We start from the raw sequence: 141288 nt of genomic DNA, 5'->3' as shown, positions 1-141288 counted from the left end.
ACAGATTAGCATACTCATGCAGCTATGTTGAGTAAACACAGCTGGACTAGGGTGCCCCTGCTAAGGGGATCAGTCCTAGAACTGCTAGCTGTTGTCAGCTCCATGAAACCAGGCAACTTCTCAGCAGCTGTCAGCAACACTGGGTATTCTTGGAGAAGAAACTGATAAGGACACAAATCTTCCTAATACTGTGTCTTTAAATCTGAAAAGAGAAAGGAAAAGTTAGAGCAATGAACTATTCTCATTTCAAAAGCAGACAAGAGCAGACCTTAGAACTGCCTTGTGTCCTGGAGTCCTGACATTTTCCATCTTACTCCATAGTTCATGATGAAGTATATTTGAGAATAGCCTTAATATAGGATGTTGTATAGGGAAAAATCTTGTGAGAGAAATAGACTTACTTCATCTAGATGAAGATGATGTGTGTATCTTTTTTCTTTTTCTTTTTTTAAGATTTATTTATTATGTATACAATGTTCTGCCTACATACATGCATGCCTACATACCAGAAGAGGGCACCATCTGCTTAGTATAGGTAGTTAAACCCATCCTAAAGGAATAATATTAGGCTTTTTTGTTGTTTTTTAACAATATTTTTAGGGGCTGGAGAGATGGCTCAGAGGTTAAGAGCATTGCTTGTTCATCCAAAGTTCCTGAGTTCGATTCCCAGCAACCACATGGTGGCTCACAACCATCTGTAATGAGATCTGGTGCCCTCTTCCAGCCTGCAGGGATACATGCAGGCAGAATATTGTATACATAATAAATAAATAAATCTTTAAAAAAATAAATAAATAAACAATATTTTTATATGAAAAAGTTTGCCTTGAACTCTTTTTTTCTCTGTGTAGCTTTGCGCCTTTCCTGGAGCTCACTTGGTAGCCCAGGCTGGCCTCGAACTCACAGAGATCCGCCTGGCTTTGCCTCCCGAGTGCTGGGATTAAAGGCGTGCGCCACCATGCCCGGCATTGCCTTGAACTCTTTATAACTCAAATAATTCACCCAAATAACATTTATCCAGAAATAGTCTCTAATTTTCTTCGTGGCTTTTCTTTTTGTAGTTCTGTTGTTTCCTACTATTCATGCTAGGCAGGCAGTTCACCACTGAGCTCACATGTCCTATTTTTCTTTCTCTGAGTTTTAAGCAGAGTAGGAATTGACTATCTATAGTAGGTAATGGATTATTAACTGCCAACCCAGGAGTTTCCTAGTTATCAAATCTTTGAACAATAAAAAAAGCTATAATAGATGTCTCTCCAGCCAAGCTCTGACTTCTGGTGTGCTCCTACGAAGGTCCTAGAGGCACGATGACAGTGCTCTCCTGTGACTGCTTGAGCAAAGGTTTGTGTCATGCAGAAGGAGAAGCTTTAAGCAGCATAAACTAAGTTTCCATTGGCCTGCTGACACTAAACAGTTATTTTATATCTTGATGCTAATGCTCTTTAGATATCCCCTCCAGGAAGTCCACACACCCTCCTATGCACTTCCTGTGAAGAGACAGATAACTAACTACACTATGATCCTCAGTGCCCAGGAAACCTCTGGGTGTTTACAACTCTGATCTGAAGGCTCTGTGAAACTTAGAGTGGCGTGGTGACTTTTAGACAGGTGTATAGGTGGCAGGCTGCTGCATTTCCCATGCCAATCTGTTCACAGTAAGATAGCTAGGGATTAAACTGAGGAGACAAAACAGCAAAGCCACCCAGTTTACAGAACAAAAATGCCAGCCTGATCAGCATCTATAATCCAAGCATTTTGAGACACTGAGGCAGGTGAGTCGAGAGTTTGAGACTAGCCTGGGCTACATAATAAAATCCTATCTTTAAAAGATTTAAAAACAAATATATACAAAACAACAACCACAGAAATGTGTGGGAAGGAGAGTTAAAAATTAGCTTCTGAAGTAATTAGACAAAGCCCCTACCTATAAGTCCATCTTAGACATCAAAGACTTGAAGGCGGAGGGAGAGACCATGTGCGGTGACTGAGGGTGGAGTGGTTTCTCGCCAGTCTCCTGGAAGTCAGATGGCAGATCACTGGTTACACATGCCCTTCTCCTCGCTCACAAAGAGCCTTGCTCTCTAGACTGTTGCACGACTGCCCATTGCCACTCACAGGCTTTGCATGCTGCCCTTATTTATCTCATGGGAATGAATGTTGCATGGCAGGGCTTTAGTAATGTGCTATGCAAAGAGCTGATGGCAGCAGGCACAGGCACTCTTGACAGCCAGTGAGCAGAGAGCACCCAGCAGGCTTGTAGTTGGTGCCTGGGTGTTCTGCTCATATGTTATATGGGAGTTTTCTGCTGCCTTATTAATATTGTTTTTCTTTTTTCCCTTTCTCTGATAAATTCCTTTAACTTTTCCTCACCTCTGTTCGACAATAGCCGTGGAGGGTAAGCACATCATATCTGTGTGTCTGTCTGGATCGCTTTATCACACCTAGCTCTCTGCATGTGACTCTGGACTAGCATGTGGATAGCCCTGTGGGAGGGCACACTTGCTTTGTTTGTCACCTCTCATGACAGACAGATGCCAAAAAGTGTGTTCATATTTTCCAGAGACTGGTACATGACCAGCTTTGCAGTGAACTCAGATGCAACAATCTGCTCCAGTGTGCCTTGCCAAGGCATCCAGAAATCTAGCATAGCCTGAGGACCATAGCAGACCCATAATTGGATAGATACTATACAAGTTAGTCTTTCTAAAATGTACCCACACAACTTGAATTTTAAAGTACTACTCAGCCTTTCCTAGGGGCCCCGAGTCATTCTGCCCTCAGCACATAGGATATCATGGGTAATAATCTGTGGCATCTCTATACCCAGGTCCTGTGTCTTGTTTGCAGTCTATGGTTTAATATGCTTATTACTACTCAAGGAGCCGAGTACATGCTGGCTTTGATTTACCCAACAGTCAGCATAGGACTGGCAGGAAGTCCCTTCTCTGCTACTTGAATGTGAGTAGCTTTATGCAAGCAGATGGTGTCTGCCTAAAGCAAATGCATGTGAGTCCACATTTACCATGAAAAGAGCCCTTTGCTGTTAGTATGTGAAGGCAGCAAAGCTGAGCAGAACTTAAAACCAGCAGAGATCTTTAGTGTAGGTGCTGAGTGTTTGATCATATAGTGACTGATGTATCAGTTACTTTCCCTAAAATCAAAAAATTCCTTGGTTATAAATGCTGTGGGTTATTTCCCTTGTGAATGACTTGGGAGTCTGGGACACTTAATTGCCTCTTTGAATCTGGAGACTTTAATGTATGTGATTCTATCTCATTTCCTTTAACTGAGCTCAAAGTTGGAATACATCACTGTCCCAGGTGTTGTCCCTTGGATGACGTGCTTTACTGTCATCCTCAAACTGAACTATGTCCTGAACAAACAAGAAAATTCATTACCTTCTGCATCTACTTTGATCTCTTTTAAAGACCCTCTAACTTAATTGTGGTGATACCTCACTATCTTCTGGGGAGCAGGAAATGACCAGCTTCTGTGTTATCAGCTTCAGCCCCAGGAAATCAGCCCCCCTCCCACTGCCAACCTGGACCGGTCCAATGACAAGGTGTATGAGAATGTGACGGGTCTAGTGAAAGCTGTCATCGAGATGTCCAGCAAAATCCAGCCAGCTCCCCCGGAGGAGTACGTCCCTATGGTGAAGGTAAAATGCAGTCACTGTATGGTGAGGATGGCCTCCTTTCCCAGGGAAGCCAGAGCTGATGCTTCGGGTATAAAGGCACCACCAGATGGTGACAGTGCCACTGAGAAGCATCCTTAGAAATTGCTGTAGCTCTCACTTGCTCCTATCAGCAAGCACTAGTCTGGGAATACACACTGAAGCAGTAGAATCTTCTGGTGACTGTTGCTTTTAAATTTAGAACATAGGTTGTGTATAATGTTATATAAAGTTACTGTTCAGTGTCTGACTAAGGAAGCAGCATTGATAGTGCTTCAGTTCAGAGACTTCCTTCTGAGGAAGAGGCAGAAAAGAACATGAGGGGGATACTTAAGTGCTTCAGGTACTCAGGAAAGCCAGGGGACATCTTCAGCTGTCCTTATACAGGTGCCACCACCTTGTTTTGTAAATATGTTCTGGGAATTGAATTCAACGTCTTTTACTTGCAAACCAAGTACTTAACCGCCTGATCTATCTGCCTGCTCCTTTGGTGGTTTTCTTAAGCTGAGCAGTGGACTTTTATGTGAGTAAAGGTAATAATAAGCCTGTCCTGGTGGTCCCATCTACTCATCTGAGGCAGATCCTGAAAATCCTGAAAATTCTAGACCAGCCTGGGAAATATGGTAAAGCCCCTTCTCAAGAAAAACAAATAAAAAAAAAATAAGGGGCTGGGTGGTGGTGGTGCACACCTTTAATCCCAGCACTCGGGAGGGAGAGCCAGGTGGATTTCTGTGAGTTCGAGGCCAGCCTGGGCTACAGAATGAGTTCCAGGACAGCCAGGACTGTTCACAGAGAAACCCTGTCTTGAAAAACCGGGGGGAAAAATAAAATAAGGAAGAGGGAAGATGGGCATGGTAGCATACACCTTTAATTCTCAGCTCTCCAGAGGTGGGTGGATGGATCTCAGTGAGTTCCAGGACAGCCAGGGCTACACTTGGAAACCCTGTCTTGAGAGGAGAAAGAAAAAAAAAAAAAGAATAAGGAAACAAAGGTATGACAGTAACAATTTCCCAGGTGGTATACCGTGATACTGGATCCTGGGAAAGGAGAGAGGGTGTTTTTCAAGTGTTATTCCTTAGGAGCCATTTTTCATGAATAGGCCAGGCTAGCTGGCCAGTGAGCCCTTTGCTCTGCCTCGCAGCACTCAGATTACAAGCACATGCCACTGTGCACAGCTTCCTTCTACCTTGGCTGCTGGAGATGGGGTGCTTTCACAGCGAGCTCTTCACTGACTGAGCCATCCCCTCCACCTGCACTTCAGTTTTGGGGAGCAGCCGCCTCTCCACAGCAGCTGCACCGTTGTACTTTCTACCGCAGTGCTCAAGGGTGTCACTTCTGTGTTAGGTGCTGTCGATGTTGTTGACTTGGCTATCCTACTGTATGAGATCCTATCTCACTGGTTTTGATTTGCCCAGCAAATGTAAAGGAACATTTTTCCATGTGCTTTTTTGGTGATTTGGATAGATTTATCTGGAGAAATGCTCACTTTTTGCCTGTGTTTATCTTAATTTTTTTTTATTGGCTTTTTTTTTTTATTGGCTTTTTTTTTTATTGGCTTTTTTTTTTTTTTTGGTGGATCTGTGGGATGGAACACAATCTCAGTCTAGGTGTAGATGTTCTTTACAGTGCTAGCAAAGCTGATGACGAGATACACTGCCACTTAATCCGCTGTGCTTCCTTAAAAGGCCTGGCCGAAGTTGCTATGTGAACCCACAGCCAAGCTTGAAAAGTAAAGAATTATGTATATGGCTCAGCAGTTAAGAACACTGGGTGCTCTTTTAGAGGGTCCAGATTCGATTCCTAGCACTCATGTGGTGGATCACAACCATCTATAACTCCAAAAAAAAAAAAAAAGCTGGAAATATAGCTCTGGTAGTTGGCCTTCCATGCACATCCCTGTAAACAGCATAGTGACATGTGCCTACTGTCCTAGTACTCCGGAGGCAGAGGCAGGAGACTCATTTCTTGATAGTGTCTCACTATATAACCCATTCTGGTTGGGCGTGAACATCATAGATCCTTCTTATCTTCCAAGTACTGGGGTTATGGGAATACAAGTATGAGCTGTCATGCCTGGCTCGCTGTTCTGACATACCAGATCTTCAGATCTCTTCCCCACTCCCCTCTCTTCCTCTCCCTCCCTCCTTCCTCTTTTCCTCTCTCTTTTTTTTTTTTTTTTAATTTCCGGAGCTGAGGACTGAACCCAGGGCCTTGCACTTGTTAGGCAAGTGCTCTTCCACTGAGCTAAATCCCCAACCCCTTTTCCTCTCTCTAAAAGTGTCTCTCGGGGCTGGAGAAATGGCTTAGAGGTTAAGAGCACCGACTGCTCTTCCAGAGGTCCCGAGTTCAATTCCCAGAACCCACATGGTGGCTCACAACCATCTGTAATAAGGTCTGGTGCCCTCTTCTGGTCATACACGCTGTATAAATAATAAATAAATAAATCTTAAAAAAAAAAAAAGTGTCTCTCATAACCCAGGCTAGTCTCACACGCTGAGCAATCCTCCTTCCTCAGCCTCAGAAGTATTGGAATTACAAGAGAATGTCCCCATACCTAGGCCCTTTTCTTTACAACTTCTGCTTAGTTTTGGGTGGTGTGCAAAATTCAAAATGGGATCCCAAATAAGGCCCACCTTGCCTTCAGGCAATGGGAACTTCTCTTTAGCCAGATTCAATGCACCCTTTGTCAGCTTGTCTGAACTGTGAGGGTACCACAATCTTCTTGGAAGCCAGGTGGAGGAAGAAAGGAAAAGAGTTACTTTTCACATTGCCTGTGGGAGCTGCTGATGTGAGCGTCTGCCCTGGGCATGAGCACAAAGGGTAGTCAGATGTGAATCTTCAGGGACGGGAACCTAGCAAACATGCAACACCATCAGTACTCAAGCAAACACAGATTTATGTGTTCCTTATACATGACCTGTGTGTGGTGGCTCATGGTGGTAATCTCAGAATTTGGGGGGCTGAAGAGAGGAAATTACAGCTAGTTTAGGCCAGCCTTGGCTACAGAGTGATAACCCTGTGTAAAACACAAAGAAATTTTCCGTATAGCTGGCAGAAAGGAAAACAGTAAAGTATGTGCCCGAGAGAAAATATCAGTGTTGGCCTGACATCTTCGTGTGTCCTAATCTTTCTGCGGTTCTTGTCTTAGGAAGTCGGCCTGGCTCTGCGGACCTTACTGGCCACCGTGGATGAGACGATTCCCGCCCTCCCAGCCAGCACACATCGAGAGGTAGGCCACCGTGCTGGGTGGGGTCATGCTGGGGGACAGTTGTGATGCTGGCTTAGTCAGCAAAGTGCCCAAGATAAACAACTTCAGTTTCAGAGGTTTCAGCCTGTGAGTACCTGGCTCCAGTGTTTCTGTACTGTAGAGAGGCGGATGGCATGAAGGAACAACTTGATAGTCTGGAAGGAGAGGGAGAAAGCAAGTCTTGGGACAAGACACACCTTTGAGTTGGAACTCTGGGTGATCACCTTCATCCCACCAGGCCCCACCTCCTTACCCATAAGTCTCAGTTTCCCAAGTAGTGTTGATATTCCCTGTAAAGGAGATATAAAAGTCCTCTTAACTTAAGGTGTCTCCAGTTGCTTTAGGAACCCAAAAATTCACCCAAGATACTGCCCCTGGCAACAGGCACATGTAGCCTGGACTGGCTACACATGGAAACTTCTTTCCTGCTCCACTGGCCAAAGTACTGGATTACAGGCAGCTGCCACCATGCCCACCTCTGGCTGCCTTTTAGTAGTTTGGTCTCATTTGTATGACTTGTAAATGAAAGGATCCACAGCCCTCCTCCACTGGTCCCTTTTCTCTCCCTTCCTTCCTTCCTCCCTCCCTCCCTCCCTCCCTCCCTCCCTCCCTCCCTCCCTCCCTCCTTTCCTTTCCTTTCCTTTCCTTTCCTTTCTTTTCCCTACTTTGGTTTTTCAAGACAGGGTTTCACTGTGTAGCCCTGGTTATCCTGGAGCCCACTCTGTAGAACAGACTGCCTCTGCCTCACCAGTGCTAGGATTAAAGGCGTGTGCCACCATCCCCTGGCTCCCTTTCCTCTTTCTAGGGGGCTATGTACTGTCCTTCAACCTATCCTGCCTGGGGTTTTTGTTTGGTTGGGTTTTTCTTCTTTTTTCTTTCATTTAAAAACAAAATGTTTCTATGTTGTGTGCTGCTTTGCCTGAATGTGTGCTGTCCCTCAGAGGCCAGCAGAGAGAGTGTCAGATCTCCTAAGTTAGCGATGGCTGTGAGCCGTCGGTGCGGTAACTGCTGACGCTGTCTCCACTCTCAGAACTTGCCAGGTTAATACTGAAAACGTGGGAGCACCCTCCAGTGCAGGGCCCGTGTCAGCACTTCCCCCAGCTGTCCACTGTTGGTGTGCCCTGACCATGCACACTGGGGGTCTTCCTGATACCAGCAGCCCTGGCCTACTGTGTACCCACCCTGCAGTCTTAAGCTCTGATCCTTGGGTTGTGTGTCGAATGGTACTGTCCACCGCCCTCTCTGTGTAACCTCTGCTCACCTGGAAGTTGTTGGGCTGCTTTCTCCTTCTCTTGTATGTATGGAATCACATTTTGGAGTGTGGAAAACTTTTTTTTTTTTTTTTTTGGCCTCATTTTTTCAACTGTTGTTGTTTGTGTGTGTGTGTGTGTGTGTATGTGTATGTGTGCATGCGTGCGCACCTAAATACATAACTATGACCTGCTCAGTCTGTATGTTACTTGTATATATGTTTTCAAGGCTGACCAGTTGGTATTGAATAGCCAGTTGGTCTGCCCTTTTTGGGGAAGACTATTTGTTCCACTCTCAGCATTCCTCGGTTGCCTAGAGTTCTTCGTGTAAGGATGAGGCCTCATGGGCTTCCACCCACCCACATTAGCACATCTCTTGATGTTATCCTTGTTTAGGCAGCAGTAAAAGCTAGAGAACAAGGAATTTGCTGTGAGACTGTCTCCTAGGAATGTTAGAAACTACATCCATAGTCTCACTAGTATAGGAGAGCTTTTTGAGGCAGGTCCAGGCTATATGGTCTAGGTTGACTTGAACTTGAAACCCTCCTCCCCAGCCTCCCCAGGGCCAGGATTACAGGTGTGCAATGCCATACCCAGTTGACATTGGCATTTTTTAGTAGCCCAGGCTAGAGGATTCTATAAATGTGTGTCCTGCTAAGTGATAGCCCCATAGCTCTAGCCAGCAGCACTGAATGTGCCATGCTGAGTCCTGCTTGAGGTGCTCTGCTGAGCTGGAGCAATTCGAATTGTAAATGCTGCTGCTTCATCCCTACTGTGTGACATTAAAAGAGTCTCTCTTTGATCCTGCTTCCCTTCTCCACTGCCTCCTCTCCCACCTGCCAGACAGCTGTGCTCAGCCCAGTTCTCTGCAATGACTTGCTCTAGAAGTACCAGGGCCACTCAGGTTATAGTCTTCCTCACTCACTCCTGCCAGGCCCCTCACTGGCTCTCCTGCTACTCTTGAGCACCGCCAACCCTTGTCATCTTTCCTCCTCCTCTTCCTCCCCCTCCTCCTCTGTTTTTGTTTTTGCTTTTGTTTCTATTTTGTTTTTCTTTTCTTAATTTCTTCTTGGGAGCACTGCCCAGGTTCTGATTGCCACTGCCAATGGGTGCTGCATGCTCTTCCCCATTTCCTTCCCCAAGCAGTGGCATCACCTGACACACCCAGCCCTCATGCCCCATCTTGTCATAGAAAACCACTCCCAGTCCAGTGAAGTAGGCAGCCCCCTATTTGGTTGTGAGTTACTTTGCACACATGTGTCCACTCTAGGTCATCTCATTCTCACAGCCCTGTCATTTCCCCTGAACCGTGACAGCCTATCATGTCCCCAACCTTACATTCAACCTTCACCCTGCTATCAAAGCCGTCTTTCTAGAACAGTCCTCTAGATAATGTCATTTTCCTTCCCCAGTGGTACATACCACCTTGAGTAAGATGGAGTTCAGCTTGGCATGGTCCTTGTAGTCAAAGCTGCTCTACTTGTGCAGTCTAGTCCAAATCCAGCTGTGCTCTGCTTTTCTGAGGCAGAGGACTAGCTCTCTGTGTGCTACTTATTGTGGTCTTTATCCATTCCCTGCAGGCCCCTCCCACCAAGCCTAATTCCCTCCTTCATCCACAGCACAAAGTAGCCATTGCCCTGGGATCATTAAAGAGCAGATGTCTCAATATTAGTCATTATTCATTGAATAAACAGGAAGGGCTGAGTGTGGTGGCACAGACCTTTGATCCAGTACCCCGGAGGCCAAGGCAGGTGAATGTGTGACTTTGAGGCCAGCCAGGATGACATAAAGAGACCCTGTCTCAAACAAGCAGGAAGAGTTGTGAACCCTGCAGGGCAGCATATGCTCCACGGCTCCAGCTAGCCCAGCAGGGTGTGGCTTGAGGATGTCCCCTGACTCTGGCAATAGGGAGCAATAGATATAGGAAGCCTATAGTTAGACTACTAAGACAAGATATAGAAAGCCTGCAGAGATGGCTCAGTGGTTTAGAGCACTTGCTGCTCTTGCAGAGGACCCTCATTTAGTTTCTAACACCCACATGCTAGCTCACAACCAAATGTAACTCCAGCTCTGTGGGATCTGAAGCCCTTTTCTGGCCTTATTAGTCACCTGCACACACATGACATGTACACACACATACATTTTTTTAAAAATATTAAAACACAAGAAAAGGCCTGGAAAGAGAGTCAGCATAGTAAGAAAGCATGACCTTGATCTTTATCCTGCGTGGCTCTCATCAGGTCACTTGGTATTAAGATATTTACATTAGAGTGTGCATGCTTGGACTAGATCACCTCAGGTTCTGTCACATTCTATGACTGTAAAATGAAGCAAAGTCTACCACACACTGAAGTTAGAGACAAAACAGCAAGCTCAGAGAAGAGGGGAGTCAGTCATGGAGGCATGAGAGCTGGAAAGGCTGCTGGCGCATGTATGCACATATGCAGGCACACAGGCACACCAGACCACACTGCAGTTCCTGAATTTCCGAAGTGGACAGACAGATTTCACACCCTGTTGAAATCCTACTCTTCTCCCCCTCTCCCCCCCCCCCACCTCCCACACACACACTATGTAACCTGACTGGCCTGGAATTTGCTATATAGACCAAGCTGGCCTGGAACTCAGAGATCCTCCTACCTCTGCCTTCTGAGTGCTGGGATTAAAGGTTTGCACCACTGTGACCAACTTATCCTGTTACTTCAAAGGAAAGAAAAGTTTATTCGAGGGAAATAAAGTTTTATTTTGTCTTGGAGGCCCAAAGAAAGACTCAGGATAGATGCCTGGGAGTTGATCTCCTGACCCTCTCTTGTCTTCCCAGATCGAGATGGCGCAGAAGCTGCTGAACTCCGACTTGGGTGAGCTCATCAGCAAGATGAAGCTGGCCCAGCAGTATGTCATGACCAGCTTACAGCAGGAGTATAAGAAGCAGATGCTGACAGCTGCTCATGCCCTGGCTGTGGACGCCAAGAACCTCCTTGATGTAATTGATCAAGCAAGACTGAAAATGCTAGGGCAGGCGCGGCCACATTGAGCCGCTGGCCATCGAACACGGCTTCCTGCCCTCTGGGAGGTCTTCTCTAGCATTCCACCAGCAACGAGGAAGTAACTGTGTCCTCGGACGCCCGCACTCACAACTCCAACTGAATGACAGCTAGCTGAAAGTCTCTCGGATAAGTTTAACCACTTATGTGTGGTTTTGATTTTGTTATTTTTCTAAATAATGTTCAGAAAAGTCTGGATCCAAAAATGTGGCATTTTTCTGAGAATGAAGATTGTACATTAAGAAGCTTTTAAAATAGACTTGGTGTTGGAATTGGGATGTGTGCTCCTAGAAGTGGTAATTCCTACTGACCATGGCTTCAAGATGGAAGAGGAGTGTCTGAGGAGTGAGGGCTCCCCAAGACTGCGGAGGCTGGCCATCCTTCCTGCCAGAGTTCCTGGGTTCCAGTATGCTAATCTCATTTACAGAGAAAGTGCATAAAAGCTATATTTTGAAGACTGAGTGGTTTCAGAAGAAAACTTCTGCTCTCCCTGTCTTTTCTTTCCCATGGATACTGAAGCATTGAGTTGCAAACTCTCTGTAGAACTGATGATAATTCTTGTCTTTCCTCACCAGATTCTGTGCCAGTTTTTTGTAGCAATGTAATTTTTCTTGGGAGCAGAAATGCTTTGTACCAGAGCACTCCCAACTGCATCAAGGTTCCGGAACCATCCCTGTTCTCCATTTTTATATAATTTATAAGAATGATTAAAGCCATGTTGACTCTTACAGCCACTGGAGCTAACTGATCTTCATTGCGTCTGTCTTCCCAGGAAGGACCCCGCAGGACAGACAAGGGGTGTGGTTCTCTTTAGATGTCCGCTTGTCACACCATGCGTTCTGTTAGATGGTTTTGAAAGCATACCTTCCCTTTAGTTTGTCGGGGGATATAAATTATTCTCAGGAAGAATATAATGAATTGTACAGTTACTCTGACCTATTAAAAAGGTGGCGCCAGTAAAGTTTGTGTTGCTGTTGCATGTTTTTTTTGGGGGGTGGTCTTTTCATTTAAAACTGTTGAGGGAATCTGTGAGAAACTGTCACTTACAGGAGCTTTTATTCATCACTGGTCTCTTCCGTTTTCTTGTACGAAAGTGGAGGACTCCGCCAACAGACCAGCCTAACATGCCGTTCCACTCTGTTGGGGCTTAGGTAGTTTGGTTTGCTTTGATTCTGATTTTTTTTAAGATTCATTTATTATGTATACAGTGTTCTGCCTGCATGTGTCCCTTCAGGCCAGAAGAGGGCACCAGATCTCATTACAGAAGGTCGTGAGCCACCATGTGGTTGTTGGGAACTGTACTCAGGACCTCTGGAAGAACAGCCAGTGCTCTTAACCACTGAGCTATCTCTCCAGCCCCTTTTTTTAATTTTTTTTTTTTTTCTTTGAGACAAGTCTTAGCTGTCCTGGAACTTGCTTTGTATACCAAACTGGCCTCGAACTCACAGAGATCCACCTGCCTCTGCCTCCCAAGTGCTGAGATTAAAGGTGTGCGCCTCCACCGCCTTGCTGGTTTGATTTTTTTTTATTTTATTTTTTTTTTTTTAGGGGGTTAGTTTTTTGTTTGTTTTTGGTTTGGGAGCAGGGATGGATTTGGGAGTGGGGATGGATTAGGGTTTTTTTGGTTGTTATTATTATTATTTTTTTCCAAAACAGTCTCATTATGTAGTTCTGACTGTCTTGGAATTCACTATGTAGACCAGGCTGGCCTTGAACTCACAGCGCTGGGATTAAAAGTACATACCACTATGCCTGACTTGGTTTGGTTTTTAGAACGTATTTGTTACTTTATTAATTTTTCATTCATTTGTGGGGTGTGTGTGTGTGTGTGTGTGTGTATGTGTATGATGGTGCTCATACAGAAGTTACCTTCAGGACTCAGTTCTCTCCCTCTATCATAGCTTCCAAAGACTGATCTCAGGTCAGACTGTGTTGCAAATGCTTTTACCTGCTGAGCCTGCTCACCAGCCTCAATTTGGTCTTTCTTTGTAGCCCAGGATAGTGTGGAACTCATGGCAGTCCTCATGCCTCATCCTCTCCAGTGTGTAGGTAATAGGCATGAGTCACTATGTCTTGCTTTCATTCTGTCTTGATTCAAAAATACAGAACTCCCAGCATTTGGAAGGCAGAAGCAGGTGGATCACTGTAAATTCAAGACCAGTCTGGTCTTCATAGCAAGTTCTAGACTAGCCAAGAATATATATATTAAGACCTTGTCTAGGAAAGGAAGGGGTGGGGAAAAACAACTTGGCTAGTGAAGTCATGGATCTTGGAGGAGAACCTAAAATTGCCACTTTGTTAAGCCAATATAATCCCTAACTATACTCTTAAGCATTTGTCCTTTATATACAAAGAGAAGGTAGTCCTCATCCCTCATGAAGGAAACTTCTGTATGCAACAGACAGAGACCATCACAGAAAACCACGGCTAATGAAAATGCAGAGTTGAGGGTGCAGTCCATGGGTAAATGTAACAACTCTTGCATGGAAGGCTCAGGGGTCGTTACAGAATGGGGGTGGAAAGACTGTGAGAGCCAGAAGAGCAGGGATCTTTTGTGAGATTGTGTCTCCTAGGAATGTCAGAGAAGCTGTACACATGAAGTCTCACCAAGACCTGAACATGGATGGCATCAGTGGATATGCCAACATAGATGGGGAAAGACCACAGGCCCCAACTCTACACAAAGAACTACAGGCAACAAAGAAAGCTGGGATCAGGAGAAAGTCTTCCTCCAGGGAAGCACACTAATTGGTTGTCCAACACCAAATGGGCAGCTCTGAAAACATTCATCATACAAGTAACTTAAAGACTGAGCAGATTGTATTATATATTTAGGAATACAAAGAAAAAAGGCCATGAACTTGAGGAAGATTTCACTTTGGATGTCTTCAGTATATAATAGTCCATCCAGACTCTAGGATGCTGTCTGTACATGGGTCACTCTGTAAGAGAATTGCTAACTTTGGTCTCCCAGGCTCTTCCTGATAGGAGCCACAAACAGAAGAAGGACTCTGGGAAAAGACTAGTGACAGAGGCCCCCAGGGAGTGTGGAGCAAATGCCCAGGTAAACATGAAACTCCCAAGAGCAAACTCGGTTCCTTCTTTGGACATGTGGCATATAGGTCATCTGAAAAAAAGGATCAAGGATTGTCAGCCTCTTGTGCTGTGGCTTATCCAGAGTCCATCTTTATCTTTAAGACAGCAAGTGTGAGATAGGGGTGTAGCTCTGTGGGAGGAGTGTTTGCATAACATGTATAAAAGAGGGTGTCTCTGCCCCTCACCCATAAGAGGCCAGTCCTTTCTGCCATGACCATCAAATCTCCAGATTCTGCCAGATGTGCCAGGAGACAGAGTTGACCTGAGCTCTCATGATGCAACAGGAGAGGGCTCACCATGCTTGTCACCTTTGCTTCTGACTGATTTTTCTAATGTTCACCTTGCTTTTCCTCTAAGGCAGGGTCACAGGTGAGTCTCACACCTTGTACCCTAAAGATAAGGACACCTTGGCAATGAGAACAGGTAGAGGCAGGTGCTGAAGCAGTGTGTGGCCAGAGGACAGTTGTAGAGCATGGACCTGACAGGGCCATGTGGAAGCCATTCACAGCCCTCATTAAACAGCCTTGGGGTCTGAACAGGATGGGGAGGTCAAGTTTAAAGACTCATCTGACACTCAAGTCTTCAAGAGACTCCACTTGATCCTGCCTGCCTATCCATACAACTACCTATGGAGGCAAGCCACATGCCTAGTGACGTAGTCAGGAGAGATGGAGGCTTCTTCACAGCCTCACATTGGCGACCTCAGAGCTCTCCAATTTATATTGCTTAAATTAAAAATAAATATAAAAGAGCATGTAAATGCAATGCTCACTGAAGCCTTCACAAAGGAATGCCCTACACAACAGATCAAACAGTGGAACCCCAGTAGACCTGTGCCCCCAGTACCACTTCTCATGAGACTGCCACCATTCTGAGTGTCCTTACCAATGCCTGGGATGTAACTGAGGAGTTGGAACGTTTAAGTAGCCATGTATGGTAGTACAAGCTAATCCCAGCTGTCAAGGAGACTGAGTTTGGAGGATCCCAAGTTTAAGAGTAGCCTAGACTACACAAAAAGACCCTGAGGAACACCTGGGTGAATGTTTGCAAGAATGTTTTTTCAGATGGGCATACCCAGCTAGTGTCAATGTGAGAAGGAAGAGAAGACAGGCCCTAGGATGCCCCTTTTCCACCAAGGTACACACATTCTTACTGGACACTTTGTAGACAGATTTTTCTTTGGGCTCTCAGCTCACAAAAAATGACAGAGGACTTATTATTCACAGGGCTGTGAATAGCTTCCACATGGCCCTGTCAGGTCCATGCTCCACATCTGTCCTCTAGCCACACACTGCTTCAGCACCTGCCTCCACCTGTTCTCATTGCCAAGGTGTCTTTATCTTCAGGGTACAAGGTGTGAGACTCACCTGTGACCCTGCCTTAGAGGAAAATTATGAAAGCTCAGTCTATAGCTTAGGCTTGTCCCATTAACTCTTATAAGTTAATTAATCCATTTCTTTTCATCTATGTGTTGCCATGTGGCTTTTACTTCTGCATGTCTTGCTCCTTGTAGTCCTGCTGGCAACTCCGCCTTTATTCTTCCCAGAGCTCTCTGTGTCCGGAAGTCCCTCCTAGCCTCTTCCTGCCTAGCTAATGGCCATTCTGCTCTTTATTAAACCAATCACAGTGACACATCTTCACACAGTGTAAAGAAGTATTCCACAATAGCACTTTGACTGTGTGTTGCTCTCCTGTACTATTCCATTTCTGGCTTCTCGCTTCTTTCCCTCAGAATACTAGCTTTGAATGCCTATTTACTTCGTGTACTGGAAATCATTCCTCCTCGTGGAAATATTACGTGGCTCAAATGTCACCACAAGCTTACCTAATAGACCTGTTGGTGAGTCAATTAAAACTGGGACCAGCTGGTCTCAAGCATACAACAGTCCTCCTGTCTTAGCCTCCCAAATCTTGGGATAACAGGCATGAGCTACTGTGCCTATTGTTTTACCATTTCCAGGTGGGTGGTGGTTTATTTTGTTTTGTTTTGGCAAGTGGGGAGAGGTAGGGAGGGCAATGGGAACAGAGACAATTCTCATGTAGTCCAGCTGGCCTCAAACTCAGTATATAGCTGAGGCTATCCAGTGACCTTGATCTGATCCTCCTGCCTCTAGCACAAGTGTTAGGATTTCAGGCATGCAGTTGCATCATGCCTCAGTTTGTTCTCTTTGAAGCTGGACTCTAAGATGAGGATGTAGCCCTGTAGTAAAGCACTGTCTAGCCTGTGGGAGGCCCCTGGTTCACTTCCCTAGCACCAAGAAGAGGGAGGGTGCTGGGTGTCAGCATCAGCATGCCAGTCTTTGGTGAGGCATTAATTTTCTTACTTTCTCCCAGCCTGCGGCCTTTGCTGCCTTCCTGAATGGTGGCTGTATTGTTTTGTTTGCTGGCTTGTTCCACAGGGTTTCCTATGCAGTGAGGGGGTTCTTCTTCTTCTTCTTCTTCTTCTTCTTCTTCTTCTTCTTCTTCTTCTTCTTCTTCTTCTTCTCCTCCTCCTCCTCCTCCTCCTCCTCCTCCTCCTCCTCCTCCTCCTCCTCCTCCTCCTCCTTCTTCTTCTTTTTCCTTCTTCTTTCTTCTTCTTCCTCCTCCTCCTCCTTCTTCCAAGCTCTCGCTATGTAGCACAGGCTGCCCTCATACTTACGGTAATCCTCCTTCTTTAGCCTCCCAAGTGGTGAGCCTTACAGGTATGAGCCACCACCCCTGGCTTCAGTGGTTCTTGATCACTGTTGGGTATGGGTTCCGTCTTATAGAGTGGGCCTTCAGTCACATCAACTCCCTCAAGCTTTGTGCCACCATTGCCCTAGCATATCTTGCAGGGAGGACACCATTGTTGATCATAGGGTTTTTCATGGCAGGGTTGGTCTTTGCAATTCTCCTTGGGTAGAATGCAGAGTATCCTCCTGTACCAGAGATGCTAGAATACAGGGGTCAAGACTCTATGCAGGCACCAGCTCGACTTCTCCCATGTTCAATGAGTTGTGTAGGTGTTATCTTCAGCAATGGGGTCTTGCTGTCAGTTTGCAGAAAGCAACCTATTGGCAACATCCTGGATTGTTTGAGAATTCCTATGGGACCCCTTTGGCCAACAACTCAATTAGATGTAACTCCGTCCCAGTACTGGAAGCTTCATTTGCTAACAAGAGATGGCCAGTTGGGGCTCTGTCTCTCCCGTTATTTGGCAATTTCATTTAAACCGCCTTCATATATGTATATATTTCAGGAAGCATCTACTGTATTAGGTTTCCATACTACCCCTCAAATGGTCCTTAATTTTAGCTGTCTCTCCCTGTATTCCTTCCCTCATCCCCCTCTCCTCTCCACTACCTACTTGATCCTTCCCTCCAACCATAACTTTCTATTGTGTTTCCCTTTTCTAATGAGATCTACCTGTAACCCCTAGTCTCTTACTCTGTACCTAACCTCTCTGGTTCTACAGACTGTAGCTTGATTATCATTGATGTAACAGCTAATATCCACATAGAAGTGAATACATACCATACTTGTCTCTCTGATTCTGGGATACCTCACTTAGGATGATTGTTTTCTGGTTCCATCCATTTACTAGAAAATTTCATGATGACATTGTTTTAATGGCCGAGTATAAATGTACCACTTTTCCCCCCATTCTCCTGTTGAGGGACATCTAGGTTGTTTCCAGTTTCTGGATATTGTAAGTAGAGCAGTAATGAACATGGTTGAGCGAATGTCTCTCTAGTAGAATGAAGCATCCGTTGGATATATACCCAAGAAGTATAGTTGAATCTTTATATATATATAATTTAACTTTATTTTATGTGCATTGGTGTGAAGGTGTCAGATCCCCTGGAACTGGAGTTACAGACAGATATGAGCTGCCATGTGGGTGCTGGGAATTGAACCCCGGGTCCTCTGGAAGAGCAGGCATTGTTCTCAACCACTGAGCCATCTCTTCAGCCTTGGTATAGATGAATCTTAAGGTCATACGAGTTTGTACTCCCACCAGCAATGGATAAGTGTTTCCAGCATAAGATGTCACTTGTTCGTTCATTCGTTTGTTTGTTTATTTATTTATTTCGAGACAGAGTTTCTTTGTGTAGCTCTGGCTGTACTCCACATCCTTGCCAGCATGAGCTGTCACTTGGTTGGTTGGTTGGTTGGTTGGTTGGTTGGTTGGTTGGTTTGATTTTTTGAGACAGGGTTTCTCTGTGTGGCCCAGGCTGTCCTGGAACCCACTCTGCAAAGCAGACTGACCTCTAACTCAGAGATCCACCTGCATCTGCCTCCTGGGTTCTGGGATTAAAGGTGTGAGCACCACCATCAGGCTTGTCTCTTGTTTCATCCATCTTAGCCATTCTGACAGGTGCAAATAAAGTAGCTTTGATTTGTATTATCTTGATGGCTAAGGATGTTGAACATTCCTTGAAGTGTTTCTCAGTCATTTGAGTTTCCTCTTTTGAGAAGTCTCTGTTTAGCCAAGTGGCTGTGCAGCTGGGGCTACACAGAGAACATATCTCAAAAAAGCAAGAGAGAGAATTCTGTGTTTAGATCTGTACCCCCTTTTTTTAAAATTTGTTTTTGTCTTTGGTTGGGTTTTTTTGGAGATAGGGTTTCTCTGTGTAATAGTCTGGCTGTCCCAGAACTCACTTTGTAGACCAGGTTGGCCTTGAACTCAGAAGAGATCCATCTGCATCTGCCTCTGGAGGGCTGGGATTAAAGGCGTGAGCCACCACTGCCCAGCCCACTGTTCATTTCTAATTTTGTTAATTTGGATATGCTCTTTTCAGCTTTTAGTTAATTTGGATAAGGGTTTGCTTTGCTTCTTAGGTCCATTTGCTTGGAATTTCTTTTTCCATCCTTTTACCCTGAAGTGATGTCTGTCCTTGATGTTAAGGTGTGTTTCTTGGATGAATAGAAAAATGGATTCTATTTTTACATCCATTCTGTTAGACTGTGTCTTTTTTATTGGGAAATTGAGACCATTGATGGCTGAGAGTTATCAATGAGCAGTGCTGTAGATTCCTGTTATTTTGTTTGATGGTGGTGGTGGAGTGTGTGTGTGTGTGTGTGTGTGTGTGTGTGTGTGTGTGTGTTTCCCCTCTTTTGATTTGCTGGTCTGGGATTATTTATTCCCTGTCTTTTCTTGAGTATTGTTAACTTCTTTAGGTTGGAGTTTTCCTTCTAGTATCTTCTGTAGGGCTGGATTTGTAAATAGGTATTGCTTAAATTTGGTCTTATTATGGAATGTCTTATTTTCTCCATCTATTGTGATTGAAATTTTGCTGGGTATAGTAGTCTAAGCTGGCATCTGTGATCTCTTAGAATCCATAGCACATCTTTCAAGGCCCTTCTGACCTTTAGGATCTCCATTGAGAAGTCAGGTGGAATTCTAATAGGTCTACCTTTACATATTACATATTAAAATAAGGTCTTTTTCCTTTGCAGCTTTTAACATTTTTTCTTTGTTCTGTATGTTTAGTGTTTTTATTATTGTGTGCTGTCTTAGTCAGTGTTCTACTGCTGTGAAGAGACACCATGACAGCAGGAACTCTTAAAAGAAAGCATTTAATTGGAGCTTGCTTACACTTCAGAGGTCTAGTCCGTTATCCTCCTGATGGGGAGCATGGCGGCACACAGCGAACATGGTAGCGAGAGTTCTACAGCTAGATCTGGATCTGCAGGTAGCAGGAAGAGAAGGACCTACGGGCCTCGCTTAGGCCCTTAAAACCTCATAGCCAGCCCGCATTGACACACTTTCTCCAACAAGGCCACTAATTCTTCCAAATAGTGCCTCTCTCCCTGGTGATCAAGCATTCAAATCTATGAGCCTAGGGGGGCCATTCTTATTCAAACCACCACATGTGGTAAGGGAACTTTCTTTTCTGGTCCTGTCTATCTGGTGTTCTGTATGCTTCTTGTACCTTGATAGACATTTCCTTCTTTAGGTTATGGAAGTTTTGTCTATGATTTTGTTGAAAATGTTTTCTGTGCCTTTGACCAGGGTTTCTTCTTCCTCCATTCCTACTATTCTTAGATTTGATCATTTCATAGTGTCCCAGATTTCCTTAATGTTTTGTGCCAGGAGACTTTTTTTTAGATTTAACATATTCTTTGACCAAGGCATCCACTTGGGTTGTGTCTTCAGTGCCTGAGCGTCTCTCTCCCATCTCGTGTATTCTGTTGTCGAAGTTTGCCTGAGGTCTTGTTTGAGTTCCTAAATTTTTCATTTCCAGATTTCCCTCAATGTGTGCTTGCTTTATTGAGTTTATTCCCACTTTCAGGTCTTGAACTGTTTTACTAATATTCTTCCACTGTTTGTGTTTTGGTAGATTTAAGGGATTTATTCACTTCCTCTTTAGGACCTCTACCATATCCACAAAGGCTATTTTAAGGTCGCCGTCCTGTGCTTCAGCTGTGCTGATAGACTCAGGGCCTGCTGTGATAGGGTTGCTGCGCTCTAGGAGAGACATTGTCCTGGTTGTTATTGTTTTTATGCTGTCATCTAGGCACCTGGTTTTAGGAAGATTGTAATTCTAGGTGCTGATACCTGGTCTTGTCTTTGTTGGGTGGCTGTTTTGTTCTTTGGTTTCTGTTGCTCTCTCTGGTTCTTAGGAGAGAGTGATAGCTGTGTGGTGCCTGGGAGAGAATTCTTCGGGGATCCTGTTAGGTGTGGTCACTAACACACTTCCAGGTAAAATGTGTTTCTGAGTACTGGGAGCTGATACTTAGGAATGGGGATGGGTTGGGGCAGGGGCCTGAGTGGGTCCACAGGAGAGAAGAAAGCAGGGTATTCCCCAGGATCTGCTTATTTCCCTGGGGATGGGGGCAGAGTGAGGAGAGGTCACAGCAGAAGGTCTGCTTTAGAGCTGGGGACGAGAGAAGGAGATTGGACTTGGAGGGATGGAGGGAGAGGCGAAGATCTGCAGTTAGCCTGCTTGCTTCTGTGGTCAGAGTAGCCTGCAGGTTCTCAGAGAGTGTCTGCTGCAGTTGGGGGCTGGGATAAATCAGTGAGTGCAGGGAGGAAGGTTAGCAGGGGAAGGTCCTTGTGACTGACAGGAGATGGGGGATGCGAATGGAGGCCTTCAAAGCAGTTCTGCTGCAGAGCTGGGGATGAGACTGGGGGATTAGATTTGGAAGACCTGAGGGAGAGGTGAAGATCTGTAGCCTACCTGTTTCCCTGGTCAGAGTGACCTGTGGCTTCAGTGTATTATTTTTTAAAGATTTATCTATTTATTATGTGTAAATACATTATGTACATACTATTATGTATATATGTATTCTATGATTTATTTATTATGTATATAGTATTCTGTCTGCATTGTTCCTGCACGCCACAAGAGGGCACCAGATCTCATGACAAATGGCTGTGAGTTACCATGTGGTTGCTGGGAAGTGAATTCAGGACCTCTGGAAGAGCAGCCAGTGCTTTTAACCTCTGAGCCATCTCTTACCTGAAAAGCTAGTAGAGGAATTGATGCACACATGGAGTTTCATTGCACTTATTCAGCTGGAAGAGAACAGGCATCTTTCAAATACATTTTTAAAATAAATAATGTAAACTTCTTGTGTCTTTTTTTTTTTTTTTTTTTTGAGATGTTTGTTTTTAAATCTTGTAAAAAAAATCTTAGCCGGGAGGTGGTGGCGCACGCCTTTAATCCCAACACTCAGGAGGCAGAGGCAGGCGGATCTCTGTGAGTTCGAGGCCAGCCTGGGCTACCAAGTGAGTTCCAGGAAAGGCGCAAAGCTACACAGAGAAACCCTGTCTCAACAAACCAAAAAAACAACTTTGAGTATGTAAGTATACGTACATGATCTGTGGGGGTCAGGGGACAACTTCATTGTCAGCCATGTTGGTTCTGGGGATCAAACTCAGGTGCCAGCCATGCCCTTACCAGCTGAGCCATCATCGTGCCTGCCTAGTGCCCCAGCTTTTAGGGGAAAGCTATGTTGAGGTCTTAGTTTGTGTCAGTTCTTTTTTACAAGTTACTGTACTTTATATGCATGACGGTCTGTCTGCCTGGATGCAATGTGTACCGCCTGTCCGCCTGGTTCCCATGGAGGTAAGAAAGGGGCATTGAGTCCCCTACAACTGGAGGTAGAGATGGTTGTGAGCCACTGTCTAGGTACTGAGAATCAAAGCTGGGTCTTCTGCAAGAGCACCAAGTACTCCTAACCACTGAGCCATTTTTCCAGGCCCCTACCCCTTTTAGGACAGTGACTCACTATGTAGACCAGACTGTCCTGGAACTCACTATGTAGACCAGGCCAGCCTAGAACTCACAGAGCTCTGTCAGCCTCTGCCTCCTACATGCTAGGATAAGGGTGTGTGCCTGCCTCTGCCTCTGGTATGTGCCTCTCTACTTGGAGTGGGTTTGGTTTTGGTTGGTCAAAGCCAGGGCTTTGGGTGTATTAGGGAAACATTCTACTGCTCAACTACCTCTCAATCCTTTTATTTACTTGAAAATTAAAGATACTTGACACTGTGTGTGTGTGTACATTCTATGTCATGTGTGGTCAGGGGACACCTTACAGGGATCATCAGTTCTATCATGTAAAATAGCATTTTGACAAAGGATCTCTATGTCATCCTAGCTGGTTTAGAACTCGATATGTAGACCAGGCTGGCCTAGAACTCACAGAGATCTGCCTGCCTCTGCAGTCCTGGGATAAAATGCATATGCCACCACAAGTGAATACCGTTAAACAAGAGTGACTTGTTTTATGATTATCTGGGTCTCTCTCCAGTTTGCTGCACTGTGTGATGGTGTGATGGTAACACATTGCCTGTCCCTTTCCAGGGCTCACCTGGGAGTGGTCAGTGTGGAGTGTTTACACAGGACTACAGTCAAAGCTGCTCTTTGGGGAAGCTGTTGAGCACTTTACCCCTGTGCCCTGCTCTGTAGATGCCTTAATCACAGATTGATTGCTTGCTTTGTTTTTTAGAGTCAAGGTCTTACTGTGGGGCTCAGGCTGATTTTTTTTTAAAGATTTATTTATTTATTTATTTATTTATTTATTTATTTATTTATTTATTTATTTATTTATTTATTATGTATACAGTGTTCTGTCTGCATGTATGCCTTCAGGCCAGAAGAGGGCGCAAGAGATCTCATTACAAATGGTTGTGAGCCATGTGGTTGCTGGGGATTGAACTCAGAACCCCTGGAAGAGCAGCCAGTGCTCTTAACTGCTGAGCCATCTCTCCAGCCCCCCAGGCTGATTTTGAAGTTTCCTTTTCTTTCTTTCTTTCTTTCTTTCTTTCTTTCTTTCTTTCTTTCTTTCTTTCTTTCTTTCTTTCTTTCTTTCTTTCTTTCGTTCTTTCTTTCCTTCCTTCCTTCCTTCCTTCCTTCCTTCCTTCCTTCCTTCCTTCTCTCTCTCTCTCTCTCTCTCTCTCTCTCTCTCTCTCTCTCTCTCTCTCTTTCTTTTGCTTGTTTTTTTTAGGCTTTTCTAGACAGGGTTTCTCTGCATAACCCTGGCTGTTCTGGAACTACCTCTGTGTACCAGGCTTGCCTTGACCTCAGAGATCTGCCTGCCTCTGCCTTCTGAGTGCTGGGATTAAAGGTGTGCGCCACCACCGCCTGGCGAGTTTCCTTTTCTGAGACAAGGTCTTGCTATGTATCCCAGACTTCCTAGTACTCACTGTGCAGCCTGCTTCAGCTTCCCAAGTGCTGGGACCACAGGCATGTGCTATCACCGCCCCTGGCTTACGACACTCTATTTCTGTTGGCTGTCGGCCTGTGGTATCTGTCTTGTGTGGGTTTACCTGGTGCATTCTCACATCCGCTCAGGGAAACCCTACATCATCATCACCCAGAGGGCTGGAGAACCAGAGATGGTACTTTGCTGGGCTCTCTATCCAGGGTCACTGACTTTGGGGGGACCGCTTGTCCTGTTTGGAATTATTGCAGGGGGGACTCCCAAGGGTATCCCGCACACGTGCAGGGAAACATGCTGGGTAGATGCAGTGGCAGGCTGGACAAATGCACACCATGTGGGCATGGCGGTGGTGGTGGCAGCGGCCAGTAATTCACAATGCAGACACTGCATCTACATGGAGAGTTTATTATAATACAGAGATGAAGGAAAGAGATGATAGGAAAGAGAGAGACAGAAGAAGAGGGGAGAGAGAGAGGTGGATGGTGCATACCTCGTGGGAGGAAAAAGCAGAAGGGGGGATTTTTTCTCAGAATGAGGCTTTTACATCAGGACGCAGGGCAGCACCAAGGGGTGGGATTTCAAGGGGTGGATCAGAATATTAACATTCCTCCATTTTGATTATTATAAAAAGAGGCGAGTTACGGGAGCAAGTGGGGGAACAAGGGCGCTGAATTCTCAGGGCAGATCAGAATATTAACCGTTCCCATCTCCTTTCTTGGACTTTGGTGATTATAGAGTACACCGTAAACATCAACATGGTCCCATCCAGCCCCCCTGGATGATTTATGTCACCTGCTAGAAGGACAACACCCAGAGTCACCAAGGCCTACATTTGTGGAAGCTCCTCACCAGCATTTTTCTGTCCGGAGGTTGATTGCCAGTTGCCTAGTGAGCACCCGTTCCTATGGCAACATGGAGATGTTTGGCTTGGACTAAGATGAGGTACATGGCTGGATGCAAGCGCGTCTCCATCTGCTGTGTGGTGGAGCATGGAGCCAGGTGCTTCTGGGTCACCGTGTCTCCAGGGGGCTGTTATTCAAAAAGAACAGCATGATGGGAGGCACCCACAAGCAGCCACGGAGAGAGAGCTGAGAGCAGCAGAGTGAAGACATGACTCCTGCCTCACGCCTCCGCTTCACCAAGCCCACGCCTGAAGAGATTCCAGTGTTCCCAGACCACTTCACAGAAGGCCCAGGGGTCTCGGTTCCTCACAAGCAAGGGGCCATTGCTTGGGGTACCGGTGAGGGTACCGGTGAGGCCTGGCACAAAGGACCGCTGGGATCTGAGCCATTGGAGTACACTGGGAGTGTACCTTCCCGAACAGAGTCTATGTCCACATGGTATGGAGAGCCGGAAGCCTCCTACTCACACTCAGATGTGCTTGCCTTCTGAGACTGCAGAACACACCAGCGGCTGCCCTGACCTGGGCTACATCCCAGCATGCGTAATCACACCAATGTCCTCGGGGCCAGCTCAGCATTCCTCTGTAAATGAATCAGCTTTACCGAGTCAAGGATGGCAGTCATTTGAAACTTTTTTTTTTTAAGGGTCTCGAAATGAAACTTTGACTGGTCTGAATGTGTGGCCATCCTCTTGCCTTTACCTCTCAATGCCAGGATTGTAGGCATTAGGATCTTAAGAGCATTAGGAGAAAGCAGTGCTCAGAAAAGAATAAGACACACCCAAGGTGGGGAAGAGGATGTGCTTCCCAAGGGAGAGGAGGAGAAAGTAAAATGTACCTAAGCGTGGTATAAGCGTCCCTTGGAGTAAGAAATGACTTGTCTCGGCAGCAGGCACATAGACCATTTTGGTGGTTCACAAGTTGCATCTCCAAAGTTTGCTAAGGTGCCTCTTTTTTTTTTTTGGTTTTTGACACAGGGTTTCTCTGTGTAGCCCTGGCCATCTTGGAACTCGCTCTGTAGACCAGGCTGGCCTAGAATTCGGAGATCCATCTGCCTCTGTCTCCCTAGTGCTGGGATCACAGGCGTGCACCACTACCGCCTGGCCTCCACCTCCTTTCTCTCTCTTTCCGTCTTTTGATGAGTGAGGTGGTTCTGAGGACCCCTGGGATGGAATTATATGATATGATGAAACTATAGGATGAAATCATATGAATTGTAGTCTGATATGGTGAAACCAGGAGCCAATAGGGTTGTATAAGAAGTTTAGTACTGTGCTTTCCCTAGAAATGGGGTTTCTGGTGAAATCCTACAGAATTGCAGGTTTGTAGCTGGAAAGGGAGAAAGGCCTGAAGTAGTTAACTGTGCTCTGAAACTCCTGCCCCGGGAACAGGCTTCAGGCCTACCCCAGTCACACAGGTGGCTTAGATGAGAACCGGGTGGGGGGCGGGGCAGCCACTTCCCTGTCCACTTCTCTTAAACACCTACACTGGGTCAGACTCAGCATGCCAGGTGGTTTCCAGCTCTTTGCTCTCCCTGCCCTGGGAGCCCACCAGCGAGCCAGCTGCCGGTCCACGCCTGCCGCCGTGGGAAGAAGGGTGCCTGGGGTTCTGGCCTTACGTTGGAAGGGTTCCGAGAACCGAGTCACTCGGTTAGGTCAACTTCCTCTTGTCTGCCATTTGGGGCTCATAGTTCCCTTGGCGCGGACATCAGAAAAATGAGCAAAGAACAGTCAAAAAGCCCCTTCTCCCTCTGTCCAGCAGTCCAGCAGCTCACCAGCAGCCCTTCCTTGGCCTCCTTAATCCAAGGACAAAGAAAGACCTGCCCTTCTCTTTGAAATATGTACTTTCAGGACTGGGCTGTATGTAGCTGGGGCTAGAACACTGACCTAGCTTTAGCTTGTCCTGGGCCCTCTGGGGCTTTAATCCCCAGCACTCCGGGAGGGGGGGGGAAGTTACCATCCAAATAATAATTTGATGAGTGTAACAGCTTTATTCCCACTGTGACCAAATTCCTGACAGGATCGCCCTAGGAGAGGAGAGAATTTTTTTGTTTTGTTGTCTTTTTTTGTTTGTTTGGTTTTTGGTTTTTTTATGAGACAGGGTTTCTCTGTAGCTTTGGAGCTTGTCCCAGACTAGCTCTGTAGACCAGGCTGGCCTCGAACTCACAGAGATCCACCTGCCTCTGCCTTCCAAGTGCTGGGATTACAGGCGTGCGCCACCACCGCCCGGCTGTTTTGTTTGTCTTTGAGACAGGATTTCTCTGTCTGTGTAGCACTGGCTGTCCTGGAACTTGCTCTGAGGACCAGTTTGGCCTTGAATGCAGAGACCTGCCTGCCTCTGCCTCTCCAGTGCTGGGGTTAAAGGCATGCGCTCCATGCCTGGCTGAGGGAAGATTTCTTTGGCCTCATCATTTTGGAGTGTTAGGTCCATGGATGCTTGGCTCCAGGGTGGTGGCTGGTGTGTTAGTGTATTAGGGAAAGTTCTTTACCTTCATGACTGACAGGGATGCAGACATGCACCATACAGACCTCAGGATCGTAGCCATCACCAGGCTCCCACCATAGCTGCACCTCCTCCCTGCACTCATTCATGCCATGAGCCCCCCAGCAGGTGATCTGGACACTGTCATAGACCTGTAGACTATGCTTCATCAATGACCTGGGCATCTTTGCAGTCAAGCTGATGGTCAAGACAATGGTCGAAGTGACTGGGTCATCTGTATCCAAATTATACATCTATTTAACAAGCTGTGTGCTGATATACATAGGCTCGCAGAGCAACTATTTCCCTTGTCCTTGGAGCCTTTCAGGAAAGTAAAGTCAGAGATTCTAGTTTACACACACACACGTGTTTGTTTTCAACCCTTACACATTACTCTTTTTTGTGGCTTTTAAATATATATGTATGTTATGTTACATTTTTATTTTTTGTATTGGTACACGCATGTGCATATACGCATGTGCATATACTTTTGCCTGCCTTCCATGGCGCATGTGTGGAAGTCAGATGACCACTTGGAAAAAGTCAGTTCTCTCCTTCCACTGTGGTTCCAGGGTTGAACTCCGGTCATCAGGTCTGGTGGTGGGAGTCTCTACCACTAAGCTCTCTGACTGGTTCTGCTTCATCTATGAAGACAAGGTCTGCACTATGTAGTTCGGTAGTGGTGGCACACACCTTTAATCCCAGCACTCGGGAGACGGATCTCTGAGTTTGGGGCCAGCCTGGTCTACACAGCAAGTTCCAGGACAGCCAGGATTGTTATACAGAGAAGGCTTGCCTTTTTTTTTTTTTTTTTTTTTTTTTTTCCAGAGCTGAGGACTGAACTCAGGGCCTTGTGCTTGCTAGGCAAGTGCTCTACCACTGAGCTAAATCCCCAACCCAAGAAACCTTGTCTTAAAAAAAAAAAAAGAATTGATTATGTAGTCTGGCTGGCCTGTAACTTGCAGAGATCCTCCTGTCTCTGCCTCTGGGTGCTGAACTGCAGGTATGTGCCCGCATAGGATGGTGTGAAAGCTCCCAGAGCCAAAGCTCTGTTCAGTCAGTGACTATACATCAAAGAATGGAGCCTGGAGGACTGTGAGTAACAGGGATTCCCCACCCTGCTAGATCCCATCTGCCTTCATTCTTTACAGTGATAAGACAGTTTTATTTTTAAGTGTCAATATTTACCAATGCCAGAAGTTATCGTTTTGTAAAGATTGGAACTAATGTACTACTTTAGGTGTCGATTTAATGTGTAGCAGTTTATGAATGAACTGAGTACATTCAGACCTAGACGCAGGAAGAGCCTGGAGACCAGCCAGGGGGTCTCTTGGGTGGATTGCCCCACTCAGCCTCTGAGAACGGGCTGTGCTTTAGAGTGGGTAGCAGGGCTCAGAGCCAGCTGTATGGTCCCTCTGCCTCAGTTTCCCACCTGCAGGATGAGGAGCCTTGATGAGTGTCAAGAACAGGTAGCTGAGCCCCTCGCTCCCACGGCCCATGAGGTGATTCTGTCACGAGCTATCCAGTTTGCTGGTCAAGAAACAGAGCAAGGCTCGCTTCTCATCTTTCTTTTTAAATTGTGTTTTATTTAAGAGTTAATCTATTCTTAGTTATGGGGTCTTTTATTATCTCAGGCTGGCCTCGAACCTATTATATGGTTGAAGCTGACTCTGAACTCCTGATCCACATGCCTCTACCTTTTCTGTGCTCAGATTTCAATAATGGGCCATCATGCCTGATTCATGTGGTGTTAAGAATAGAGCCTTACCTGCGGCTTCTGTGTGTGCTAGGCAGGCCCTCTGGCCACTGAGATACACCGCCAGCCCTAACCTTCTCGCTATGACAACCCACTGAAGTGTGGAAGTCTGCGTTGACTACCGTGACTAAATGCCATAGGCCATGGCTTAAAAACAACAGAAATGGGAGCCGCTGGCCATGGTGATACATGCGTATAGATCCACCTACTCAGGAGGCTGAGGCACCGTAGTAACACAGAAAGGAGGATGGGATGGAGGAAGGAAGGAAAATGGTAAGCCAGCAAGAGAAAGGAAAGAGAGCGAGGTGTGGTTGTGAAGGCGGAAGCCAGAGGGTCTGACGTTCAGGGCCAGCTTCAGCTATTTATTTGGTGAACTGAGGCCAAGCTGAGCTACAGCAGACCTTGTCTCAAAACCAAAAAGCTAAGAAAGAGACCCTAGTGTCGGGTGATAACTATTTCACGGTCAGAGGTGGCACCTTATCACTGTGTCCTCGCGTGGTTTAAAAGGCAAGGCAGCACTCTGGGGTCTTTGTTGAGATGGGATCTATGTACCCCAGACTGCTTCACCCCCTATGAACTGGGATTGCAGGGGTGCACTTGTGGTCCTCTTTTATAAGGGTACCGTCCCCCTTGAGGAAGGCTCCTCCCTCACTACCTCTGACTCACCCCCACCCCCCTTGGGTGAGGATTTCAGCAGGAGTTGGAGGACACACAGTCAAGGGGTCCGAAGCTGTCACATGACCCACTAAATCCCAGGGTGGGAAGCACAGGGACTGGAGATGGAACGCAGGCAGGGCTGGGTCCCATCAAGGGTCTACTTACGTTCCAGGTGCCTCAGCAAGAATGTCACCCCTGGCCTGGTTTGCATTCCCAAGCCCAACAGTGTTCCCATCCCTCAGGCACACAGGACCAGAGCTCACAGTGATGTGATGGGGGTGGGTGGGTAAGTGGGGGGTGGGGGGGGAGGGGGCAAGTCTTGCATACTGTCACCCTGGTGATAAACACAGGTCCCAAGCTTCATACAGATGCTGTGACTCTTTCTGATCCCATCGGTTTCTTCTCTGAAGTGTCTCAAGTCTTTGCCAACATTCCTATTATATTGTTACTTTCGCTTCCTTTTTGAGACCCTCATGTATTCTAGATGGATCCTCTGTACATTATATGCGTATAAAGGGTATATTGTCGAGCATCGCATCTCTATAATACAGTGCAAACATCTTCCACTCTGTGGCTTTGCTACTCCGGTTTCTTTTTTGTTTTTGTTTTTTTTTTTTCTAAACAGGGTCATTCTATTATGCAGCCCTGGCTGTCCTGGAACTCATTATATAGACTAGGCCAGCAGAACTCACAGAGTGCTGGGTTTAAAGGCATGCACCACCACAGCCAGCTACACCCAGCAACAAGCAACATTTTTTTTTTCCTTTCGAGACAGGGTTTTTCTGTGTAACCCTGGCTGTTCTGGAACTCACTCTGTAGACCAGGCTGGCCTCAAACTCAGAGCTCTGCCTGCCTCTGCCTCCTAAGGGCTGGAATGTACAGGCATGGGCCACCACCACCCTGACTACAAACAACACTTTTATGCTGAGAATCTTAGCATATGAAAGCTGGAGGGGGCCAAAGAAAGTTCTAGTGTGGCCCTGAGGACAAGAGGACTCTGTGGGCAAGTGTGTTGGAGACAGGTTGCATATTATCTATTGCAGTCCAGGCCTGGGTTCTCTCCATGTTGAGTGGATTCTGGGTCTGTGTTCCACAATCCTGAGCTGAACCGACCTCTGGATCTTCCTGAATTACCCAGGCTATTGTCTTCGGTTAGAGCAACAGAAATTGGACTGAGGCACAATTCCTGTTTCTCTCCTAGAAGCAGGATTCTTCATACATTGCTGAAGGCTCTGAGAAGGACTGCCATCAGAAAACTTATGATTTGACTCAATACTTCCCAAATTGACTTTCTTCCCTTTTTTCTTCCTAATATATATTAAAAGGTGTTTTAATATATAATACATATTTTGAAACAAGGTCTTACTCTGTATCTCTGGCTGGCTTGGAACTCTCTATGTAGACCAGGTTGGTCTCAAACCCTCATATAGATCCCCCTGCCTCTGCCTGCCAAGTGATGGAATTAAAGGCATTTGCCACCCCGTGTGCTTTTGAGATGGTCTATCTGGCAACCCCCCTGCTGTAGTCTTGGTGCTAGGATTACAAATGTGCATCACCACACCATCTTGAGGGAACTCAGAGCCCCTAAGTTTGAGTCATCAGGCTCAAGGCATTGGAGCGTGCTTTGTGCAATTTTGCAGGCTCTCTTTTCTCTCCCCTGGGGGATATTAATCAACACTGGGAATGCACAGTGGGCTGAGCTATGGAGTGGCCTGCTTCACTCTCTCAGCCTGTGTCTGGTGTAGCCTACAGCTACATCAGGAGTCCCAGCACAAGAGTGGGAATTGCATGGGGGTGGGGGAGGGGGCGCGCGGGCAAGAGAGGCCGCCAGTGTTACGTGCCTGGCCAGACTGGGAACTTGAGAAAGTTCTAGGCATGAGTGGAGACGACAGACACTGTTGTAAATTGAGTCCTCCTAGCTTGCAGGCCAGAAAGGAGGCCCCGTGTGGAGAGGAAGAGAGCATCCCCAGCTTTGCTGGTGAGGTCGGGGAGCAGGAGGCTTGGGGATAAAAACGTCAGAGGGAGAGAACGTCAGAGGTGGCCTTGGCTTGGGCTGTGGGTCGGCAGAGCTTTGGATGGTGCAACAACAGAGGAGAGGGTGGCTGTACCCTGGAAAAGGGCACCCTGCACTGTAGTGCTGGGTGGCTGGATGTGAGCCCTGGATTTACCGGGGCACTGAGAGACGGGAAGCAATGGCGTCCTTCCACCAGCAGAGGGCAGTGTTGGGTCTCGGTAGAGACACAATCCCGCATTCCTGAGATTAAATCCTGCCTGGAAACAAAGTTCCCCAGCCTCCATCCTACTGCAGAGCCTGCAGCCTCCCCCCCCCCCCCTCCAGGCCCCAGGGTTGTGCAGTGAAGGTGGAGCTGTGGGCCTCCTAGTGAAACGTGGCAGCTGGAACCACAGGTACCCCAGGGTCCTGCTGCACACCAGCCCTGCCTGCTACCACCATCTTGCCGTCCTTAGGATAGTGGCCGCTTAAAAGGCGTCTCTCTGGTCTTTAATTTTGCCTCTTTTGGACCTTTCCCTTCCTCCCTTCGTCCCTCCCTCCCTTCCTTCCTCCCTCCCTCCCTCCCTTCCTCCCTTTCTTTCTTTCCCTTAGAGGCAGGGCCCCCTGCATTGCCTCAGCCCCCGGGAGGCACACCTGGATGCTTAGGAACTCTTCCAAATGAAGTCAGGCTGGCTTGCTGGCTGCCGGCCAGCCACGGCCGCTGCACTTAGCTGCATCGACTGGATCCCATCCACACACACACTGGGCTCCCTTCTCACTCCATTCTGGAGGGAGTGCCCATGGCGTCCATCCTCCCTGTAATGAGCAGCAATGCCCACTGACTGCTACCCAGACTTCCTGGGGCTCAGAAACACAGCTCACAATTTTATTTTTTGAGACAGGTCTCATGTATACCAGGCTGGCCTTGAACCATATCTCCACCTCCTGAGTTCTGGGATTCTAAGCACGTGTAGTCATGTCCGGTCTTTTTTCTTATTTTAAATTTTAATTAATATTTATTTTTATTTTTGTGTGCATTGTTCTTTTGCCCGCATGCATGTCTGTGTGAGGATGCCTGATCCCTTGGACCTGAAGTCAGAGACCGTTGTAAACAGCTGCCGTGTGGGTGCTGAGAATTGAACCCGGTTCCTCTGGAAGGGCAGCCAGTGATCTTAGCTGCTGAGCCATCTCTCCAGCTCCTCAAGTCCAGTTTTTGTGGTGTTGAGGATCAAACCTGGAGTTTCTTTTCTTTCTTCCTTTTTTTTTTTTAAAATGTATTTTATTTTTATTTTTTGAGATAGGGTTTCTTTGTGTAATAGCCTTGGCTGTCCTGAAACTCACCTTATAGACCAGGCTGACCTCAAACTCTCAGAGATCTACCTGCCTTTGCCTTCAGCGCTGGGAGTGTGTGCCACCGGGGTTGGTTTCTTGATGTCTGGAAAGCATTCTATCAACTGTGCTCCTGTATGCCCTCCCCAACACAAGGTCTTGAGTAGGTGTTTAGTGCTCCATTGAGTTCCCAGCTCCCTTCCACCCGCCCCTCCCCTCTCCTCTCCCCTCCCCCAGCCCCCATCAGTTCTGTGTTGCTGGGGCTGAACAACAGTCTCTCCTGAGTTCAGGAAATCCTGTCTCCATCCCCCCAAGTCGTGGTAACCACAGGGTCAGGTTTGTGTCAATCATTTGCAGGGAGACCCATGTCTTTCTTTTATGTATCCTAGATTGGCTTTAAGCACGCCATCCTCCTGCCTCAGCCTTCTGAGTCGCTGAGGTGGCAGCCCTGAGGTACCTCCCATCCCCCCTCCTCCTTTCGATGGGTATTGGAAGGAGAGCTGCTTTTCTCGCTCCTGGGACTGACTTTGAGCACTGCACAGGACAAGGAACCTCCCCCCCCCCCAATGCCTGGATCCTTGCAGTAGAACCCTATGGTCTTTGGCCTGGGCCCTCAGCGTGGGCTTTGAAGACGCTGCATGTGTGCAGGGTGAGGCAGGGCCCTGACACTGCCACTTCCACAGAAAAGGCTCCAGAGACAGTTGCACAGGACCGGGAGCACGTGCCAGCAACAAGTGGGGAAAGACGTGCTCAGAGCATCCTGGTCCGGGAGGCCTCGGAGCAAAGCCTGGGGGCTCTGACCCCTGGAATGGGGGAGACCCGACCACATCTGCTCCCTGACAGCTGATAAAATTAATCTTGAACTGGCTGTGCTTCCCTTGGTGCTTTATTAGGATTATCTAGGCTGTCGAGCCGCGCCGGGAGGTGGCGGTGTGGTCACGCGCACGGGCCTGGCCGCGTCCAAGTTCAAGCTCTGGGTGGGGAGCCAGCTTCCCGTCGCCGTTTCGTTAATAACTTAAAGAGCCAGGCCGAGGTGCAGGGGCGGGTGCGCGGCGGGACGCAGCCCGGGCTCTAGGCGCTCGGCGCGGGAGGACCCCGACTGGGTCGCAGTGCTGGGCTAGCCGCGCCCGGAAGCCAGACGTCGCCGCGCTCGGCTGCTGGAAAGGTCTCGGCCGGTGTGCTCTGGGTCGCCTTTGGGGTCCCGCACTCGGGGCAACCCACTCGAGGGGCCGCCGCTGCTCTCCCACCCCCCACCCATCCAGCTGCCCCGCGTGCGCGGGCCGCCTCCAGCCTCCTCCCCTGCCCCCTCCCTCTCTGCCACCTTCCCCCTCTTTCTCTTCCCCCCCTCCTCCCGGCCGTCCCCTCCCTCGTCGTCCCTCTCGCCCTCCTCCTCCCCTCCCTCCTCCCGCTCCCCTCCCCCTCTGCTCCCGCCGCCTCCGCCCGCCGCCCCGGCCGCGTCGGGTAAACCTGTTCTGCGAGGCAACCGTGCCGGGGCGGATCGTGCGGCTAGCAGCAGCTCCTGGCGGCTCGCGGCGTCGGGGCCCGTGGAGCGCGCGGTCGGTCTTCAGCCGCGGCCCTCCGCACCACCACCATGTACTCCGGAGCCGGCCCCGGTGAGTCCGCGAGGCGCCCGGCGCTCGTGCCGCGGCGGTTGGTGGGGGGCGGGCGGGGCGGGCGGGGACGACGGGGCCCTGTGGGGCCGCGACGTGGCCTCGGGTGGCCGGACAGGGCCTCGAGGTGGGGAGGCCCAGCGCGCCCGAGCGGCGCAGCCGGGACGCGTGTGGGGGCCCAGGCCCGGCCTGCAGCGGGTCGCCGTCCTCCCTGCAGCGCTCCTCCCGCCGGCCCCGAGCGCATCGCAGCGGGGTCCAGCCCGCCGGCCCTGGGGCGGGGAGCTGGACGGGTCGGGAACCGAACCCCGGGGCCCCAGGACCGCGATCAGCTGCTCCGGCGCAGTTCCACGCCGGGCAGCCGCCCTCCCCATTCAAGTGCTAATCGCCCTGCGATTTCCTAACGGAGCGGGTGGCCGCCGTGGCACCCCTTCCCACCAGCGTGCCCGTTTCCCTGGAAAAGTTCCAGAAAACTTAAAAACACGAACGCGTTTTCCCACACCCCGTTTCCCGAGCAGAGTGGAGGGCCGTTTACTCGCGGGGCTGAGAAAACAGTCAAGTGTTGGAACGCTTTTTCGCCTTCTCCCGCCAGGCACGTGGCTCCATTTCCCGGCTGCCCCGCCGCTTGCTCGGGCTCAGCCTGCCCCCCTTTGTCCGCCAGGCTGTACTTGGCGCCCGCGGGCCCTCCCTGCTGCCCACCTGACCTAGTGGTTCGGCCCCGGGGCCTCCCCAGATCTTCCCCACGGTGGGATCTGGAAGCTTCCTAGGTCTTCCCGGGTCCCCCGTGGTGCCTGCTCCGAGCCTAGTGCGCCGCCTCTCCTGATGTCATAGGGCTCCTCGAATGCCCACTGACCAACTTGTAAAATGCATTCATTATAGGGTTTCCAGCAATTTGGAGACCCGTTTAACCTTGCGCCTGGGAGGTGGCCAGGTCCTGGGGGCCGATGGTGGGGGTCTGGAGCCTGCCTTCGAAGTGGCGAGGGCAGCCTCCTGCCAGAGTGTGGGAATCCCCCAGCTCAGCGCTGTGGAGGAACCCAGAAAAACCTTAGCTCTGAGGCTGTACGTTTTTTTCCAGCGTGTCAGTTTCTAGTGACTTCCTTGGGTAGGAGGCCAGGCTTTCCTCTGTTTTGTGTGTGGTTCTTTCAGCCCGCCATAGTGGGTCTTCGTTCTGAATAGAGGCAGTGGAGCCTCAGAGACGTTGAGGGCCCTGTAACATCCGGGAGCCAGCAGGCATTAGGGCAACCTGTTTGAACACTCCTATAGAAGTGGCTTCCCAGTCTTCTTTGACCTTGATACACGGTTGGAACTACCTGTTTGGTGTGGATTCCTCCCAGGCAGGGTGGAAATAAGAACCTACTGTGTGTTCTGCAAGGGGATCTTGCCTTTTAGAAAAGAATGCGGTAGCTCTCTGGATCAGCCCGTTCGTTTTTTTTGGTCACTGGCAGCTTTGAAGATGGCTGCTGCGGCGTGGGCCTCTGCGTTGTGGCCTGAGGGAGAGACAGTCCCCTCCAACCAGAAAGCTTTGGGCGAGAAAAGAGATGCCTGTAGGATAATTCTTGGCTAATGGCAGGCTGGGAAGGAACCCAAGTTGCAGGTGGGCCAGTGTGCTGTAATTGCAAGGCTGGAGTGCAGCTCCATTTTATTGTACATACCAAAGCTTTTAATTTTGCTTAAAAGGACCCCCCCCCCCCGCCACCACACACACACATACGCACACACAATCTCGTCAATGAGACTCAACCATATTTCCACATTTAGGAGAATGGAAGGCCATTGGATTCGAATTCTAGAAAACTTTGAACAGAGTTTCACTGCTCCTCAGCTTGATGGGAAGTAAATACTTAGTAAATTAACTTTAAAAATAGAATTCACCGCGGGTTCTTACCCCGCCTGTTACAAACAAATACTGTTACATGTGTGAAGTTCATAGCGTCAGGGGCCGAGGTTCAGAACTTGCTAGGTTTGGGTTTTTTGTTTTTGTTTTTTTTCCCCCTTCCTGAAGGATTAGTGGTTTAGGGTATGTAAATTCACTACCCTCCCCGAAACTTCTTACTATTCCTACGTAGTGGGTTGTAGGTGAGATCCGCCACCAAAGGTTCTTTAATCGCCCAGCGGGAGCTTCCCTCCTGCTTTACAGCCTAGGAGAATTTGCTACAAAATAACCTCTGTGACCGGGAAAACTGGGTTGGGAGTTGCCGGTGAGGACTGGGGTTTTGAGCATCGATGCACGCCCGCACTGTGGTCTCCAATGCCAGCATTTGGCCCTGCTCCCCGGATTCTCCCCAACTCCCAGTTGTGTCTGAGGGTACCACTGCAGCTTGGCGGCTTCTGTGCCGCAGGGAAAATGCTGCCAGCGCCTGGAATGCCCAGCATGGTGGCTGAGCATTTGTGGGAAATCTCTTCCCGCCCCCAGCCCAGTAGCCTGTGGGGGAATTTAAATAAGTGTGGGTGGGGAGGGGGCATGTAAAAGCTTTGGTTTATACCTTCTTAGGAAGCAACATTTTGTAACTTTGAGTTTCTCTGTTAATACGCTTGGGTTCATTCTTTACAGTTCAAGAGACTGAGCTGCCAGTCTGATAAAAAATGTTTCTTTTTTTAACTTTATGAATTGTTATTGTAGAAAATGTAACACATGATTTTTAAAAAGTTTCTACCGTGAAGTAATTTTACAAACATAAATGCGCTGTGTCTAAAGATTGGGTCTCTCTCTGCCTATCCCCTCCCTCCCCAGCAGATGTCTGCGTTCCAGCCGTGGCTTATCAGCTGCCTCTTCTCCCATTAACATCCTAAAGCAGATTCCAGCCCTGCCGCCTCACCCTGCCATGAATGTGTGTACAGAATACACACAGGGATTTCTTTTTCCTGCTCTTTCAGAGACAGGGTGGGCTGTAGAGCCTAGGGTTGTCGCAAACTCATCCTCCTGCCTCCGCTTCCAGAGCCCTGGGATTGCAGCCTTGTGTCGCCACGGAGAGCTGGCACAGGTACATGTGAACGAACATGGCTCGCTGCCATTGTTACACCAGGTGCTGCTTCTCCTCTTGGCTCCAGAAACGCGATCACAATTAGCTTGCTTTTTAAAAATTATTTTCATTTATATGTATTCGTGTTTGCCTGCCTGGATGTATGTGTACCGCATGTGTGCCCGGTGGCCCCAGGGGCCGGAAGAGCGCATCGCAGAACTGGAATCGCAGACCGTTGTGAGCCTCCACGTGGATGCTGGGAACAGAACCTGGGTCCTGCAGGAGCGGCAAGTGCTCTTAACCGTTGAGCCAGCTCTCCAGCCCCTACAATTGATAGTAGAATATGGAGTTAATGGAAGAAGATGTAAATTTGGGTGTCTGTCGTCTAAATCTTTCTTGGTTGTATTTCTTTTTTTTTTCTTTTTTTTTTTTTTTTTTGAAACAGGGTCTTACTTTGTAGCCCGGACTGGCTTTGAGCTGGTTTATGTTCCCTGGTGGGAGCTCCCCAGATGTGTGCCATCATATCAGCTTTTGACCAAAGCCTTTTTTTTTTTTTTTTTTTTTTTTTGAGCTGAGGACCGAACCCTGGGGCCATGCGCTTGCTAGGCAAGCGCTCTACCACTGAGCTAAATCCCCAACCCCGATCAAAACCTTGAAAATGGCCTCCACCCCAAACGGCCTCCACCCCCTTTGTCTGCGTGGTTGACTAATTATTGACATTGAAGGTCTTAAAATCTCCAAGTAGGCATCTCCCTTGCAGCCTGCCTCCCTTGGATCGGTACTTCAAACTCTCTGCCTGGCCTTCAGAGTCCGCCTGCCTGCTTTCCTGTTCTCCGAGGGCTGAAGGAGACCCACCTGCTCGCGTCCACTCCGACTCCCTCATCCTGAGGGTGTTTTTGCACGGGTCGCTTTGAGTTGCAGGGGGGGGGGGCTCTTTCTCCACGGTCCACTTCCAACTCAGGCGATCCGGGCGGAGGGAATCAGGATGGCCTTTTGTGTAGCTCAGATCTTACAGCCTGCCCTAAGGTGGGTTTCCCCTCCCCAGTTTTGGGCTCAGGTGTGGGGTGAGGCGTCAGGCTCGCTCTTCTGCCTCCCCTTATCTGCTCCAGTTATCCTTCGCACCCTGCAGCTTCACCCCTCCAGCATCGCTATCTCCTGGGCAGCCCGGCCGGGCTGGCCCAGCCCCAGCCTGATGCCCGTGCCGTCCTTTTCACTCTGGCCGCTTAAAGTGAAGCGCTTGTGGTGGTGAAATGGCCTCAAGCTCCTACTGATTTCCCACTTTCACCCCTAAAGCCGAAGAACCCCAAATCCCTATTTATTTATTTATTTATTTATTTATTTATTTATTTATTTATTTTCTCTTTGAGCCCAAACAAACAACTGTGCCCTCCTGGTGAGCTTTTCAGTAGAGCTGTGCAGGGCTCATTATCTAAACTGGGAGCTTTCTCCAGTCCGGTGAGGGATGGGGACATCGGGGCAGACCTGCTGGGCCACAGCCAAGTCGGGAGCATCCAACCCGAGTGTGCGCCCTTGCTTTCACGCCCAGCGCATCTGGAGTATTCCCTGATGCCCGAAGGCACACATGTGGTGTCCCTGAGATGCTGTACCAAAATGTGCCACTGTGGGCCCAAGCAGGGGCCCCACCAGGTATGTGTGAGGCGGCCAGAGCCTCTGCCGCTGGCTCTTGGGTGCTGGACCAACATCTGGGACATGTCAGCAGACACCGTGAACACGGTCGTCCCCTTCAGTCCTGTCCTCCTAGTTTGACCTCTGTGTGGGTCTCAGTTTCCATGTGAGATGTTACCCAGGTTGCTCACACCCTCTGGACCTTGTGACCTGGATTCTTTTTTCTGCCGCAGGGGAGCCGTGTGTACGTGTCCCCAGTCATCTCGAGAACATTCTGGTAGGATGATTGGTGGCTACCCAAGGTATTGGCGGGCAGCGCCCACCACTGGGCAGAAACTGCTTCGCAATCACTGTGGTGCCAGGTGGTCAAACTCGTTCTGGAAAAACATCCAATAGCTCTTCATGTTGTGTTGGGATGGGAGGGGGAAAAAAGGTTGGGTGGTTGGGTGGTCAGGGCCCAAGGTAAGACAGCTCTCTTCTGTGGAGGATGCTTTGGATCGAGTGACCCTTGCCTGGATTTCCTTTTTACAGTTGTAGGATTGACAGAGCTTGGAGCTCTGTGGGGGAGGTGACAGGCCCGCGGCTAGTCATGGGGACTGCCCTGTCAGCCCTCCCGGTCTCCTTTACCTCCTTCACCTGGGAGAAGGAGCTGGCAATGGGTTGTGGGTTTGTATAGTAGATTTTTTTTTCTTTTGCTGCAATAATAAAGCACCATGACCAAGGCAACTTAGAGGAGGAAGTTTATTTGGTGCATATGGTTCCAGGGGGTCAGAGTCCATCATGGCGAGGATGCATGGCTACAGGAACAGGCAGCTGAGAGCTCACGTTTTTTCAGACATTTACAAGCATGAAGCAGAGCAAAATGGAAATGGCAGAGTCCTTTAAGCCTTCAAAGCCCACCTCTAGTGACGTGCTTCCTCCAAGGCCACACCTCCTAAGCCAACTAGGGATCAACTGTTCAAATGCCCCAAACTAGGGGCATTTCTCATTCAAACACTACAAGGGTAAATGGAGCTGAGCCACAACCTCATTGTCCCGGTGGGCTGTGAGTCTCTTGAGGAGACTGATCTGTGTACTTCATGAAGTTTGGGTGTGAATGATCCAACTAGACAGGTGTTGAGTTTGGCTGTACCTTCAGCCTGACACCCACTGTTCATGAAACACTGGGTAAGTTAGTTTCATGGCCATGGCAGGAAGAGAGGTCAGATGTCACCGTGCTTTAGGGCTATTAGGTTTGGGGTGCTGAAGGGAGCAATCTGAAGCTGGGATGAGTGTTGGAGGTGGGCCCGGAAAAGCCAGATGAAGTGGGGAAGGCTTTGGGCTTGAGCTGTCTGGGATCCTCAGTTCACACTCAATCAGCCCTCTGGCCCTGAACTGGATGGGCCTGGAGGAGAGCCAGAATCACCTGCAGGCTTTGCCCCACCTTCCCCACAGGTGATTGCTGTCCCAAGGGGTGTGGGACTCCCAGGTGCTTCCAGTAGTAGGGCCTCTGAGAAGGGGGAAAACATTCCCAAGAACGCCATGTTAGGCAGGATGGCAGGGCAGACAGGAGCCGAGTCGGGAGTGGGGCTGGGCCAGAAACCTGGCTTGCATGGGCCTGAGAGAACTGTCTCTGTCTTGGGCAATGTAGAGAATGGAAAATCAACTGACGACGACGACTCCCAAGAGCTCCCAAACAGTTAAGTTTATCTGCTTCTTGTCTGTCTGCTTACCTGCCCCTCTTTTCTAAAAAAAAAGCTTAAGCTCCAGGACTGCCATGCCGGGGTGCTAGGACTGTGGCTTGTCTGCTCCATCCTTGAGCCCTGGGGTGAACTTACCATTAAGGAGTTCCAGAAATGCCACGGCAACTGTGCTCTGCATTTTTAAGCACCCGCAGCCACAAGGCTTGGGAACAGCGAGGACCAGGACGGTAACAGGTGTCCTCGCTGGGGATGTGACCTGGAGGGTGAGCGTCTGTGGGTCTGGGAGTCCTCCGGCAGCAGAGGCTGGTTTTCCTGGGCCCTGCTGTGTGGTTACCCGTTCCTAAGGATGAAACTCCAGGGTTGAACGCCATGAAAAGACTTGGCGGGTGGCTGAAGTAAGCGGAAGACTCGCTGAGGAATGTGTGTGGTGGTGTGTGTGTGTGTGTGTGTGTGTGTGTGTGTGTGTGTGTGTGTGCACGGTGGCAAGCAAAGAGCAGAACGCCGTTGGCCTCTGAGGGGATTTGGATTTCATTCTGTTGGGTCACCCCTCCGTAGAGAATCCTGGTTGCCTGGGGTGGCAAGGAGTGGCCTCAGTGCTCACAGGAGACGGAGCCCTGGGCCTGGCTTCTCAAGAGAGTGCCAGGCCACTTATCATCGGCTGCCACAGGGAGGGTGGAGTGGCCATGCTGGGCCCCTGGGCGTGCAAGGCACAGCCCTCCTAAGCTCACGGAGGTGCCGAGTATCACGCCAAGGAACACTCATTTGAAAACGTGGGTTTTGTTTTTATTTTTGCACATTTTTATTGAGACACGTTCAGATTCATGTTGCCGAATGACAAGTGTGAAGAATCTTGCCAAGCTGGGTGTGGTGGTGCATGCCTTTAATCCCAGCCCTTGGGAGGCAGAGGCAGGCAGATCTCTGTGAGTTCGAGGCCAGCCAGCCTCGAGGTCTATAGAGTGAGTTCCAGGACAGGTTCCAAAGCTACACATAAAAACCCTGTCTCAAAAAACCAAAAAACCAAAAAAAAAAAATCTTGCCAAGTCATCCTCCTATGATCAGACCTTCGATGCTGCTGCAGGTGACTCCTCCTCCTTTCCTGCCACTCCAGCCCTGGCCTCTGGGATGGCACCTGGGGCTTCCACTGGCCCTGTGGCGGTTCCTTCCTGGCCTCCACCCAGAGTCTGATCAGCAGGACTCTGCGGTGTGGATTGCTCTCATTATCTAGTCCAAGTGGGTCCTGCTTTGTCAACAGAGGGGAAGAAAAATGATTGGCGTTTCAGAGCAGGGAAGGTCTTTCAAAATGTCAGCCTTTTAAAAAAAAAAAATAGCCAAGTTTACGTAACAGAAATTTAACCGTTTAAGAGGCCGGAGAGATGACTCGGTAGTTAAGAGCACAGGCTGCTCTTGCAGAGAACCAGAGAACCCGAGTTCCATTCCCAGCACCCACACTGCCTGTATCCAGTTCCTAGGAATCTGATTGTCTGCATCCACGGGCACTTATGTGCACTCACGTGCGCACACATACGATTAAAATAATAGAGATCTTTAAAGAATTCAAAATGACCACTTGAAGAGCTGCAGAGATGCTCAGTGGCTCAGGGCCCCTGCTGTGCAAGCGAGGGCAGTGAAGTTTGGATCCTTGCACAGAGGGGGGCGGGGGCAGGAGAATGGCGGGGACTTGCTGGGAGGAAAAAAAAAAAACAAGACAGGACTTCCCAGGTTCAGGGAGAGGGAGAGGCACTGCCTCAGAGGAGTGAGGTGACAGAGGACACCCGACACCCTTGTCTGGTCCTTTGTTAGTCTTGACACACACACCTTCATCCATCAGGAACGTCTCCAGTCTTTGGTGCAGTCACAGTACCAATGTTAGTACCTAGTTCTAACCCCCATCCCTGCCCGCCAGACTCAGAAGCCAGCGACTGACATGCTATTGAATTGCCTATTGGGGACGTTCCTTAGGAGCAGAATCCTGCAATACCACGGCCCTTTGTGTCTGGGTGTTTTGCTTAGCAGTCTGTTCTCAAGATTTTTTTTTTTTTTTTTGAGACAGTATTTCTCTGTGTAGCCCTGGCTGGCCTAGAACTCCCTCCATAGACCAGGCTGGCCTCAAATTCACATAGATCCACCTGCCTCTGCCTCCCCGAGTGCTGGGATTATAAAGGCGTGGCGCCACCACCATCACCACCTGGCTTTTCATTTCCTTTGTTATTACCACATAATCTGTCTTATGAAGACGCCACCACTCTCCATCTCGCTGGGGTCCTACCTTCCTTCAGCTGCAGTTAATATGCCCCTCTGTACATTTGGGTCTAGGTTTTGTTGTGTCCACTGTGTTTTCCCTGATATCATGCATGGGAGTTGATCTACTGGAGAACTAGCTTTCTGAGGACCTGGTTTCTTCACTGCCACCCCCTGTCACTGTGCAGAGACGCCACTGTGCACTTTGCCAGGCTCACTGGCATTTCAGAGTTTTAGAAAGTGAAGTGATTTTTTTGTTTTGTTTTGTTTTTTTAAGTGGGGAGGGGAGTTGAGACAGGTTCTTGTCTGAAGATGGCTTTTGAACTTGATATGTAGCAAGGCAGACTGAATCCTGATCCTCCCGAGATCAGGTGTGGAGCACCAGGCCAGGTTTAGAAAGTCAAGTTCTTTGGTAATCCTTTTCTGTCATATTTTATTAGCCATCAACCTGATGGGAAAAAAGACTTTTTCCCAGTTGTACCTAAGAGATCTAAGATCTGTTTATCTTGTTAGAACACATTGTGGAGTTTGCAGCCCAGACACTGAGTGAGTGGCGGAACCCTAGGAGTCCAGGATCCTGATCAGTCCTGGGGTCTGAGTATTAGCTGCCAGCCTGGGCTGCTGAAGCAGTGAACACAAGCTCGGCTCCTGCCCTGCCAGCTTAAAACCCAGGGCACAAATGGGAACCAAGGGTCACTTCCCACATGCATGGAAGACCACAAGCGGCCCTCACAGAGGGGGGTAAAGTAGGTGGGAAACCAGGAACAGTTTTTTTGGCTGAGGAGGAGACTTAGAGGGCCACAGGGAGGCCAGGCAGAACACGGGTTGCTGTGAGCTTGGCCCACTCATCCAGAAGGATGGGGAGCTGTCTCGATTTGTGTAGGTTCATGGGTGTGGTCACAGGCTGCCCTGTGCCTAGAGACCAGTTATGTTGTTTATAGACTTGGAAAAAAGTGGTAAGGGGCTTCTAGTCGTGGGACATAATTCAAATATACAGAAAAGTAGAGGAGAAAATCTAAAGCCTGCCCATGCCCGATGTCCTGCTTCAGGAATGGACCAGCCCCTCTGGTCCCAGATCTGCATCCAAGAACATCCTTTGTTCTTCCCTTTCCCTCCTGCTGGGAATGGAAACCAGTCTCTGGCTCCTGAATCTCGGAAATGACTGCAGCCTTCCAGAAGAGAGGAGTTGAGAGTCCTCTGTCAGCACCTGGATTGTGCCCCTGTCCAATCACAGGACCCATTATAGAAGCCAGGAAGTTCCTGGGTGCGTTCGGTACCTCCAGTGTTCGAGTCTGTAGCCCTTTCCAGCATGCTCCCCACGCTGGGCTGTGGTGGTTCCCGTCTGTGTTGGCTCTTGTGACCCTGCCTGTTAACTGTCGCCTGTCCCTCTGTCTGAGCCGATTTCTTCAGAGGAGTGAGGTTAGAAGCCGTAAGCAGGGTGCTGGGGTGCTCACTGCTGCTGGGGTGTCCTGTGGTGGACGTAGCCGGAAAACATTGTATCGGTAGATTCACCCACACTCACCCTCCTGTGTTAGTGGTGGAAGCCAGGAGTTCGGGACTGACTCCAGCCTCCCCCACGCTTCACTGTAGCTGGTCAGCGGGTCGAAGTCCCTGGCCCTCATTACCCAGCGTATTTGTTTATGTTGTGTGCACACAAACTCTTGTGGCCAAGTGAGTCCTTTGTCACCCCTCGCTCTCAGCCTGCCCTGTGTCTGGCTCTCCCCACCTCTGACCCTGCAGTCCACTTTTATTGCCCCGACTTTCATCTTTCTCTGTCCCGTGAGGGCTGCCGCACACAGTCCTGGAAGCTCTCGTGGTTCATGGCTTTCACCTGCACCGTCTTGGTGCCCCTTCTGTTTTCTCCCTCCAGCTGTCCCTGGACTGTGCTTTGTATACTTACCTGTGCCCTAGACCCCCGGGAGCTCATGTCTCCCGTTGTGTAGGGCCCTCTCTGTGCTGGGCTGGCAGGTAAATAGTCTGTAGTCGAGAATGACATGGCCCCTGTGTTGTGGTTGAAATCTGAACAGCGAGGAGGCTGCGAGCCCTGACTTGGGCAGTCCACATTGGTGTTGCCCTCAGAGTATCAGTTGCCACCAAGTTCATGCCCAAGCTGTGGTTGGCAACTTGGCAGCAGTGGCTGTTGAGGCCAGGGATGGCCACCTTCCACCTGTCATTGCGCAGCTTGGCGTGTGCTCCCCTGGTGTCTGTGTGGCACTGATGGGGCCCGGCAGCCAGCAGCATTATCTTAAGAGGTGGCACTTGGTCCCTTGGCCTCCTTGTTGAACTTGTCACAGTCTGAGTGTGTACAGTCACCACAACCACATGGCCTTCAGTTTTGTTGTTGGGTTCCTCGTGATCAAGGGGTGTGTGTCCCCATTTCAGAGAACTTGGGAGGTAAAGCTGCAGGTGGGAGCACCTCATAGGGCAGAGGGAAGCTCTGTGAATCCTCTCTTCCCGGGGCTCCGTCTCCCCAGGAGTGAGAGCGCAAGGTTCCTTTCCCGAGAGCTGAAGAAGCATCATGGTGTCCCGGGTGCAGTCAGCACCTCTCTAGTGCCTGGTCGGCTCTGTCCCCGTCTCTTGGGATCCCGTCTTTGCAGCTCCTCACCTATCAATAGTGACGCTCCAGTCACCTGTCTGGAGGGTGGCCGGCTCACTGTTGCCGCCCTGGCCGCCAGCAGTTACTACTGCAAGAAGAGCATCAGTGACTTGGGAGGTCTGTACGCACGGAGAGAAGCAGATTCCTCCCTGAAAACACGGGGCGCTTGGGCACCAAGACTCCACGCTAAGACACATCTGCACCTTTTAAAGCGACTGCCTTCTGGGTGGGAATTGCGTCCAAGGTAAGGCGGGGCGGATGCTTGGAGAGGGTCTGTGGAAATGGTTAGTGTTCACGGCTCCCTCCCTGCTCCTTGGGTTTCTTCCTTGTCTGTAAAGTGGGAGTAGTAGTCGTGCTGTTACTGTTACTCTAAGGAGTAGCTGTGTGTTCATATGAAATTACTTCTGGCATCAGAATAATGAGCACTATGCACTGTACTTTGTGGCGTTTAGTAATGTGTAGTTGTCAAGTCGTGGACCGATTGTGGTTGGTCATGGATCACGGTTAGTAAGTGTTCCAGGGTGTAAATGACTTTGCAGGGTCCTGTGTGGGGGTGTACCGTGTGGTACACATCCTTGTGATTCTGAGCTTAGAGTGGGAAGGGGTGCCGTGGCTGCTCTGAGGAGTACCGGTGTGCTCTGGGTGCTGGTGAGGTAATGGCTGACTGGGCTGCAGGGCATAGGAGCTAAAGAGGACTGTGTGAACCCTACCTTGTCCTCCTGAGAGAACCTGCTGAGCTCCTGTGTGGCCGGGTACCTTCAATCCCTAGCATTTTCCCTCCTGTCCTGAAAAAGGCTCAAAATTGCAGATTAGGGATTACCAGCTGGGGGACAGTGACCGAGCCTCCCTCCCCAAACCTCCTTGGTGAATGGGAACAGACATCTTTTGTTCTCACACGTGAGCTTCTAGGCATGTGGTCGGAGGTTGTAGAGTTGTTTCCAAACAAAGCCCCGGGAGAGACAGCACAGGGAACTCTAATTCAATCCAGGTCTAGGACAGAGCCAGCCACTCGGGAGCAGACGTGGTTTCTCTTAGCACAGTGGAGAGCACTTGAGTTAGACTTACGGGAGGGTCGGCCTGGCTTAAAAACCAAGGTCTCCTGCAGGGAAGAGTGCTTCTGGGCTTAGGTCAGAGCCCACAGCACTGGACCCATATTGGGAACGAGGCTGGGACCTTTGATTAAAGAGCAAATGGATGTCTGTCTGTCTCCCTCCCTCCCTCCCTCCCTCCCTCCCTCCCTCCCTTCCTCCCTCCCTCCCTCCCTCCTTTTCTCTGTCCAGGCTGACCCGGAACTCACAGAGATCTGCTTGCCTCTGCCTTCCAGACGCTGGAATTAAAGGCGTGCGCCACCATGTTTGTTTGTTTTTAAGGTCAGTGTTTTGAATTATGAATGCCGACCTGACTTGGTGGTGGTGTGCCTGTGGCCCCGCGAGTGCAGTAAGAACTGGTATTTTGTTTTTTGTTTTTTGGGTTTTTTTTGGTCTGGATCCATGGCTTGCTGCCTCCAAACTCACCTTCACATTCTCTTGTGAGGGTGAAAGCCCCTGGTGCTCAGTCATTTCCTGCCTTTCTATCAGAAGAGAGGTGCTCATGGATTGGGTGGGCCAGGAGCCATGCTTGAAGCATGTGTCTACTGGTTTGTTTGGGGGACCGCTGGCCCTGCTTTGGTGGGTCACTTTGGAGCATTCCTGACTTATACCCTCAGATGGTAGGATGGTGGCCCGTTGGGCCATTTGCATGGAGTCCCTTTGTGTTCCTGGCCTTAGGGCTCCGCAGAGCTGGAGCAGGAAGGTGCCAGTGTCTCCCCAGTTGGGACCCAAGTCTAGTCTCACACAAGCAGGTGCTCTGCTACTAAGCTTCATACCCAGCCTTTTTTTTGTTTTTTGTTTTTTGTTTTACAAAATTAAACTGACCCCCCCTCCCCACCCCCGGAAAGAAGGAAAGCAGTGGGTAACCTTGCTGTGAGCCGTGGCTGCAGCCCTCAGTTTCCCTGCCCTTCTTTGTAGGTCCCGAGGCCTGGTGAGATGCATGATAGACCCGTCCTTTAACCCTGAAGCTTGGCTGCCAGGCGGGGGTTGCTGTTTGCCCGTTCTGAGGGCAGAGGCGCCCCTGTTTGCTCAGCGGCTTTTCCCTGGTGCGATTTTATGTATTTTGAAGTGAACAATGTTTACTGTCTCTTAAGCTGGGCACTCAATAAATAGCTGTTTAAACTGAAATAACCAGATAACCGTGGAGGACACAGCAATTTGCCAAGCTTCAGACACCAAGGGCAGGCTATGTGTCTGGCTCCCTAGATTTGGGGGTTCTGGAAATCCAGAGCTGGCACAGATGCCATGTGGGCCAAACTCCCTGCCCCCAACCCGGGGTTGGCTTCCGCAGAAGATGACTGACTCAGTCTGAGAACCGTGCAAGTGGGTGAAAGCCCCTGGGGCTGGGGCGGGCAATTGCTGACGACTACCATGACCTTGTGTGTCAGGTGGTGGCTTCCTCCCGGGGGACCTGGTGCAGTGTGCCACATTCTCACTTTCTAAGACCCAGCCCTTTGCCACACGCTGGGTAGTAGGCTCAGCTCTGAGCCATCGGCTTTCCATGGGTGGACAGAAGACAAGCTGGTGCCCACTGGCTGGGCCTGAGCTCCGTGGGACGGGCTGGTGGCCGCCACCCTTGAGAGGCCTCCGTGTGTCAGAGCTCCCCTCCTCAGAGACATCTGGGGTGGCGCTGTGGGTGCTCTTGCTGTTTGTCGGTTTTTGAGATAAGGTCTCATCGTATCTCCCTAGCTGGCCTCCAAGTCAGAGATCCTCCTGCCTCTGCCTCTCTTAGGGTGTGCATCACCACACTCAGCCTGTGGCCTTGATGCTTTGAGAAAACAAGTGTAGATGGCCATTCATAGTCACATAATGACGTTCAGAAGACGGCTGAAGTGGAGCACAGGGCCTTCACCGCCGTTATTGAGGATTCCGGATGCCTTTCTGCTGGGAATGCCTTTCTGCTAATGCGGAGACCAGAACCTGCAGCTTTCCACTCAGCCCTCAGATGCCAGTGGCACAGGCAAGAGTCATCTGAGCAAAGAGTACTGAATACAAATGGTTTTTGCATTTCAACCCCAAGATGGCTCCTTACATAGCCACAGATGTTGGAAAGTTGGAAACACTTCCCAGTCGGATAAGGGGTACTTCAAGCTATAGTAATTTCTACCTTGCCCTGTCCTCCCCAAACCAGCCTTGATCCACCCTTTCCCTCCGAAGGGTATGTGGTGTATGTATGTTGGTTTCTTTTTGAGACGGGATCAGAGGCTGGCCTTGAACTCCATCTCCCCAGTACAGGAATGCATCACAGAGCTTATAAGGCCTTTGTGTGTTTGAGACACTGTCTGATTATGCCCTGGAACTATTGATGTTCCTGCCTCAGCCTCCCCAGTTCTGAGAGGCCCTGCTTCCACACCGATTTCTTTCTTTCTTTCTTTTTTTTAAAAGATGTATTTTTATTCTCATTTATGTCTGTCTGTCTGTGTGAGTATATATGTGTGTGGAGAGGTGAGAAAAGGCTGTCACTACCCCGGAGCTGGAATTATAGTTGGGATTACAGTTGTGAGCCTCCAGATGATGGTGCTGGGAACTGAACTCACATCCTCTGCAAGAGAGGCAGGCACTCTCTACTCATAAATCCTCTATCTCTTCAGCTCCACAATGGTTTCTTAAAAGTTGGCTGCAGTGTAGAGAAAGCATGTATAGTTGTGGGTCTGCAGAGTCCTGTAGCCAGGTGTGATTTTTGTAAGTCTTTTAATCATCCATTTTGGAACATAGCTTCCTGAGTCCCTGGACCTTCCCAACATTGACAAATTTGATTTCATGAGATCTAAATATCCTATTCATGACTGTCACCAGGAGCCTGGGCTTTGGAAGACAGGAGCTCGTGGTGCAAATGGAAACTTCCTGATTTTCAAGTTTCCGTTATAATTTTTGTTTTAAAGCTGGAATTTCATACTTTCCCTTTTCTCTGAAGTGGCCAGCCATTGGCTCATCATTTTAAAGAAAATGTCTGCATGACTCCGTGATCTCAGCTGTGAACTGTGCTAGCCCCAACAGTGAACCTAACAAGATCTGCCCACCGGTGCATCAGTGGTACAAATACTATGGGAGTCACCAATCACTTTCTTTTGAGACAGGGTTTCTCTCTGTAACAGCTCTGGCTGCCCTGGAACTCTATTTGTAGACAAATTGGCCTCAAACTCACAGAGATCTGCCTGCCCCTCACCCCCAACCTGATGCTGGGATTAAAGGTGGGTGCAACCACTGCCTGACTAAAAATAAATCTTAAAAAAAAAATTAAGGTAAGAAAGGGGGGAAATCAGTATGGAAGCAGGGCCTCTCAGACCTGGAGAAGCTGAGGCAGAAACATCAATAATTATAGAGCATACATAATGAGAAGCAGCAATCAAATGCCATATGTCCTTGGCTAGGGGTGGGACTTGGTTGCCTATAGCAAAGAGCTGTGGTGGGTTCAATGCTCAAGGCTTGGTGCTTTCCTTGGATCAGAGCAGCTCTCTTTTGGGGGACTTGCACACTGCTCATCTTCTCAACGAACGTAGACAAGTGAACGCTTTTGCTGTTTGGTGCAGAGCATTTTTCTTGCAGTATTTTGTATTAATTTCATACAATGTATTTTGAGCATATTCCCCCCCCCACCTAGTACCTCTCTCCACCACATTTTTCACTCTCCACCCCTTCCCATCTAGCTTTGAGGGTTTTTTTCTTTTCTTTTTTTTTCTTTTGTCCATCAAGTCCATGGGTTGCCTAGCTGCCATGAAGTGTGTTTAGCCTATCAGGGTCACACCATTAAAGAAACCTGTCTTTCCCTCTCTCAGCCACCATCACATTTCAGTAGCTAGATTGAGGGTGGGGCTTAGTGCCCTCCCCATTCCACCCCCTCCATGCTGGGATTTTTGGCTGGCAGGAGCCTGTGCAGGTACTGTGCGAGCCGTCACAGTTGATGTGAGTACTGTGTGTCACACAGAATTTCTGGCTCTCAGGAGCTTACTGCCCTCTCTGCCACAAAGATCCCTAAACCTTTCGGGGGGGAGGAGGTTGTGATATGAATGTTTGGTTTAGGACGGAGCACCCCAGTCTCTGCGTATCAACCGTTTGTGGTTCTCTGGAAATTGCCATCTGAGGAGGACCTTTGACCTGTTATCTAACCGTGGCCCCGTTATAGTGCCACGATAGGTTCCATCTCATGGAGTGGGCCTCTGCTCTAATAAGAAAATGGTTGGCAATTCCTGTGGCGTTGAGGTGGTTCCCCGAGTCATGTTTATAAATATCTATCTGCAAGTGTGTGCCGAGAGGCAGAATCTTTCTGAAAGTGGAACCACAGCGAGTGCCGTGACCGCTGGCAGGTCGGCAATCGCACACTGTATCCTTGAGTGCCTTTGACTTGAGCTTGTTTAAGTCAGTATTTGTACACACAATAAGCCATTCAAGCCCCTCCCCTGCTGTTCCTGGGCATTTGGCCAATGTAATTTTAAGTTTCTTTTTTTTTTTTTTATGTGTGGGGGTGTGGGTGTGGGCGGGTGCCCATGGCTGTCAGGAGAGGCCATCTGATCCCCCGAGGCTGGAGCTACAGGCAGGTGCGAACCCTGCGTGCTGGGAACGGAGCTCAGGTCCTCTGGAAAAGCAGCAAGTGCTCCTAAGTGCTGAGTCACCTCTGCAGCCACGGATGTCAAGTTCTTAGAGATGCCTTCCCGCTGGGAGAGAGCCGGCCCGCGAAGGCACCACTCTGCCTAGGAATGTGCCATTTTTTTCCAGTGTACCTTCGCCATGGCGGAAAGCCACATTCCCCCCCAGTGCCGTGTTACTCAGGCATCTGGGCAGTAGCCAGCCAAGTGACTGGGCCACACGGTGGAGTCAGTGCTCACCCTCCTTGAAGATGGGGTCCTAGGACAGTGGCCTGGAGCAGGCCAGCGCTTTCTTTCACAAGTCCCTAAGGGATGGAGAGTGGCGGCCCCTGAGCACCTCCCCTTGGCCAAGGGAAGTCACTGGCAGAGCCTGAGTTTAGAAGGGGTGAAGCTCTAATAGGTAATACCATGGGTGGGGTCTCAAGTGCAGACCGAAGAGGCCAGGTTGGAAATGGCACACCTACCTGTGTGGTTCCTCTCACGGGAAGTGGCCAGGGCAGGCAGAGCCATGGAGCAGAGCAGATGGAGAGGGATGGGAATAGGAAGCCATGCAGACTACCCCGAGGGCCTGTGAAAGTGTCCGGGATTAAGGAGGTAAATGATTTACATGCAACATTCTGAATGTGTTAGCCACACACCGCGCACACTCCAGTGGTTCAGGTGGTAAATTCTATGAATAGTGGGGAGGAGGCTGCCCTGACCACCCTGCCGCCCGATCTACCAGCCCCGCCTCCAAATAGCCCTTCTCTGGTCTGGAGGGCACCGGGCTCTTGGGTGAGAGGTGGCTTTGTGGCCAGCTGGCTCCTTGGTGACTTTCGGGTTCTGCCTTATGCTAAATACAGCTACCTGAGCACCAGTCACTCTCCGCTGGCCCAGGCAGAGAACCTTACCCACCCCTTCACAGACTGGCATTAGTAGACAGAAACTGTCACGGTGTGGGGAGGGAGGGAGGGTGCTCTCCCATGAAGCCCACCACGAGATGAAGAACTGTAAGCAGCTCATGACTGCTGAGAGAGGGAGCCGGTCTTCAGGGACAGTCCCCACCCAGGGTATCCAAACCCAAGCTGGCGTCATCCTAAAACACACGCGCACACACAAACGCCACTAAATGGGCCCAGCAGGTGGGTGTGATAATTGAAGTAGTGAATTTTAGGAGTTGGGATAGGAATGGGGGGGAGGGCGGCCTAGAAATGATGTAAATACAGGACGCAAGTATGAAATGGTGAAAATAAATACTTTTTTTTAAAAGTGTGTCTCTGCTGGAGCCTGTTGGGGACAACTCCATAATGGGGTCGTTTAAAAGGCTGCAATCATGCCCTGCCTCTGGCGCAGCCCAGAACTGAAGCCGCCTGCGTCTAGGACTGCTGTTCTTCAGTATTCGGAAGAATGAGGGAACAGTTTTAATTTATTTTAAATTGCAAGCCGGTCTGTCCTCAGGAAGGAATCGATTGAAGGGGCCAAACAGCCCTGTGGATTGTATCTGCTTGATTTCAACAATTTACTCCCTAATTAATTATTCTGACTAGGGAAAAAATTTCCCCTCTATGGGATGCCAGTATTTAGAAGTGACATTTCAAATAGCTGGTGGGACAAATTGGAGACATTTTCTGGTTTCTGTCACTTGTTAAATTTGCTTTTAAGAAGCCCCTCTGGGAGCTGTATTGGGTCCGAGCTGAGGAATTAAAATGAAGTTTGAGGTCTGCGGCACCCATGGAGGAGCGACAGGTACTGGTGGGAGCCCCGTGAGGGAAGTTTCAGTTCTCAGGACAAAGCTGAGGCCGATGTGACTTGGGATCTTCAATTTTTATTTCTTCATCTATTTCTGGGTAGGAAGAACATTCTGGGTGTTGTCTGGAAGGACCCTCATGGATTCATGTCTTACGATTCCGGGTGTACCCCATCTTACGGGTGTGAAGGTGGCGTTTCTGTTTGTTAGACTTGAGGACAGATGTGAGAATTTCTTGCAGTTGAAGAGCAACTGACACAAGACACCGGGCATGTAAGCGTTTCACTCCCTGAGGGGGCTTTCCTCTCTGTACTGTGCCAGCCAGCCTGGCTCACAGGGTCCTGGATGGTCCTGCTTGGGGTCCTTGTGTGTGACAGAGGCCTCTTGTCATGAGCAAGAGCAGAAGCAGCACATCCCCTATACAATTCCAGTGTCGATTTTCCTCCAAGCCAAGATTCTCGAGGAGTCTCCCATGTCTGTGTCGTGACGGCAGCTCAGAAGGGATGTACAGGTCAGGGTAGATGAAGCCAGCGCGACACAGACCAGCTGAGATGGCTGTGGTAGTCCACGGCCCGTGGAGTCTCACCTTGTTCTCTTTCAATCCTGGGGCTCGAACCCAGGGCCTTCTTTGTACATGTTAGGCAGGAGCTCTTCTGACTGGTTTCTCCTGCACGGAAAGGCTCCAGGCTCCAATGCTCTGCTCCTGCAGCCTCTTCAGCCTGGACAGGAAGGCGTTCGTGTGTGTCCATCCCGGGGCTCTGCACAGCCGGCCTTCTGCCCACCTTGTTCTTAACCACTAAGAGGGCCTTGCATGCATTCAACACATTCGAGACTCTGGTATAAAGTGTGGTGGGCAAGGTGGAAGAGCCAGCGATGATGCCCACATTTTGACCTGAGTAGTGGCCCTGTGGCAGGCACGTGGTGGGTGGGGGCATTTATCATGGAGTCTTGGTGGCTCAGGGACACAGATTCAGAGTCGTCAATAAGGCCTTGCTTGTTTGGAGAGGAGGGTGGTGGGACTTGGAGCTGGCCAGTGTAATGCCACTCAGGCTTTGGCTGGGCACCTCAGAGGGAGCACGAGCAGCAGGTCACTGAGAGATTGGAGGGACACGGGCCCAGAGTGGTCAGAGTTTGGGAAGGAGCGTGGGAAACCATGTGGCCAGACCAGGTCTCAAGTGTACCGGGGCAGAGCTCCCTGGTGGGACACAGCCCTGCGGATTCTGGGTTACGAGGATGGAGGCAGGAGAAGAAGCCGAGGGGACAGTGGGTCCTGGCTGTGTCTTGAGGGGCTAGGGGTTGTGCTGTGTAGGGCGGCGCTGCAGGAGCAGCTTTTTGCATCAGGGGTTGGGAGGGCAGGAGTGGAGTAGGAGACAGGGAGGCCTGGACAGGTGATGATGAACAGATGGTTGAAAGGAGATGAACTCCAAGGTTTTGTTCTTGGAGTGAATGTCTGGTGGCAGACCTACCTGCTTTTCAACTGAGACATCTTGTTCTTTCTTTTTGTTTTTTTGAGACAGGGTTTCTTTAGGTAACAGTCCTGACCATCCTGGAACTCACTCTGTAGACCAGGCTGGCCTCGAAATCACAGAGATCCACCTGCCTCTGCCTCCCTAGAGTGCTGGGATTAAAGGGATGAGCCACCACGCCCGAGACATCTTAGAGAAAGTTCTGAGTGTGTAACCAGGGACCCAGCATTCTCTTCTCCTTGCTCTTGAGCATATTTTGACTCTAGGGCAAGCACCATTCTCCTTGGGTGGCTAGTTAGCGGCCCTGCTTGCTTGCCTAGCTGTTGGCCTGTGTCTATTTCTCATGAACTGGTCTTGTTCACTTGAAGGGACAGGTTCAGCGTCTTTGTGCGCTGTTGAGAGGGACCCGGGCCTCTCTATCCTGGCACAAGCCTCCTGTCAGTGAGGCGGGAGTTGGTAGATGTTACTGTCGATGACTTATTGGACGTGGGGGGTCCCACGCCTCCTTCCTTTCAGGTTCCACCCCTCCTCACCTCACCTTTCTGTGTGAGATCATGTAGAGTGATAAGCTCTGAGGCGAACAGGTGACCCGAGGACAGTGAGCCCGGCAGTCTGGGCACTGGCTGGCGCTGCTGTCTGCCAAGAGGTCCCCATTAGAAGGGCCATTTGCCAGTTCTCCTGGGTGGCAGGTGATACCTTGGCTTGAGAAGGGACCTGTGTTTAGTAGGTTAGTAGAAGATGTTCATAGGTTCTACTGCTTCAATGGAAAATAGAACATTCATTCTTTCCAAGACAGGCAGAGGGCCAAGGCTTGCTTGTAGTTCCACGGGGTGGAGCTGAAGCGCGGGGGAGGGGCCACCTTTGCTTTCTCCTCTTCTGAGCCTCCCACATGCTGCCCTAGGGTGCCCTGCCCCAGCCCCACATCTGCCCTCTCCCAGTGTAACATTTTCTTCCTGATTCTTTTTCTCTTAAAATGCATCTGGTCTCACAAACTGTAAGGATAACCTAGGCTTAAGCAGACTCCAGTTAGCGGATCTGCGAGATGATTTATTCATAGCCTGTTAGAGATTCAAGCTTAAGGTCCTGCCTGGTCTCCCCCCTCAGCTAAGGCTGGGAAGCTAGTGGTGACAGAGGCCCTGGTCCAGGCCTACCCAGCTACCCTGGCGTTGCACGTACTTGTTCCAGAAAAAGAACTAGAACGTGGCACCAGGCCTGGCCTTGATGAACCGCCACATTATTGGTTGCTATTGATGCTGGCGTGTGTGCCGAAAGAGCACAGGAATTGACAGGACAGTACTCTCCTTAATGGTGAAAGTTGACATGGTGACACTTTTCTTAGCAGGAGGGACGTGAAAGCAAGATCACACTGCTGTTGCCCCTGTGGACGCTGTAATTCGCAAGCCTGAGCCGTGCTGGGGAGGCGGAGGAGTCTTCCTATATGGGAGCTAGGTGGAGGGGCTTGGGTGGACTGTGGACCCCTGGCCAGGCGGTCAGCGTTGGTCGGAGCTGTATGGATGGCATCAAAACTGGTGACGTTATTTTCCGTCGTGCAGATCCATTGTGGACGCCCCTAACCATGCTGTGAGCCCAGGTCAGGGACTTGGACCTGTTTTGAATGGCAGGATTGCTGGCTGCGGGGCGGAGAGCAGGACCCCTCTCTGGACGAGGTCTCGGGGGCTGGAAAGCACCAGGGTTTCCCCCGGGCTGTGGGACTATGCGGCACGTTAGCCGTGCCCCCACGTGGGAGTGTGCAGTTGTGGCCTCGAGCTGGGTACATTTCTAGGTATGTCTGTTAAAGGGGGGAGGCAGTGGCTGCTCAGAGTAACTTTGTCCAACTTTGGGAGCCACGAACCGTTATCCCAGGTCTGCTCACGTTTGCTTTTGTGGACTTTTTTGTCTTTGTTTTCTTTCTCATGGTTTGTTGAGAACGAGTCTTGCTGGGTAGCCAAGGGTGACCTTGCCCTTCCTGCCGCCACTTCCCAGGGGCTGGGGTTTCAGGGATGCGCCCCTCGCCCAGCCTGTGCAGCCCCTTCCTGTAATTACAGCTTTTGTCGTGGGTCATTTTTTGTCAGCTGCCGAGCATGAGGACCCTTCTTTGTGTAGGGCGTTGTCTGCAGGTCTGCTCTCGGTATCCTTCATGACAGTCAGTCTGTGGAGGCCGTGAAATAGTTCACATTGCCCAGTACTCCTGGAAGTGGCCGTATTTATTTGCTCTTAGCCATGTTTTATGTTTTAAGACATTAGCAGTTTATAGTTTTGTGGCCTGTCTGGGATTTTATTTATATTTCGATGTTCGTAATTGAAGTAGAATGACGTCACTCCCTCCCCTCGCTTGCCTCCCTCCACTTCCTCTGAGCTACCCCTCCTCAAATCCCTCCCACGTCCCCCTCAAGTTGATAGCCTCTTTTATTATTGTTACATATGTCCATAGATGTGTGTGCACGCGTGCGCATGCATGCATGCCTGTGTGCACGTGCACAAATACATTTGGTGGTATGTTTCTGGTTTCAAGGCTGACCCCTCTGGACTGGACAACCAGTAAGGGCGCTCCTCTCAGGGAGAGGCTAATTCTCACTCTCCCGGCCGCCATTAGTTGCCTGTAGTTCTTTGTCTAAAGGGTGGGTTTATTTTATGATACGTGGAAGGGGGTACATCTGGTTCCCTGCCTCAGTACTCGGTGGTAACCATCCTGTTCTTTCTGGACTGAAGAGCGGCTTGTTCTGCTGACCATCACGGGCCCCACCTGGAGGGCTTTGTACACTTGGTTTTGTCTGTCTCCTAAGGATGGATTTCTGGGAGCTGCTGCCTGCTGTATTTCTGGAGCTGAAGGCTCTAGTCCCTGCAGCTGGCCTGTGTTTTCAAGGCTACCTGGGTGACTGGCTGAGGACAGACACATCCTTACAGAGCTCATTCCATCGTGTTCTCTCCAAGTCCCAAACATACCTGCATGCTCTAAAGGGTGCAAAGTCATGTGACTGGGTAGACACAGGGCCTGGATTGGCTAACTCTTAGTATCTGGCCACCTCAGCTCCCTATCTATAAAATGGAAGTCCTTCCTGTCCGCCAGTGAGTTGACATTACCAACATGATATGCAGCCAGATGTGGCGCCTGGCATGGTAGAGGCAGCTTGACTTCTTAAGCAACTGGAGCTTAAAATTGGAAGGAAGGGAATGGTGGTGGGTGGTGGTGGTGGGTGGTGGTGGTGGTGGTTTGTGTATTCTATTGGAATGTAGTTTCAGCATCTTGGATGTATCAGTTTGCTGGAAGAGTTCAAAGCAACATAGATGGGGACAGAAGGAATCGATTCTCACTCACCTTTATGCTTTGGGGGGAAAAAGATTTCGTGGTGGCGGGGGGAGGGGGGAATTCATCCCTTACATTCCGAAGGAGCTGCCTGGATTCTTCTGAGGAGGCAGCCGATAACGGACACAGTGGGCCCACAGGAAGTTTGACTGCGGAGTCCTTGGTCTGTGCTCTGCTACCGGGAGTGGGTCTGCTGCCTGGCCCAAGTGTCCTGGCTCCTCTTCCCAAGCCATTAGAGATGAATTTGAAAGTCGGTGTAGACACGCCTGACACCTTGAACCTGCTGATAGGTGTCTGGTGTCCCTTGCCTGAGAAGATGCTGACTGTCTCTCAAGGGAGCTTGGGATTTCCCCTAAAGACAGGCAACATGGAATTATAAATCAATAAAGCAATTTTACTGGTACGGCCATTGTTATCAGATACTCTTTCATTTCCCTGTGCATTCAGCCAGGCCACAGTTGAACATGAAGAGACCCAGCCGGCTCCTGTGGTCAGTATGCTTACATTCTAGCAAGAGGCCCCACGACCATAAAGCGTGGTGAGGTTAGCTCCAAGAGACTCGGGGGTAGGGGGAGGAGCCAGAGGACGGCTTTGTGCTCAGCTTCCTAAGCTGTGTCGAGGCTCACCGTGGGGCGGTTTAAACAGGCGCTCAGAGCAGCTGGGCCACCTTGTGGAAGTTGTTCCATAAAGAGTGACTGGACAAAAAAGATTTTTTTTGTTTTGTTTTGTTTTTTCGAGACAGGGTTTCTCTGTGTAGCTTTGCGCCTTTCCTGGAACTCACTTGGTAGCCCAGGCTGGCCTCGAACTTACAGAGATGCGCCTGGCTCTGCCTCCCGAGTGCTGGGATTAAAGGCGTGCGCCACCACCGCCCGGCTCAAAAAAGATTTTTGAGATGGGTTCTTGGGCCATTTCTCAAAGGATGTCATGGTTGGAGTTTCATATTGAACCACAAAAAATCCATTAAAAACCCCACTGTCAATAAGCTGCTTCAGTTCGAGACGAAAGTGGGCGGTGGCCCTACGCAGGGGGTGTTTTCTCTCACGGCTTACCCTCAGCTGCTGAGGGCATCCTGCACTCATGGAGCACATTCTATCACCTGCCAAAATAAGGTCAAAACATTTTTAGCAGATTACTCATTAAACCAAAAGGGCCACACGAGAGAGGGTAGTGCTGCTTCCTCCGGGCCGCTCAGGGAAGCCCTCCTCCTCCTCACCCAGCCCCTTCACGCCCCTGGAGTGTCTCCTCCTTTCGCGTTTGCCCTCCAGGGCCTCGCTTCCTGTCTCATCAAACTACCTACGACCGTGGAAGATTCCCAGGGGGGATTTTGGTCAGCGTGATCAAATCAAAAGACTTGCAGGTACCATGACAGCCTTCAGAGATGACAAGTCTCCAGAGAGCAATCCATGCCTTCTTTCTTGTCACAGAGGGCTATCTTCTGTCCCCACTACAAAGGAGAATGACCTCACTGAAGTGCCTGGTGATGGGAACAAACGGTTGATCGGGATACTAGGTGATGGCCAGCATGCCTGGTAATGTGTCTCGAAGCTGTGGGCACTCTGGGACACTTAAATTCTATAGTGGCCCCAAACAACTCAGGATCGAGGCACACCCGTAACCTGATTCCTACCAAGTGTTGGTCAGTGCTCACTTCCTGTGCTGCTCAAGCTGGGGTTAGGACTATCACAGCCCACACCGTTGGGGTGCTCACCCTTTCTGCTCGCGAGTTCTGTGTGCCCCCTTTCATCCACATTGCGGCAGTGACCCGGAAGGGCAAAGGCTCCTTCCCTTCCTGCGCGGGTTATGCTGTAGCTCCCTTGTGTCCTTGCTCATTCGCTCAGCTTACAGTAGAGTTTGCCAAGCTCTGGGAGTCAGAGCTGGGGCGGGAGGTTTCTGACCACAGGCATCGTTCCCATCCAAGCTGGACTTGGCCGTGACTCTTGAGCCAGATGCGAGGCAGACGTGAGCGTGAGTGTTCCTGTGTTGGGAACCGCTCCTCCGAAGCACAGGCTGGGTTTGAGTTTGTGTTCTTTGTTGACAGTTGGTTAGTGGTTACTGGGGTCTTGCTTGACAGTGGTTTTGCTGATAGCGCACAGTAGTTGTGTTCTCTCCCCAGCCATGGAGCAGACGGCCCAGACACCATTCTTGGTACACATGCAAGGCTTCCTTTTTTTTTTTTTTTTGGTCCAAAAAGACCCTATTTAATGCAGCTCTGTCAGCATGGGTGGCATGTGGCTCACCTGCATGATAGCATCAAGATGCCTCTGCCTCCCAATGCACGGTTGTCAAACATGCATCCTAGTCTCCCGAAAGCACCAGTTTGATAGGCCCTGCTGACCGTCTGAGCTTCCTGCAGGCTGTCATGTCCCGCCCTGTCCTGGAGCCTACGGTACTCAGCTCAGGCCTGGCCATCGTCTAGCCAAGAAACCTGTCAAATCACTCAACCCTGAAGCGTCAGATGCTTCCCCTGCAGAGCTGACTGAGAGGCAGAGAGGCACGGAGGTCCACGCCTGGCACGGCCTGGGTGTGGCATGGGAGCTTAGGGTCCCTGGCTGTTTTTGTCGCATTCGTTTCCTTTATAATTTCTGTTCAGTGTTCAGCACGGCACAGACTTCTAGAAGAAAGATGAGGGGTGTGTCTTCAGCCGTACTTGCTCTGAAGCCTCGGAAAGAACTCCGCAATCAGTGGGTCACTGGAGTGGCAGGGCTTGAAGTGTTCCCATCTCTCTCCATGGATGCCAGGGGCTATGTCTCTGGAGGAAGAGGTCTGGGCTCTGCTGTAGCCCTGCAAATGAAGTTCACCCTGGATGTAGCTTGTCCTCAGAGCCAGGCCTTTGGTTTTTATCTTTTGCTGTGTTTGTTTGTTTGTTTGAGGCAGACTTTCTCGGGTTTTTTGTTGTTGTTGTTATGGCTTTTGGTTTTTCAAGACAGGGTTTCTTTGTGTTTCAGCTCTGGCTGTCCTAGAAATCATTCTGTAGGCCAGGCCGGCCTCGAACTCACCAAGATCTGCCTGCCTCTGCCTCCCCAGTGCTGGGATTAAGGGTGTGCGCCACCACCCCCTGGCCGAGGTAGACTTACTCTTAATCTAGAATGGATCTTACTGTGGCACAAGTGGGTGGCACCATACAGCCATCCACCTGCTTCAGCTTTCTGAGTGTGGGTGTGCTTGTGTGGTGTGTGGGTGTACGTGTTGAGCCCAGAGGCTGGCGTCAGGGGTTTCCCGCAATTGCTCTCTGCCATAGATATTTTTTTTTTTTTTTTTTTTTGCCGACAGTGTCCCTCCCTGGACCTGGAGCTTACCAGTTGGCTAGACTGGCAGAGCAGCTCTAGGGGTCCGCCTCTCCTGACCCTCCAAGTGGGTTTTCTGAGGGGTGCTGGAGCTGTGCGTTCAGGTCCCCACGCTCTTATGGTAAGCGCTTTCCTGGCAGCCCCCCACCCCGCTTTGTAAGGAACATTGAAGTCACCCAGGAGTGAAGTCATGCAACCTTTGTTCTGTTTAAAGGTCGTATAACTCATACTTAGATGTCACGGCAGGAATGCTTTCGGCAGGTGGGTGGTGACAGGAAGCAGCAGCCAGTCACCGCCCTTCTGGGAAGGCTGGTTATGGTCCCCCTGTTCTCCCTTCTCGCCCACTCACTGAGCCCCCCAGATCCTCCAGTGTGGTAGCCACTTGTGTCTTTGTAGACACAGAACTGGCTGATGATTCAGCAGGCTGCACACCAAGGGGTGGGAGAGTGTCTCCTCATGGTTTCCAAGGTGACTTCCTGTTTCCCCGGCCGTGATTTGTCACGTGACACCTGTGGTCAAGGACATGGTCTCTAGCTGGTGCAGGCATACAGTGGCGGCATGATGTGTGCTTGCTACACAGTAGGTCCCTGACGAAAGCCTGGCCGTGTGGGGTTGGGCTTGAAGGACTCGTCGTCTTCTGCATAACTGCACAGGTTGAGTGTTTGTTAAAAGGTTTATTTTAGCTGGGCGGCGGTGGTGGCGCACACCTGTAATCCCAGCACTCGGGAGGCAGAGCCAGGCGGATCTCTGTGAGTTCGAGGCCAGCCTGGGCTACAGAGTGAGCTCCAGGAAAGGCGCAAAGCTACACAGAGAAACCCTGTCTCGGGGGTAGAAAAAAGGTTTATTTTTATTCACACCCGTGTGTGTGTGCCGCTGAGCGCAGGTGCCCCTGGAGGCCAGAAGAAAGCACCAGATCCCCGGGAATTGGAACTACAGGTGGTTGTGAGCTACCCCATGTGGGTGCTGGGACTTGAACCTGGGTCCTCTGGAAGATCAAGATCAGCTAATGCTCTTAGCCTCTGGGCTATCACTTCAGCCCCTGAACAGTTGATTATTTTTCTTAGTTACTTTCTATTTATTTATTTACTATTTATTTATTTATTTATTGAGACAGTGTCTTCATGTGTAGCACAGGCTGGCCTCTTAACTCATGATCCTCCTGCCTATGTCCCCTACATGCTGGGATCCTGAGTATGCAGCCCCATTCCTCTGGTTAATTCTATGGAAAAATCTCTGGACAGTCACACCCATCTGCTTGCACATTTCCCAGAGTGCTTTCCATGTGGACCCATGGCGCTTCTATGTGGGAGCGTTTTGTAACCCCCTTGCAATGGATTGCCTAGTGTCGGGCCCCAGGGCTACATGCTGGCCCTGTGTGGCCATGCCAGGATGCACTGTGGAGGTGGTACAGCTGCCGGGCCTCCTCAGGGCACCAGTCTCCTGATCTCAGACTTGATCCCGCCCATGCTAGCAGCCTGCTTGATGAGCAGATGCAGGAGAGGCCGGTTGCCATGGCAGCAGTAAATGGTGAACTGACGCACATTGTTGCAGCCATGGAGACAGCAGAGCCCTACCATGTCTGCAGGGTGCTGGCCTGACCTCCCAGCCGCTCCTGCCTCAGGAGGGTGGGTGCCACAGTTCCTGAATGGCCCCCAGAGAGGAACACTTGCCCTGCCCATCCCCCATAGACAGTGCAAGGGCTGGTTTGATGTTTTCAGGAGCTAGGCACCAGCTTCTGCATTCAGAGATGAGGCCACTGGCCCCCGGGGAAGCTGGTTCTTACACGTTCAGGTCATGAGTTCCCTTGTCAGGCTGGTGATGCTTGTGTGGGAATATTTTCTAGAATAATGGTTTGCATGGATGAAACAAAATATATAGGGTTGATAGATCAAATTAGTCATACTGAATAAAAGCCATCAAAATGCCAGATCTGATATGTGATACAAAATGAGGACTTCTTCATCACATGCAAGGGCAAAGACCCTCGGGTAATGGGAAGCACATTGCAGAGCTAGGGTGGCTGAACAACCTCTCTGGCCTCAGCCAACTGGGCCTCTTGCCACTGGGACAGACAGGGCTAAGCTTTCCTGAGGTGACTTGAAGTGCCAGATTTTAGGTGTAGCATTCAACCCGAGGGAGAGATGGCCAGAATCCAATGGCTTCTCAAAGGAGCAAGGATATTAGAAGAAGAATCCTGGGCTGGGATAGAACTCAGTTGGTAGAGTTGGTCTGTCATGTAGAAGGCCCTGGGTTAAACCCCAGCACTGCATAAATGTAATGGCACACACCTATAAGCTAGCACTGGAGAGATGAGGACAGAAGATCAGGAGTTCAAGGCCATCCCTTGCACAGCAAGTTTGCGGCTAACCTGGGCTACATGAGACCACCTTGGGGAGGAAGGAGTGAGTCTCAGAATCTTGATATGGAGCTGCAGTGTAGAAATCTACAAGCTGGGCAATGGTGGTGCATGCCTTTAATCCCGGCACTCAAGAGGCAGAGGCAGTTTTAGGATAGCCAGGGCTACTCGGAGAAACCCTGTCAAGAAAAAAAACCACAACAAAAAAAGAAAGTGATGTGCTGGGGTGAGGGTAGGCTGGAGGGGACCCACGGAGTGCATGTAACCTCTGGCTCCTGTCGGGTCCTTGCGTCCATGGTACACTCTGGGTGCCAGGAAGTGTCATCCATCCAGGAATGGTGGGCTTCTAAGCTGTGAGGTGCCAGGGCCACAGATGAGCTCAGTGAGGTGTCTACCTTGGAGCTGAGAAGCTGTAGACTAGAGGCCATAGCCTGAAGAGGACACAGGTGTATCTGGAAGGCCAGCACTGAGGGAGACTGCTATGTGAGCCCCTGGGGTGGGTCTTAGCTTCTGTCCCAGGATGGAGATGGAGGCGTGTTCTCTCGGGGCGTCGGCCCAGTCTCTGGGGTGGTCCAGAGGCACTTTGGAAAGCACTGAGGTAGTTCAGAGACTGGGCTGTGGGCCTAGTGTGATGTTAAATGAAGGAAGGGATGGAAAAACCGTGTCAGGTCTAGCTGGTGTGTGCGTACCTAGAAGGTGCTTTACAGGGATTGTCTTGTGTGGGGCCATTCTCTACAGTTTCATTTTTTCTGTCTTTATCTTCTGTAACTTTTTATTATCAAGGTTGAAGAGAATAAAGTATACGATAGCAGTGACTCTGTTCCATCTCCACACGGGTCAAGAAACAAGGCCCCTTCACTCAGCCCTCACATGTGCTGTTGGCTGAGAAAATTCCTGTGCCAGAGGGCCAGGCCAGGTGAGGAGCAATGTGGCCAGGTCCTCCTCTTCCTAGGCCTGTAAGGAGAGGGAGCATAGGTTTTTCCAGAAGGCACCATGCCTTTCCTTGGTAGTGGTTTGTGGCCAGGCGTAGCTCACCATCCTGCAGCAGGACTCCCTGGGTGGGGACAGTTTGTCTCCAAGCCACTTCCTGACTGCCCTGGAGGAGTGGGCTGGGCATTCCACCCAGGGCTGCCCCACGCCACACCCCTCAGGACACCAGTTCCCCCAGGAACTGTTTACTAGACAGTGCTGGTCTGGGTTATAGATGACGTTCCAACACCATCCCGTGCCCCCGTCCCACGGCATGGAGTGGACGGTAATCTGGACTCCCAGTGCCAGGTGACCTGCCCGAGAGCAGGTAGGAAGATGGGAACAGCAGGCCTCTTCTGCTGACGCCACTCACCTGCTGAACACCCCTGGGAATGTGGTCTGGACCTACTCCCCATTGCTCTCCCCTTGTACCATCTGCCCAGCTTTTTTTGTTGGTCAGTCATAATGTGGGAAACTGAGGCCCTTCCAGCACTGATGGCTTGGGCCAGATTTGTGCTGGGGACCCAGGGCATTCCAAGCCTCATGTAGGAGTCCTATAGGGCTGCTTCCTGGATCCTCCTGTGACCTTGTATTCTCCAGCCCCCTAGTGTCCCGTTCCCTGTCTGGGGTTGGTGCTTGTGCTTGAACTGAGCACGCAGGCATAGCAATCACTCCCAGAGTGCAGCGCTGTCCCTTAGAGGAGTGCTTGGGATATGCTTACCTATGCCCAGGGCGGGTTCTGTTGGCAGGTGTGTGTGTGTGTGTGTGTGTGTGTGTGTGTGTGTGTGTGTGTGTGTGTGTGTGTGTAGCCTGGGGGCAGGAGTCCCAGCATCCTCTGCCTTCCTGCGCAAAGCCCATGCTAGTGCAGATTCCCCGATTCTCCCGGGACTTTTGAGGCCATCCTGTACTGCGGCAGGCTGGCTCACAGGCGCCTCTCTTGGCATCTGTCACAAACACCGAATCTCTTGGTCTTCTGGACCAGGTTGCTCATGCAGGAAGTGGATTACTCATGCTCTGTGTTTCCCTTTTGCTGTTTGTGATGTGGCTCTAAAAATGGAGCTTTAAAACAAATGTGCTAAGTGACCAGCGAGTCAGCAAACACTGGTGCCTGCCTGTCCCTGGTACCACGCTGTCTCCCTGCCGGGGAACCCGGTCCAGTGAGCCATGTCTAACTTGAGGGTGTATCACTGAAGGGTGGCACAGCTCCTCCCTGGGGCCACCCAGGTCCCTTGTAACCATGAGGATCCACAGAATCCTGGTGTAAGATGCAATTTTTCTTCCCGGTCCCAAGCATTTTCTGAGAGGACAGAACTGGAAACACATGTAGAGCAAGCCTAGGAGAATGGCTGCCAGAATGGTGTGTGTGTATGTGTGAGTGTGTGTGTGTGTGAGTCTCTCTCTCTCTCTCTCTCTCTCTCTCTCTCTCTCTCTCTCTCTCTCTCTCTCTCTCTGTGTGTGTGTGTGTGTGTGTGTGTGTGTGTGTGTGTGTGTGTTGCCAGGGTTTGAAGGGAGGGCAGCAGGTGTCTGGGGACTGTGCCTGGAGGCTGGAGAGAGGGCAGGGCCCGCACAGCAGGGAGTCTTTGGTGCTCTCCCTCACTTACCTCAGCATCCTCAGTGTCAGCCGATTGTGAGGGTGTGTGGGTGTGCCTCCTTTTTGGCTCTTCCATCTTGGCTCATTACCTGTCAGGTCCAGAGCTGGGCCCCACAGGCTCAGCCGACCCCTCCCGATTTGCTCTATGTTCATGCAGATCCAGCCCCTCTCCAGAGCTTTGGGTCTGATTCTCCCGCTTGTTTGGCAGTGTGCACTTGGGACTCCCCGGGAGTGATAAAAATAGGCCTCCGGTGTCTCCCAGGGACCAGAGTCTCCGAAGAGGGATCCCAGTACTTGGGAAGACATTTAGACCAGAGAACTTGCAAGGTCCAAATGTGATTTTTATATTCTGCGTGCCTTTTCTATGAAATGGCTGCATTTTCGTTCTTTCCAGAAGTAATGGAGAAGTATGTTGTGGAATCACACTTTCTGTTTCCCCGTTCCTTTTATTAACTCTGCCTGGAGCCCGAGCTGGTTGATGGTGCTCCTTAGTTCCCATGGCGGTGTGATGGGAGGGACTTTCAGGTGATCTGAGAAGTAGACCTTTGTAAATATGCGCTTTGATGAGGCCGCATCAGCTGTGACAGGGTGTGCCCTGGGCGCTCTGCTCCCCAGGAACGTTCCTTAGATTGCCTTTGTAAACTGGGGTGTGCCCAACCAAGACTCCGGCGCAGTGAGTGTGTCTGAGTTTCCTGACTGTGGTTTAACTGATCCTGTATCCTAAGCTCCTTCTCGACCAGTGGAGACCACCTGAACGCAGGGACCACACATCGGTTGACCATTTTTGTTGTCTCCTTTGACCTGAAAGGAAGGGACAGGTTTGTTGAGCTCGTCTGGATATTCTGTGTCCTGGTCAAGGTCTGCGGTGGGAAAGATGGCTGGGTCCTGCTGAGCTAATGAAAGCAAACTGACTTCCTCCTGCTGGGTGACACTCATCCAGAACAGCCCAGAGCAGTTTTTCTTGTGCCCCTGGTCCTCAGCCTGCCACCAACATGTCAGGGCCATCAGAGGGGGCTGGTGGAGGGGTGCCTGTTTTCAAAGCTGTGAATATGTCACCTCTGAAGTTGCAGTGGTGTAGAGGAGAGACCTGACTGCTTCCAGATGGCACAGCTCGGCTCAGCGCGCTTTAGCTTTCCTAAAACAAACAGAAAGAGAGCAGGCCCAGGTCTTGCAAGCTTTTCCAGGCCCCGAGACAGTAAGAAAGGCTTGCTGTACTGTTCTTGGTGGCGTGAGTATTCTGTCAGTAGGAACTGGAGTTTTAAAAACACAGTCAGCTTATCTCTTGAAATAGGACATTGGAATGAAAAAAGTAAAAGTAATCTTTTATATGACAAATATATAGTTGTATTTTTTTCTAAATTTGTGAGTTGTCCTCTCCTGGGGTTGGTTGGGGTTGGGGTGACGCGTTGCCATGGCTGCATCCAGAGTAGTTAGTTGTGTCACAGTACGTGCCTGTAACTGGTTCGTGTACTCCAGAGACAAAAGCGGAAGAACTTGAGCTGGAGGCCAGCCTCTGCCATCTGGAGAGTTCCAGGCCAGCCAGGACTACACAGCGAGACCTGGCTTCAGAATCCAAAGCAGAGTAGACAGAAGGATTTGAACAGCAGTGGGGACACCTTTGCCTTGACAAGTCTGACTTGTGTCACAGATGAGTCTTGTCTGGTGGGTCTCGCTTTCCTCACTGGTAATTCATTCTGCTCCATTTCTCCAGTCCCCCAGAGGCAGCACAGAGAAACCCGAGTCACCACAGCACACCTGATCCCACCCCACCTCCGCTCACCGCACATCACTGGCCAGTAGTTAGCCCAGGGGGTCGCCCCAGCACACTCTAAGTTGGTGGTTGGTTTAGTATTAAAACACCACCTCTGGGGGCTGGAGAGATGGCTCAGCAGTGAAGAGCACTGGCTGCTCTTCCAAAGGACCAGAGTTCAATTCCCAGCACCCACATGGCCGCTCACAACTGCCTGTAACCCCGGTTTCAGGGGATCCAACACCCTCACACAGGCATACATGCAGACAAAACACCAATACACATTAAAAAACAAAACAACAACAACAAAAAAATACTACCACTACTGGGAAAGTCACATGGTCCATTGCTGGAATGAGGTTCTCGTGGTTTCCAGGGCCAGAGAGCGCCAGTCCTTGAGTACCTATGTGAGTCGGTGCAGCCCATGGAAGTCAGAAAATGTCACAGGTGCTGTGAGTGCCGCTGGGGCGGTTGGGGGTGGTGGCATGCACGTGCATGTGCGGGCTTGTGTGAGCCCCAGCTTCCTTGTGAAGTGGCAGAGAGTCCATCAGGTGTATGTGGGCTTCTGCTGCGCCTCTCAGACCTTGGGATGGCAGCACAGCGTGACATACTGATGCTGGGGTGGGAATAAAAGGAAATGGAGTTTGAAGAGAGAGGGTGTGGGGTAGTGCCCTCCTAGGTGATGGCTCCTGACCATTATGTGGGCTGGGTAGGACTGAAGTGGGAAAGGCCAAGTTCTTGGGCACCGTCACACACCTGGGCACGTGGACTAGATGCTGGAGAGCTACAGAGGTGTTTTTGAGGAAGGGTGGGTATGTATGCTACGACGTTCAGGCCAGGTGTATGGGAGAATGCCTGGAAACTGGGATGGGACCCCACCCCAATCCCACCCAAGGCCCCCCGTGCTGGGGCTGTGCATGATTAGCTGGGGAACACAGAGGGAACGCAGTAAGGCGCACTGTGGCGCACTGTGTGGCTTCCTGGGAGGGCTAGGTCCCAGGCACGCTGATGGAGTGGGAGCTTGCCGAAGGGAATCCAGCTGTGGCCACAGTGTGAACTCTCTGAGCCTTGGGGGAGAGCTGGAAGTCCCCCGCAGAGGAAAACCTGTCTTAGTGATTTGGGAGAACAAGGAGAGGATCTTGGTGGGGAAGGATTTGGCACGGTCACTGACCAGCAAGCTGCCCGAGGCAGACATACTGCTGCGTCCTCTGCCCCGGTAGGGGCCTCTGGGATGAGGTGGAAAAGCAAGATGGAGCATGTGGGGAGGTGTGGGCCTCAGGATCCAGAGGTGTGGGGAGATTGGGCTGTGCGCCGTTATTCTGATGAACAAGTTCGAGTCGGCCATCCCTAATGTCTGATGTCTCCTCGCTGTCCCCAGTTCTTGCTTCTCCTGCTCCGTCGACATCGCCCATCCCAGGATATGCCTTCAAGCCTCCACCTCGGCCGGACTTCGGCACCTCCGGGAGAACAATCAAACTACAGGCCAACTTCTTTGAAATGGACATCCCCAAAATTGACATCTATCACTACGAGTTGGACATCAAACCAGAGAAATGCCCGCGGAGAGTGAACAGGTAATCCCGCCCATCTGTGTACCTGATTGACTTACACATGCTTGTCAGTCTTCAGTGTGTCTCCGGACGCTTTCCCGTGAAGCTGCTATGATGCTTTTGGCATGGAGATGTAATTTGAGTACAGTGAAGCCCCTACATTGTTAATGTCCTGCTCCAGAAGTCTGAACAGGTGTTAACCCAACACCTTCTTCTAGTTAGTTCGCCTGCCCTGCCCACAGAGGCCATGCAACAAGGTATCTTACCCGTTGGTCCTCACATCTGTGGCCCAGCATTTTCTTGAGATTCACCCATGCTTTATAGCAGTTATTTTTAGCGTTAAGGAGTGTAACATTGAATTGTGCCTGCATGGGGGGGCGGGGGCAGGTACATGTCCATGTGTGTACGTGGATGCCTGAGGTTGACGTTGAACAGCTTCCTTGATCATTCTCTACCTTACTCATGGAGCCAAGGAGTCCTTTAAATCCAGAGCTCTCTGTTAAAGCTAGTCTAGCTTGTCCTGGAACCCCCATGTCTCCACCAGTGGCTGCCCATCTCCACCAGTGGCTGCCATGACTAGCTGGCATTTGCATGGGTTTTAGTGACCTGAACTATAGTCTTCGTGCTTGTGTGGCAAACAGTTTATCCACTGAGCCACCTCCTAGCCCTTGTTGAATATTTGATAATTTAGCCCTTCGTCTTCCTGCTAACGCTTGAGTGGTTTAGGCTTAGACTGTTAGGCATGAAGCTCCCATGAAGGAGCACCCTTTTTCCATGTCTTCCTGTTGTGAACGGATATGGGCTTTCCTTCCTAACAATTGCCAGGGCAGGGCTGGGTTTCACTACCTGGTGTCTGCCAGGCTTCTCCCCGGCAGCTGCAATGTTCTGTTTCCATCCGAGAGTCAAGGAGAGCGGCCTGGCTTATCCGCACCTTGTCAGCATCTGGGCCATTTCTGATTCTCTCCTGGATGTCCTGGCCGCTCCCGTGTGTGGCTTTACCTCCCCCCCACCGCCCCACAGTCGATGAACATCTTTCTGTCCTCACGAGGAGTGTTGACACCTTCTGCCCTGATGGCTTGACTCGTAGGGTGTCCTCTTGCCTCTGCATGATCTGGGGTCTCTGTTGGGAATATTCTCCTCCAGTCTGAAATCCGCTTTCTTTTTGTATTAGCGTTTTGTTTTTTAAGATAGTGCCTTTTAGTGAGTAAAACTTCCAGGTTTAGTTGAAGTCTAGTTTGTAAGCCTTCAGAAATGACAGGAGTCCTCTACAAACTTTGTCTCAGCAGAGGTCATAAAGATCATGTTTTCTTTGGGAGAATTACAGTTTGGGCTTTTGTGTTCAGAGCTGTGCTTCATCCTGAACTGGTTTTGTGTGCAGCCTGAGGTGAGGTATTGAAGAGGCTTTTCTGTTCCTGTCTATTTATCACAGTGCCTTTGAAAGGGAGGGTCAGTCAGCCGTGCACGTGGCAGTTTTGGTACCTGCTTTGGTCTCTCTTTAGGCCAATAATTCATCAGCTTGTCTTGTTTATGGTGCACATGCTAGGCCAGCGCTCAGCCTAGGCTGGAGTCTCACACTGCTGAATTCTCTGAGTTTGTTTTTCCAAATCTAGATCTTTGCTTCAAACAACAAACAAAAACCCAAGAGAATAATAAGCAGGAGGAAGAAAAAAGCCAATTGATTTTTTACCAGAAAACCCTTTGGAATTCTAAATTGCTACCATTTTGAATCTAAACTGTTATATTCTTTGCTTTTGTAGCTAGCTTCTTAAAATGTCATTTTCCAGATGCAGAGTGACAGCCACGGAGTGCAGAGGCTTATTTGGGGATGATGGACATACATCACACTTAAGTGGTGGGATGGGTGTCCAAATTCCAACTCACTGAATCATTGAATTTACACTTTTAATGGTGAATTTTATGCGAATATGAATGTTAATTCATTTAACAATTTGTATGTATTTGAGTGTTTTGTCTACATGTATTTTATGTGTACCATGTGCATGTGGTGCCCATGAAGACCAGAAGGAATAAGATCCCCTGGAACTTGAGTAACGGGTGATTGGGAGTCATCAGGTGGATGCTGAGAACCAAACCTGGTCGGTCCTCTACAAGAACAAGTGCTCTTAACCACTGAGCAATCTCTCCAGCCCCAACTTTAACAATGCATCTTATTTCTTACAATGCGTCTTATTGCATCCTTAATGCAGTGTGAGGAAAGCCGGCTGGATATTGAGTGTGGGCAATGCAGAGACCACCCTTGTTCTGTCTCTGATTTTAATTGGGAAACAGTCAGTTCTTCATCTTTAGGATGTGATATTAGATGTGGGATTTCACAGTGAGAGCTCTTATCCTCTTCTGAGACTAGTCTCCAGCAATCAGCTGAATTCTGTCACTGCTGAGTTGGTTGTTGGTTATATCTTATTTTTTTTATGCTAACATGAGTTGTGGTTTCTAAGCGAGCCGTGCATCTCTGAGAATCCTGGTGTATTCTTTCTATATAGGACTGGTTTGAGTTCGTTTCTGTGGGACGCAGATCTATGATTGTCTTTTGTTCTATTCCTATGTCAGGGTTGTGTAGCATATAATTGAGAAAGTGGCAAAATGTTCCTTCTTTGTACACTGTAAGAGCAAAGTGTGAGGCTCGGGGATGGGGAGATGGATGGGTAAGGAGAGCGTTTGTTGAGCAGGCATGAGGATTTGAGTGTGGAGCCCAGAGCCCACGTGAAGCTGGCCAGGTAGCTTGTGGCTGTAAGCCCAGTGCTCCTATGATGAGATGGGAGGAGGAAACAGGAGAGGCTAGCCTGGGCTAGTCAGCAAACAAGAGCCTGTCTCAAGGTGGAAGGTGCCCTCTGACTCCACACACAACCTCATACGCATATAGATTGGAAGAAAAAAATGTAAGATTCTGTAATTCTACCACTAACTACCTCCACTGAAATGGGCTAGTTTGGGCTAGTAACTGTGTTTGTAGGAACTGTTTCATATAGCTTGATTTTTTTTTCCCTTCAGATATCAGGAAGTACCCTTTTTTCTGTTTCATTTTGTACATACTTGGGTAGTTTGTGTTTTCAAAGTCTACACATGTCATCAAAGTTACTGGATTTTCCTGCAGAGAGATGTTCATGATATGAGGTGGTGTGTGTTGTGTGTGTGGGGTATGTGTGTATGTAGTGTGTGTGTATATGTTTGTGCATACTTTTTTTTTTTTTCTTCTTCAAAAACAGGCTCTTGTGTAGACCAGGCTGGCCTCAAACTCACACAGACCTGCCTGCCTCTGCCTCCAGAGTGCTAGGATCTCAAAGGCGTGCACCACTGTGCCGGGTCCCCATCTTATTCCTTGGTGTCTATGGGCCCTGTATGGAGCCCCTTGCAGGCTGAGTATTTTACATTTCCGTGTTTTCTTCTAATCAGGGGGTTGCAGTTACTTCAGTTCTTTGCCCAGAACAAGCATTTGGCTTTGTTGACCACGGCCCTCCAGTTCTGATCTCCACTCTTCCCCCTGCCCGGTCTCTGCTTGCCGGGTCAGAGTCAACTGTTGGCCTCTGCCGTTTCTTTGCATAGAGCCTCTCCTCCGAGTCGGTCTCACTTGTGGCTTTCGTTCAGTTAGAGGAGCGCTGAGTTCAAAGGTGTGCAGCCCAGCCACGGGTCTTCTTGAGAAACATTCCCCGTGGTGGGGGCAGTGTGCTCTGGTCCTGGGCAGAGGTGACAGACAGTTTTAGTCCAATCCTTTACAGTCCTTTTTTTTCTCATACAAATATGATGTGGACTTGCTTCTCTGCCAGTGGTCTTTTCAGCTCGTGCTTCATGTATTCTGAAGCCCCGTTAATAGGTACTGTCTGTAATTGTTGCACCTTTTGGTTTTTATTTTTATTTATTTTTATTTTTTATTTTTTGGTTTTTCAAGACAGGGTTTCTCTGTGTAGCTTTGCGCCTTTCCTGGAACTCACTTGGTAGCCCAGGCTGGCCTCGAACTCAGATCCATCTGGCTCTGCCTCCCCGAGTGCTGGGATTAAAGGCGTGCGCCACTACCGCCCGGCTACCTTTTTGTTTTTAAAATACTTAAAAACTACATTTATTCATTGTCTCTCTGCACGCTCTCGCACATGCGTGCATGCGTGAGAGTGCATGCTCGGAGATTCACTTTTGTAAGTTGGATCTCTCCTTCACTGTGTGGGACCCAGGGCTGGAACTCAGGCTGTCAGATGTGGCAGCAAGCACCTTCACTCACTGAACCATTTCCCTGGCCCTAAATGTGGGGTTTTTTGGTTTTTGGTTTTTTTTTTTGAGACAGAATTTTAATATGTAGCTTTGACTGACCTGAAGCTCTCTGAGTGGACCAGGTTGGCCTGGAACTCACAGAGATCTGCCTGCCTCAACCTGAGTGCTGGAATTAAAGGCGTGCGCCACATTGCCCACCCTAGAGTTGTGTCTGTATGTGGTTTTCAGGGCTGCTGCTCAGGATTTAAGGCTTGCCAGCAGGCACCTTGACCCGCTGAGCCATTTTGTCAGGCCAGCTTTTCATTTAAACGTTTTATTACATGTATTTATGTTCTGTATGTGCTTGTGACAGAGAGTGTTCATCCTACAGTGTGCACACGGAGCTCCAAACACAACTTGGAAGACAGCAGAGCTGTCTGTCTGTTCTCATTGTGTAGGTTCCCGGAATTGAACAGCCTCTGTTTGTGAGGTCAGGCTGGGTGGTGCATGCCCTTAATCTCAACACTCGGGAGGCAGAGGCAGGCATGTCTCCTAAGTTCAAGACTAGACTGGTCTACATAACAGGTTCTAGACCAGGGTTAACGAGTGAGTCTCTCTCTGAAACATGCCCACAAAAGGAAAAAAAAAAAAAGCTGCTCACAATAGTTCACATGTAATCTTTTTTTTCCCCTTAATGTTTTTAAGTTAGTTTTATTTATGGGTATGGGTGTGTTGTTTGTGTATTTGCATACCACCTGCATGCCTACTATAGTACAGCAGAGGCCAGAAGCAGGAGATGTCCCCTGGGACAGTCAACTGCCATATTGCCCTGTGGGTGTTGATCCTGGATTCTCTACAAGAGCAACCAGTGCTTTTAACCTCTGAGCTAACAAACAGATTAGCTTAAATCCCCCCCCCCTTTTGAGAGGGTTTCTTTGTGTAGCCCTGGCTGGCCTCCAACTCACAGAGATCCACCTGCCTCTGCATCCCAAGTGTTGGGATTAAAGGTGTGCGCCACCACAGTCCAGTCCCTCTTCTTATTTTTAATATTGTTTTTCCATTATATGACTACAGTGTGCCCATGTGTAATTTTCATGGGATTCATGTTTCTTGGACTTGAATCTTGGCCTTTTGTGATGTGTGGGACAACTGGCCTTGGTTTCTCGAAGCCTCTTTCTCCCCTTCCTTCAGAATTGCTGCTCTACTCATACTAGGCCAAGGATATCGACTTCAGGTTGGGGCTGTGATCTAAGAAGCAAAATGCTTTGACTGAAGGTAGAGAGGGGTGTGTGTGTGTGTGTGTGTGTGTGTGTGTGTGTGTGTGTGTGTGTGTGTGCGCCAGAGGTCACCCTTGTGTGTCATTCCTCATGTGTTTGCCTTGTTTCTGAGTCAGGGTCTGTCACGTGGACCTGAAGCTTACAGATTAGACCGGGCCGGCCGGCCAGCCTGTGAGCTCCCAGAATGCAGCTCTCTTTGCTTCTCCCAGCACAGGCAAACACGTCTCTGATGGAGCCATCTCCCTGACCCCTTGAAGATTGCTTTTGGTCTGTTGTGACATCTGTAAGCATTGCATTTGTGCTTGTAGACAGTCCCTCCCGCTCACTCATTGTTGAGTTTCCTTCCCTAGAGATTTTGTCATGGAATCTTCTCTTATGCTGTACGCCATCTCTGTTGCTGAATTCCATACCCAGGCTGTAATTGTGGGCCATTTATAGGATGCAGTGTACAGTGTGTTGAGGGAATCAATCCAGTCGCTATCTTTTCTGGCCTAGAAATCTCCACCTCAGCTCTGGATTCTACCGATCTCCTGGGCTGTGGTTTGGAAACTGCTCCAGGGCCAGCATGCCCCAAGTGAATGAGAAGCCTACCTTAGCCCGTTCCCATCCTTCAGTCACCCTAATCCTCAAGCAGCTGCCTCCTGTCTCCTGTGCACATTTTAAGGCAAGAGGCTAAATCCAAAGCCAAGTGCATCATGGGAGAGCTGTAATCTGAGTTACTGACTGGTGTCCCAGGGGGTGCTGGTACCGGGTGAAGACAGTACCCTTTGCTGGCGAACCTTCTCCTGTCACAGCTGTTGGGGAGAATGAATGTCTTAGGACTCTGTTATCTGACCTGCTGAACAATGTGCCTAGAATATGTTGAATATCAGATGAGATCCTGTTAATGTGCTCCCGTGACAAGTATGTGTCTGCATAAAAGCCACCGGCCCAGCTGGGCTGAGCAGCTGTCAGCGCTGAGGGTCTTTCCAGGTCTTTTATTTTGTCTCAGTGAAGATTGATAAGTGGGTGTGTGGGCTTGCTTGCCAGCTTCTCGGGACAGAAACCTCTGGGTCACCGTGCTGTAGCTAGCGTACACGCTCCAGCCTGGAATGCGGGTGGGAAAAAGGCAGTCGTGTTGTCCGGGCTTTGTGGTTCCTGCGAGGCTCCTGTCATGCCATCCACAGCCTCACGGAAACCCTTTCTGAAAGGAGGCGTGGCTCAGGCTTGCACCAGGCACCGGCGTGTGGCTAGCAGCGGTCACGTGACCCGTCAGCGTCGGGTCTGGAAGAAGCCGAGGTTGCCATGGTTTGAACTGCGTCAGCTCAGTTGCTGAGCAACTGAGGGGGCTGGGAACTACAGACTGAGGCCAGGGCCAGCCCACCAGGCTTGCAAATTATTGGGAGAGCTTCTGGCTGGTTAAATATGCAACCCTTTAATGTTTTCCATTTTGCTGTTAATTGTGGTATTCCCTAAATGGGTCCAGTCTCAAGACTATGATGGTCAAGGTGGTGTAACATTGGAAATAGTGTTGCGCCCAGTTGTGGGATCTCCCCAGTGTTTTGTGCTTGCCGTGGTGATTCTGAGTCCCTAGGATGCCACTCCCATCCCTAGTGGAGAAGAGCACAGCAGGACAGCTTGGCCGTGGACTCAGCAGGCAGGCAGCTGGGTGCTGATTTCACGCTTTCCCGTGTCCTGGGCATAACTTGCCCTTGCTGCCCACACCCTGCCCCCGTCCCCATCCCTTTCCCACTGTTCGATGCACCGCAGTCTGTGTGAGAGCCACGGTGGGCCCAGTTTTGAGGCTCTGTGATAGCCCGAGGTGTGTCACTGTTACTGCTGCGACACCATGGTGAGTCCCGTGTGCCTCAGTCTCCAGCAGTGCCATATGTCCCTCCAGCTCAGTCCTGCCTACCCTAATAAGAGTCCCATACACCCAGCCCTCGGGAAAGAGCTAGCCCCATGTTGCCTGAGCTAAGGCTAGACTAGCCCAACGTATAGTTACTTCAGGGGAGTATATACCTGCTCATCCATGTCCCTTTCCTCCTGGGGTATAGACTGCTTTCGAGGTTTTTAGAAGTTGGGCCATTGGGTACATATATTAAGGTAAAAATATTACATGCCCCCTGGCCTGGTATTTTAGTTTTAAGTGATTATCTCAAGGGGATAGAGAGTGCCACACGGGAAGCGTGATCAGTGGCTCGCCCACGGGTTATGGCTTGGTAAGAGCTACATTAATAGGGGATGTGGTTTTGTTGGACATAGTAACAAGGACACATAATAAGGACATATTTCTTCAGGCATGCAGTAGGACAACCTCAGGCCCCAGATATCTAAGTGTGAAAACACGATGAGCGTGGGAGGCTACGGCAGGAGGATCGGTGAATTTCCCAACACCCACATCAAGTCACTGACAACTACCTGTAGCTCCAGCTCCAGGGAATTCTCCGGCCTCCGTGGGCACTGCACTTCCATACACACACCCACACACAATACATGTAATTCAAAATAAAACAGAAATCTTTATATCAAACAACAAGATAAAATACAAGAACAATTTTAACAATGTTGATGGGTCTGTGTTTGGGTAAAAGCTTGGATTGTTCACAGCCAGGCTCCTCCTGGGAAGGCTAGGCTGGGCAGCAGGCTGAGCAGACTTAGCTGTTTGTCACAGTGAGGATGCAGTCACATAAAACCTGCATAATTAGAAACGAACCAAAGTATGCGGGTTTGTGTTGGTCTGCTTGCTTGTTTTTTAAAGAAGCTTCCAGAACTGTAGCAGAAGTCAACAGCCAGCGTGGTTACTGCCCAGCAGATGCTGGGGTTTAGGAAGTAGGATGCAGGAGAGAAAGGCCTTGGTGGCCCCTACCACTGCCCCTTGCTCTCTGTGACTCTGCCTCGGTGTCCCTGCATATGAAACACCAATGGTAGTGTGACCTGTAGGTTCTCAAGAGGTGGAGTGAGTTCTTCCCCATCCGCAAGGAGAAGGCCCAGGAGCTGGCTGCTGGTATCCTTGTGTTCACCTTAACAGCTCTGTGAGGTCAGGAACCTAGTGTGTGCCTGGTGTTCAGCCCGGGGCTTCCTCCTAGATGTCTCTGCTTGACTTGGGGAGGGTAAGTGAGGGGTTTCATTTGGTAAGATATTGGTTGTACTTAACGCCAGTGACCACTACAAGTGTGGTGCCTTGTTGTGTACCAGAAAATGTGGTCTATGGACTATGGGGGACACTCAGCCTCACAACAGAGGTATGGGTGTCCAGTCTACAACTTTAGGACAGAAATTCCAATGGCTACCCTTCAGTGTACCTGGTACTCTGAGGTTACAGTAGCATCCACATCTGTCCTGTGTAACTCACTTGTGTGGCCAGGAAAATGAGGTAAGCCCACTTCAGGTTCTTGGCTGATTTCTCCCCGACCCCCACCCCCCACAGGATGGAAAGCCACATGGTATCAGAAGCCCCAGTCTCCTAAAGTGGCTTCAAGCTAGTTTGTATCAGACAGATGCCAGCCTGTGCCGCCTCCTCGACTTCATTGACATTTTCTTGAATTCTCTCTCTGTTTCAGGGAAATAGTGGAGCACATGGTCCAGCACTTTAAGACCCAGATCTTCGGGGACCGGAAGCCAGTGTTTGATGGAAGGAAGAATCTGTACACTGCCATGCCCCTTCCAATCGGCAGGGACAAGGTGAGGCCGCAAGTGCTCTGGGGTCCAGTCCAACTAGTGCAGTGGGGTTCAGACATGTTCCAAGGTTACTTATTTCTCTGATGGTGTACAAAATCACTTTATCTGGGAGGCAAGGGCAGCTGCTGGGTGGGGGGCTTGGTCATGAGGTGTATGGTGTGTGCTGAGGTTTGTAGTGAGGCTGATTAAGTGCAACCCACAGACCACTAGACACAGCCTCCCCCCGCCACGCGTGCGTGCGTGCATGCGTGTGTGCGTGCGTGTGTGTATGTGTGTCTTACTGGCAACATAACAAGGCAATGTGCTGCAGCGGCCTCCTCTGCAGAGAGGAGGGGGGGTGAGTCAAGCTGGTGAGGTGGCCATAGAAAATGGTTACCTTCCCTTATTATTTTTATCTTTATCTTGGCTTTATTTAAAAAGTAATAAAGCTTCTACCCAGACTCTGATACATCTGAGAAGGAAGGAACGGGCACATTTTCTGCAGGTCTGAAAATGGTTGTGTTGCTAAGTGACCGAGTTCCTTGGCTCTTCCGTGCCTGTCTGTATCCCCAATGGGGCCAGGCAGTCTCCGTACCTGGTGGCTCTGCTCGGTGTCACCACGCCGACAGGAAGGTACTATGTGAGGGCAGGGAGAGGCCCAGTGACCACACAGCTCTGTGTGTCATGTTCTGATCTGATTTTCCCAGTCACCAGTGGCACGTGGGTTGTCGCTGCCGCTCCAGGGTAGGATGATGGGCGTAGGGTTCTGAGTTGGAGGGAATCCCAGGACTGAGTGTGAATGAGCTGAGCAGGCTCTCCCTGGCAAATTAACATGCTGCGAATTTGAGATTTATTGATCTTAAGGTTTTTGTGTTTAATTTGCACATTTGTTTTTGTTGAAAGCTCTATAAGAAAGAAAAGCATAAGGAGTTTATTCACAGTTTTGTTGGTACAAATTTATAATTAGACGCTAGGAGGAGCCTGAGGAGAGCCCTCCTGAGGGAGGGGTGGGGCGTCTCCGCTGCTCAGATGTAGACGCACAGTCACAGGCGTTACCAGCCCAGGCTGGGGTGGAAATAGGTGTGGGTATGCCTTTCTTAGTAATAGGACGTGACACAGGCCAATTCCCCTTGCCAAGCTAGCTACCTCTCCAGTGCGGGGTAGGCAGCCCCACTTCCCGTGTGTGTGTTTGTGTGTGTGTGTGTGTGTGTGTGTGTGTGTGTGTGTGTGTGTGTGGCGCATCTCGGGGTCTCAGACACAGTGTGGGCTTTCATTACGGTCCTGCGGGCTCTGTGTGCTCCTCTGCTTCCACAGTGTAGTGCAAGTAGCAAGGTTTGAAGAGCTCCAGCCCACCGCCCAAGACATATGAGCACCGGGCAGGGATGGCGGATACAGTTCTTGTCTGTTTGCACTAGCCTGCACATAGAGTGTCTGGAGTCCCAGAGAGCTTGGGAGCCTTTCAGCTAGCACAGGGGTTTCCCTTCTGTCTGAGCCAATGAAAACTCGTTTTCCTCTCTTTTCCTACCAGCAAAGCTTTGTCTTTGTGGCCCTTTTTTTTTTTTTTTTTTTGTCATCTGTAGGAAGAAAGGACTCTCCTTGAGTCCGTTAGCTCAGCGTCTACCTGGTGGCTCAGTGGGGACTGTAATGCCTGGTGTGGGTACATGCCAGTGTCCACATCACATCACCCGCCCGATGAGCAGCCCTCTCCAGATCTCTTCTCACTCCTCCATTGGTGTTCACCTCACTGCCAGCCCATGTGGTCATGAAAGCAACTCCTCAGGGCTGAGAATACCTGTGTCCACCAAGCCCGTGGCCTCACTGTGACATGGGACAGAACTGGGAAGTTACATAGCAGTGGCTCTAACTTGGGGACGGAAGTCCTCATCTCTGTTTACCTTGGCTCTGTGTCCAGCCAGTGCCTTCTTTTGTCAGCCGCCTCCATGTGTATAGCTTCTGACTGCTACCTCCTGGGCCGGGGCGAGTTGAGGGTCCCCTTCCTAGATGGAAGTTATAGCTGAGATCCAGCTCATGAGAGCCCCTCTCTGTGGCCGCTAAGCTGACCTGAAGGTGTCCAGTAGCCAGGAGCCTCTGGGCACAGGAGATATCCCTAGGGACCCCGTGGTGTTTGGACTTGGACTTGGGACATGCTGCTAAGAACTCAGATAAGTCTGCGTACAGCCACCCTCGTCACCTGCCGGGGTGCTTCTGGGTCCCCAGCATACTTCACACGTGCACTGGGGAAGCTGGTGTACAGGTGTTTGGAGGACCACTGTTCTGGTTGACTTTCTGTTGCTGCGGATAAACACCATGACCAAGAAAACTTGGAGGGGGAAGGGTTTACTTGGCTCACATGTCCTGATCAGAATCCATCACCAGGAAAGGCAGGGGAAGAATGAAAAGCAGGAACAGAGACACAAACTGAAGCAGAGACCATGGGAAAATCATGCTTATTGACTTGCTCCCCATGGCTCGCTCAACTTACTTACTTTTTTTTTTTTTTTTTTTTTTTTTTTTTTTTTTTTTTTTGGTTTTCCAGTATCAGGTTTCTCTGTGTAACAGTCCTGGCTGTCCTGGAACTTGCTTTGTAGAACAGGCTGGCCTCTAACTCACTGAGATCCGCCTGCTTCTGCCTCCAAAGTGCTGGGATTAAAGGCGTGCGCCACCACCACCTGGCATCTTATTTTCTTATACAACCCATGACTACCTACTTAATTGTGACACTTCACAGTGTGCTGTACCCTCCCATATCAATCATTAATCAAGAAAATCTCCCTTCTAACCACAGCTGGTTCTTCAGCCCCAGCTGACTAGCATCGATTGTTTCAATAAAGCACAAAGTTTCAAGTAACACAGATTCTTAATTCAAATACGTCACACCAGTGGCTTTGATAGTCTTTGTTTCTCCCTGAAACTTCCTAAGGCAGGCTTCCCTTGTCTGCACCACTCTCAACATTCTTAGCTTCCACGCTTCCCTAACAGCAGCTCCCTAGGCTCTGAGCACTTCCAGCCACCTTCCAAAGGAACAACACGGTCAGGTCTGTCACAGCAACACCCCACTTCTGATACCGGTTTCCTTTTTTCTTTTTGGCTTTTCGAGGCAGGCTTTCTCTTGTATAGCCTTAGCTGTCCTGGAACTCGCTCTCTAGACCAGGCTGGCCTCGAACTCACAGAGATCTGCCTAACTCTGTCTCCAGAGTGCTGGGATTAAAAGCATTCACTACCACTGCCTGGCCTGACACCAGTTTCTATTCTTGTTCAATTTCTGTTGCTGGGATAAAAACAAAAGTGACTTGGGGGAGAAGGGAGTTATTGGACTTCAAGTTCAAATATTATTGAGAGAAGCCAAGGCAGGAGCCTTGCCTCGCAAACCTTGTTGAGAAGAGCCGAGGCAGGAGCTTGGAAGCAGAGGCTGAGGTTGACACCATGACAGAACATGAATCACTGGCGTGCTCAGCTTGGTTTTTTTATACAACCCAGGACTGTATGCCCAGGGCAGCTCCGCTCAGAGTGGGCGGGGCCCTCCTACATTAAGAAAATACTTACAGGCCAGTCGGTTAAAGGCAATTCCTCAACTGAGGCTCCCTATTCCCAGGTGATTCTGTTTGTGTCAAATTGACCAAAAACAAGACCAAAAAAAAAAAAAAAAAACCTACCCAGCACAGGCTTTCCCAGAAAGCCTTTCGACGGCAGCTCCCTGGGCACATCGAAACAGGATATGACCTGCACGTCCTCATCAGGAAGGGATGCGTGGCACCAAGCCCTGCAGCTGTCCCTGCAGCCTGGCCAGCGCAGTGGTTGTGACACCAGACACCTGCTGGTGCTGTCACTCCTATGGGGATGGGGGTAGGTGGCCCTGCAGCTGAGGACAGGGTAACCTTAAGACACAGCTGCTTCTGTGTGTTCACAACCTCCCCAAACACTGTTTCTTTGTGTCGGGGTGCAGCTCGCCCCTCTTTGTTTCTTAGTGGTGCGCCATACCAAAAGACACTTCTTTTTGTTCTCCATTTGACTCCGTCTTGCAAGGATGTCCAGACAAGAGCTGCATGGCACAGTAAAAAATCAGTGTTTTCAGAGGTTGGGTCCGTAGCCAGCTCGCCGTCTTCCCTACCCAGGTTGGTACCATGTGATGTACCAGCCACACTTCTGAACACACATCCGGGTTGTGTTTCCCTCTGAGTAGTGGCAGTAGGCCAGCCCAAAGCCCAGGCCCCTTGCTGCCCTTTCCTGGCCCCAGGGCCTTGGGCTGTTTGCCAGCCCAGTGTCTGGTGATGCATAGAAGATGTGGTGAACCAGTCTCCTTGCTGGAAGTGTTGGTACTAAAGGATAAAGCATTCCAAGAACACGGGACATGTCAACAACAGATAACAAAGCCACTTTGCTCACACCACACCCCCCCCAGTCACGAAGCACTGCGGTAGGCATGGATCACAGTGGTGATCCCACAGTGGACATTTAGCTACGGGTAGATTGAACAAATGGTACAGGAGAAAAGTAGCCATGTTGGGGATGTTGCGAGTGTCCTATGTGCTGAGGATTGTTCTGAATGTGTTTTTGACCACTGTCCAGTATGCTTGCTGGCCACCCTCCTCACACAGCTGCGTGGATTGCACATTTGTTAAAAGTGAATAAAATTGAAGCTGGGGAGGTAGCTCAGTTGGTAAAAAGTGGAAAGCAGTGGAGGAAGACACCTAGTGTAGACCTCTGGCCGCCTCCACACATGTACATCCCTGCACCTACTCAAAAAAAGTTAAAAATTGCATTTCTCATGCGTTTTGGGAGGAAATGACCTTTGTGCATTGGTCTGGCAGGTGGAACTGGAGGTCACGCTGCCAGGAGAAGGCAAAGATCGTATCTTCAAGGTGTCCATCAAGTGGGTGTCGTGCGTGAGCTTGCAGGCATTACACGATGCACTTTCGGGGCGGCTGCCCAGCGTCCCTTTTGAGACGATCCAGGCCCTGGACGTTGTCATGAGGCACTTGCCATCCATGAGGTAAGGACATTAGCTGGGAGGGGAGAAAGGGCCATGAGCTGAAGCTCAGCGTTCTCAGAAAGATCGAGATCTTGACCAAGCAAGGGAGGAGCCAGTGGAGCCAGGGGTGATGGCCGGACATGTGATCTCCGTGGCAAACAGTCTGAGATGGAAGAGGGTAGTGTTAAGAGTCATCACCAGTGACCTTGCCTGAGGGCACAAGGTTCACCTCCCTGGCTTTGAGCTCACCCCACCCCGTGCAGAGTCCAGAGCAGCACCTGGACGGCCATCCTTGGGAGACTCCTCTGCAGCTTTTATGACTGCAGCCAGCAACAGAGGCATCATCCTACTTCATTAGAGGATCGCCCTTTGCCACACCTAGCAGGGGGTGGGGATCATTTCTGTGGTTTGCCATTTTCCCAGTGGCCACACAGTGTTGCACTGACTGGCACATGGGACCAAGGCCAGGGAGCCCCATCCAAACTTGGCTCTCACACACAGCACACAGTAGCACCTTAGAACGGTGGGAATGGAGCTGGGAGGTCAGAAGTAAGCAGCAGAAAGCAGGCTCAGTGCTGGGGCCCTGGGACTGACCCCTCTATGCTCTGGAGAAGATTGGGTCTTCCCTGGGCTCCCTAGCTACACACTTTAGGCCCAGAGGAGAGGCCCAGAGGAGACCGCCTCCCAGGGCCAGATGTCACTCTTGGCCTGGCCTGCCTGCCACTCCTAAGAACTGTTGATGGAAGGGAGGCAGGTAGGCACAGAAGTAGCCTGGAATGGTGATTAGCAAGATCTTGTCTGTGGTTTAAAAAACAAACCAGTATTTATTTTAGTGTGTGGGGGCATGCCAGCGGTGTGTGGTGGTCAGAGGACAACTCGGTAGGAGTCAGTTCCCCTTTTCTACCGTGTGGGTCCTGGGGATGAACCTCAGGTCATCAGGCTTGGCGACAAACACCCGTACCCTCTGAGCCTTCTCACCGGCCACACTGAGTGGCAGGAATTCCTACGGGTCCTTTCTTCTGAATTCTTTTGGACAGTTTACACTGATTTTTACAGTCAGGAGACTGTCAGAGCACACAGGATTGACAAGCACAGTCAGATGGGAGATGGGCATGCGCCCTAACTTCATTAATAAACAGCACCACCCGTACCGCAGCCCAACACCATCTCTTCCCTTCGGCATCCTGAGTGGTGGTGCATGCCACGTGTCCAGTGGTCTATAGGGGACACTGGAGAGAGTGTCCACCACAGGTGGGTGGGCTCTAGCTCGGGTCTGCGTGCGTAACTGGCCTGCAGGCTCCAGAAGCAGGGAGCTCTCCACAGCCTCCTTCCTGCCTGTCATTGATGAATAGGGACCGGGTGCCAGCTTAGACGCCCCATGTGGTCCACAGTCACACAGGGAAGTGGCAGCTCCGGGACTTAGGGCTGACCTGCTCCAGCTGCCTCCGCCTGGTGGCTGTTGGGTTTCCACTCGTGCTAGTGTGAAGCCTGCTCCTGCATCCGTAGCACAGCCCTGGACTAGGAAGACTCGAAAGGATCGGCCCAGCAGTGTGCAGTGTAAGATGAAAATAAGGAGGAGGAAAGAGAATGGAAATACCAGCTAGAGCCTGCATTCTGCATGAGTCTTAAGGCCGCAGCTGTAGGCAGAGCCTGTTCCCAGATTAACTCTTGTCCTTTGGAGATTCATAAGGAAGGTGCCCTCGAAGTGTGGAACAGTGAGTCTGACCTAGAACCACAGTGGGTCTTGTCTCACACTGACACAGAGCCTGGAGAGGGGTCCCCTTGCACCTCCATCAGCTGATGTGTTTAAACATCTGACGGTCTAAGTCTACGAGGCTACCGCTTACGCTGCGTGAACGCAGACTACAACTCCGTATATTGAGCATGAATGGTCTCTGAGTGTAGGTGTGCCTGCAGGGATGACTGGAGGAGAGGCAGGGGTCAGCCCGGCACTTCCTGACCGATTCCATCTGATTGGGAGAGGGCTTGTCTCCCTGGCAGGTACACCCCTGTTGGCCGTTCCTTCTTCACTGCGTCTGAAGGCTGTTCTAACCCCCTGGGTGGGGGCCGAGAAGTGTGGTTTGGCTTCCACCAGTCCGTCCGACCTTCTCTTTGGAAAATGATGCTGAATATTGATGGTAAGCCCAGGGCTTCACTGCAGGGTGAACGGGGCCCACGCAGCCTCCATTACACGGGGTGGAGACTTGAAAACATGCAGAGGAGGCCAGACCTTAGGAAGGATTCTCATAGCCACCTCTAGCCTCTGGTGAAGCCAGAAATGTTGGTGTGTTACCAGCCTGTGTCAATCATCTCTTTGATATCTGAGGCGGTTCATAGTTGGGTACCAGAGCCCTTGGAGTAGTCCATTCCCAGGGACCCTCGAGCCAGCCTGGGGAGCTGCCTCTGCCAGGCCCTTTGCACTACTAGAACACCCCCAGGCGTGGGGTTGGGGCCACGCCCCTCACTTTCTCTCCATGTTTCCTGATTACTCAAGTTGTTGTTTACATTGAGAAGGGTGTCATTAGGCACCAATGGATAGCCACTGTCCGTTGGTCTTCCAGCTAATGACGGTATATTAGAACTGTCACTGCTGTGACAGGTACCACCTAGAAGAAACCATTGAAAGTAGTAAAGATTGGCTCAAGGTTTCAGAGGACTCGGTCCGCAGTAAGCTGGTATTGTCGTTCTGAAGCTGAACACCATGCAGAGAGTGTGACTCAGCATAGCTGCTCATCTGTCTCGTCTCATGGTGACTGGGGAGGAGGCGGATAGAAAAGGGCCAGGGATAAGTGCATTCCAGAAGGCACACCCCCAGCAGTCTACTTCTCCAGTCAGGACCGCCATCTGAGGTTTTACAGCCCCCCAGAAATGCCATCCGATTGTGAGTCCATCAGTCCATTGGTTGGTTCAGAGCCCTCACGATCCAGGTAGCTTTCAGTGATGGGGTCCACAAGAGCTTTTGGGGGACATTGTAGCTCCCATGCTTCCCCCCTGCTTCAGGAGAGTCTGAGTCATGCTTTGTGCTTGATCCCACTTCCGTCTGCCAGAGACCTACAATCAGGAGGAATGCTGCCTCCTTGGGTAGGAGATAAGTTCTGGCAGTAGCTCCAGGAAGGCCCCAGGTCACATTTTGCTCAGGGGCACACTGATTGCAAATGAATTGCATGAATGGAAAACCTCAGAAATGCCTCTTGCAGAAGGAGGCCAGAAAAGCCTACTGGCTGTCCTCTGTCAGGCTAGACTTGTTCAAGACCACAGTAATTCTTTGGATGACTTCTTCAGACTCAACCAATCTCTTACCATTCATTGCCTGTGGCTAGAGACAAGCATGGAATCTCCTTGGTCAATCCCTACCTTGGGGTGTGGAGCTCTGGGCATAGTAGCATTGGTTTTCTCATCACAAAGGGCCAAGGGGAGTCCCAGAGAGGAGAAACTAAGGTCAGGCCTCATGAGCTGCAACTAATTAGACACATGCATTATTCTAGATGCCTCCATCAAATGTTCTTGTCTGTCTCTTGCTTTTCCTGCACACAGTATCGGCAACAGCATTTTACAAGGCACAGCCAGTGATTGAGTTTGTTTGTGAAGTTTTGGATTTTAAAAGTATTGAAGAACAACAAAAACCTCTGACAGATTCCCAAAGGGTAAAGTTTACCAAAGAAATTAAAGGTAAGGGACCACCCAGCAGACAGGCTTGGGGTGAGGGCCTCCTTTGAGGTTCCTGCCCATGCATGGATGGGGTTCTTGTTCCACTCTGATGAGGGAGGTGGGAGCTGTGGGAAGCGTGAGCCACCAGGCACACTGGCCCTGAGATAGGTAGTTGGAACTTGTGCACAGAGGGGCCCATGACTCAAAGGAGCACAACCATGCGGGTGGGAGCAGCTAGGATGTCTATCTGAGCCACAAGCATTTGGACTAGAATCACCCTTAAAGAGGGGCAGTGGTGACACCCAAGTCTTACTATGCTGAATTTTGCTGGCAGAAGGCATCTCTGGACAAGACGGATCCAGCCATGCCATCCTGTGGATAGCCGCATTTCTTACTCCTCAGCTCTAGAACCCCATTGCTTCAGTTGTGGCCAAAGCCGCCATGTGTGAAAACGGAGTCCAGAGTGGGTCTTGGACTGTAGGTGCATGACAAGAGTGGCTCTGACTCCTGCTGTCTGTCACCAGGTCTAAAGGTGGAGATAACGCACTGTGGTCAGATGAAGAGGAAGTACCGTGTCTGCAATGTGACCCGTCGGCCGGCCAGTCACCAAACGTAAGGCAGCTGAAACGGCCGTCCCTCCTTCCAAACTCAGGCCTGGCCCTGGTCATAGGATTGTCCTGCAAGGATTTGTCTGTGCTCCTAAAATGCTAGTAGCTACTTTTGTGGCTCATTTACTTACTCTCCACTCTACAAAGTGAACCCCAGGGGCTAGAAAAATGCCTCAGTAGTTAAGAGCATGTCTTGCTCTTTCAGAGAACCCGAGTTCAGATCCCAGCACCCATGTAGGGCAGCGCAGAACCACCTGTAGCTCCAGCTACAGATTGCCTGGCAGTCTCCGTGGAAGGGTCAGCTCAGGAAGGCTGGGCCACATGGCCTGTCCCACCTGGGGGCTGTTATCCCCCAGCATGTGACACATAGCTCACCTCCCCTATTTATGGCTTGGTCACCTCCTCTTGCCTCAGTCCTGCAGGGAGGCCCTAGATCTGAGACCACCGTTCTCTTATCATGGAAGGTTCCAGTTTCTTCTAGCCATTGGGAGCTTTTGCGTGTAGGAGTTACTTAGAGTCGCCACGGTCTGCTGGGAAAGAGACTTTCTGGATTCATCTTCCTGTGTCCTGAACTGTTTAGTAGAAACTGTGATTGGTGCAGTTTCTTAGCTGTGTGGCTGATTGCTGTTTCCCAACAGGCATGCGCAGCCTGCGAGTTGCGGGCCTTGGTCCTGGGGAGGTGTGTTGGAGCTCCAGGGTCCAGGGCGCCTGGGAGGTTCTTGCCTGAGTTAAGTCTTTCCACAGGTTCCCGCTGCAGCAGGAGAGTGGGCAGACAGTGGAATGCACAGTGGCCCAGTACTTCAAGGACAGGCACAAGCTGGTTCTGCGCTACCCCCACCTCCCGTGTTTACAGGTTGGACAAGAGCAGAAACACACCTACCTTCCCTTGGAGGCAAGTCTCTTCACTACACCCTCAGCCGGGGAGGAGGAGCCCCAGCCCAGCCCAGCCTCACTGGCGCTCTAGGACTCAGCCAATTCATGGAATTGTTGAGATTTGTCCCCTCTGTGTACCCCTCCCCCCAAAATGCCATGAGATTAGCGGCTTGAGTGGGAATCCCCGCCACCCCACCCCAACCCCCTTCCTTCCTTCCTTCCTTCCTTCCTTCCTTCCTTCCTTCCTTCCTTCCTTCCTTCCTTCCTTTCTTCCTTTCTTTCTTTCTTTTTTTTTTTTTCTCTTTCTGAGTTTCTCTGTGGTACCTGTCCTGGATCTCACTCTGTAGACTAGGCTGTCCTCGAACTCACAGAGATCTACCTGGCTCTGCCTCCCAAGTGCTGGAATTAAAGGCATGTGCCACCACCTCTCGCCAGCCCCCCCTTTTAAGGCTCTCACTGTGTAGCCCTGGCTGGCCTGGAATTCTCAATGTAGACCAGGCTAGCCCCCACCTCAGAGATCCCACCTGCCTCAGCCTTGTGAGCCCTGGGACGATGGGTGTCTTCCTTAGGCTTTCTGTTGCTGTTCTGAAACACCATGACCAAGAGCAACTTGGGGAGGAAGCGGTTTATTTCACACACTCTTCCATATCACTGTTAATCCGCTAAGAAAGTTGGGGCAGACACTCAATCTGGGCAGGAATCTAGAGGTTGGAGCTGAGACAGAGGCCATGGAGGGGTACTGCTAACTGGCTTATTCAGCCTGCTTTCTTATGGAGCCCAGGACCACCAGCCCAGGTTGACATCAACCACAATAGGCTGGACCCTCCCACATCAATCACTAATTAAGAAAATACCCCCATGACCAAATCCTTCCCCCCCCCATAATATTTTTATTGATTATTTGGGAATTTCATATCATGTACCCAGATCACATTCACTTCCTGTTCTTCCCAGATCTGCCTCTCACCCTTGTGCCCCTCCCCCAAAGAAAAGGAAAAAACAAAATATAGGTCCAATTTGTGTTGCCTGTCTACTTGTGGTCAAACTCCCAGTGGCCAGCCCCTAGAGGAAACTTGAGTCCTTCCCTACCTGCACCCCGCCAGACAGAAGCCCTCAGGTGTGGGTAGCTGCCCTTCAGCATCCTTAGCATGATTGTTAAGAGTTCTCTTTGATGGTTTCCTGTCTAGGCTGTTACTTTTGGGGGTGGGAGCAGGGTACAGGCTACAACCCCATCTTAGGGAAGCAGTTTATCAGTTGAAGTTCCCTCCCATCAGATGCCTATAGCTTGTGTCAAATTGACATCAAATTAGCCAGCAGAACAGATGGGAGCCCCTCTCTTTGCCCAGCTCAAATCCAGAACTCTAGATTGGCACCAGCGTCCCCGGCCTCTGTGACCGGCAGTGCCACCGAAACCGAAGGACACAGGTCTGTCAGGCCAGGTTTGCTCAGAAGTTCTGTTGTGAGCGGTAGGCTATGGAGCAGCCCTACCACTGGCCAGGACTCTGGCTTGGATACTGAGCCCCTGAAAACTCTCCCTCCCACAGCTCATGTGTTGACATGTGTGGGTCTTCTTTGTAGGTCTGTAACATAGTAGCTGGACAGAGATGTATTAAAAAGCTAACGGACAATCAGACCTCAACCATGATCAGAGCAACAGCCAGGTCGGCACCGGATCGTCAAGAGGAGATCAGCAAACTGGTGAGCTTCCTCCAGGATAGGGCACCATGGCAAAGGCACCCCTCCACACACATTCCTGCACTGTGAGCCGAGATGGCCCCTGGAAGGAGCAGACAGGCCCCCACTGACTTGTCTTCCTCTGTTTTCCTTCCTCAAGATGCGAAGTGCAAGTTTCAATACGGACCCATATGTTCGTGAGTTTGGAATCATGGTCAAAGATGAGATGACAGATGTGACAGGGCGGGTTCTGCAGCCACCCTCCATCCTCTATGGGGGCAGGGTAGGTACAGATGGGTGGCAGCGTGTGTGTGCGTGTGCGTGTGTGCGGTTGTGCATGCGTGTGCGTGCGTGCGTACGTGCGCGCGGGTGTGCAGGGCAGGGAGGGTAGCCTGTGTGTTCTCAGGTTTGTAACTACCCTTACTTGTGGGGTAAACACTGGGCACTACAGGTGGTTGCTCTGAACTGCACCCATTGGGCCCATGCATGACAAAGACTCTCCTTGTTTGTATCCTTTTAACAAGTTTGCACATTGCTTTTAGTGTTTCTAAAAGTTTGTCTTATCTCATGAAAACTCCACCTCCTTCTAAAGAGTTTTTTCAGATGGTGTCTAACTCTACTTCACCTCCATCTCTTCATCTAACCATCCATTCATCTGACTCCACTCAACCTCATCCATTTATGTTGTATATCGGGTGTGGGGGTGTTCACATGGGTCATGTGGTATATCGGGTGTGGGTGTTCATGCAGGTCGGTGGAAACAAGACACAGAGGCACCTCAAGGATGATTCTTAGCCTTTTCCAGCTCAGGGTGGATTCCTCTCTCTGGACTGAACCTTAGTCACTTAGCAAAGGGCTTTTTCATTGGTATACAATTCACACCTTTAGCAAGTCAATTCCATATACCCAAACCTCTTAAGCCCCCCAAAGGGACAATGCCAAATGCAAATTCTCAGTGAAGGAATACCACAGTGTTCTGGGTTGTTCTAAACTAAGTTTTCATAGGCTTTGAACCCCTAGGAAACTCTCAGATAAGATCCCAAACAGAAGGTACAGGAGACAGGAGGTGACAATCATAGAAGGCAGATCAAAGCTAGGTGCTAACACTCCAGAGTCAAACCAGGTGTAGCTCTGTGGGCATTCTCCCAACATATCCCCCCCCTTTTTTTTTATATGCAACAATCAATTATTTTGGAGATTATGTAGCTTTATAGTAAATTCAGCCTTTTCTCTATTTTACAATCTCATGTAAGTAAGCCAAAACACATTTTAAAGCCAATAAGGTTATATAGCTAGCACAAGAGTAACACTTGCTAAAACAAGAAATCTATTAAAGTGATTGATTCACAGGGTTGAATGAGGCTATAGTATCTGCAAGGCTTTCCGTAACATCCATTCCTGTCATATCAGGTCACTTTTTGGTAAAAGTTCCCTTAATTTCTTACTGTAAACCATAAATCATTTGAGAAGAATTAGGGCGACCCCTCAAATGCATTTTAACTTTTCCCCCAATCATAATTGATTTCATTAAACTTTAAAGGTGTAATACAATAAGACGTAACATTCCAAACACATTTTAATTTTATTTGCTCCTTCAATATTTCTAACTGATCTCCCAACGATATAACAGCTCGTCTCAAATCAGCTACCTCATTAACGATCTCATTATTTTATTTTGTTCAGTCCAAAGTTCTGTAGAATGCTTATGCCAGTCTCTAACGAACTCAGCAGTTTGAATTTCTTTATGATGCGCCACTCCGGCTGTTGCACGAGTAGCAGTCAATGCAATAATTCCCATAATAACTGCAATAATCAGTCCAACCATTCGACGTGTTCTTCTTAATATTCTTTCAGCGAGCTTCTGTACAAGGATCATCAGAGGTGAGTCTTGCCATGGCCTCAGCAACTTCACTGGTATCCAGATTGCTGGCCTTGCTCTAAGAATGTATAAACTTTCAGAGATTAAGTTTAAAGACATACTAGAATTAACACAGGTATGAAGGGTGCAGCGTTCACAAATGATGCTGTGACTATTAGGGTGCCATTTTATTTAGGCCCCTTTAGTAACAAGTATGGTAATGGTACACATGCCGTGAAAGGATGACTTTGATTTGGTCTAAAGGACAAAGTATACTTATCCTTAATGTTTAACTTTCCTTCCCACACTTTAAGAGGGTGGAAGGCACTTGCTAATTTCCATAAGTTAGTCTGAATGGAATTGCCAAATTGCAGGAGAGGACTTGCCATTCCAACTCCATGCCATTGGATAGGTTCATTAACAGGAGCACTCATTTCTACAGTTCCATTCAAACTATAGCACTTCCACCTTAACTCTGAGTGAGAATTTTCCTTGAGTGAGAATTTTCCTTGAGGGGAAGCCTTAAGGGCTCCAATCAATGACGTCTCTGTGGGAGATATTAAGCACGGAGGTTTCTCGCTCTTACACTGTTGCCAATGTGCCCAGTCAGATTCCTTGTTGGTAGGCCACATCTCACAGAACAGTAGATTTGTGGACCTAGTAGCATTAATCTCCTGTCCTTGAAAACCAGATGCATGAAGCATATAAAACTTGATATGATAATAATGGGTAGTATTGACCATGGATAACCATACTTGAAAGGTTATATTTGGACATTGAATTCCATTTCCCATACAAATAGGAACTCCTTGTACTCCCACAGTATAATTTTTAATCTCTTTACCCTCCTCCATTGGCTGAAGAGGACCTCAGTTGTTATAAGGACCAGGTAGCCAAGAAGATTCATTAGCCACTACAGGAATACCTGTATCTCCCCAACTTACTGCTAAGTTAATTGGAGGATTAGGGAAAAAAGCTTATAATTATGATAAGTTTCTTTTACCTGCACAGTTACCACCAGTAGCATACATAGCAAGGTATAAATTTGTAGCATTCTGAGGTTTCTGAGTCATCTGAATTATTGCTTCCCCTTTGTCACAAAAATTCTTAAGCTGTCCCCAGGTGGGAGGATTAGCTGTCTGCTCCAAAGGCCTTTTGTGTTTTTTTCTTCCCAGAGGCATCTCAGCAGCCTAAGCATCTGGAAAATTTCTCTTGCTCATGTCTTAAGTTTTATTAACTTTGTTGGTACCCACAACTTCTCGTTTCTCCTGCAGAAACATAAACATAACCTCGACCCTACCTTAACACTTTCCCCTGGACAATTTTGATGTTGAAACGTTTGTGATACATGGGCTGACTCAATTCATTAGTTCTTTCCACAATTCAATGTCTTTCAGCAGCTATTGTTTCTGTCATGCCATCTATTCTTGGGGGTCCTCATATCCCCCTTTTGTTTAACAAGCATCTCCTCTAGAGTGTGATTATCCTCGGTTGTTAATTGTTTTGCACTGTTTAAGTCTGAGACATCCTCCAAAATTTGAAACAAATTACTTATTTCTTGAGTAGACAATCCAATGGTAGGACATAACCAATTATTATCACCCCAAATCTTTGAAAGTCATTAAGAATGTGGAACTGATCTCTCCTAATCTGTACCTTTTGTGGGTAAATTCTCTGTTTACTTAATTTAAATCCTAAATAACTAAAAGAATCTCCTCTTTGTGTTCTTTCAGGAGGAATTTGTAATCCCCAACAGGGTAAAATTTTCTGTTCCACTTTAAACATTTTTTCCTAAGGTATCTGTATCAGAACCATCCAATAAAATATCCATATATTGATAAATAATAGATTGAGAAAACTGTTTACGAACCATTTCCAGTGGTTGTTGTATAAAATATTGACATAAGGTTGGGCTATTTAACAGTCCCTGGGGAAGGACATTCCAATGATATCGCCTTACTGGTTGAGAATTATTATAATTAGGAACTGTAAAAGCAAATTTTTCTCTATCTTGTTCTTGTAAAGGAATAGTAAAGAAGCAATCTTTTAAATCAATAACTATAATAGGCCAATCTTTAGGTGATAAAGAAGGTAAAGTAATTCCAGGCTTACAAGATCCCATAGGTTGAATTAACTTATTTATCGCTCTTAAGTCAGTTTAAATTCTCCATTTTCCAGATCTCTTTTTTTATTACAAACACAGGAGAATTCCAAGGACTAGCAGTTTCCTCTGTGTGCTTAGCATCTAACTGTTCTTTCACTAGTTGTTTAAGCTCCTGCAATTTTTCTTTATTTAAGGGCCATTGCTCCATCCATATAGGCTTCTTATTTAATCATTTAAAGGCAGATCAGTTGGGTTACCAGCAGTGTCCCCAACTCCAAATTGGGATAGCCACTTTCTATTCTGTCCTGTTGTTGGACAACCTGCATAGCCTGCGATTTTCCTTGGCAATTTTTCCTAATATCTTTCCCAGGAACATACCCATTTTTAACATCATTTCATGAGCTGTTTCTAAAATTGTAGGAATATTAGAGTTCCCCATTGTTGTAACAAATCTCTCCCCCATAAATTCATGGCTACATCAGCTACATAAGGCTTTAACATTCCCATTTGTCCTTCCAGGCTCTATATATTTATTTCATCAATTGTACACTCTTGTTTTACTTGAGATAAGGTTCCAATGCCTACAAACTGATACATCATCTTTAGTGTCTAGTAGGCCTGAAATCTCAATGCCATTTATTTGTAATTCAAATTTAGCTTCTTATTGTTGATAACACTTTGTCCAAATACTTTCTTTTCAGTAGTTACAAAACCTCCTATCCTATAATTGGAGCTGCTTTACCTTTAAATATGGGAGTAAAAACAGTTGAGCAACTTTACCACCAGCATTTATTTGCACAGTCCTTTTCACATAAGCCATCTGTAAAAGCATTCTAAACAATCTCTGTAGGATTTTAAGGGGCAACTTTAAGCAATACTGTGGAATAATTTTATAAAATGTAAAAGAGAGGATCCTTTTTATAGATCCCATGTAACATGTTTATTTAACTTGTCAATTATTAACAGTGTGGATCAAACAATTTGACTGTATTTTATTTAGTGGAAAAATAATTTTTATAGGCTATCAGTAAGAGGTCATTTTTATGAGCTTTCACCTTAGTAGCCATATAATCTACTAAGCTAACAGCTCAATCTGTTTCAGGTGTTAACATTTTTATAGAATTTAAACAAGTATTTCTAGAAAGCAGGAGTCGAATTTTCAGTAATGATAAACAGACAAGAGCATACCCAATAATACAGTTTAAAATCATGAATTTTGTTCTTTTAGTCCATTTACTAAGAAAGTTAAACGTTTAAGTTAACTAGACAATCAAGAGAAGAGAACGTCCTTTATACAATGAATGGCTAATATCTCTGGAAATTCAAGCAGTGTCGACTTAGTACCTTATGCTGTGACCACAACTGTTTTGTTTTGTTTTGTTTTTTTACTAGAAATTGTGCTTGTTTGAAAGTATGTCTCTCTCCCATGAAGGGACCATTGATAATGAGTTATTCCCCCTATTAGGAAAAAATAAAAAACATTTCCCACGAGGGATCTTTAATATTGAGTTATTTCTGCTCTGAGGGAAAAAGCAAGAAACATTTAAACCAGAGTTAAGCAAACAGGCGACAAGAAAATTCTAAGCTCTGGGCCTGCTGTGCTGGCTGGGGCTGCAGCAGTGAGGCCCACCTGCTGTCCCTCTTTGTAATCCCTCAGCACTGCCCTGATGGGCAGATCTGTGAAAGAGCTGACAGGCAGAAAGGGCTCTGAGTATTTCAGCTATACTCAATTTCTTATATTGGAAAGAGCTTTTTTCTTATTCCATTTTTACTGAGAAGAGGCCTTTTTCATTCCTTTATTTTCCCTCTTCTTACCAGGAAAATCCTTTTTTCTTGATTGATTGAACATTTCTCCCTTTTCTATGGGGAAATTTCCTTTTACTTCCTTTCTTTCCCTTTTCTCTGCTAAGAAGGGCCTATTTTCTTGATTTATTCTTTGTCCCAGAAGCCATTCTCTTTCTGTCTTTAAAAATTGTGCAGTTACTGCTTTTTCTTTTAACAAGCATTTTAGTATTTTTTTTTGCTTCTGAGATGGGGAGTTTAAATTCCCCATGACCCTGCCAATCCTGGAGTCCTCTTACCCTGAGAGCGAACTTTTCTCCAGTCCTTAAGCTATCCAGATCTTCTGTTCTTCTTGTCTAACGTTGGGCGCCAAAATGTTGTATATCCGGTGTGAGTTCATGGGGGTCCATGGAATCAAGACACAGAGGCACCTCAAGGATGATTCTTAGCCTTTTCCAGCTCAGGGTGGATTCCTCTCTCTGGACTGAACCTTAGTCACTTAGCTTTTTCATTGGTATACAATTCATACCTTTAGCAAGTCAATTCCATATACCCAAACCTCTTAAGCCCCCCAAAGGGACAATGCCAAATGCAAATTCTCAGTGAAGGAATACAACAGTGTTCTGGGTTGTTTTAAACTAAGTTTTCATAGGCTTTGAACCCCTAGGAAACTCTCAGATAAGACCCCAAACAGAAGGTACAGGAGGCAGGAGGTGACAATCATAGAAGGCAGATCAAAGCTAGGTGCTAACACTCCAGAGTCAAACCAGGTGTAGCTCTGTGGGAATTCTCCCCAAACATTTACCCATCCTTTCGTACCTCTATCCATGATTCCAGCTCTGCTCATCCCATCCTTCTATCTACTCATTTATTCATCCCTTCCATCCATTCATTTGACTCTTCACTCCTGTCCGCCTACAAGTTCATCATCTGTCCGGCCAGCCAGCCATTTCTCATCCAGCTCGCCACCCTCCATCTAGAACCTGCCATGCTGTCCCTGTGTGTGGGTTCTTGACTGCGCTGGTTAGGGGGTGCTAGAGAGATGGAGACAACACACCGGTCATGGCCTGGTGCGTTAGGAGTCATTGTTGGTCTGGGGAACCAGCAGCAAGAGTGTTCCCATTTGTTTCCTCACTCCCAACCACTTTATTTACAGAACAAGGCGATTGCCACCCCTGTCCAGGGTGTGTGGGACATGAGAAACAAGCAGTTTCACACAGGCATCGAGATAAAGGTGTGGGCCATCGCCTGCTTCGCACCCCAGCGCCAGTGCACGGAAGTTCATCTGAAGTAAGCCTGCTTGAGACCTCCTGGTCCTGTTTCTGTTGGTTAGAGGGCGGGTCATTGGGGTTCTGATGTCAGCAGTTGCAAGCCTTTCTCTAACAAAGAACACTCGCCGAGCAAGGGTGACCCCCAGGACTTGAGATGAGACGAGGTCAGAGCACCTGATCAGTGGGCTGAAAATACAGTCGAGCACAGGAAATACCACTCACAGGGGCCTGGGCTCAGTCTTCAGTACAGAAAAATGACAAAAAGCAGGATAAAAGTCCAGGCAGAGTGGCGTGGAGATGCACACCTGTACTCACAGTCACCCAGGAGGCTGAGGGGCAAAATTTCCTTAATCTCAGCCTGGGCAACACTTGACTCCATCTCAATAGAAATTAGTCACTGAGGAAGTAGAAGTGGACACTTAACTCTGAGGTTTCCTCTTTCTTTTCTTTTTTTTTTTTTTTAAAAAAAAATTCATGGTCTATGTAACTCTGGCTATCATGGAACTCACTATGTAAACCGAGGCTGGGCTTGAACTCAGAGATCAACTGGCCTTTGCCTCCCAAATGCTGGGATTAAAGGTGTGTGCCACCATGCCTGACTAAAATTTTTAATTAGATTTATTTATTTGTTGGTGTGGCAGGGTGGATATGTGTATATCCACTGCAGCACCCATGTGGGTGTCGGAGGCTAAGTTGAGGAAGTTGGTTCTCTCTTCCCACCACGTGGGCCCCAGGGATTGAACTCAGGCCGTCAGGCTTTCCCCAGCACCTTTCCCTAGTGCTGCTGTGCCACATCTGCATTAAGTGAAACGGAAAACAGGGAACTGGATGGGAAGGGATTGTGAAACAGGGTGACAGTCGTGCTGGGAGCAGTGGCTGTTCTCTTCGCACGTGAGGGGAGGGGTCACAGTGAACCCAGCAAGCTTTGGCATATGCTTTGCCCTTTTTCCAGTAGCTCGGGGCAGGTGGGTACAACAGCCCGCAGAGACCCTGCTTCTCAGCCCAGGACACTGTGAGCATCATTGGGCCAGTGGCAGGGGAGCCTAGGCATGACCAACCTTGACCGGTGCCAACAAGAATGTGCCCTGGGCTTGTACTTTTGTTCCAAGGCTAGAGGGAAGTGAGACATTTGTTTTCTGCCTCTCTGGGGCAGTAAAAGGAGGACCCCAGAGCCTGCAAGGGTGTAACTGTCACCTGACCACCTCAGCAAGAGGCCCTTCAGTAACAGTGTCCAATGCAGGGCAGAGTTCCCTGGCCGGAGGCTGTCTCCCGTTGATTGGTGGCATGTACTTCTAACAGAATGAGCCAGAACCCCAGTGAAAACAAAGGCAGAGGAGAGGCTGGGTCCTGACCACCCCCTGCCCACCTTCCACCCATGCCCTCCCTATCCAGAGGCATGCCCACCTGTCGGCATGATGGCAGGTGCACACGCACGGGCTCTGTATATGTATGGGGAGGTGAATACCGACCCACTGGGTGGGAATCTTCACTGCTGATTGGACGTGTTCTTACTCTGAGCATAGACGCAGTCAGTCTCAGGGTCACCTGACTCTGCTTGAGTGCCCCTTGTCCTACTTTCTCCTGTTCCTGTGTCTGCTAGCCCAGCTTGTGCCTGCATGGCACAGAAAATCCACTCTGTGTCACTAAGGGGAGACAGCAAGCATGCATTTCATCTCTGCCATTTTATCCCAGCGTCGTCATCCCTGGGCCTTGCGTGGGTGTGTAGCCCACCCCACCTTCCATGGGTTGATATAGCTTTGATTTCTGCCTTTATCTGAGATTTAATTCTAGCATGGCAAGGTACCCACCCCCTACCTCTAGCCCTTGAAGGCCAAGGCAATAAAAGCTTATTTATTCATTGTTTAGACAGTCTCGTGTGTCCCAGGTTAGCCTAGAACTCCATATGTAGTCATGAATGACCTTGAACTCTGCACCCTCCTGCCTCTCACAAATGCTGAGATTCCAGGCATCCATCACCATGCCTGGAATGTGTAGTGTTGGGGACCAAACCTTTCCCATGCTAGGCAAGCGCTCTGTCAAATGAGCTCCATTCCCAGCCCTGAAGAAACTTAATTCTAACCTGCATAAACATGGTTTTTTGCTTGTTTTTTTTTTCTTTTTTTCTTTTTCTTTTTCCCAAGACAGTGTAGCCCTGTATAGCCCTGGCTGTCCTGGAACTCACTCTGTAGACCAGGCTAGCCTTGTATTCATGACTCAGAGATCCACCTGCCTCTGCCTCCCGAGTGCTGGGATCAAAGTCGTGGGCCACCAGAGACCAGTGGCATCCTCTCTCCGCCCCCACTTTGTAAACCTTATTCAGAAACCCTAGTTGATATGGCATCCTTACCATCCGCAATACATCTCACCAAGGTTGCATTTTCCCTCAGGTCCTTCACAGAGCAACTGAGGAAGATCTCAAGAGACGCTGGGATGCCTATCCAGGGTCAGCCCTGCTTCTGTAAATACGCACAGGGGGCAGACAGTGTGGAGCCCATGTTCCGACACCTGAAGAACACCTACGCTGGTCTGCAGCTGGTGGTGGTCATCCTGCCTGGCAAAACGCCTGTGTATGGTAAATGTCAGCTCTCTGCAGGCTTAGGGATTTGAGTGGGTTACGGTGGGTGTGGGTTGCCTGGTCCCCTTCCTGTTGACTGAACTGAGTGGTTGCTTCTTGCCCAGACCTAAGCCAGAGAGGGGACAGGGAAGTCTGGTCGCTCTTGTCAGGGCTTGGAGTCATCCTCATTGTCTTGCCTGAGGCCACAGTCCCAGGAATCTAGCAACGCTGTGGCCCGTAATGTGACTTGAGGGTTGGTTTCATGTTCATGCTGTGGCTGTGGCGCAGTGTGGGCAGGTGGAGGAGGGTCCCCTAATGTGCCAGTGTTCCCTGAGGAAGCCCCACTGACCCTTGAGTCCCCTGGACTCAGCATGTGTGACCCCTGCTACCACCCCAGTCAAGGGTGGACTTCCTTATGTGAGAGGGAATTTGCTCATTTATCAGCGCGAAGCCTGGTAATACAGGCAAAAAGGGAATGAATCGGGTACAGCCTTCTGTTCAGGAGGTTCTCAGGGGGCGGGGAGGGTATATGGACAGGTCTGCAAGGTGAGAGCTGTTTGCTCGCACGGGCTTCCAGCCAGAAGGGTGTTGGTGTGAGATCTGGTGGTGCAGGGGCCAAGAAAAGCAGCTGTCTATTCTATCTAGCCACAGGCAGATACAGACCCGTGGAAGCCACCCTTCTCCCTCCAAGTTCAAAGGCTTTCTTACGGTAGTGGTGCTGTTTGGATTCCATGAGTATTGCCCCTGGAGTCCTGGTTTCTAGAACAGCCCTAGGAGCAATGACCAGCTGCTTCGGGAAGGAATCTGGAGATGGGGGAGTCTGGATCCCCCACAGCTCTTTGATGTTGGTTCTGTGTTTGCCAAAGGTTTTGAGGAGGCCGGTGCTTTTATTTTTAGCTACCCAGGCATTTGCTTTAACATGAGGTGTCATTCCTCCTGAGGAATGACGAAGCCTCCGTTCTAGCCGGCTTCTGCTCACCCCACCCTGGGCCCCGGTTCACAAATGGGTGGTGTGAGATGTGCCTCCAGCTTCCCGTCCTGATGAGGGTGAGGCAGGCCCAGGTGCCTGGCAGTGCCGGGTGCGGGCGGGAGCTCTGCCCCTCCACCTGCCAGCCTCTGCCACAGACGGGCTACAGACAGGTGCCTGGGGCAGGTGCCGTGGCTGAACACTGCAGCGTGCAGTCCACGTGGGGGCCGGAGGCAGCTGCTCCTCTTTGGGAGCTGTGACATGTGTACCTCTGCTCCACAGCCGAAGTCAAGCGTGTGGGAGACACAGTGCTGGGGATGGCCACCCAGTGCGTGCAGATGAAGAACGTGCAGAGGACCACGCCCCAGACCCTGTCCAATCTCTGCCTAAAAATCAATGTCAAACTGGGAGGCGTCAACAACATCCTGCTGCCACAGGGCAGGTGAGGTGGCCCCACCCCGCTGCATAGACACCGGCTGGTTTGGATGGTCGGTGAGAGGTGTCTGCAGGTCATGTGGGATGACTTTTGGGCTCCCTAATAGTTGGAAATTAGTGTGGGGCCACTGCCACCCCTGCTGCCTGTGCTGGGGCCAGCAAGCTCCACTACAGAGTTGTGAGATCGAGGTCAAGAGGGGTTTGTTTGGAATGCCCAGGAGATGGGCCCCCACACCCGTCAGCTGATCCCTGGAGCATTCCTGCGGTGTAGACTCCGGTGTTTGCCACTTGTAGCTCTCACTGGTGGGATCAGAGCACTCTGGACGGAAAGCTCCATATCGGAGCCAGTGTTGATGGGGCCTGTGCCTGGCCCAGGAAGTCAGGCCACACACCGGCAGCCAGCAGGCCCCCAGAGGGCTGAGGGCTGCGGGTGTGGAGCTGTGTCTTCTTCCTCATGTGCCTCCTGAGGTTAGAGGACAAGGCCAAAGTTAATGTTTGCCCTTCCTCAGACTGTGGGCCCGTGGTGGAGGCAAAAGAGAGTGACCACAGTAATCGCTTTGGTTGAGGAACTGCCTATAAAGACCAGGGGGAGGATGGACAAGCCTGTGTTCTGAGGGACTGGCTGTGGCTCCGTGTGGCATGGTCTCAGGAGGCCTCTTGTTCTGGCCTGTGCCAGGATGAGTCGGGGACAGGCAGGCTGAGGAGCCCAGATTATTTTGGAGAGAGAGACAGGTGGACTAGATTAAAGAGACTGAAGTGGGAGAGCGACAGTCGTCTCAAGCTCTTGGTCTCGTCAGTGTCAAAGACAGGGCCCTCATGACAGAGGAGCGGCTTGGGCTGGGCAGCTGGACTCTGGCCTGTGCCAGGAGAGAGGAGGAGGCTCGTTGTTAGAGCCCAGGCGTCCTCTGGTATTAACGCCATGAGGTTGCATGAGCACCCTTGAGTGAATAGCAAGGAGATCTGAGCCCTGTGCCCAAGGTAAAGTTCAGGGTAGCAGACAGAAAGAGGCGGCAAGGAGGGGAGGCATCCGAGTCATGGCACTCAAGGGAAGTGTGTCTTATATCACAAAATGCCAATGAGCCACACTGTGTGGCCTGATCATTGGACCCAGTGATGTGGCAGTCACTGGAGACCTTGAAGGAGGAATCTTGTTGCCATGACAGCATAGAGTTGAGTTAGAAGGGGCCTGTGAGGCAGCAGCAGCCTGGGCTCCTGGGAAGCTTTGTTTGGCTACAGATGAAAGATGAGAGGAAGCCGAGGGCAGGTGTGTCTTTGCTCATGGCAGGTGAGTCACATCCACCCCTGTGCAGGAAGACAGCTGCTACCCTACCCGACTGTGTCTGCTGGGTGGCTTGGTAGTGGTGGGCAGTGATCAGCATCTGCAGTGGAGCACCCAGCTCCTGCTTTAACTGTCCACAGAGGAGAGGGAGACCAGGGGACACAGACATCTTGAGCATGGTTAGCAGGACCACAGTGCCACAAACAATCTGTGTCTTCGAAGTGGCAGGCAACTTCCCTAACACTTAGCCTCCCCTCGCTGGAAAGGGCACATGCCTAACGCTCAGGAAGTGCTTTCTCTGTTCTGTGGCTATGTCAGTCTCTACTCTTAGGGACAAAGATGCCCTTCTGGCCCCCTCACCTCTCGATGCTGACAGGCGTCAAATTGTCTTCGGGTTCTTTGTAATAGTCTCAGGCTACCTTTAGAAGAATCAAGTCTCTTGGCACTAAGGGCTGCATGTGGGGCCTGGCAGTTAACCAGATGTGGAGGCATAGTCTTATGGTCCTAGAATTTGAGAGGTAGAGGCAGGAGGGTCAGAAGTCCAAGGCTAGTCTGGGATACATGAGACTGTGTCTCAAAACGAAGGGAAAAAAGAAAATCACAAGAAGACAGGCTGACTAAACCCCTTGCTGATGCCTACGCTGTGTCCCCTCTCCAGCCATAAGCAGCAGCCACAAGATTGCTGGTGGCAGACAGTGGGTGCGGATGTGTGCCACTGGCCTCTGTGTTCTTGTTGCTTCTTAGAAGAACAGCTACGATGGAAATAAAGTTAGGGGCTGCTCCTAGTGGAACTGTATGACAGGCCAGGCCCCTACAATACAGGAGGCAGGACAGGCCTGGCAGTCCTCTGGCTGATGCGTGGAGAGCTTTCATTGTCCCTGTCTCCCCTGCCCTGGCTATATACACACCACCCCCTCAGGGAGTGAACCTTCAGCCTGGAGGTCTCAGCCAGAATTGGTGGCCATGAAAGGAGGTGACTAGGGTATTGGGAGTTGGGGGTACATGCTGTGGTTGGAGGCCCAGGATGCTACTTCAGCTCCTTCTGTGCTCTGGCAGCCCCAAGAGGATGAGTCATGGGGCAGGTGAGATCCTAGAGTACCCTATGGAGGTAGGAGGCCTTGAACAAGGCACCCCCAGTGCCCAGCCAAGATGGCTGCATACTCAGATCTTGCTCCGGTGCATCCCAGGCCTCGTTGTTTAACCCAGTAGGCTTTCTGTGTGTGTCTCTAAGGACACAGATTCTGTTGGGGTTGCTGGGGGTGCCTCTCACTTGTAAAGGGCTTGCATAGCATCCGTGAAGCCCTGGGTTCAAGCCTTGGCACAGCCTAAACCAGGTGGGTTTGGTGGTTCATGCCTGTCATCCAGGCAGTGGGGTGGAGGCAGGAAGATCTTTTAGGAAGTGTACATATTACCGCTAGGGTTGTCCCCCAGAGAGGGACGGGAACAACTTGACTTATATTGCTTATGTTGTCAGACATCCATGCGTTGTCCTAAGCCGGGGCCTCCCACACCCACTTTCTTCTAGGCCTCCAGTGTTCCAGCAACCTGTCATCTTCCTGGGAGCCGATGTCACCCACCCCCCAGCTGGGGATGGGAAGAAGCCTTCGATTGCTGCAGTAAGTGTCCACACTGTCCTCTGGGCTCTCCTCTGGTGCCATGCTGCTTGGGGCACCCTTGGCCCTCAAGGGTCGGTGGTCTATTGCTGTGGTGTGGCGAGGAGAAAGACATGGAGCTTACTCACCTGCTTGGTTGGTCAGATCATGATTTAATGGCAAAATGGTGACTGGAGGGGCTACTGAGGGTGTCACAGGGGTGTGCAGGCTGCCACCTACCCTGCTGTCTGTGGTGTATTTGGTGGGCTTCCCCCGTCCATCACGGCAGCCTTGGCTGACCATTCAGCAGCTGCTCCCTGTTCTCAGAAGACCTTCCCTGTCACTCTAGTCAAGAATCCAGGGTTCTGGAGCCAGGGTAGCTGAATGTGTTTAAGGAAGCAGCAGGCTGTTGTGGATTGCTTGTCTGAACCCTTAGTTCCTATCCCCACAAGTACCTTCTGGCATGATCAGTTTCTCCAACATGAGTGCCTCAGAGAAGTGCTCACCTGGTGTGGAATCGGACCTACAGGCCCTGTGCATGCATACAGCCTCCGTCTGAGTGGGCCCCAGCACCCCTTACTCGACATGGCAGTGGCAGCCTTACCCCCAGCTGAGCCTCAGCCTCAAGCCACACTCTGCCATTGTTTGATCTGTCTTAAAGGCTGGGGTATGGGATGCCGTATAGGACGAGACCCCATTCCAGCTTCCAGACTGGAAGGAGCCCCCATTTGCGTCATGTGCGCTGGGCAGAGTTCTCAGGTTTGGATTGCAGGTGGCGTCTGGAGCTGGGGTACCAGGTCTTTGGCCACATTGGGGCTCCACCTGGTCACCATTAGCTTTTTTTTTTTTTTTTTTTTTTCCTGGGTCATTGTGCACAGGTCCTCTCTCTCTGTAGGCTTTGGAGGCTTAGGCCAGTGTATCAGTCCAGAACACACACACACACACACACACACAGATTTATTGGGCGGCGTAGAGGATGTAGTCTTACAATGGAAAGGCCTAGAATAATCAGTACTTGTTCAGTCCACGAGGCTGGATGTCTCTGTAGTCCAACTTGCCAACAAGAGTCTGGACAAGCAGGCAAAATGCAAAAGGCTGCCACTAGAAGGTGCCACTCAGATTTAGGGTGGGTCTTCCCACCTCCGCTGATGCAATCAAGAAAATCCCTCACAGGCATGCCTAGCTGCTTGGGTTTAAGTTGATTTCAAACAAACAAGATTAGGCATCAGAGCCAGGCTTATCAAATTCTCAGGAGCAGAAATCTATGTGTTTATCCCCGGTGCCCACAGTTCTCAATCAATAGGAACAGGTTTCCACTCATGTTGGCTTATTTCTCTTTATACCAGCTTGAAATATCTCTGGGTCTATTTTCCCAAAGTATAAGAGGGAAATTGTAGGTTTGAGAGAAAAATTGTAACCCCAGGCAAGGTCCAGAGCAAGGAATTCTGGGAGGGCATAGAGACATTGTTCTGTAAAGCTTCTCAGAGGGGTAGCAGGTCGCCTGCTGCCCAGGGACACAGAGCCCTTGTCGTAGTGCTTTCAAGGTATAGGGAAGTGTTTCCCCCAGCTCGGAAGTGGGCAGGCCTAGCTGCAGCTGGCCAGTTTACCCTGGGTCCCCTGATCTCAGAACCCTGGAAGCCCCATGGTGGGCACTCTGGCTGGCTCTCTGGTTTGCTCCTTCAGATGACCCCTTAAACAGCCAGCTTGCTCCAAGGGGCTGTGCCCTTCCTAGGGACCAAAGTCTGGAGATAGTAAGTCTTCGATGTGCGTATGACTTTTTGGAGAAGCGTTTGCTCTAGAAAAACTAGAGACTCCCCTGTTGCTTTTTTGCACAGATAATTCAACCACCTCCTCTGACCTTATACACGGTGAGGGGCAGTTTTGCCTTTTTTTTTTCTTTCTTTCTTTTTGTTTTTTAGTTTTTCGGTTTTTTTAAGACAGGGTTTCTCTGTGTAACAGCCCTGGCTGTCCTGGAACTCTGTACACCAGGTTGGCCTCGAACTCACAGAGATCTGCCTGCCCATGCCTCCTGAGTGCTGGGCTTAAAGGCGTGCGCCACCACCGCCCAGCCAGTTTTGCCTTCTCTTGGGTACCATCTTTAGAAGGTACTTAGCAGCAACTTCTGCTGTGAGGGACGATGTGGAGAGATGCTTCTTCACAGGTCGTCCAGCAGGACCCTGAAAGAGGGACCCCTGGAGCCCTCGCCCCCTGCTAACTGTGTGTCCCACAGGTCGTGGGCAGCATGGACGCACACCCCAACCGCTACTGCGCCACCGTGCGTGTCCAGCAGCACCGACAGGAGATCATCCAGGACCTGGCTGCCATGGTCCGTGAGCTGCTCATCCAGTTCTACAAGTCGACCCGCTTCAAGCCCACCCGCATCATCTTCTACAGGGATGGCGTCTCCGAGGGCCAGTTCCAGCAGGTGGGCTGCAGGCAACTGTCTTCCCGGCCTTTTGCTGATCGTCTGGTCACAGTGTGGAAGGCAGATTACGGGTTCAAGCTATGCCATATGAGATTCTGGGGCCCATGGTGGGGGAAGACAGGAGTGCCGTTGCAGATACAAGCTCGGGCGTATGTAGGTGAGGGTGGAACCAAGCCAAGGAATATGAGGATTGGGTTTAGGGTCCAATGACAGCTTGGAGCTCTTTGAAGATAGTGTTTAGGGACCAATACGGTGGGATTGGAGAGCTGTAGGCCTCATAAGTGCCCAGGACAGTGAGTGCCTTGCAGATACTCCAGCCAAACTTCAGTAGCAGTATGAGCCCGCTGTGGCCTGGAACTTGAGGAGCTGCTGCCCTGGGTTTCCCCTGCTGGTCAGGGCTACTACTTTCTCCACCTCACCCTAGTCCAAGGTCTGAAGGGCTTGAGAATCTGCTTGCCTTGATCCCAGGCTGATGACATCCAACAGAGGACATGTGCATTTGCCTTCCTATCCGGGGTGCAAGCTGCAGCTCTTCCTTTTCAGAACAGACACTCCTGGCTCCTGGGAAGGAGTACACTGTCATCCCCGGCCCTTCCTGGCCAAGCCTCCGGAGCTGTGCTCTGCAGGAGCCTTGGTGACAGCCTCCACGGTGTACGCCGTGACCCAGAGCCCGCTGCCTCTACGTAGAGCTTTCTGTACTCGCAGGCTTTCTAAGTCCTCCTCTCTGGTAGAGGGGTTGAACCTGCCTTTCTCAGCTCTACCCCTCCGAGAATCCCAGATTCCCCACAGCTGAATTGTCTGCACTAGAGTTGTAGACATACTTTTGAAGCATTGTAAACAGTGTTTGATGGAGACTGTTAAATCTGAGGTGGCCAGGCATGGTAGCACATACCTTTAATCCTAGCTCATGAGGCAGAGGCAGGTGGATCTCTGAGTTCCAGCCCAGCCAGGGCAGTGTAGTAAGACGTCTCAGAAAGAAAGGGGGGAGAGGAGAGAGACAGAGAGAGCACTGAAGAGCAGCTTGGCCGCCTATATCTGCAGTCCCAGCCACTCTGGAATCTTGGGTGGGAAGATTGCTTGAGCCAAGGCCTTGTGGCTAAGTTGAGCAGCATGGGGAGATACTATCTCAACCAAAGTCCCAGTACCCATCTATGTACTGCCATTCTGTCCCGGGACACCTTCACTTTCAGGGCTGACAGGTGACAGGTGGACAGAATGGCTGTTGCTGAGTGCCGCTTGATATCTCAGCCAAGGAGCTCAGGTCTGGCTCAAGACAGTGTTTGCCCCATGTGTCTTTCCTGTCCTCTCAGCAAGCAAGTGACAAATGGCTCCGTTGTCCACGTCCACGAGTATTCACAGTGCTCTTTACTGAGCACTGTGAGAATATAATGAGAATAATTGTGAATCCCAGGCCAAGCAGTTTTGTGCGCTTTCTAGTTTTAACCATAAAACCTGGGTGCCCTCGATCTCCATGTAGATAAAAGTTGGGCCATAATTTTTATTATCAAATCTATATAAACTAGAGTTATCTGGGAAAGGGGAACCTCAAGAAGTTATCTCAATTAACTTGGCCTGTCAGCATCATATCTGTAGGACATTTTCATATTGCTACTTGATGTAGGCAGGCACAGTCTACTGTGGGCGGCACCATCCCCAGACAAGTGGGCCTGGGTTGTATGAGGAAGCTAGCTGAGCTGAGTATACTGGTGCATCCTTTTACTCCCCGCCCCTGGGGAGACAGAGGAGGTAGATCTCTGTGAGTTCAAGGCCATCTTTGTCTACATACTGAGTTACAGGCTAATCAGAAAAAAAAGGGGGGGGGGACAGAACACAAGCCAACGAGTAGCATTCTTCCATGTTTTCTATTGAGTTCATGCCCTTCCTTAGCTCAGTGATGGGCTGTGGTCTAGAAGTATAAGCTAGATGTAAGATACACCCTCTTCTCTTCCACGTTGGCCTTTGGAGTCTTTTTTATCACAGCAGCAGAATGAAAGCAGGCAAGCTGGCTGGCAGAAGGCAGAGGGGTGCCCCTGGCCTAGCCCTGGCTAAGCTGCCTGCAGATCAAGGCCCCTAATGGCTGCCCTCTCCTGCAGGTCCTCCATCATGAGCTGCTGGCCATCCGAGAGGCCTGCATCAAGCTGGAGAAGGACTACCAGCCGGGGATCACGTTCATCGTGGTGCAGAAGCGCCACCACACACGCCTCTTCTGCACAGACAAGAATGAGCGGGTGAGTCTCAGCCCTGGGGCTGTCACAGTCTGGGGAGACTGTCCTGAGAGGCAGGGCTTCCTGAGGATCCAGGCTCAGGTGTCTAGCAAGACACCCCCCACCCCCGGCTTTGGTGAGGGAAGTCCATGGGTGAAATGTCATGTATCTGATCAATGATCTAGAGGTGTTTCAGAGACAAAAGTGTCAGAACTCATGACAGTTCCAGTGATTAAACCCAGGTCCCTGTGCTTGCGTGGCATGCACTGTACTGACTAAGCCATCTCCCCAGACCCAGAAATGTGTTTTCTGTGCTTCACCCGGAAGGGCAGGACTGCGGGGTGTCTACCAGACCCTGAAGCCAGTACTGTGAGTCCAGACTCATCCGCTAGGGTCACCACACTCTGCTGCATGGTGGTCATTGCGGTTCAGCTCTGCCCCATGGCCTCCTCCAGGGTGGCCCAGTGTTTGTCTGTGGGGAGACGGAGGTGTCCCTTGCCACAGTGAAAGGAACCACTCAACAATACAGTACTATAGCTATGTTCTCCAGTGTCTCCAGTGCTATATCCTAAAATGACATGAAGATGAAAGACCAACAAAAGCTCACAGAACCTCGAGGGGAAATTGACGAGTACAGTAGCACACAGGTGGATTTTGTGGCACACCTCTGTCAGAACCTGAAACAGGCGAGCGTGGGTGGGAGCGGGTGGGAGCAGGGCCTGGAGATGGTGAGAAGAGCAGCAGGTGGCAGATTCACATGGGAGGACCAGGAAGCCTCGGGTGGTTTCTAAACCTTAATCTCGTAGAAACCATATGTTTTGATCATTATGCAAATGAAGTTTAAGAAAGCTTGACACTTTCACTTGGCTGCCCGTAGCTCATGCATTACAGATAGAACAAAGAGAAAACTACAGAGCACTCAAACGGTTTCATACCAAATCAGCTCAGCCCGCAGACTCGAGTGCACCGATTATAAAATGAGAAATGGCCCTGCAGACCATGAAAGGAAGCTGTGGAGCTTCCAGGCCTGTGTCTCTGCTGCCGGAGGTATTAGTGCCTGGAGACAGCCTCCCTCCCCCAGGATGGGCACTAATAAGAAAGGAGTGAGGACAGCGTGTGCAGGAGGGAGGGGACCCCTCCATGGAAGCAGAGGAGACAGGCGACGGCAGTTCCTCACAGACAGTGACACTTAGCCGGAGAATTTTGAAATGTGTCACAGATGCTTATGGAGTTATATGTATTTACAAAATCATCTCTGGAGCTAAAACCCACAATTTTTTTTTTAAAGTCACCCATGCTGGAAGTCTTAGGGCCCAGAAAGCTTGACAGGCAGATTTCCTACACAGACCTCGGCTGTGGATCCTCACAAAACGTGGCAGAGGACAGTAAGGAGTAAGAACACACATTTTAAAAACAACCCACAAAGCTTGTGCCGCTGTAGAAAGGAGGGGTTATTTACCACGTCATAACACTAAGTGTGGACAGGCGTGGGCAGTGACTGAGATCCAGGTCAGAGGCTCCAAGCCAGCGTGTCCACTCCCCAGCCATGAGGTGTTGTGTCTCCTTCTGTTTCCCTGGTCCTGCCTCCAAGGACAAGGCTGTTGGAGGACTGACCAGAGGACATAGCACCCAGTCCATTTCAAGAGGAAATGCCCACACTGGTGATGGGAGTACAGATCCATCACCAGCTTGGAACACGATTCTGACAGTTTCTGTGTCCGTCCTGCCAAAACAAGAAATGACCTGAGTGTTCAAGGAGATTGTGTATAGGAATTGTTTGCCTGAGCATAGTGACAAGCCTGTCACCCAGCACTCAGGAGGCCGAAGTAGGAGGATTGCCATGAGTTTGGTCCAGTCTACAATACTCTGTGAGTTCTAGTCCAGCCTGGGGTACAACATGAGACCCTGTCTATAAATAAACAATAGAGGGATTTTATGGCATTATTGTTTGTGCTAGCAAGGAAAGCACAAAAGTAACCACACCCAGCAGAATCTCTGTGTGTTTTGTATGTGTAACTGAAATATTTTTAGCTGAGCACAGAGGTGCACAGTGCAGTTCTAGCACTTGGGAGGTGGAGGTGGGGACCTCAGGAGTTGGTCTCGTGCTTAGCCCCATAGAGAACTGGAGCATAGCCTAGTTTATTGGAGCCTATTCAATGCAGATCCTTCCGTAAACAGACTGCTTGCTGGTAGCATCTGGATGCGGTGTGAACAATAACCGCAGCCCAAGTTAAGTTCTGCCCACCCACCCCGCCACGCCTGATGAGCTCTCTATGTTGTTGCAGGTTGGGAAGAGTGGGAACATTCCAGCAGGCACAACCGTTGACACGAAAATCACCCATCCAACTGAGTTTGACTTCTACCTGTGCAGCCATGCTGGCATCCAGGTAAGAAGGGCAGTTCCGTTTGACAATCAGGGATGTCTGGGTTGTTGTCATACATTTGGGGTGTGTTGTGAGTACGCCGATGGGGCTCCAGGTCATGGTGGGTTCATGGCCAGGCGAGGTGGGTTCCTGCCCAGGTACCAGAAGACTGGGTCAGACACTGGGAAAGAGGAAGTAGGAAGGAACCCGTGTGGAAGTGGGTGTGGTAAGACCAAGGCGCAAGAGACAGTGATGGTCAAGGCCAGGGGGTGTGGAGTGTTCTATTCTGGCAGCTAGTGAGCTAGAAGTCGAGACTACAGGAAGAAGCCACTGTGGTTGGGGCCTGGAGAGCACATGTCCAGCTGCATGCTACCAGTAAAATGCCGGGGCAAGGAAAGTACTGGAATGTTCTGGGACTCCTGTAGAAGGCAGCAGTCTGCTGTCTTCCTGATGCTAGAGTAGGTCTTTGAAGACTGGCTAATAGAGGGTGGGCAGAGAGGAGCCACCACCCTTTCTGCTGGGCAAATGCCACTCTTTCTTGCAGGAGACTTTGGAGGGAAAAAAAGGCCATCAAATATTTCCAACTCCCACTTTTTAAATGCTAATATTAATATGTGGCTTTGATGGGAGATTTTTTTTTTCTTGGTACGACAAATAAAACATTGTAGACTACCTAATATATCCAGGGGGCATTGTCTTTCAAGCAGCCCCTGCTAAAATGTTCTTTCTTTTTTATTGCTACAGCAGATGAATATTTATGGGGTGTGGGGCGCAGTGTGATGTTTTAGCACAGGTATGCAGCCCGTGATGGTGGCGGGGAGTACCCTCCACACCCATCTGTCTCCTCAGACTTTGATCAGTTCTCTGTATTAGAAACACTGAAAATCTTCTCTGCTGGCTGGCTTGAGTCATGGCCACGTTTACTATTACTCTGTGAGCTGTGCATGGTGATGTTTGCCTGTAATCCAGTGCCGAAGAAGCCAAGACTGGAGACTGTTGAATGGCAATGGCGGGTCAGCCTAGATTAGTGTTGCAGGGCCTGGTTGGAGGGCGGGGGAATGTCTTAGCTGTGAGTTTCCTGTATGTAAGTACACACATGTATAATCTATTTTAGAGTATGGGGCTTTTAAAGTAGATGACCCTGAGGGGCGAAGACAGGTGTTTCCCTTTTACTGAGGATGGCTTCCAATTGGACTCCTCCTTCCTCAGCCTCCCCAGAGCTGGGCTCCCAGGCATGTGCCAGCATGCCTGTCTTAGCAGGAATAATTAATTACTGTTGTGGTTCCTGGGAAAGGTCTCATAGTGATTCTTCCTGGCCCTCTGACCTCTTCCAGGGGACAAGCCGTCCTTCTCACTACCACGTGCTTTGGGATGACAATCGATTCTCTTCGGACGAGCTGCAGATCCTGACATACCAGCTGTGTCACACCTACGTGCGCTGCACACGCTCCGTGTCCATACCTGCGCCAGCATACTATGCTCACCTGGTGGCCTTCCGCGCCAGGTACCACCTGGTGGATAAAGAACATGACAGGTAAGTGTCGTGCCTGGAAGGCGGTTGAGACGAGGCTAGTTTCTTGTAGGCGGTGAAGAATGCCTTCCATGGAGGAAAGCGACTGTCTCCTTGGCCATTTGTCAGCCCTGGGGCCATAGCCAATGCCGCTTTCCATGCATGTGTCTGGTTCCTGTTCTCGGATTGGTGTCCAGCAATGACGGTGTTCGTTGTGTCTTCCTCTGCAGCGCCGAAGGAAGCCATACCTCTGGGCAGAGCAACGGGCGAGATCACCAAGCGCTGGCCAAAGCGGTCCAGGTCCACCAGGACACACTGCGTACCATGTACTTTGCTTGACATGTTGTAGTGTTTAGCGATTGTGTACCAAGTTGGATTCACACGAGACCAGCTACACTCAGACCAACAGATGCCCAGCCCCTTCGTGACAGCCAGCATCGAACATGAGACGTCTTTGGTTTTATTAGATCCTCCATTTTCCAGAATGCCTTCCGTCCCAGATTTCAAACTTGGATTTTGAGCTGCAGGCCTGTATTGAGACCCCATTGTAGGAAACATGGTTTGCCAAAACCCATAAGCTGCTCACTGAAAAAGTCCCATGTTTCCTAAAAACAAAATAGCAACAACAAAATGTCCTAAAACCAGTCTGTGAACTCTCAGGGCTTTAAAACATTAGTTTATTCGGTCGTTCGCTTACTCGTTTTAAACACCTGATTCTCAATGAAATCAATGGGCTCCACCTAGCTGTGAAGGCTCTGAGCGTGAAAGCCACACCATCACCATTGGGGTTTTAAAGCCTGGCCCTAAGAAGTTGTCGCTAATGTTCAGTTCTAAGGGACGCCATGTGCCCTGCAGCCCCAGGGCAGATGGCTGCTAGGTATCCATGGTGTCTCTTGCCTGCCACTGCCTGCCCTCGAGGCCTAAACAAAGGCGTCGTGGCAGCGGACGGTCACGTGTGTCTAGAGACACACAGGTCCGAGAGATTGGCAGACAAGTGCCATTTTGATAAAAATTTATTTAAAAGGAGAAAAAAAGACAATATACTGACAGTCTAATCATAAGATTTGTCCTGTGGGACTGTGACATTTATTTTCCAAAGTTTCTAAAGAATACGGGTCTGTGGTGATAAATACAGTACAATCCTTTTTCACTGTTATGTCTTTAATGTAAGAGAAGAATATATATATATCTGGTTTGCAGTATTAATGTGCTAGGTAGATGCTGTTTTCCTTTTGTTGACTATGGGGTGCTTCTTGGGACCTGGTTCACATATCAGGAGCTGTTCGGAGCCTGGAGACAGGCCACCTCTTGTGGCTTTTAGTGCTTAAGTAGAGGAATATGCAACTGGCTTCACGTGACAGCGATGCACCCCTCCTCCCCCCCCTCCCCAGTGTGGACTGTGTAGCCTGTACCTCTGGGAAGGACAGCGTGCTTGCCAGTAATTTGCCGTTCTCCCTGCCTCCTCCATGTGTGTCGCTCAGCCGATGAAGCACAAATGGAATTTATTTCTTCTTCCATTGCTGGGAACGAGTTCACGGACGAGCGCACCCCTCTCGGTGTACAGTTCTGGAAGGTGGGTTTCGTAGGATCTATGCACTGAAATGGAGAGAGAGAGAGCTGCCGGCGGGCGGCTCTGCTGGCGTGGGACTGGCAGGTAGGAACGGAGCATACCCGAGAAGCCGATGGTGGACAAGGCCAGCAGGGAAGGCACAGACTGCTCTGGGTGGCGTTTGCTTCTGGGCCTCAACCTGGCCTGGCCACCCTAGAGACCATTGAACTGAGAGGGACACTCCAAGCGGCCCTGTGGGTGGCAGCAGCCGCTTCAGTGTGTGTGTGTGTCCCGTGGGACTCTTTGTGCTTATCCTGAAGCTGAGCGAGAATCAGGTCCGTGTTCCACACCCGAGTTCCCGGAAGGAGCTGAGCCTCCTCTCTCTTCTGTGCTGCTTTGTGCTCTGTGGGTTTTCTCCGCCCCTGCTGACGGTCGTTACCCTCCCCCACCCCCCACCCCACCCCCAGCTCTGCGTGATTTACCTCTGACCCTGCGGTGGAGCAAGGGTGCCCACCCCTGCCCTCCACTGTGGCTGGCACCTCATGCTTGAGGGCACAGTGCCACCTCTGCCCCATCACCCACCTGCTCTGGAGCTGGTGGGCAGGGCGGACGCAGCGACCTGGGAATTCATACCCGCAGCGGGGTGTGTATCTGTGTGTGCATGTGGGTGTCTTACTAATGACATTAGTCTCTTCTTGCTGTGTCTTTAAAAATCTTTTAAAGTGACAAACTCCAGTCTAAGAAGCACTGGGGCTGTCTGCTGTCCCATTGGCAAGTGGCACTTTCTCAAACTGTTTCCAAAAGGATATAAAAACACTCTTTCTTAGCCCACCACGCGTGGTCAGGCTGAAGAACTTGTTCAACTGGTAAACTTTTAGACTCTGAAATTAGATTGTGTTTGGCTATTCTTCACACCGGATGTCTCAAAGGTGTATCTTTTGCCCCTTGCCATGGGATCTCAGTCATGCAAATGAGTGTGTTAGAATGCAGATTCTCAGGCCTGCTGCCAGCCTCTTGGATCTGGTGCAGCCAGCTGGGCATCTGTATTTTAGGCCACCCCCTCCCCCACCCCCACCCCTGTGGCTGTGGAGGCTTTCTGAGGCAGTCCCCCATGACGCCTCCGAGGGAGCAGGAAGGAACCCTGTCAGAGCTCACACCTAAGGAGCACTTGTGAGCTGGGAAAAAAAAAAAAACAAAACCTGAGCTGGGAGTTTTGTTTTGTTTTGATCGTCTTGAAGGATAAGTTTTCTTTTTGATGGGCTAAAGTACTTTCTTTGGCTGATGATTACTTGTGACACTTTTAATACAGAAACCATCCCCAGACCAAATGTCCCCAATTGAGTTTAGATGCACATCGTCCACACTTCCGATGGTGCAGTTTATAAATGGCTGGAGTTCCAATTTCTCAGGTAAATAATTGTTTCCCCGGATTTTTGCCCTCCCCTGATTATTAGCGTAAGTTCTGAGACAGTGTGAGACCTCCGAGTCTTCTGCGGGAGCCAGCTATCAGGCTGCGCCCGTAACTGGCGACAGGGGCCGCTCGCTCCTGAAGTATCTCCCGAGGAGGGGATGCCTGGCCAAGGTTGAGGACTGCCCACTTACTTGCTAGCTGTGTGTTCCAACCCCACTGTTAAGTAAGGTGTGCCTTGCTTTAAGCAAACTGAATGTGATTATGTTGTTATGCTCTGTATCCATTTGCAAGGGAAACTAGGATGTGCCTGTCTCTTTAAGAGAGGCTACCCAATCAGACTCCCATGCTGGGACTCTTCCTAGTATGTTGTAAGATAGTCACTTTTCAAAACCCAGTCATGACTTCTATCCCTTTACCACTGTGTACACCATGCAGCAGCTTCTCCCCGTGCTGACGAAGCAGTTTAAAACTCTAGGGAGACCTCAGTGCCCCGTTCTGTAGATGAGCCCTTAGTAGTAATACTAGCAAAACTCCAATCTTGTCACCACTGTGTCGCAAGCCCAGACTCTCCTAGTTCCCATCAACCCTGAAGCTGAGCACACCTGTACTTCTAGAAAGGGGCTGCCTGGGGAAGTCCTCACATGCACACTTGATACTCCTTGGTCCACTCTGCTTTCTCCAGATTTGACCTCTTCGCCACTCACTCCTCACACCCACCCGCTTACTGGCCTCGAGGCCACAGGGCCCTGCCAGTGGGAGGCCGCTAGCTCCATGCTGTCCGCAGCTAGCCCAACAACTGTTTTCCTCATGTTTACCTGTTACTGAGCGCTCGACAGAAAGACAGCCCCTGCAGTGGGGTTGGCCAGGGTTTTTTTTTGTTGTTATATGTTATTTTATTGTTTTTAAATGCAGATGTTGCTATTTATTTTTTTCCCTCCTGCTCCAGTTTTATTCACCTGAGTTGGCTCTCCCAATGCATGTGGTACCTGATGGATATGGTAGAGATTATTTCCCCCAACTTTTATAAATGACCCGACGTTTACCTTCAGGCTTGCGGATGCTTTATTTTTGGAAGCCACAGATGTAGTTTTTCTGGATGAATTGTTTTTCTTATAGATGCAGCAGTATGCTTTTGCATTGATCTGCAGGGTGATTTGAATTTTATTTTTACAAGCAGTTTTTCAATCAAATTCTATATTTGATACAGTGTGTTAAGGGTCGACCAGCCCCGAGTCATGCAGCTGGGACCCCTGAGTGTCCAGGAGGCCTTAGGGCTGGGCGGCCTCTCTCGGCAGTCCCTGTGGTGGTAGCAGTGGCTGGTCACAGGAACCTTCAGGGTCCTTCAGCATGGCCCTGACCTCTTGGATTGTTACAAGGATTTTTCATGGGCATTTTGCTACGCAGGCAGTGGACAATCCCGGTGGCCCCGGACAAGCCATAAGCAACCTTTCTGTGACCTTTCCCTGACTCATTTTCCACCCCCACGAAAAAAGGAATGTCCCCTGAGTAGCAGTTACACTCCCTTGGTGTTCATATGCCTCATCTGTGAATGCAAACATTTTGTTTCTGTTTTGAGCCCTTCCCCAAAGTAACCATGCTGGCTGGCTCACGGTAGGCAGCGTAGTGTACCTCTGTCATGGGTGCCCTGTTGCAGGCATGCTGACTCCCGGAAGTTGCACTGATCTTGCGACAGTTTCCTTTATCGCATCCAACTCCATATCTGCTGTACTCCTCTGAAGGGATTGTAAACAGATGCAGTGGCAGGAGTGGTGTGGATGTGGGACGTTGCCTCGCTTCTGCCATCCCAACACACATTTCAGTATTATATGCTAGCGTGTGCGGACTGGACTCTGTTCTCTCGAGCACTGCGGACTAGCCTTGTCCTGCTTTTGGACAAGAAGTTCTCCACCTCTGGACAGGACGGCAGTGCTCTTGGAGACCTGAAGGCTTGAATGTAAACGGATTAGTTAGGAGTCTCTGTGGCACTTTTGGTCTGTTTTCTTTGTGGTCCGCCAGGCCCCCCAAAGTATGTCATTCTAGTTCCACGTGACCTTTGTCAGCTTGGACAGCATCTGAATGGCCCAGCCAGTGTTAACAGGCCATCGCTGCATTTCTTTGACCAGCCCTCAACTTAAAGCTGTAAGGTCACGGCTGTGTCCAGCTGTCATTTATGGTGCCATCCATGGATGGCAGGGATACCTGAAACCCAGCCCCTTCACGCCTTGTGACCCTGCTGGGGTTCTAAGTACAAGCTCTGTTCAGCCCCACATGAACTGTCTGTGGTCAGGGTACCCAGTGTCTGAAACAAGGAGCTTTTACACGCAAACCGCCGTGTGTGTGTGTGTGTGTGTGTGTGTGTGTGTGTGTGTGTGTGTGTGATGTCAGTGCCATCGCAGAGCCCTCACTTTGTGTCTTTTGGATTTGTTCTGCCATTTTATTGTCTCAAGTTGAATGTATCGGCTTAGCCAAATCACTACAGAAGGTGGTTTCTAAAAACCTTTTAGACAGATGCATAAAAGCTACCTCTGACTTCTCATTGGTTTGTGTTTGCTCTGAAGCATCGCTATCCACACTGAATATAGCCAAAATGTCGCCTGAATAAACCGAGTTGTGAACTCCTCTGTTCAGTTCTGGCTTGAAAACGTGTGTGCCATACTGTGATCTGGGGCGGCCCTCTCTGCTATCCAGGGGCTCCTCAGCACCGCCCACCTACGAGAGTCTAGCACCGGAGAGGCTGGTAGAAGGGCTTCTCTGCATGGGGAACATGCATCCTCCAGGCTGGTGGGAGTGACTGTCGAGGGCCCCATGCGGCCGAGCCTGGAGACGGCCCGTTCCTACCTGTCTGGGCTTTCCTATTAAATGTAATAAGAAGGCATCTTTTCCCCTGCTGGCTTACGAATGGGTTGTAAGGGGCTTGCTTCCCTGCTCTCTCCTTCCTTTTTATACACTATAAACTCATAAAGGTGCTTCAACACCGACTCTCGTGCAGATAATGTATTTACAGCAGTTGCATGGGTTCAGAGAGTGCAGGCAGAGCTGGCCTGTGATCTTGGGACCCTGTGTGAACGTGGAGGGCTGAGAGCGCTGTCCTCTGACCCCGGGCTCTCTAGTGTTGGCAGTGCAGAGCTGACTTCCAGAGTTGTCATGGACACCCACCACCTCTAACCAGACCTCCTGTGTGTGCTTGTCTACTTTACTGTCCAGAAGGTCATCCTCATACATCATGGCTAGATCTACCTACATCCCCTTAGCCTCTCTCAAAGTCTCCTTGGGCTAATTTTGGAAAGTCAGCATAAGAGTCCCCCACTAGTTGGCTTAGGAAATCTTGAGGACAGTTGGACAGGGTCATGAAGGCAGGTGCTTGGGTGTTAAGGGGGATGGGAGAGCTCTGCCAACTGTTATCTTTGTGACCCTCCCCTCTAGTTCTGGGGCACGGTTGGCTGCGGCCGGGGGTGTCACCTTACATGCTTTTGACCTGGGCAGCTCACTACGCTTAGAAGTCCTCACACATTTCTATGTGGAGGGACCGAGGCATGGCATGTGGGTATTTGTGGCACCCCAGCTTATATGGGTCCTCTAACTCGGCTGAGGGTTTGGTGAGAATCCAGAGAGGCACAGGGCTCGAGACATGTTCTGCCTAGGGTCGTGCCCGCCCTCAGAGGGCACCAGCACAGAGGCAGCCTCCCCTCTCATGACTCTTGTGAGGGATACCAAACAACCCAAGGCCTGGCCACTGCAGTCTTCAGCTAACACTTTTTTTGTTTTGTTTTGTTTTGTTTTGTTTTTTTTAACTGGTTGCCGTGAGAACTCTGGCTATGTGAAACCTTTCTGTGCTCTGGCGGGTCCTCCGTTCCTGAGGGCTAAAAAGGTTGAAGGAGCTCCTGTTTTGTTTAGAGCTGCCTTTATTTATTTGAGTTCATTTAAAGCTAAGGCACCGGACAGTACCTTCTTCCCTGTGGGTGTCACTAGGAAGTAGGTGTGGGGACCCTCCTCATTGGGTTCTTTCTGCCTCTTCAAGCTCCTTAACATCAGTGGGTCACAAGAGCACCTCCACCAGCCTTGAGCAGAGTGAGGTGCATATGTGGGCTATCTCCATGTTGTAATGGCCACTCAAGGTGGGGACAGAGCAGGCCCTCCATCCTACAGAGCAGGTGGCCCCAGCCCTGCCTCCAGGCTCCGGCTGCCCTGGCTGGACACCTAGTCCCACACCTTGCCCCCTTAAAGTTTAAAGTTTGTTCCTCTCTGCCCTTTTAGAACCCTGCTGGGGCTGGTCTTTAGTTGACCCTGCCTAGAAAGCTCACCAGCCCTCGGCTCCTTCTTGTAAACTGTGATACCACCCTGCAGCCATAGAGACCCCCTCAGTCAGTCCCATCCTGGATTCTTCGTGTCCTAACACGCAGGCTCGCCTCTGCTGGGGTTTGAGGAGACAGGTGCAAGACCATTACTTGGTCGGGTGTTGACTGCAACCACTGGCAAAGGCCGGTGTTGTGTTCTCTGCCCCTCAGCAAAGGTCTTGTGTTCTCTGCCCCTCAGCAAGCCTGCCTGTTTTAGTGGAAGTAGGGTTAGAGGGAATTGGAATCATGTCTTTGTGAATCTTGTGTGACGTCCTCAGGCGTAAGGTGCTATTTGGTCCTAATGTTTTGGAATGCTTTTTCCTTGTTGTTACTCTGTTCTGTGACTCTGGGGGAGACTGCTCATTTAGATGTGCTATCACTTAAACCGAAAACATAGGACTCCAGCTTTGACATGCCTATGATGTAATTCTTATCTCTGACCTCAAGCCAGGGATGAAGCAGTTTCCTAGCCTAGTCTAATTAAAACCACCCTCCCTGGCAAGGGGTGTCTTTGTTGGTTTTAATAGGGGAAGTGATCTGTTTTATTTATTTTTTTAATTGCATAGAAAAAGCCTTTGCCTGTGCAGCGCTGGCTGTGGAGGGATAACGCATTAACAATTTTGGTTCCTCTTCAAAACCAAATAGACTGATGTGATTAAACTCCGAAAGGGTACAATTCAGCATTAAATTGAAATTTGAATCCTGTGTTTGAGAAGGAATTTCAGTGTAGTTGTTTAAGTTATGAATTCATGTTTTATAACTGTAGGGACAAACGCTCTTTTATTTAACAAAATAAAAAATGTTGTAAGAGAATAATTGTAAGTTTCTGTGCAGCAGAGTGGCTACTGCCTCATAAATACAGGAAAAGAATGTAGCCCTGAACCCAGACTCTCTTACCTCTCATACACTTCAGATTACCTGTCTAATATGTATTGAGGGGTTTCAGTCCTTTTCTCAATTTTTCTAGTTTTATTTTCATTTTGTAAAATAATTGAAAAAGCACCAAAAATGAATTCAGAAGTTTCCTAGTGGCTCCTTGCCCAGTCTTAATCCCCCCCCCCCACTCAAGGGTTTTTAGAAGACATTTTGAATCAAGATGTATTTCATCCATTTAACGCTTGCTACATTCTGAGGAGTGGAGTGGTGGCTAGAAGGGCCTGTTTCAGGTGGTACTCTGTATGTCATGGACATGTCTGTACCTGTACAGTGGACCTATGTGACAACGTCTTGTGCTTGCGGTTTAGAAACCACGCAGTGCTGTTTTGTAAAATGACAGTTTCTGTGTTAACTATTATTTATAACCCTTGGCCCCCTCTGTATAACTTTTCATTTGCTACATGGATTGTATAATTAATTATAAAATTACAGTACCTGCTAAACCCAATTCTGAGGCTTCATGTCATTGTCTTCGGTTTGATGCCAGTCTGTGGATTGTGAGGACGCCCAGGCCTTGCCTGATACCAGTAGTGATGTCACTTTAAATTAAGCCTTAATCAGATAGTGAATTTGTGCATTTCAGAGTATGCAAAAAATAAAAATAATGAATAAAATAGGCAGCGTGAGTTTCAACTGTCCAAATCAAGATGCTCAATCGTAACTCAGCACATGTTCCTCTGGAGTTAAAAAGGGCCGTTCGTTGCCAGGGTTACACTTCTCCTCCTCACTTGTGCTCTCCTGCGTGGCTTGATGAAAACAGATCATGTGCATTTCTGTGGCAGTCTATCTAGAGACCTTTGCAGGGACATCTTCAAACGTCTGATTTCTCTCCTCTGGTCGGAGAGGAGCCTTGGCTGCTGGGAAGATGATCGAGGCGTTGGTTTCACCAACCTGCTCATAGGCTAAGCTCTCTGCAGGTACTGCCACCTGTCGTTGCTTCTGCATAGAATACAACAGGTTTTTATTTCTGTAAAAGCATCTTCGATCTTGAGATAAGATAGAGGGGACCCAGCTTTCTTTACAATGTGGATCTACCTCAGTTAAACAGTTGGGTGCTATTTACTAAGTCTGTCAAATTAAATTGGAGAAAGTAACCAAACGGGTGGGACGTAACTAACTCCACATGAAACTTGAAATCATCACTTCCGTTTATTTAATGGTTTCTTTAATTTATTTTGTGCCTTTTATGTTAACCCTAATGCATTTTTGAAATTCAGAATAGTCATTTTCTCTTGCAAGTGGGGGAGCCCGACTAACCATGCAAGTATCCCATCCGACTGCTATTGTTATTGGGATCCCAGCCCCCACTTGGGAAAATGTGTCCAAAAGCAAATTTTACACATAACATTGTACACATAACATACCCCAGCTCTTCTATGCATGTGTTCATAGCTATCACTTCATTTCTGTGCCATTGAAGAGGCACTCCCCCCCAAAAAAAAAGATACCCCAAGTACGTGTGTCTGCTTTTTTAGCTGTTCGTATCCCTCTCCCTCCGGCATGTTTTGTATAAGACTTTCTTTCATAAACAGCAAATGGCCAGTTGTCAATTCCATCTCCTGGTTTGCATGGTGAAAGTGCTAACACCATGGGCGGAGGAGGGGCAAGGCAAGCTCACGGCCGTCTGGAGGCCAAGGCTGGAGGTGGGGAAGATGTACATTCTGCGGCAGCCTGTGGTTTCTGAAGTCAGGAACACTTTTTGATGGGTAAGAAAATAAGATCGGAGATCGATGACTTTCCACACTTTTATATTTGGCTGTTTACAATTCTAGACTTTTCCTACTATGGCAATCTTTTTTAACAGTTCTTTGGAGGTAACACAATATTTTGGAGTCTTAATGAATTTGATTTTATACCAATAAGAAATAAAAGTTAGGGAGCTTTCCTGTAGTGTATAGTCTTACTCTTTTAAAGAGATCTCTGGATTTTAGAAGAGAACTGTACTTGGTGGCAAGACTCCGAAAGGTGATTTGGGAGCTCCCCCCCGCCCCCCCGCCTTGCAGGATCTCAAAAAAGGAAAGAAAAAGATGATTCTAGTTAGACGTGTGTGGGGTTTCTTTTGTTTTTAAGCTTCCATCAGGTTGATACTTAAGCTGTATTTTATAGACTTAATCCCCCTTTTAGTATGCTGCGTATGGATATGAAGCTCAGAGCTGTTGCACTTTCTCTGTACTCAATGCCCTACAATTGGCTTGCCGGAAGCATTTGTTTTAACCTTGACGAGTACTTTGGGCAGGTGATGAAATTTACATAGGTACCTCAGTCCAAGACCTGCGTGTGCTGCATTTTGGTTTGTTCTTTTGTTTTGGTTTTCGGGGTTTTTTTGTTTTAGCTTTTCTATGTAGCATTATATTTTACTTTATTTTGTTAAGATATTATATTTTTTTGGACCCCAGTAGACTGCCGAAAGGAACCCTAAACCATTAGTATCCTTCTTTTTTCTCCCTGCAGTATGTGGTTCTAAAGGTCACCCCACAGTAGGAATCTTTCCCAAGCACACCTGAGGAAAAGGGTACTACGCTTCTCAGCAGGCCGTGCCGCTCAGATCCTTTGTGTTCATGCTGCTTCCTTGATTTCCTCCTCCACGTCACCCCAGGGTGGGGACCTCCAGTGCAAAGCTGTGGCATCTTAACTTTTACACACAGACCTCATGTCCACTGAGTCAGTAGCATGACCGTAAAGGCGCGGCCGGCGTGCAGCCGCTGGGCAGCCTGGCCTTGGAGCGGCTGCCTTCCTGTGTGTCTTTCCTTCTCAGCTCTCACCCACCGTGCCCGGGTCGGGTGGTCTGCATGGACAAGACAGCTGGTGAAGGAGGCGGAACGCTGAGACGCCGCGCATCTCTTGTCGTGTTTAAGCTTAGCTGGGTCCTTTCGAGTTTGTTTTCACGGCTTACTAGGTTAAATAGTTTGCACTATTTTTGCAATAAATTCATGGGAAACCTAACAGCTACTTATGTTGTTCTTACTGTGTGTATAAACTAATATTAAAAGTTTGGTATAGTGTTTTTCACCTCCTTATGTAGCCCCCTAACATGCACAGAATGCTGTAAATCTGATAAAATATGATGTGAATGATATTTTATAAAGTTATTTTGTATGGTGTCAATTTGTTTTGCCGCATAGTATGTCAGCAAAAAAATAAAATAAAATTCCTCATATTTACAGCTGCCTATTCCGAAGGTGTCTCTGGTTACTGTCTCCCTTGAGATCACTGTCAAATGCACCGGCAGAGTCCAGTGTCCCTGGCAGAGTGCACCTTTCCTAGGGGTCTGGGTCCTGTTCTACATAGTCCCGGGGCTGAGCCCAAAGGATGGACTGGCTACCAAGGATCTGGGGTGGAGTACCAGAGCCAGGAGCAGTGTTGTGTGTGCGAGAGCTGGTGTCCCCACATAGAGAGAAAGGTGAGAAGCCATTCATTCAGTTGAGCCCATCATGAGTGAAGCCCTGAGCTCCAGACAGTGTGAGGACCGAGTCCCGATTTTTTTGCCTGCTTGAAGCTAGCTCTGTTGCCCTGAATGGTGTGAACATGGTGGTGTTCTCAAGTCCCTGGAGGCCTCTTTTGACCCGTGTGTCTCTGTGAAGTGCAGGTGGTGCTGGGAGAAGGGGGTTGTCTGAGAAAGCTCAGGCAACTCAAAGTCCCTAGAATGAACTGAACTTTGTCATGGCGGAGCAAGTTCTGGAACCCCTAGGACTGCAGCAACAGGCAAATGGCTCCTGGTCCTCTGCTTTGTTCGTCCAGTCTCGTTTTCAACAGACAGTGGGCAGCTCAGTGGTTGCCAGGGTAACATGGAGATGGAGATGCTGGCAAGAGATTTTTCAGAGGGTGCTAGAACTGCTCTTAATAATGGGCACATGATTGCATGTGACAATCTGTACACCAAAAAATGGATTTTGAAGTGGCCTATTTTAAATCAATTTTAAAAACAGATGTGGCAGGCAAAGTAGGCCGAGAGGATCTTACTGTCTTTATTCCCAGCATAAGAGGCAGAGGTGGGAAGACCTCTGAATTCAGGGCTGGCTCAGCTGGTCTACACAAGAGTTTGAGGCCAGCTAGGGCTACATAGTGAGACCTGGGAGGGGGAAGAGGAAGGTAACAGTGGCCATTAGCATGTAGGGGACAGATTAACTACAGGAGGCATGGGTGTGTGGGGTGGTTTTTTGTTTTTGGTTTTTTTGTGTATTGATGTGTAACTAAAAATTAATAGTGAGCAGGATTGGTGTGCCCTTATCATCCCTGCTATTTGGGAGGCTGAGGCAGGGTTACAAGCACCAGGCCAGCCTTGGCTACGTACAGCAAGACTATCAAACAAAAATAAAACTGTTTTTGTCAAGCTTTATAGACCACAAGATGGTTTCACTGGGTATAAATGGTAACAGAAAAATGAGAACTATGCCCAGTGTCCAGCTTGCTTAAAACACACAGTGTTTCAACTCATGTAACTGATGAGCTGGGGCTCTCCTCTGGAAATGGGGTAGCTACTTACATGTTTCTGCTGTTTGTACTGGTGCCAAGAGCATGCACCCTGGCTCACATCTCCAGACAGAAGTGCTACCTCTGAAATTTCACAAATTATTAGGAAATTACTGGAAAAAGTGTAGAACCTAAACCCTCTTCAATCAATCATATTACTGTGAAATACATACAGACCTTTAATGGAAAAGGAAAAGCAAATTCTGTACAATAAAAATGCATAGTCCATTTGTTAAGAAATACAAAAATTCAAAGGCAGCACACAAACATGAGCTACACATGTAGCCATTTGTGAAAACAAGAAGTTCCTGTGACTAGACAGCTGACATGGAGCTTTCCAGGTCTTCCTGCAAGTTCTACACGAAGCTCAGAGGTATGTGCTGCTGTACCCAAAGGCACAGCAGTGCCACCTGCCCAGAGCTCTCCCGGCCTGGGTGGGAGGGAGGCTGCCCAGTCCTAGCCACTGCAAGAAGGATGCAGTGAGCTGCAAGCCGGAGCCTGCAGCACTGCAGCACTGACGGCTGTGAGGCTGTCGCGGAAGGCTCTCGGCTCACTGAAGGCACTGACTGCTGCTGGCTAAGCCAGGACTTCGCCGATGATGTCACTTTCCTCATCGTCATCCTCTTCCTCCTCTTCCTCCCTCTTCTCTTTGAGCATTTTCAGGTACTTACTAGCCAAAATCTTCTTTGGTAATATATCTTTAAAAAACAGGAAACTTTCATGTCAGTCATTGCTTATGGTGAACTGTGACTACAATGCAAGTTTCAAGATGTACTAGTTCCAGCTTGAAGCCTAGAACAGCTACTGAAGGACATGAAGCCCAGGTACACTGCTGGGTGAAGAATCACAGAAACTGGGATTGTTTCCTGGTGCACGTTTACAGACTGTTCACACCCCACAGCTCGTGAACAACCCAAGCTAGCTGAGGAAATGGGGTGGGGCTGGCCCCCTGAGCTTGATGGAAGCTCTTTCTAGCCAGGGTCTGATCCATGGCTGCATGTTCCAGTTGCTCTGTTGGGGTGCAGGGCGGGCAGGACAAGTAGACACCTCTGAGTGAGTGCCCAGCCAGCCAAGCGTCTTGTATATATTGTCAACTTCTACAATTCTTGGTGGCTCAAATAGAGAAGGCTAGAAAAGCCTCCCTGTGCCGGGGCAGGGTAAACTGAGGCATCACGCAGAACAATAAAGGGTCAGAAAGCTCACTACAAGTTTTTCTTAACCAGAGTGTCCCAAAGACTAAGTACCTGCCAGGAACTGAAGGGTCTCCGAGTCCTCAGCAGCGCTGGCTAAGTCACTGTAGGTCAGTGCTTTCTTGGCCTTACCGCTGCCGTGTCTGTAGGAACAGGTGGCCAGATACTGAACAAAGAGTTCCTAAACCAACAGCAACACATCAAATGAAAGGTCAACTTGGAAAACTCACCACAGACTTTACAAGCTTAAAATTCCATTAATACTTCTGATTACCTTGGTTCCTCAAATTAAATGACAGGAAATCAGTTCACAGGAGAGAGAAACATGAGGTTAGAAAGGAAGCAACCTGTGTAGGTAGAGCAGGAGGCAGCAGGCATTTTCTAGCCGAGCTTCAGTGTGTAACATGGAAAGTATTTACAAGTGATTGTAAATAATGACTCTGGTTTCAGGGGAGTGCAGTGGTGCACTATCTGAAAACGGTGATAGGGTGGGGTGGACTGTCACCAGCTCTACAATAAATGGAGCAAAAGCCCATTCAAAAGTTCTATCTGGCCTGCCAAGGACTTAATTTAGCTTACAGTTTATTGAGACTAGGTCACACTCTGCAATTCAGACTAGCCTTGGATTCCTGGAGATGCTCCTGCCTGGGTCTCCCAAGTGCCTGGATTACAGATGTGAGCTGCCACCTATCCAGATCTCAGAAGTACATTTTCAGTCTACTTGAATCCCTTGTCGAAGGTTGTTCACTCACGACTATAGCAAAAACCAACAACCTCAAGCTGAAAAGTGACATCTCACTTTGCCAAAGTATCTTCTGGGGGTGGGGGTGGCGGACTGACAAGATCCTAAGGCTCAGAAATAAGGTAAACTGAGCCTTTCCCAAGGTCCAGTATTAGTTCAGCTAGTAAGTGATGAGAAAAGTGTTTGCATCGTTTAGGTCCTTAGTGCTAGAATGAATCTGAACAGAAACCTTGAGTCCCAGGACCACACAGAAACACGTAGTTCACAATGATTTTGAGATGATTTAGAAATCTAAGATGTGTGCGGACTGCTTGAAAATAGTATACCACTGTTTAAAAGGGGCTTGTCACCCTAAGACTCCAGTATTTGGTGGTCCTGGACCAGTCCAAGCACACTGGGAACCACTGTATTTTGTCAGGCTCTACTTAATGTTGGCTCTTTTGCAAAGTCACAAGATTTTGCATCTTCCTTGGCCTTAGTCCAAAATACTGTAAAAAATACTACTCACTGAAGAAGCAGCTGGAAAACGACCTACCAGTAGGTTATCATGACCTGGTCTCCTAACAGGAATGTTCCCTGGACCACCGTTATCAAGACCAAGCTTTAAACCAGGAGCGGTGGTTAAGAATTTCTAATCCCCGCACTCAGAGGGCTGAGATAGCACCGCTGTAGAACCAAACGTGGCCAAAACCAATGGAACAGGGAGGGCTTGGTGGGTGCCCGCCGCTAATCCCAGCACCTGGGGAGGCTGAGGCCGGGGGATCTCTTTCGAGTTTGAGGTACTCCCGGTCTACAGAGTTCCGGGACAGGGAAACACACTGAGATCTCTCCCGAAATATAAATCAGAATAAACATACAAACCCAGCTGTGCTGGGAGGGGGCTGGGCGGTTATAACTTGTTTCTGGAGTCTTTCACTTGGGACCAACTGTTGTCTACAAAGATCCTGACAACCTGCCGAGGCCCTGAGGGCCGGAGATGGCCTCGATAGCCCGGCAGGATACCCTGGAAGCTTCGAGAACCGCCCCGCGTCACTCCGCGGGAGGTCAGCGACGGCACACTTCAGTCGGAACGACGCGCTCCCCGCGGCCGCCCACGCCTCCTTCGCGCAGCCGCACCCTGGAGGCCGAGCGCGCGCGCGAGGCAGGGCGGGAATGACGCGGTGGGCGGGGCGCGAGGGACGCTGGGAACCAGGCGGGCCCTCGGAGCGGAAGCGGCCCAAAGGACAAGAGGCGTGGGCGTGGCTGAGACCACAATGGGGGGTGGGGTGGGAGGAAAGGACGGGGGGCGGGGGGGGGGGAAAGAAAACGTGCGGAGCGCGCAGGCGCAGACCAAGGAGGCTGAGGCACGCGGCCCCCGCAGGGCAGCCGCCAGGCCGGGCGTGTGCGGAGCCCGAGGGGCGGTTAGCGCCCCGCACCCGCCCCTCGCGCCGCCCCGCCGCCGGCCGCTCACCGTGGCCTTGGCCGTGAGCACCAGCGCCTCCTGGTTGATGCTGGACACCTCAGGGGAGCTCTTCATGATGACGCGGATGCGGGACAGGGGCAGCGACACGAGCCGCTGGTCCCCGCACTTGTCTTTCCCCACGGCCGCGTCCGCCATCTTCTGCGTCCCGGCGGCCCGTGATGCCCCGCGCGCCGGCGGCGCCTGCGCAGACGCCGCGTCGCGCGGTGGCCCGAAAGCCTGGGGCGGGAGGTGACGGCGCCCAGGAAAATCCCCCTCGGAAACCGGCCGCCGAGGCAGCCGACCCGGAAGGAGCGCCTGCTGCGGGCCTCCTGAGGGTGGTCGGGAGTCCCCGAAGCCGCACAGGCTGGGACTTTTCAAAAGCTAAAAAAGAAAGAGAGATGTGTTAGGAGGCCTCGTTGCAGAGGTCGCCCGCCAGCATGTGCCGCACTCTTGTGATAGTCAGATGGACGGTGACCAGCGCAGAAAGGAGCAACGGTGTGGTCAGGGGACTAGGGAGGAGGAGTGCCCTGCCTGGGCCCTGAGGCCCCTGGGGGTTAGCCTGTTAAAGAGGTGAAGTTGCTAGATGGTCCTGCAGCCTCCTGTAATCCCACCCCAAAGCCAAAAGGATCACCAAGCATTCAAGGCCAGCCCAGCTACCCAAGCCCTTGCTGAAGAAGATGGCTCCTGTCTTAAGGAGTAGGAAGCAGATTAGGTAGAAGGAACTTTCGAGCAAGTAGAATGGCAGGAAGTCGGGGATCAGGGTGGGTGGAACCATGAGTCCGTGGAATTGTGCCCTAATGAGTTGTGAAGTGAAAATGGGCAAGTTGATGTGTGCCGAAGAAGACAAAACTAAATTGGCCCTAAATTTAATTGGAGGAACTAAACTGGAAGGGTTTTGTAGATTGGGTCATGTTAGGTTTCATTGTTGTCTTTATCATAATGTACCCTGACCCAAATAAGCACATGATAGAGCTGTCCCTCAGGATCCTTGTGTTAGAATCCTAGCCACTCCCCCAGCTACATGACCACACGTGTGCTGTGCGATGCCTGCGTGCAGTGCATGCGTGACTATAAAAGCGGGTTCCACCTATTCTTCCTCCTCTCTCGTCCTGCACGGTCATTATATAGGCCTATGTACACCGCTTCTGTTCCCTTCCCTTAATAAATTCTTACAGTGGATTTTGTTGTGTCTCGTGGCTTCTCTCTCATGGTAAACAGTGCTGCTTAATAACACTTTGGGGGACTGGTTCTAAGATCCCCACATATACTGAAATTGCACATGCTTAAGTCTTAACAAAGAAGATAATGGTTGCACAGACCCTGGGTACATTCTCCTCATGTAACACCTGTCCTCTCTTGATTCCCTGGATGAGTGCTCTGTGAATGCCATGTGAGTAGCTGCTAGACAGGGAACAAGGAAAGATTGCTATATGTCCAGTCAGCAAGTGTGATTTTCTCCCCAGCCCCCCCCCCCAATACCTTGTATTTAAGCTTGGTTGAAGTCCACAGATGTAGAACTTATGTCTAGTGTCAGGCACAAGGATACAGTCAGCAAGTTAACCATGTTGCCTGCTCTCAACAAGATTACATTCAGACCCAGATACACTGGAAGAGATACCATTTCCAATGGGAAGTGTCATGCCTGTGTGGTAGGCTGCCTCTGGGAAGTAACATTTGTGCTCAGATCTGAAGGAAAGGGAAGCCATACATTATGGGGACCTATATGGTAGAGAAGAGATTGTAGTAATATAATCTGTCAAAATAGTGTACCATCAAGCTACACTCCTTAGTAACTAACTCCCCTTCCCTCAGACCTCAGAAGCAAGAGCAATAGCCTGCAGTCATGTGACCCACTGTTCTTTTGACGGCACATTTCTTTCTTCCTTTCTTTTTTGGTTTTTTGAGACAGGGTTTCTCTGTGTAACAGTCCTTTCTGTCCTGGAACTACCCTTGTAGACCAGGCTGGCCTCAAACTCATAGAGGTCCACTTGCCTCTGCCTCCCAAGTGCTGGGATTAAAGACGTTTGTCACCACCACCCAGCACTTTTTAATTCTTTAGGAGGCCAAGAATCTCTAAATGCCTAGACCTGAACCTACAGTAACAAACACTAAGACATGGCCAGACAAGGAACCACTCAACAGAAAACCCAAGAAATGCTATCAGATTGGACCTTGAAGGTTTTTTAGTTTGTTTCTTTATCTGGTTATTTTTGTACAGCTTGTTTTGAGAATGTTTGGAAACAGGTTGGGAGGAGATGAGATGAGGAAGATGTCTAGAGAGTCCAGAGAAATGAGAATTCCGAAATTGGAGGGATGAGAAGATTGAGTCATGTAGCATGAATTGTTAGAAGGTCTTATTAATAAAAACAAACCTGGGAGCCAGATATTGGGGTGATCAGAGAAACAGAATAAGCCACTGCCAACCTCACCTTGCCAATTCCTCAGCTGATCTTGTTTCCTCAAACTGAAAGCTTCTGAGTCCTCACCTGAATGGATCTCATCTGAACTGCTGCTCAAAAACCTAAAAGATTAAAAAGCCTCTAGTTTCTGGTCTTCATACCTTGTATACCTTTCTGCGTTCTGCCATCACTTCCTGGGATTAAAGGTGTGTCTTTCCAAGCAAAGGCATGAGATCTCGAGTGCTGGGATTAAAGGTGTGTGCCACCTCACCTGGCTCTGTTCCTAGTGTGAGCCGCCAGTGAAAGCACCACCAGAGCAAGCCTTGCCAGCATGCCTTAATATCATGTCTCTCATGTTGACTGCAGTACAGTGATGTATCTCCAAGCCTTTGTCAGTAGGCTTGATCTCCAGCCCAAGAGCCCTCAGAGTGAGCACTGTCAGCAAATCATGACCTAAACCTCATGGTAGGTTAAGCTTTGCTAATGCAGACAGAGAAGATTACAGACATGCAGTAAAGACAGATCTAGATGGAAAAATACCTCAACAGGTTACAGTGTGTTTAAAAATGTACATAGGATGGGGTTGGGGATTTAGCTCAGTGGTAGAGCACTTGCCTAGCAAGTGCAAGGCCCTGGTTTGGTCTTCAGCTCTGAAAAAAAATGTACGTAGGCTTGGGAGAGAAAAGAGAAATAGTATAGACAGTCATAAAAATAGTTTAAAGATAATAAAGTCTTTAAAGAAAGAATAAAATAATATAAAGGGGAAAAGCCACGCAAAGATGGGAAATAAACAGAGAATCTGGATCCTGTATGTTATTGTATTGTCTTTGAATTTTCTGGTTGCTGATGGAGTGACAGATTATGGAAACTGCTGAATTATACCAACTTATATATTTTAAAATGTCTTGGCTTCAAAATGGAAGTCAAAAGATGTGTTACTTTGCGGAAGAGGCTATGCTTTTTTTTCCATAGGAAGTGAGAGACTGTGAATTCATTCCAGGTTGATATGGATCAGATTTGATCAGGGAAGACCCCCTGAAAATCCTGGCTTCAGATATAAAGAAATAAACCTAGAAAAACTGCAAAACACATAACATATATTTTACCTGTTCAAACATAAAATGAAAAATCATCTTTGGCTAACATGTACAATGCATAGTCTATACTTGTATTAATACAGATATGTATATTACCTTTAAAAGTTTATGCATTTTTTTTTTTTTTTTTTTGGTTTTTCGAGACAGGGTTTCTCTGTGTAGCTTTGCGCCTTTCCTGGAACTCACTTGGTAGCCCAGGCAAGCCTTGAACTCACAGAGATCCGCCTGGCTCTGCCTCCCGAGTGCTGGGATTAAAGGTGCGCGCCACCAACGCCCGGCAAGTTTATGCATTTTTGACTATGGTCTTTGTTACCAATACACTTGTCTTTAACGAATTGGAAATGAGAATGAATGCCACAGGTGAAGGCATCTTCTAACCTTTTAAAACTTGAATATTATCAGTTATTTGTTAGCTTTGGTAGCCTATTATTAAAGTCATTAAGTAGAAGTGTTAAAACTGTTAAAATGGCATACTAATCCCCATTCTTTAAGGACCTTGTGTGCTCTACTCATTCAAGAGGCCACAGGAACAACCAAGTTTATGCATTTTCAGAGCAAGCGGACCAGACACCAATGAAAATGAATGGCCCAGGTGATCCAGCATCTCAAAATACCTCTGTTACAGTCTCCTCAAAACTCTGCAGCCAGTACAGATTCAAGGCTATTGGTCCAACCTCACAAACTACTCCAGTCATGACTTAACAATTATCCTGATTTTCTTAAGGTTCCCACAGAGATACCAGTGCCCACAAACAACAGGAAGTAGTGTAGAGAATGACGCCCACATTCCCAAGAGATGGGGTATGGCTGGGTCTTGGCTATTCAATGGATTATGGATATTTGACATTCTTTAGGGGGGTTGTTTACAAGTTGTTATTGGTCGTAGTAAAAAAAATAAACAAAGAAGTTAAATTCAAACATCTCTTTCTAAAGGAAAAAAGGGGGATATGATATAGAAATGATGAGATAAAAGGGAAGATTATTGATTCTACTTTAATTTTAAAAAAATATTAATCTCAAAATAGTTTACATTGGTATAGATTCTGGTTTATTGATACAAATTTAAAGTTAATTTTGTTATACTGTATGTATGTTTCTACTCTTGTTTGGGTTATTGTGCCTATGCAACTCAGTTAAACACGTAATGTATAATTTAAAAATATAGGGTAATATTCATTTATAATAATCAAACTTATAGTCATATTAAGTATGTTTTCAAGGCTAAACAGATATATTTATATAAACATATGATCTTCAAACACTTAAAAGACCTACAGAATATGGCACTTAAAATGTTTTAATAACAAAAAATTAAAAATATCTTAATAACATAAAGATTTTTTTTGACTGCACAACATGTCTGCTCCTGGCAACACCAATTTACTTCAAAGAAAATGATGGGCATCAAAGAAATTCCATATGGAGTTTGCTTTCTTTATGGCAAAAGCTAGCCAACTGGGCAAAGAAACTGCCTTTGCCTCAAGTGCTGACAGTATGCTGTCCAAACTGGACCAGCAGGACACAAAAGAGGCTGCCAAGCTTTAAGGTAGGACAATCCTTTAAAATACCCTGCTTCTCAAAAATGTCTGTCAGATATACTAGGCCTGTAGGCCAAAGATGGATGCCCCAATGTTCCAGGAAAACTTTGGGTGACTGTACAGGCAGCCAGCTATCCATCTTGTTAGGTAACATACACCCTTCTGGGATCTTTGATGGGGTTAAAGACTAAATAATCAGACTTAAAGTTATAATAAAAGGTAAATTATATATAAAACTTTAGATTCATAAAGATAAGATAAATAATAGAATATTTTCTCTAATTTTGCCAAATACAAATGGACTGCATATTGTAACTGTGATTCTCATTGTTTTGTTTTGAGACAGGGTTTCTCTCTGTAGCTTTGGCTGTCCTATTTTTGTTTTTGTTTTTGTTTTTCGAGACAGGGTTTCTCTGTGTAGCTATGCGCCTTTCCTGCTTTGGCTGTCCTAGAACTCACTCTGTAGACCAGGCTGGCCTCGAACTCACAGAGATCCACCTGCCTCTGCCTCCCGAGTGCTGCGATTAAAGGTGTGTGCCACTACTGCCCAGCTTGTAACTATAATTCTTTTTTTTTTTTTTTTTTTTTTTGGTTTTTCGAGACAGGGTTTCTCTGTGTAGCTTTGCGCCTTTCCTGGAGCTCACTTGGTAGCCCAGGCTGGCCTCGAACTCACAGAGATCCGCCTGGCTCTGCCTCCCGAGTGCTGGGATTAATGTAACTATAATTCTTACTTGATAATGTTTTTGTTGTATATAGTTTTACTATGCTAAAGTTAAAACTTTCCTTTTTAATTAGACAAAAATGGAGAAATGCTGTGGAATAATCCTGTATGCTGTGAAGATGTGTTGCTCTCATTATTAATAAAAAGCTGACTGGCCAATGGCTAGGCAGGATTTTCAGGCCAGAGAAAATGCTGGGGAGAAGGATGGAGTATGAGGAGATGCCATGAGATATAGAGTGCAGAATTTTAAGTATGTTCGAAGTAAATGAGTCCGGATCAGCACATAGATTAATAGAAATGGGTTAATTTAAGTTGTAAGAGCTGGCTTGAGACAAGCCTAAGCTGGAGACAAGCCTAAGCTAGCGACTAAGCATTCATAAAAAATAAGAAGTCTCTGTGTGGTCATTTGTGATTGTCTGGAGAGACAGAAAAGTTCACTTACAAGCTTCATTGTCTGTAGAAAGGCTGATAGACAGCCTTTGGGAAGAGGGAACCTCAGCTGAGAAAATATCCCCACCAGACTGGCCTGGGGGCAAGCTTGTGGTATATTTTCTTCATTGGTGATTGATGTCAGAGGGCCTGGCTCACTATGAGCAGTGTTACTTTAGAACTGGTGGTCCTGGATGCTGCAAGAGAAAAATAGGTTGAGCAAGCTATGCAGAGCAAGTCAGTAAGCAGCACTCCCCCATGGCATCTGTTTCAGTTCCTGACTCCAGGTTCCTGCCTTTCATTCCTTTCCTGGCTTTTTTCAATGATAGACTGTGATGTAGAAATGTAAGTGAAATAAACTCATTCCTCTCCAAGTTGCTTTTGGTTTTTGTTTGTTTGTTTTTGTTGTTTGTTTGTTTGTTTGCTTTGAAATAAGGTTTCTCTGTATAGCCCTGGCTGTTCTGGAACTCGATCTGTAGACCAGGCTGGCCTGAAACTCAGAGATATGCCTGCCTCTACCCAGAGTGCTAGGATTAATGTTGTGGGTCACCATTGCCCAGCTTCCAAGTTGCTTTTGGTCATGGAGCTTTATCACAGCAATAGAAATGCTAGCTAAGACAGGGTGTATATTGTTTTTGAGACAAGATCTTGCTGTGTTGCTGAGGCTGGTCATGACCTCCTGGGCTCAATCAATCCCTGCATCCTCTAGAGTAACTGAGAACACTGGCCTGTACCATGTGCATAGCCTCACAAAGGTCCAGGTCCATTTGCTTGTCTGAGGTGATGCTTTTTTTATCCTATGAGTGAAGGGACCACCATGCTTCTGTTTTTTTAAATCTAAGATTAGTGGCACATACCTTTAAATCCAGTACTCAGGAAGCAGAGGCAGGTGGATCAGATCTCTGAGTTTGAGACTAGCTTAGTCTACAGAGTGAGTTCCAGGACAGCCAGGACTACACAGAGAAACCCTGTCTTGAAAAACTAAAACAAACAAAACAAATCTGAGACGCTTTTCATATACTTTTGTAAATAAGTGCTGGGCGCCTGTCCCTGGTATCTGTGGCTCTTCTGGGTAGTGACAGACTTGAGTGTTTGTGGCAAAGACTGTGTGGCCCACATGTCTCAGATATTTCCTATCTGTTCATGAGACTCTGGGTTCTCTGGTGGGGAGTAGGCACAGCTGGAAGTTAGATTCAGTTTCTTCCTCCCTCCCCGCTTCTTCCCTCCCTCTCTCTCTTCCTCTCTTCCTTTCTTGTGTGTGTGTGGTGTATGATTGTGGTCAACATATAGGTTGACATCCAGTGTCCTTCCTCTGTCATTCTCCACTCCAGTCTTTGAAACTGGGTCTTTTAAAGAACTTGGAGCTCACTGAGTCACCGAGGCTGGCTGGCAGAATTCCAAAAGTCAGCCTGGGTATGCCTTTCCAGGGGTAGGGATTACAGGTGTGCACTGTTACAACTGGCATTTATGTTGATGCTGGGGATCGAACTCAGTTCTTCATGCTTGCATGGCAGGAACTTTACCCACTGAGTATCTCCCCTCCCTCCCTCACAGGTACTTCTTCTTGTGGGTTTCCACTCCTTTCCTACGTCATTTCTGCTCCCTGCTCTTAGGCCAGTGTCTTAGGGTTTCTGTTGCTGTGAAGAGACACCATAACCATGGCAACTTTTGTAAAGACAAACATTTAGTTGGGGCTGGCTTATAGTTTCAGAAGTTTGTCCCTTATTATCATGGTGAGACATGGTGGCATGCAGGCAGACATGGTGCTGGAGACAGAGCTGAGAGTCCTACATCTTGACTAACAGGCAACAGGAAGTGTTCTGAAACACTGGGCATGGCTTGAGCATATATGAGACCTCAAACCCTGCCTCCACAGTAATGCACTTCCTCCACCAAGGCCACACCCACCCCAACAAGGCCACACTTCCTAATAATGCCACTCCCTATGAGCTTATGGGGGCCAATTACATTCTAACTACCACAGCCCGTGTGGCTCTGTACTGACTCTGCCTTCTGTTGTCATTGGGGAAATGCAGAGGCAGCCACTGACGCAGACCTTTGTGTCTTTGCTTCCTGAAGCTGGAAGTACCCACTAAATAAGGTTGGTTTCTCCTGTATCAGGCCAGACATGAAACACTGAGGGTGAGCTTTCTCCTACTGACTAAACTCCCAGGCCCTCTGACAGCTCTGGGACCTTCCTTGCCTGTGCCCATCTTGGTCTGTGTCTTTTTTGTTTTCAATGGAATTATTTGTCCTTTGTTGTTGGACAATTTCATGTGTGTGTGTGTGTGTCTGCCAAGACACTTTGTCTCTGAGACAAGTGCATGGAACAGTGTGAAAGAGAAGGATTTATTTGGTGAATTCTAGGTTTGGCCCCTTGTTGGCATGCTCCATCACTGTGCTGAAGAGGACTCCCATGGCCTTGAGAGCATGTGGTGGCACTAAGTTTCTCACCTTATGGTGATCTGGAAACAGAGCGTGGTAATAAGAAGGGGCCAGGACCCAGTTACACCTTGCAAAGGCATGTTCTGGAGCCCAGCTCCCTGCACCATCCCCACCTTCTGTGAGTCCACTACCTCCTAACAGTCCATTCATCTTTTCAGTCTGTCAGTGGATTAAACCACGGATCAGGACAGCTCCAATCTCTGGAAACCGCCCTGACATACACACTCAGAGGTGAGCATCCTTAACCTCTAACAACTAATCAAGTAGACAATCAAAATTAACCACCATGGGTCTGCAGGATGGCTCGGCAGGTAACGGTGATTGGCGACAAGCCTGAGGATCTAAGTTTGATTCCTGGACCCCACTCAGTGGAAGAAGAACTAAGTTGCGCAAGTTGTCCTTTGTCCTCCACAAGACTGCCCTGGCACATGCACACCTACACACATATAAACAAAATAAATAAATGTAATAAAAACTTAAAAGGTAGCAGTGCCTTTAACCCCAGGATTCATGAGGCAGAGGTAGGCAGATCTCTGAATTGAAGCGAGTTCCAGGACAGTCAGAGGTACACAGAGAAACCCTGTCTCAAAAAACCAAAAACCATCCATCCATCCAAGCAATCAACCAACCAAACAAACAAACAAACAAAAATAACACCAAACAAAACAAACGCAAAATTGAGGGCTGGCAAAATGGCTAAGTGGGTAAAGGTATTTCCATAAAGCCTGATGATCTGAGTTGGATCCCCAGACCCCACAAGGTTGAAAACACACACACACACACACACACACACACACACACACACACACACACACGGCTTAACATAGTGGCACATGCCTTTTTTTGTCAGAGGCAAGCTGATCTATGTCAGTTTGAGGCCAACCTGGTCTATATAGTGAGTTCCAGATCCCAGCCAAGATTACTTTCTTAGTTACTGTTCAATTGATGTGATGAGACACCATATCGAAGGCAACTCATGAAAGAAAACATTTAATTGGAAACTTGCTCATAGTTTTAGAAGATTAGTTCTTGATCATCATGGTGGGAAGCAGATAGGCATGGTGCGGGAGCAGTAGCTGAGGGCTTTGTATCCTGGTCCACAGGCAGCAGGCAGAGAGACACTGGGCCTGGTGTGGACCAGAGGCTGGTGCGGACTTTTAAAACTTCAAAGCCCCACCCTTATTGACACACTTTATCTGACAAGGCCACACCTTCTCCAACAAGGCCACATCACGACCTAATCCTTCTAATTCTTCTCAAATAGTTCCACTCCCTGGTGACTAAGCATTCAAATACATGGGCCTCTGTGCGCCATTTTCGTTCAAACCACACAGGCTACACACAGCAAGACTTTGTCTCAGAACTGTTGCACAAATCCTAATTGGTTTTATAATAAAAAGCCCAGAGCCAGATATTGGGGTAAATGCTGAAAGATCAGAGAAAATAAGCTACTTCTCACCTCGCCAACTCCTCAGCCCGAAGCGCACCGGAACTCCTGTTTCCTCCTGCCTTATATTTCTTTCTCTGCCCAGCCATATCACTTCCTATCTCAACCTTCCTAGTGCTGGGATTAAAGGCGTGAGACTCCCAAGTACTGGGATTAAAGGTGTGTGCCACCACTGCCTGGCTCTGTTTCTCTTTTAGACTGGATTAATCTCATGTAGTCCAGGGTAGCTTTGGACTCACAGATCCAGACAGATCTCTGCCTCCCAAGTGCTAGGATTAAAGGTGTGTGCCACCACTGCCTGGCTTCCATGTTTAATGTAGTAGCTGGCTCTGTCCTCTGATCTTCAGGCAAATTTTGTTAGAGTATAAACAAAACATCACCACACAGAACAACAGCAAAAATAAAATAGAACAATAAAGAAATAAGACAAAGCAATGGGGGCTGGAGAGATGGCACAGAGGTTAAGAGCATTGGCTATTCTTCCAGAGGTCATGAGTTCAGTTCCCAGCAACTGCATGGTGGCTCTCAATCATCTATCATGGGATCTAATTTTCCCTTCTGGTGCACAGGCACACATGCAGGCAGAACACTGTATACATAATAAATCAATCTTTAAAAAAAAGACAAAGCAAATGAGGGTATAATATTGATCATTGGATTTTGCATAAACACCCACACACACACGTGCACTCACACATGAACACATACACACACAAAAATAAATATTAATTTCCACAGTGTGGGAAGTGGAGGCAGGGAGATTAGATATTCTTGGTTATCCTCAGCCACAGAGTTTGAAGCCTCTCTGGAACATTACCACCAAAATGATGCAACTAAATACGTCCTGTGCCCATAGGCCAGTGGTTCTCAGCCTTCCTAATGCTGCGACCCTTTAATACCGTTCCTCATGTTGTGGCGACCCCCTCATCCATAAAATTATTTTCGTTGTTACTTCATAACTGTAATTTCGCTACTGTTATGAATCCTGATGTACTGATGGTCTTAGGCGACCCCGGTGAAAAGGGTCATTCAATCCCAAAGGAGTCAAAAGTTACAGGTTGAGAGCCCCTGTGATGGGCTTTAAGAATCAAAATGTTGCTTTTTGGTGGTGGTGGTTGGGGGACTGTGGTGTCTTGACTGTCCTGGAACTCACTCTGTAGACCAGGCTGGTTTCAAATTCAGAGAGATCCTCCTGCCTCTACCTCTCAAGTGCTGAGATTAAGGGTGTGTACCACTACCGCACGACAAAATGGTTTTTTAAATGTATTTTTTGTTTGTTTGTTTTTAAAGCGAGGGTCTCACTGTGTAGCTTAGGTTGACTGAATTCTTGGTAATCCTGCTTCAAAGTCATTCGTGCTGAGATCATAGACATAAGCCATCACATTTGGTTTAGATGCTTTTCATTAATTATCATTACAGTTATTGTTGATGTACAATAGATTGAAAAAAACACAAATGTGACAAATTCTGGCAGGAAACTTACAAGCTGGGTGTGGTGGTGCTGCTTGTAGCCCCTGATGCTCAGGAGGCTGAGGACTGATGATCACTTGAGCTCAGGAGTTCAAGACCACCTGGGTGACTTTAAGGAATCTGTCTCCAATTTTTTTTTTAAAAGAAGGGGTGGAGAGAAAGAAAAAATAGAGGATTAAAAACAGATGGAGCTGCACCTGAATCACTTGATACAAGTTTTATTTCTGTGTTGTAGGAATGGGGTCATGTTATGTAGCCCCACTGGCATCAAACTGGTGATTGCTGGGTGGAATTCTCTTATGACCTTGGTTTCTCATGTGCATGTACCTATGCATGGGTATTTGTTCAACCTGGTAGGTCAACATCAGCTACCACCCTCAAGAGAGGTAGACCTTACTCTTGAGACATGGCCTGAATTCAGCCTGCCTAGCTAGCTGGCATACTCAAAGGTCTTCCTTTCTCTGTATTCCCAGTTCTGGTGTCATAGGCGTCCACTGCTACACCCGCTGTTTTCCATGGATTCTGAGGATCGAACCCGGGTCTCCATGCATGTAAGGCCAGTCCTCTCTCGTCTGAGTTACCTTCCCGTCCCAGACTAGTGTTTTGCTTTTCCTCCGGACTGATCTGGAGTTCACTATCCAGGTCTGCTGCCAAACTCACTGCAGCCCTCCTGCCTGAGGCTCCCCACTTCCGAGGTCATAAGTGTGAGTGCTCAGACTTGAACTTTTGAGTGGGAGAGTGTTGGTAGCAATCTCACCCCTAGTTGTAGTGGCTGTAGAAGCAACATCTGTTTACAGAAGCAGCTGGACAGGGACAGAAGGCACTGTGTTCTCTAAGCTGTGTTTGTGGTAGTCAAGTTCCAACTGGGGGTCTTGGGGCAAGGGCTTTCTTTCTCCGTGTTATTCCCTGAACACATTACTTGTTGGTATGCAGCCCAGGCTGGCCTTGAATTCAGAATCCTCGGGCTCAGACTCTGGATTCACCACTGCCGGTCAGAACACATTATTCTA

General features: G+C 49.2%; 3 protein-coding genes across 29 annotated transcripts in view; 2 read left to right on the top strand and 1 right to left on the bottom strand.

Moving 5' to 3' along the window:
* Ptk2 (protein tyrosine kinase 2) overlaps positions 1-12175 on the top strand; it is a 221195-nt gene extending 209020 nt beyond the window's left edge. For 18 of the 27 annotated variants that reach the window (XM_028886014.2, XM_037197525.1, XM_037197524.1 and 15 more), the window contains 4 exons: positions 2387-2395; positions 3503-3658; positions 6822-6902; positions 10992-12175. In XM_028886014.2, the coding sequence (XP_028741847.1) occupies positions 2387-2395; positions 3503-3658; positions 6822-6902; positions 10992-11204 (459 nt within the window). In that variant the 3' untranslated portion in view covers positions 11205-12175. The remainder of the gene's footprint in view (positions 1-2386; positions 2396-3502; positions 3659-6821; positions 6903-10991) is intronic. The other 9 variants (XM_037197544.1, XM_037197542.1, XM_037197533.1 and 6 more) reach the window with 1 other exon arrangement.
* A 22301-nt stretch (positions 12176-34476) lies between these two features.
* Ago2 (argonaute RISC catalytic component 2) lies at positions 34477-124060 on the top strand. Its single transcript, XM_028885997.2, has 19 exons — positions 34477-34667; positions 69259-69454; positions 78447-78567; positions 83352-83533; positions 85514-85650; positions 87047-87181; positions 87685-87772; positions 88513-88660; positions 90220-90339; positions 90476-90598; positions 97216-97349; positions 99718-99902; positions 101134-101293; positions 104091-104181; positions 106388-106582; positions 108676-108810; positions 111072-111173; positions 112484-112683; positions 112890-124060. The coding sequence occupies exons 1-19, from the start codon at positions 34646-34648 to the stop codon at positions 112996-112998; spliced, it is 2583 nt and encodes an 860-aa protein (XP_028741830.1). The 5' UTR covers positions 34477-34645; the 3' UTR covers positions 112999-124060.
* A 1458-nt stretch (positions 124061-125518) lies between these two features.
* On the bottom strand, positions 125519-128932 carry Chrac1 (chromatin accessibility complex subunit 1). The gene is made up of 3 exons (XM_028885998.2): positions 128742-128932; positions 126604-126730; positions 125519-126057 (listed from the first exon to the last, which is right to left on the bottom strand). Exons 1-3 carry the CDS (start codon positions 128886-128888, stop codon positions 125936-125938), a joined length of 396 nt encoding a protein of 131 aa, XP_028741831.1. The 5' UTR covers positions 128889-128932; the 3' UTR covers positions 125519-125935.
* Positions 128933-141288: the final 12356 nt, after the last annotated feature.

This window comes from Peromyscus leucopus, chromosome 20 (genome assembly GCF_004664715.2).
Source record: "Peromyscus leucopus breed LL Stock chromosome 20, UCI_PerLeu_2.1, whole genome shotgun sequence".
NCBI lineage: Eukaryota > Metazoa > Chordata > Mammalia > Rodentia > Cricetidae > Peromyscus > Peromyscus leucopus.
This window is presented reverse-complemented; position numbering and strand designations above follow the sequence as displayed.

Bases quoted from the DNA above. Each gene is read 5' to 3' on its own strand.
- Ago2 (XM_028885997.2), top strand. From the start codon at position 34,646: ATGTACTCCGGAGCCGGCCCCG. The intron at 101,294-104,090 runs GTGAGGTGGCCC...ACTTTCTTCTAG, and splicing joins ATCCTGCTGCCACAGGGCAG to GCCTCCAGTGTTCCAGCAAC. The intron at 106,583-108,675 runs GTGGGCTGCAGG...CCTCTCCTGCAG, and splicing joins CCGAGGGCCAGTTCCAGCAG to GTCCTCCATCATGAGCTGCT.
- Chrac1 (XM_028885998.2), bottom strand. From the start codon at position 128,888: ATGGCGGACGCGGCCGTGGGGAAAGACAAGTGCGGGGACCAGCGGCTC. The intron at 126,731-128,741 runs GTGAGCGGCCGG...CTGTTGGTTTAG, and splicing joins TGCTCACGGCCAAGGCCACG to GAACTCTTTGTTCAGTATCT. The intron at 126,058-126,603 runs GTACTTAGTCTT...TGTTTTTTAAAG, and splicing joins GACCCTTCAGTTCCTGGCAG to ATATATTACCAAAGAAGATT.